Genomic DNA, 144,179 nt, shown 5'->3' on the forward strand with positions numbered 1-144,179 from the left:
GAAGGTCGCAGCTGGAGGTTCTCACGGTGACCTCTGTGTGAATCTCCAGCTGTGAACTGTGGTGAACTCTGTAAATGTTATATGAACAACAAGAGAAAGCTATGCAACAAAAAGAGGGATCTCACAGCAAAATACAATACTACTAATAATATTTTATTGACACATGATTAAGACAAAAAGCACAACCATTTAAAAACAATTAAAAACAACCCCACAAAGTGCATTGGAAAATGTCCAAAGTATAGGCAAGTATAAGATTCACTGTTTTCACCTTCAAGACCAGGACAAATTTTTAACTTTCTGACCAGTGCCACTTTATGAGGTAATAACTCTGGAATGCTTCAACGGATCCCACTGATTCCGAAAATGTTTTCTCATAACATACTGTACTTCATGATAGTAGTAAAATTTGTTCGATATGACTTGTGTTTATTTGTGAGAATATCAGAAATTTGGTGAAAATTTTGAACATTTTGTAATTTTCAAACTTTTAATCCTTATGCCCTTAAACCACACAGTTGTTACACCAATTAGTTAATAAATAACATTTCCCATATGTCTACATCTACATCATTTTTTTTTTTTTTTTTTTTTAGGAAGTTAGAAGCGTCAAAAGTTTATCAGCAGTTTATCACATTTTTTCAACAAAATTTACAAAACCAATTTTTTAGGGATCACATCACATTTGAAGAGACTTTAAGGGGCCTATAAGACAGAAAATACCCAAACATGACACCATTCTAAAAAAGGCACCCCTAAATTCCACAAAACCCTATTCAAGAAGTTTATTAACCCTTCAGGTGCTTCACAGGAATGAATGGAATGTGGAAGGAAAAAAATACTAAAATATTTTACTTTTTTCACTAAAATAAGTAATAAATTTAATTTATACCTAAACTTTTTATTTTCACAAGGGTAACAGGAGAAAATGCACCGAACGATTTATTTTCAATTTCTCCTGAGTACACCAATATCGTACTTGTGGAGGAGAACTTCTGTTTGGGCACACAGCAGGACTTGGAAGGGAAGGAGCGCCATTTGACTTTTTTAATGCAAAATTAGCTGGAATCAATAGCGGATGCCATGTTGCATTTGCAGAGCCCCTGATGTGCTTAAACAGTGGAAACTCCCCACAACTGACTCCATTTTGGAAAATAGACCCCTCAAGGAATGTAACTAGATGTGTGGTGAGCACCTGGAACCACCAGGCACTTCACAGAAGTTTATAACGTAAAGCCGTGAAAATAAAAAATCACATTTTTCCCACAAAAAAATATTCTTTTTGCCACAAATTTTGCATTTTCACAAGGGTAACAGGAGAAAATGCATTTTTCAATTTGTTGTGCAATTTCTCCTGAACGTCGATATCCCATATATAGAGGAAAACTACTGTTTTGGCGCTCTGCAGGGCTCATAAAGGAAGAAGTGACATTTTGAAACTCATGCTTTGATGGAATGGTCTTCAGGTGTTTTGTCATGTTTGAGGAGCCCTTGATGTGCCTAAATAGGGGAAACCCCCACAAGCGACACCATTTTGGAAACTAGAACCCTCAAGGAATTTATCTAGAAATGTGGTGAACATCTTAAATCCACAGTTGCTTCACAGAATTTTACAATGCTGATCTGTGAAAATGAAAAAAAAATATTTTTTCTCCACTAAAATATTCTTTTAGCCCCAATTTTTTTATTTTCACAAGGATAGCCAGACAAAATAGTTGTACAATTTCCCCGATAACCCATATGTGATCAAAAACTACTTTTGAGGTATAGTGCAAATCTCAGAATGGAAGCAGCGCTATATTGGAATTCAGATTTTTCTGGAATGGTTTGAGGATGCCATGTCAAATTGGCAGAGGCCCTGAGGTGACAGAACAGTATAAACTCTCCATAAGTGACCTCATTTTACAAACTACATTCCCCATATAATTCAACTAGGAGTGCACTAATCATACTGACACCACAGGTGTGTCACAGAATTTTATACCATTGGGCAGTGAAGAAAAAATAATTTTCACCACAAAAAAGTAGTTTTAGTCCAAGATTTTACATTTTCACTCTGGGAAATGGGTCAAAATGGCACTAATACTTATCACATAATTTCTGCTGAATGCAGAAATACCTCATATGTGGCTGTACAGTACTGCTTAGGCATACGGCAAGACTTGGGAGGGACAGAGCGCTATTTGCCTCCTGGAGCCCTTATTTTACTAAAATAGTTTGCGGATTCCATATACAGAGCCCATAGGTTCTAGAAGACCAGAATCCCCCCTCAAGTGACCCCATTTGGAAAATTATACCCTTTTGGGAATTTATCTACTGGTATAGTGACAATTTTAACTCCATGGGTGTTTTCCAGAAACAAGCAGCAGTGGATGTTGCTGAGTGAAAAATGCAAACTACCATTGTAGTGCTCAGTTCCTTGTAGTGCCCAGTACGTTGTAGTGCCCAGCTTATGCTTCTGGATAAACTCAGCCATACATTAGGTGGGCTCTCATAGCTACAGGAATGCCAAACATGTGGATGCTAAATGTGGTTTAGGCACACTGTGTGGCTCAGAAGGGAGGGGGATCATTTGGATTTCAGAGTGCAGAATTTGCTGAGTTTCTTTTGGGGGCAAGGAGCCATTTTGCTTTTCCAGAGCCTTTGTACTACCAGTAACGTGGAAGCCTCCTATATTTCCATTAACAGATGATGGACCAGAGTGGAGACTTGCTTTTTTATGGATTGATTTGAAGCTTTTGTTGGGAACATTTTACATAACATTTTGGATCACATTTATCCTGCACTCTACGCTGAGCATTTACTTTGGGATCCATCTAAGTCTCTGAGTGACATGATTCAGATGAAACCCCTGAGGGATACATTGATACAGTGAAGCCGCAAAGTTACTCGGGACTCCGTCTGGCCTCTGTTCAGCATTTTAATTTTTTTCAGACGTGCACAAAACTGTGACAGATCACACTCTTTTGCATGAATTAAAAAAACATACACCATCGGATCATAGACCAGACTGCATCCACAGTGTCTCCATATGCCTCATTACAGGGAATCTTCTGCCAGGGGGTTGAATCACGTATTTCAGAGATTTACACGGAAACGCCAGTGTAAGCGCTCAGTGCAGAGCACAGAATAAATGTGAGCCGAGCCTTACTGCAATCTTTGGGAGGCAGAACGAACAAATCCACAGCAGGTGAAGAATTGGTTTTATTTATTTTTTACACCATTCCTCATATGGTATAACTGATTAGATTACTTTATTCTTCAGGTCGGTGCGATTACAGCGATATCACATTTATAGTGGGTTTTTATGTTAGGCTGCTGTCACACACCGAAAAATGCTTTTATATTGCAAACTTAGTTTTTACATCGCCATATTTTTAGTACTTTAATTTCTCCATATTTCAGTCGACAGAGTTATGTGAGAGATTGCTTTTTTTTAGACAAATTGATGTTTTTATTGGTACTATTTTCAGGCACATAAAGTTTTTTGATCACTTTCAGTTCTAATTTTTGGGAGAGAGAATGAAGAAAATCCAGCAATTCATGAATTTTTTTTTTTGGGGGGGGGGGGTTATGCCGTTCTGCATATGGTAAAATAGATAAGGCAGCTTTATTTTTCGGGTAAGTATGATTACAGCGATACCACATTTATATATTTTCTTATATTTTGGCGCAATAAAAACAATTTTAGAGAAAAAATAAATATTTTTACATTGCTTTATTCTGAGAGTGGTAACTTTTTTATTTTTCCTCTGATGGAGCTATATAGTGGCTTGTTTTTTATGGGACAAGATGATGTTTTCAGCAATATAATCTTTAATTACATTTGCCTTTTGAATTCCACTTTTTATGCTGCAGAATGATGGAAAAGCATTGCTTTTTGCCCTGTTTTTTACTTATTTTTTTACAGTGTTCACTGAAAGGGTTAACTAGTGTGACACCTTTATGGGGCGGAATGTTCTGGACGCGGCGGTACCAAACATCTGTATTTTTTTTTTACATAAAAATACAAATTTATGGGTGCAATAAATTTTTAGGTTTTTTTTTTTTTGTAATTTTTTTTACTTAGTTCCTCTATCTGACTTTCACTTTCAGCAGTATGATTGCTGTTATAAACATCTCTAAAATGTGGGCATTTCAGAGATGGAGGCTGAAGAGGAGGAGTAAGAGGAGGTGGAGGAGTTTTGGAATGTGGGGGCAACCCTGATTGACCCAGGGCCCACAATCCTCGGCGTCGGGAGGACTTGTTCCGTCCCAATGTCTAACTGGGTTCCGGCTTCCACCATATTAACCCAGTGTGCCATCAGCGAGATGTACTGTCCCTGCCCACAAGCACTTGTCCACGTGTCTGTGGTTAGGTGGACATTCCCAGTAACTGCGTTGTTGAGGGCACAGCTAATGTTTAGGGAGACGTGCTTGTGTAATGCGGGGATGGCACACCGGGAGAAATAGTGGCGGCTGGGAACCGAGTACCACGGGATGGCTGCCGCCATCAGGATGTGGAAAGCTTCCATCTCCACAAGCCAAGAAGGCAACATTTTGAGCGCAAGCATTCGCAAAATGTGTGAATTTAGTAGTGTGACCTGTGGGGCATTGGCTACGTATTTGCGCTTGCATTCCAAGGACTGGGGTATGGACAACTGAACGCTGCACTGGGACAAGGACATGGTTGCTGATAGTGCTAGTTGAGAGTGTGCAACGACAGGTGCAGGGCAGGAGGCATCTTCACATGCACCATGGACAGGGGATTGGTGTGCATGCACAACAGCGGAACAAGCAATGGTGTCACCCGCAGACAGTTTCTGGACCCTGGCGTTCGGCCCATTTAGTCGAGTGCTTTACTGTAATGTGCCTGATCATGCTGGTTGTGGTCAGACTGCTAATTTTACTACCACTGCTGATGCTGGCCAGGCAGATGGTGCAAATGACCTTTTTACGGTTATCTGGAGAGTCTTTAAAAAAGATCCAGACTCGGAAAGACCTAACATTTTTGCCAACTTCCATCATGTTGGTGTTCTGGGGAAAGGTTGTCTGCCTTGTGTCTGTGGCTACCACAGTGCTTATTCCTGCCAGTTGTGGTGCTACGCCTCCCTCCCCCTGTGTGCTGCTGTACTCGCTCTGCATGTTGATGTCACCTTGAGAGTTTGGGTCAGTGACCTCATAGTCCACCACCTCGTCTTTCTCTTCCACACCCTCGTACTCCTCCGGAATTTTTGGCAATTGTGTCTCATCATCATCATTCACCTCTTGCGACAGTAATTGCACTTTCCCACCATCGACTTCATGTGACCGTGTCTGCTTAAATATTTGGGCATCGCTACATGCATTCTCCTGTTGCCCTGCTTGAAGCAGGCTGGGCGAGAGGCCCGAATCTATAAATGGAAAAGTGAACAGTTCTTTGGAGTGTCCAAGTGTGGGATCAGTTGTCTACAGGCACTCGGCATGGTGGAAGGAAGGAGTATCGGGGTGAAGAATATGCTGTCCAGTCTCATGGCTATTGACCCTTTTGACACTGCTCTGGGTTCAATAGTGGTGTGCTGTGGTCCCGTAGCAATTGGGACAGGAAGGTCGGGTGACCAGATTTCAGCTTTCCCCCGGCCTCGGCCTCTTTATGCACCATTAGCATCTCGTCCACGTCCCAGTCCCTTGCCATGCGCCTTGCCCATTTCAAATAGAAGACAATATTTTCCAGGCTCTCTACAAATGGCTGAATTTGAACCGCAGTTATATGTGATAAATTTGATGGACGCCCACTGATTTAAATAGCAGGTTTGTAGTTTACTACTATTCAAAGCGACCACATGTGGATAGCTTCACTGACACACTCCTACCAACCGTATATGGAAGACAATATTTTCCACCCTCGTTACAATTGCTGGATTTGTACCGCAGTTATATGTGATACGTCTGACTGACGCCAACGGTTTTAAACAGCGGGCTTGTACTTTCCTATTATTGACAACAACCACGTGTGAATAGCTTCACTGACACACTGCTACAAACTGTAAATGGAAGACAATATTTTCCACGCTCGCTACCAATTGCTGGATTTGTACCTCAGTTATATGTGATACATGTGGTGGATGCCAATGGTTTTAAATAGTGGGTTTGTTGTTTCCTATTATTAACAGTGAACACATGTGAATAGCTTCACTGACACACTGCTACAAACTGTAAATGAAGGGTAATATTTTCCATGTTCACTATAGGGAAAATATATATTCTTGTACCGTGTTAGCCAGTAGATAGAAAAATATGTAGATTTGAGAGTCCTCAGTGGTTGATACCTTTTAATGGCTAACTGAAAAGATGGTAACAAATTGCAAGCTTTCGAGACTACTCAGGTCTCTTCATTAGGCATAGTATAACACAAAATCTGAAGAGTCACATATTTATACACAATAAGACACAAAAGAAAGAAAAATAATAAAAAAAAATAAATGCAATAGGTAAGACAGGTGATGAAAAGCAGAGTTATTATGGAAAAGATAAACAGTTCTGACTATAAATACTTTAGCAGTTAATAGATAAGGAGTGTGAAGGTTTTATTGTCCTGTGTCCAGTGTTGTGATGACCTCACAGGTCTGAGAGTCTGAGGAGCAGATTCCTTAGTTGATGTAGAATGACATAAATCCATGCGACACATTCATTCCTGCTCTGAAAGTGTTAAAGGTCATCATCAGTTTATATTCTGAGACTCTCCTTTCTCTCTGAGATTTGAAGTTACCTTTTAATACCAGTAATTTCATATCTTTCATGCTGTGATCAGGGGAACAAAAATGCTTGGCTACAGGTAGATCTATTATTTTTTCTTTTATTGTGTGGCGATGATGATTCATCCTTTTTCTAAGTTTTTGCCCTGTCTCCCCTACATAAAGACCCCCAGCTGGACATTTGGTACATATAATTAAGTACACTACATTAGATGTGATACAGCTGAACATACCTGGGATCTTATAGTCCTGATGTGAATTGGGAATCTTTATCTTGTCTGTGGTCGTTATAAACGGACAGGTTTTACATTTTTTCTGGTTGCAAGGAAAGGTACCTGTACCTGGTGGAGATGACAGGGAGCTTTTGACAATGATGCTTCTTAGATTTGGGGGCTGCCTGAAACACAGAAGTGGGGGGTCTGGAAATATGGATTGTAATGGGCATCTTTTTGTAGTAAGGGTTGCAGTTTCCGTGCAGCTCTTCTTAGCGCCTCCAGATTTGGATTGTAGGTGACTACTAGAGGCACCCGTTTGTTTTCTTGTTTGGTTTTGTAATGTAGGAGATGATTCCTTGATATTCTGTTGGCTCTTGTAATCTGGTTCTCAATTGTTCTCGAATGGTAGCCCTGTTTCAAAAAGGTCTTTCTGAGGCCATCAAGGTGTTTGTCTCTATCCATCTGGTTGGAACATATCCGATTGTATCTGATGGCTTAGCTGTAAACAATAGAGTTTTTTATGTGTTTTGGATGGAAACTGTCCCATTTAAGGTATGTAGGACGGTCGATTGGTTTCCGGTACAAGGATGTCTCTATTTCATTGTTCTGTAGCTTGATGATGGTGTCCAAAAAGTTAATTTCAGTACAGGAGTAGTTGAGTGTTAGGTTGATGGTGGGATGAAATCGATTAAAGTGTTCATGGAACGTCTTCAGCTGTTGCTCAGATCCCGTCCAGATGATTAAAATATCGTCAATGAAACGATAGTAGGCCAGAGGCCTGATGGGACATGAGGACAAAAAGTCACTTTCAAGCTTGGCCATGAAAAGATTTGCGTACTGTGGAGCCATTTTACTTCCCATCGCTGTACCAGTTTCCTGTAGATATATGTTGTTATCAAATTCAAAGTAGTTGTGGGTGAGGATGAATTCTGTAAGTTTGACCTCAGAATCAACAACAATTCCCATATTTTCTATGAAGATTTTGCAGGCATTTAATCCATCCTTGTGTGGGATATTAGAATACAAAGATTCCACATCCATGGTGGCCAGGATGGTTCCTTCTGGTAGAGGACCTACTGCTGCTAGATTATTCAGTAGGTCTGTCGTGTCCTGAATGTAGCTGGGTGTACTCTTTACCAGGGGTTTAAGAACACACTCTACCCATCCAGAAACTTGCACAGTAAGGGTGCCCACACATGAAATAATTGGTCTTCCTGGATTTCCAGATTTGTGGATTTTGGGGAGCATATAGAATGTCCCCATTCTTGGACTCTCTGGTATCAGGTCATCGGCTCTTATGGATTCATCAGGCAGACACGATACCAACTTGTTTAGTTCCTTGTAATAGTCCTGTGTAGGATCAGACTCCAGTTTTTTGTAGTAGCGCGTGTCCACCAGTAGTCTATTTGCTTCCTTCATGTAGTCTGATGTGTTCATCATGACTATTGCACCACCCATGTCAGCAGGTTTAATGAGGATTTATTTGTTGGTTTTCAAAGATTGTATGGCCTTTCTCTCCTGGGCACTGATGTTGGATGCTTGACTCCTGTTTGTGTCTAAGATGGTAGATTTTATCACATGTCTGAAGGAGTCTATATATGTATCCAAATGAGGGTTTCGTCCAGGTGGAGGTGTCCAATCTGACCTCTTCTTGGTTGTCAAAATCCATTTTCCTTTAGTTAGGGTGAGTTCTGAATCTTCAGTAGCATTGAAGTATTCCCTCAGGCGCAGTCTCCTGAAATAATTTTCCATATCACTACAGAGTTCAGTTTTATCCTTGAAGGCCTCAGAAAGACCTTTTTGAAACATGGCTACCATCCGAGAACAATTGAGAACCAGATTACAAGAGCCACCAGAATATAGAGGAATCATCTCCTACATTACAAAACTAAACAAGAAAGCAACCGGGTGCCTCTAGTAGTCACCTACAATCAAAATCTGGAGGCGCTAAGTAGAGCTGCACGGAAACTACAACCCTTACTACAAAAAGATGCCCGATTACAATCCATATTTCCAGACCCCCCACTTCCGTCTTTCAGGCAGCCCCCAAATCTAAGAAGCATCATTGTCAGAATATCCCTGTCATCTCCACCAGCTACAGGTACCTTTCCTTGCAACCATAAAAATGTAAAACCTGTCCATGTATAATGACCACAGACAAGATAAAGATCCCCAATTCACATCAGAACTATAAGATCCCAGGTACATTCAGCTGTATCACATCTAATGTAGTGTACTTAATTATATGTACCAAATGTCCAGCTGGGGGTCTTTATGTAGGGGAGACAGGGCAAAAACTTAGGACAAGGATGAATCATCATCGCCACACAATAAAAAAAAAAAGAATAGATCTACCTGTAGCCAAGCATTTTTGTTCCCCTGATTACAGCATAAAACATATGAAATTACTGGTATTAAAAGGTAACTTCAAATCTCAGAGAGAAAGGAGAGTCTCAGAATATAAACTCATGATGACCTTTAGCACTTTCAGAGCAGGAATGAATGTGTCACATGGATTTATGTCATTCTACATCAACTAAGGAATGTGCCCCTCAGACTCTCAGACCTGTGAGGTCATCACAACACTGGACACAGGACAATAAAACCTTCACATTCCTTATCTATTAACTGCTAAAATATTTATAGTCAGAACTGTTTATCTCTTCCATAATAACTCTGCTTTTCATCACCTGTCTTACCTATTGCATTTTTTTTTCTTGTTTGTCTTATTGTGTATAAATATGTGACTCTTCAGATTTTGTGTTATACTATGCCTGATGAAGAGACCTGAGTAGTCTCGAAAGCTTGCAATTTGTTACCATCTTTTCAGTTAGCCATTAAAAGGTATCAACCACTGAGGACTCTCAAATCTAAATATTTTTCCATGTTCACTAAAAATTTTTGAATTTTTATCACTGTAATATGGGATCCCTTCTGATAATGGAAAAGATCTGGCTGCATTTTGCAGTGCTAACAAGTAAATGGTGCAATAAAATGGTGTATTCTCTATTGCTTTTTAAGGAAATAATCAGGATTAGGATAAAAAAAAATATTAGCCCTGGCCCCTGGGGCTATGTCTATGGATATCTGTAATAGCAGGAGAAGACAGAACGTGCATTGCACCCTCTTGTGCTAAATACACTGCCACAAGCCCTGCCTGCGTGCCTAACTCCTGCTATCAGGATTAATATATGCAGCTGGATTAGTCCTCAGAAGGACTGTTAGTTCAGATGAATATATGTACACTGCTCAAAAAAATAAAGGGAACACTAAAAATAACACATCCTAGATCTGAATGAATGAAATATTCTCATTGAATACTTTGTTCTGTACAAAGTTGAATGTGCTGACAACAAAAATCATGAACGGAAATAAAATTTATTAACCAATGGATGCCTGCATTTGGAGTCACCCCCAAAATTAAAGTGGAAAAACACACTACAGGCTGATCCAACTTGTAAAGTCCTGAAAACAAGTCAAAATGAGGCTCAGTATTGTGTGTGGCCTCCACGTGCCAGTATGACCTCCCTACAATGCCTGGGCTTACTTCTGATGAGGTTGCAGATGGTCTACTGTGGGATCTCTTCCCAGACCTGGACTAAAGTTTCCCCCAACTCCTGGACAGTCTGTGGTGCAACATGATGTTGGTGGATGAAGCAAGACATGATGTCCCAGATGTGCTCAATGGGATTCAGGTCTGAGGAATGGGCAGGCCAGTCCATAGCTTCAATGCCTTCATCTTGCAGGAACTGTTGGTCTCACAAGGGGTCTGAGGATCTCATCTTGGTACCTAATGGCAGTCAGGCTACCTCTCCCCAGCACACAGAGGGCAGTGCGGCCCTCCAAAGAAATTCCACCCCACACCATTATTGACCCACTGCCAAACCTGTCATGCTGAAGGATGTTGCAGGCAGCAGATCGGTCTCCACGGCGTCTCAAGACTAGAGATGAGCGGTGTTCGACTAGAACTGTTCGCCAATCTCAAATTCGAGCTGTTTTGGGCGGTGTTCGAGTTGTTCGACGAACCCGAACGATTTGCAAAAAATTCGGCTGTTCGAGGTTATGTTCGATAACTGTTCGTGCACCAAAAGCCTGTCCTGCATGTCTGGTGCTATTTAGAGCACCAATCATGCAGGGATTGTCTGCCACTCACTGTAATGCCACAGCCATGGTGGTTGTGGCATTACAGTGATTGCCCAAATCGATGGGAACAGTGCCAACAGTGAAACATGAAAAGCCGGCAATTCATCAGCGGCATACACCGGTACCCGACAATTTAGAACCGAAAGAATAGAGCTTCACACATAGATTAGATAGATATAAACATGTCAGCCACATATATACGAAGTACAGTGAAAGTGCTGCTTACTGTACTTGTCATTTAGCGTAAAGGATTTATCAAAAAAAATAATAGTGTTTTCATGCACTGTCTCTTTAAAAAAGCCGGCCGGCAATTCAGCAGCGGTACCCGACAATTTATAACAGACAGAATAGAGCTTCACACATAGATTAGATAGATAGAAACATGTCAGCCACATATATACGAAGTACAGTGACAGTGTTGCTTACTGTACTTGTCATTTAGCGTAAAGGATTTATCAAAAAAAATAATAGTGTTTTCATGCACTGTCTCTTTAAAAAAGCCGGCCGGCAATTCAGCAGCGGTACCCGACAATTTATAACAGACAGAATAGAGCTTCACACATAGATTAGATAGATAGAAACATGTCAGTCACATATATATGAAGTACAGTGATAGTGTTGGTTACTGTACTTGTCATTTAGTATTAAAATAAAGGATTTATTATTAAAAAAATTGGCGTGGGGTTCCCCTTAATTTTAGGCTCTAGCGGAGGTTAAGCAGACGGCTGGGGCAGATGTTTGAAGCCTGGGAAGGGGGTAATACCCACGGAGCTTCCCAGGCTACTAATATCAGCCCCCAGCTGAATACATAGCCTTTACTAGCTATTAAAATGGGGGACACCCCAAAAAAAATGACGTGGGGTCCCCCCTAATTTAATAGCTAGCAAAGGCTAGGCAGACAGCTGGGGGCTGATATTAATAGCCCAGGAAGGGAGCCATGAATATTGGCCCCCTCCCAGGCTAGAAACACCAGCCGTCAGCCGCCCCAGAAATGGCGCATTCATAGGATGCGCCAATTCTGGCACTTAGCCTCGCTCTTCCACGCTGCCCTGGTGCGGTGGCAGGGGGTAATAGGGTTGGGGTTGATGTCAGCTTATAATGCCAGCTGACATCAAGCCCAGGTTAGTAATGGAGAGGCGTCTATAAGACACCCCCATTACTAACCCCATAGTCAAAGTTAAAAAAAACACAAACACCCAGAATAAAGTCCTTTAATTGAAATAAAGACACAATCCTTTATTGTTCTAAATTAAACCATACTTACTGTCACGCCCATTCCAGCTGAAGCCAACGATCTCCTGCAATAAAAGAAAAATAATAAAGCAACCTCATCCTTACCTTTCCATGGTTCCCACGACAGCTTCAGCTCTGCTACATCGAGATGACAGGCTGGACCGCAGCAGAACGCTGCCATCCAGCCTGTCATCCCGCAGACACTGAGAAGCGCAGGCATGCTTGCGCTGCTCAGCGTCTCTCTGTGACGACATCCAGATGAGCCGAGTTCATGTCCAATGAACTCGGCTCACCTCATGCACGTCACTGACAGCGTGGGAAAATTCTCACGCTGAAGCGGTGAGTGCAGGAGAATTCTCCCACGCTGTCAGTGACGTGCATAAGGTGAGCTCATGTCCAATGAACTCAGCTCACCTCCTGCACTTCACTGACAGCGTGGGAGAATTCTCCTGCACTCAGCGCTTCAGCGTGAGAATTCTCCCACGCTGAAGCGCTGAGTGCAGGAGAATTTTCCCACGCTGTCAGTGACGTGCATGAGGTGAGCCGAGTTCATTGGACATTAACTCGGCTCATCTGGATGCCCTCACAGAGAGACACTGTGGAGCGCAAGCAAGCCTGCGCTTCTCAGTGTCTGCGGGATGAGAGGCTGGATGGCAGCGTTCTGCTGCGGTCCAGCCTGTCATCTCGATGTAGCAGAGCTGAAGCTGTCATGGGAACCATGGAAAGGTAAGGATGAGGTTGCTTTATTATTTTTCTTTTATTTCAGGAGATCGTTGGCTTCAGCTGGAATGGGCGTGATGGTAAGTATGGTTTAATTTAGAACAATAAAGAATTGTGTGTTTATTTCAATTAAAGGACTTTTTTCTGGGTGTTGTGTTTTTTTTAAATACTTTACTAGAAATTCATGGTGGTCATGTCTAATATTGGCGTGACCCCATGAATTTCGGGCTTAGGGCCAGCTGATAATGCCAAGCTGGCCCTAACCCCTTTATTACCCAGTGAGCCACCGCATCAGGGCCCTGGATGAGTTGGGTACAGCGCCAGAAGATGGCGCTTCTATGAACGCGCCATTTTCCGGGGTGGCTGCGGACTGCAATTTGCAGCGGGGGTGGCCCAGAAAGCTTGGGCCTCCCTGCGCTGCGGATTCCAGCCCCCAGCTGCCTAGTTGTACCTGGCTGGACACAAAAACAGGGCGAAGCCCCACGTCAATTTTCTTTAAATTATTTCATGAAATAATTAAGAAAAAAAGGGCTTCCCTATATTGTTGTGTCCGGCCAGGTACAAATAGGCAGCTGGTGGTTGGGGGCAGCCCGTTCCTGCCTGCTGTACCTGGCTGGACACAAATATAGTGCGAAGCCCCACGTCAATTTTTTTTTAATTATTTCATGAAATAATTTTTTTAAAAAAGGGCTTCCCTATATTGTTGTGTCTGGCCAGGTACAAATAGGCAGCTGGTGGATGGGGGCAGCCCGTTCCTGCCTGCTGTACCTGGCTGGACACAAATATAGTGCGAAGCCCCACTTCAATTTTTTGAAATTATTTCAGGAAATTCATGAAATAATTTAAAAAAAATTGAAGTGGGGCTTTGCACTATATTTGTGTCCAGCCAGGTACAGCAGGCAGGAACGGGCTGCCCCCATCCACCAGCTGCCTATTTGTACCTGGCCGGACACAACAATATAGGGAAGCCCTTTTTTTCTTAATTATTTCATGAATTTCATGAAATAATTAAAAAAAATTGAAGTGGGGCTTCGCACTATATTTGTGTCCAGCCAGGTACAGCAGGCAGGAACGGGCTGCCCCCAACCACCAGCTGCCTATTTGTACCTGGCCGGACACAACAATATAGGGAAGGCCTTTTTTTCTTAATTATTTCATGAATTTCATGAAATAATTAAAAAAAAAGTACGTGGGGCTTCGCCCTATTTTTGTGTCCAGCCAGGTACAACTAGGCAGCTGGGGGCTGGAATCTGCAGCGCAGGGAGGCCCAAGCTTTCTGGGCCCCCCCCCGCTACAATTTGCAGTCCGCAGCCACCCCGGAAAATGGCGCGTTCATAGAAGCGCCATCTTCTGGCGCTGTACCCAACTCATCCAGGGCCCTGGTGCGGTGGCTCACTGGGTAATAAAGGGGTTAGGGCCAGCTTGGTATTATCAGCTGGCCCCAAGCCCAAAATTCATGGGGTCACGCCAGTATTAGACATGACCGCCATGAATTTCTAGTAAAGTATTTAAAAAAAACACAACACCCAGAATAAAGTCCTTTAATTGAAAAAAAGACACAATTCTTTATTGTTCTAAATTAAACCATACTTACCATCACACCCATTCCAGCTGAAGCCAACGATCTCCTGCAATAAAAGAAAAATAATAAACCAACCTCATCCTTACCTTTCCATGGTTCCCACGACAGCTTCAGCTCTGCTACATCGAGATGACAGGCTGGACCGCAGCAGAACGCTGCCATCCAGTCTGTCATCCCGCAGACACTGAGAAGCGCAGGCATGCTTGCGCTCCTCACTGTCTCGCTGTGACGGCATCCAGATGAGCCGAGGTCATGTCCAATGAACTCGGCTCACCTCATGCACGTCACTGACAGCGTGGGAAAATTCTCACGCTGAAGTGCTGAGTGCAGGAGAATTCTCCCACGCTGTCAGTGATGTGCATGAGGTGAGCTCATGTCCAATGAACTCAGCTCACCTCCTGCACGTCACTGACAGCGTGGGAAAATTCTCCTGCAATCAGCGCTTCAGCGTGAGAATTTTCCCACGCTGTCAGTGACGTGCATGAGGTGAGCCGAGTTCATTGGACATGAACTCGACTCATCTGGATGTCGTCACAGAGAGACGCTGAGCAGCGCAAGCAAGCCTGCGCTTCTCAGTGTCTGCGGGATGACAGGCTGGATGGCAGCGTTCTGCTGCGGTCCAGCCTGTCATCTCGATGTAGCAGAGCTGAAGCTGTCGTGGGAACCATGGAAAGGTAAGGATGAGGTTGCTTTATTATTTTTCTTTTATTGCAGGAGATCGTTGGCTTCAGCTGGAATGGGCGTGATGGTAAGTATGGTTTAATTTAGAACAATAAAGGATTGTGTCTTTATTTCAATTAAAGGACTTTATTCTGGGTGTTTGTGTTTTTTTTAACTTTTACTATGGGGTTAGTAATGGGGGTGTCTTATAGACGCCTCTCCATTACTAACCTGGGCTTGATGTCAGCTGGCATTATAAGCTGACATCAACCCCAACCCTATTACCCCCTGCCACCGCACCAGGGCAGCGTGGAAGAGCGAGGCTAAGTGCCAGAATTGGCGCATCCTATGAATGCGCCATTTCTGGGGCGGCTGACGGCTGGTGTTTCTAGCCTGGGAGGGGGCCAATATTCATGGCTCCCTTCCTGGGCTATTAATTTCAGCCCCCAGCTGTCTGCCTAGCCTTTGCTAGCTATTAAATTAGAGGGGACCCCACGTCATTTTTTTTGGGGGGTCCCCCATTTTAATAGCTAGTAAAGGCTATGTATTCAGCTGGGGGCTGATATTAGTAGCCTGGGAAGCTCCGTGGGTATTACCCCCTTCCCAGGCTTCAAACATCTGCCCCAGCCGTCTGCTTAACCTCCGCTAGAGCCTAAAATTAAGGGGAACCCCACGCCAATTTTTTTAATAATAAATCCTTTATTTTAATACTAAATGACAAGTACAGTAACCAACACTATCACTGTACTTCATATATATGTGACTGACATGTTTCTATCTATCTAATCTACGTGTGATGCTCTATCTTTCTGTTCTAAATTGTCGGGTACCGCTGCTGAATTGCCGGCCGGCTTTTTTAAAGAGACAGTGCATGAAAACACTATTATTTTTTTAAATAAATCCTTTACACTAAATGACAAGTACAGTAAGCAACACTATCACTGTACTTATTATATATGTGACTGACATGTTTCTATCCATCTAATCTATGTGTGAAGCTCTATTCTTTCTGTTCTAAATTGTCGGGTACAGATGCTGAATTGCCGGCCGGCTTTTTTAAAGAGACGGTGCATGAAAACACTAATATTTTTTTTAATAAATCCTTTACACTAAATGACAAGTGCAGTAACCAACACTGTCACTGTGCTTCTTATATGTGTGACTGACATGTTTCTATGTATCTAATCTATGTGTGATCCTCTATTCCTTCTTGTCTAAATTGTCGGGTACCGGTGTATGCCGCTGCTGAATTTGCCGGCCGGCTTTTTTAAAGAGAGTGTCTTCTGAGCAGTTTGTCAGCTTTTGGACACCTTTGCAGGTGTTTTCTATGTGTTTCTATGTGTTTTTGTTTGCCTGCCATTGGTTTTAACGGTGTTCGACGGTGTTCTAAGGTGTTCGACGAACAGTTTGACGAACAGTTCCTCGAACATCCCGGTGTTCGACGAACCGAACCGAACCCGAACACTACGGGGGTGGCTCAACACTACTCAAGACTCTGTCACGTCTGTCACATGTGCTCTGTGTGAACCTGCTTTCATTTGTGAAGAGCACAGGGCGCCAGTGGCGACTTTGCCAATCTTGGTGTTCTGTGACAAATGCCAAGCATCCTGCGCGGTGTTGGACTATAAGCACAACCCCCATCTGTGGACGTTGGGCCCTCATACCACCCTCTAACCGTATGTGCAGACTCATGCACCTTTGTGGCCTGCTGGAGGTCATTTTGCAGTGCTCTGGCAGTGCTCCTCCTGTTCCTCCTTGCACAAAGGTGGAGGTAGCGGTCCTGCTGCTGGGTTGTTGCCCTCCTACGGCCCCCCTCCACGTCTCCTGGTGTACTGGCCTGTCTCCTTGTAGCACCTCCAGCCTCTGGACACTATGCTGACAGACACAGCAAACCTTCTTGCCACAGCTCGCATTGATGTGCCATCCTGAATGAGCTGCATTACCTGAGCAAATTCTGTGGGATGTAGAGTCCGTCTCATGCTACAACGAGTGTGAAAGCACAACCAACATTCAAAAGTGACCAAAACATCAGCCAGAAAGCATTGGTACTGAGATGTGGTTTGTGATCCCCACCTGCAGAAACACTCCTTTATTGAGTGTGTCTTGATAATTGCCAATAATTTCCATCTATTGTCTATTCTATTTGCACACAGCATGTGAAATTGATTGTCAATTAGTGTTGCTTCCTAAGTGGACAGTTTGATTTCACAGAAGTTTGATTTACTTGGAGTTATATTCTGTTGTTTAAGTGTTCCCTTTATTTTTTGAGCAGTGTATATACTACTGGAGTACCACTACCTATATGTAACTATTACACTGCCAATTCTGTACGTCAAACAGCAGCACCTCTCCCTACTCTGCCTGTTTCTGGGATAGATTTTGATGAGCCTAGCATCACCAGGTCTTATATAGACCCAATGATGCTATGCTGCCAGCCAATCACTGCTACAGCATTACAGTGCATAGCAGACAATCCCTGACAATCTAAAGAGCACCAAGCACACAGGGCAGGGACTCGAACTCAAACTCAAACTCCTGCCCGAGCAACCCAGAAATACTCGCCGAGCATGTCGATGAGGGTGATGAGGGTGATGCTCAAGTGAGTACTGAGCAGTGGCGAGCACGCTCGCTCATCACTATTTACTATCAATCTGTTTTGAAGTTATCTGACTTCTTTATCAGGATAATAACATTTTTTAATAATTATCTTTTTATTTATATGGTACCAACATATTCCGCAGCGCTTTACAATTCAGACAATTTATAGACATTATGGGCACTGTCCCCATTGGGGCTCACAATCTACATTCCCTATCAGTATGTTTTTGGAGTGTAGGAGGAAACCAGAGAACCCAGAGGAAACCCACGCAAACACAGGGAGAACATACAAACTCCTTGCAGATGTTGTCCTTGGTGGGATTTGAACCCAGGACCCCAGCGCTGCAAGACTGCAGTGCTAACTATTAAGCCACTGTGCTGGCTGCCTTTGGATAAACCACAAGTACAATATATAGCTGCAAGTACAGGATTAAATAGAATGTTCTTTCAGAAAAGGGCAAACATCAGCAGGAAATAAATTCCTTCACATTGGGCACTGTCTCCTCTCTTCTGTTTACCCTCCGTTTTGTCCCGGACACTTACTTCATTCATTCTGTCACTGTGCTTTCAATTGGCTCACCTAGTTTGTGAGTGCTTCTCTGACCTAGATCTCTAGACTTCAAGCTTCTATTCTCTTGCTGCCAAGAGGGCAATTCCATTCACACTTTGACTTAATTCCCGAGCTTTCACGTTGTCTGGAGTGGAATTCTGTTCACAAGACTCTGACCTAGTTCCGCTATCGCTCTGACGTAGCCTGTAGTAGATATCTGCCCTCATGACTTCTTTCTCCTTTCACTCTGAAGATTTCCTCCATGTGGAATCCTCGTACTCAGTATTTCTTGTATTGTCCAACATCGGTGCACAGTGGTTTATTATATATATTTCTCACTTTCCCCTTACTATTATTTTGTCTCATTTCACTTCTGGCTCATTACCCTCATGCACACATTCATCAAAAACCCTTGCTCATAGTGACCACTTTTTCAATACCAGGTTTGTTCTCAACCATCAATTTTAATTTACATGATCAAATCAGCAAATCTTTCACAATTTTTTTAATCAAATATAATTATATTAATTTATTCTCCCCCCTCTGGATACACAAACAAGTAAGTTTTTATTATTCAATTCAATCTGTTTTTTTTCTTTATGTTCCCTTTTTATCTGTCAATTTCTTCTTTCTTTGACAAGCTTTATTGAAACTGACAGCTGATGATACATTTGACACTCCATGTGGTTTTGCTTTTTTGGTGCCCTTATTTGAATGATGATCCTATTTAAGTCTGTACTTACATCCTATCCTTACATACATCCTATTTAAGTCTGTACAATGTACTTGTGATATGTCATGATGAAGAAGTCGGATGACTTCAAAATGCATTCAAAATAAACCGTGCAGCAATTTTTCTTGTCTCCTGGAATCTTCATTTGGCTTTTCATCAGCAGCACGGTTAACTCTTTTTTTAATGATTTTCAATTGTTTATAAAGTTTTTTATAGTGCATGAGTCTGCAGCAGCTGACACTCTGCACTACACCAACGTCGTGTGTCACACAACCTCATCAGGTGATCACCTCCTCTCACCCCATTTTCCTCCATCCCCAAAAAGGATTTTATTGTGCTTTTATTATTTCTCCAGTCTTCTCTACATAAAATATAGTTGGCAGCCAGAAGTTGCGTGACTGGCATGGCAATGCAGAAACAGCACAATCAAGAGTTAAGAAGGTGCAGACAAGGATATGCTTGGCAGTTTAGGGGAGCAACAGCAGCCCCGGAAGAAGCAGTTCAGTCTAGCACTATGAAACACAATGCTCAGCCAGAAAGTGTGTGGCTGTAAAGTGGTTGCAGAGAAAACCATACATTAGAGACATATGATGGTGCAGACGGGAATATTTGTGGCAGTACACTGTCGGCAACAGCAGCCCCAGCGGCGGCACTATTACTGCTTAGATGACTTGATATACAGGGAGTAGGTGCCTATCTAAGCCTGGGCCAAATACTCTAGCAGCACCAGAAGGATATAAACAACAGACAATAGACAATCAGGTAGTCAGATGCTATGGCTAATGTAATAATTGACATTAGCCACAGATGAATGAGAGTCGGCACTGATTTATGCCTTATTGGTTTTTATTTTTTCCACTGGTCTAATGCGGTGAACCAGTAGTCTATGGAATGAGAGCTAAGAATATTTGATAGAGAGAGGACACATTGCAGGTATGACTAAACTTGACTGTTCAAATGGTGCAACTCTGCTTGTCATCTGGTCCATCATTGCATATGTATTATAAGTGGTGGTGCTACTCTTTTGGTTGTTTGGACTTTTTTTTATGAAAGAAAATTGCACTTATGGACTTAAAAGAAATTTTGCGTGAAAACGTTAAACAATTTGGCCCTTTCTGACAATTTCTCCCTTTCTGACATGACCTGCATAGGGGCAACACAAGGTAGAAAGTGTTGACCCTTCAGGAGCAGATGTTAGCTACTTGCTCATATATGTGAAAGTCAACTGTCTGCTTTGCTATATATTCGTGAACTAGGGGACACAGATTTCCCTGGTAATACGACAATTCCACTTCCTCAAAAACTCATGATTTTGGTAAAGAAAATTGCAAACATGGAAGTTGAGAATTTTTGTGTGATAATTTTAAAAAATATAGCCCTTTCTAAACTGTACTGAAAGGGGCTGAACACTTGAGACAGTGTTGACTCTGTTGAATGTGGATATTGGTCAGCTGGTCATACACGTGGTCAACAACCAACCACTTTGCAAAATCTCCAACGACTAGTGAACACAGATTCTCTTGGTAATATGCCAATTTCCAAACCCAAAAAATTATTAAAAATTTTGGAAAAAAAAGAAGCTGATTTTGATAAAGAAGAATGCAGTTATGGAAGTAAAAGAATTTTGGTTTGATAATTGTAAACAATTTTAACTTTTCTGACTTACCCTTGGCAGGAGCTGCACATGCAAGGAAGAGTTGATTTTGCAGGGAGTAAAAAGAGTTCTGTTGGTCAAACATTTGGTCAGCAATCGTTCACTCATTAGGGAACACAGATTTTCATACTAAAATGCCAATTCCACAGAACCAAAAATTTGTTAACCATTTCATTTTAAAAAATGTACATTTTTCTGAAGGTTAATTCACATGAAGCTCAAAGAAGTTTGGATGGATAATTTTCAACAATTTTGCCCTTTCTCACAATCCTGATTAGAGTGCTATCAGGAAAATTAAACTCAGATGCAGTCACAATAATATTTAATTTCATACAAACTTAGAAAAAAGGTGAGTTTCTTGTATCAAATAATTGTTGCTTATAATATGATAAATCTTGTTGTTTAAAATACGTTACATTTTGCTCCCAAACCTGGCAGAGACGGCTTTTTGATACAATAAATAACTATGGCTATATATATATTTCATTGCCCTTGAGCATGCACAATTGTTTTGCAAAAGACAATATAATCTATGTGGTCTGCCATTAATTGTGGTTAACTTGGACATATGGGAGTATAATTTCCAAGTAATTGGACAATTTAATTTTTTTCTTGGGCACATAAAAGGGGAACTGACAATGCAATGGAAGTAGAGGAAGGGGTGTATGGAAAAAAGTAGGAAAGGATGATGATGACACGACTGATGACAATGATAATGCACTACATGTGGGCGCAGATGGGTTACCAGAAAAAAATCATGATGAAGGAGGAAAGCTTGAACCTTGTTCACTTTGCTGGTCAGTTTACTTTTTTGCACAGTAGCAGAAGATACTGTTTCATGTGCTGAAGTAAGGATGTACTTCTTATTCGATCTGTGGCAGGATGTACAAACATTGTATTCCAACAGCACAGCCTGCATAATTCAACAGATTGGTCCTCCAGCAATGTGGAGAAGAATTTCCACACACAAGAAACCCTCATGAACGACTAGCCATCAGAACTGTCAGGCACAGTATAGTCTCCTCCATCAAAAACACGTGCAGCACTACCTGCACCAGAGATGACCACTGTAGAAACTGATTTAGCCACAGGGGTTGTTTTTGATGTGTGTTGCCTACACAGAGTATCATCAATGCCAGCAACCTCCTCCTTTGTTGACTTCAACTCCTCATCACCCCTGTCTGGTTCCCAGGTTTTGACCATCACAGAATCAACATCATCTTTATCATCATCCATAGTTCAGCCTCTGTGAGTGAAATGTCCAGAAATCCTTGCCCTTATCATCCTCCTCATCTTTATCAATGTCCCTTCCACCTCAGCTCGAAGAGCCTGAAACATAAATTAACATTAGAATCATGTTTTCCATCTCCTCTTGCACCAAGACTTCAAAAAAGAAAGGCTAATCATTCATGTCTTCCAAAATATCAACTAGAATTAGGAAACTTTGAACCAAATATAAAAAGATGTCAAAGAGAGAAAAAAACTGTATGAAGCTCACCACGCCTGCTTTGGAATGAACGCACTGAACAAATACTCCAAAGGGTGCCGAATCCAGCCAACATGGCACACCCAAAATGTAGAGAGGAAATGTAGGGACATCCAATCGAGTAAAAACATTGATTTTTATTAAAATTTCCATAAAATAGGAGGATCTATATTGTGAATTAAAAATCTGATGCGTTTCTGGCTCAACAAGTACCCTTAATCATAGAATGAAAAAAGGGTTTATGGGAAACCTATTTGAATAAGAAGGAACCAATCACCAGAAAATATTTAAGAACCAATATGGGAACATAACATATAATACCATACATAATCCGAATCAATGTAAAACATAGAGAAAAAAAGTACTAATAAATATATGGAAAGAAAACATTATAATAATTCCAAAAATTAATTAAGAACAAATCATTTTTAGAATTCATGCCATTTGGAAATTTGGTGTTGAGGGTTAAAATCCAATATGCCTCCCATTGTTTCTGCCATGAACCTTTCCTTTTAGGTAGTAACACCTTTTCAATAGCAAACAATCCAAATTGGGAAGTGTCACATCTATGTATATTAACAAAATACTTAGCTGCTCCTGAATATGATCTATTCAGGTTATTGGTAATGGACAGGTGTTCGGCTATGCGTTTTTTTAAGCTTTGTAGTGGCTTAGCCTACATATCACATACTGCAGATATCGCACTCAATGCAATAAACTACGCGATGTGAATCACAGTTGATACATTCACAAATAGCAGGATCTGTACCACATGGCTTGGAAAAACAGATTTTGAACTGCAAAGGTCCACACCTTGCAGTGACTCCATGCACATTTGCAAAACCCCTTGGTAGAAAGCCAGGTAGATTGAGGGAAGGATCTTTGGAACAAATAGTAAACATACATTCAATAAGGTCAAAAACAAAACTAGAAACATGGCCATTTATGGAAATATGGACATTAACAGTTCAAAAAAATCAGTAAAATACAAAATCCGACATCTCTGGATATTTTTATCACACCATTTAGTTCACAATTTAATCAAATCAAAAATATTATCCAAGATAACCAAGATGACATTCTCAGGCAGAACATTAAGGGGGATGCAAATGCGTGGCAAAAAAAGGGGGAAATCATTAAGTGACGTTCTTTCTCCCAGTCTGTTCCGGACATCCTCCCCTCAATCTACCTGGCTTTCCCACCATTTCCTCACTAGTAAAAGTTGTTCTTGACAGCTTGCAATTTCTGCTATGCACAACATTAATTATTAGGCTATGTGCCCAAGATGCAGAAATGCTCCGGATTTTTACTGAGCGTTTCTGCATCTCCCTGGCAAAAAATGCATGCTGATTTTACATGCGTTTTTTCAGCCAGGGACAAGCGTTTGTCAAGCGTTTTGCACATGCGATTTCACATGCGGGTTGTCAAGCGCTTTTCCAAGTGATTTCAGCATCACTTGGAAAAGTGCTTGACAATTTGGTCACACTATATAAATCCATGCAACCGGCATGAATTTATATAGTGTGACCAAGTTAAGTTAAAAAAAGAGTAAAAATGGTAAAAATAAAACAAAACATTATACTCACCTTCCGATGCCCCCCGGTCTCCTTCTCCGGTGTCTTCAGCGGCTCGCGGTGGTGTAAAAGGACCTTCCATGATGTCATTTAGTCATGTGACAGGTCACGAGACTGCCGACGTCAGCGGTCGCGTGACCTATCACATGATTAAATGACGTCATGGAAGGTCCTTTTACACCATTGCAAGCCACCGGGAAGCCAGGACACACCGTACCGGAGACCGGGGGCCATCAGAAGGTGAGTATAATGTTTTTTTTTTGTTTAAAATTCTTTTTTTTACAGGTACTATGGTACCCGGGTCTGGATGAGAGTCTCCTCTTCTCCAGACCCGGGTACCATCCGCACAGTGAATTGCTTAATATCCGCATGTGCACATGCAGTCATGTGGATATTAAGCGATTCAATGCAAGTGAATGGCGGCTAAAACACAGTGATTATGCAAAATTATTGGTAGTACTGCGGATTTTTCCGCAATGATAATCCGCAGTGGAAATTTCCGCAGCATGTGCACAGCACATGCGGATTATTATCATTGGGGGACATGGCAGACCTTCTACCAAGCATTTTTTAAGCGGTTTTTCGGCGGAATTGCTACTGGGGAAACGCTTAAAAAATTCATATTGGGCACACAGTCTTATAGTGACAGAGGAGGTGAACTGATCAGAACGATGACTCCAGTTGATAGTGTCATTGTCAGAGGTTACATAACCCTGCTATGATTGAGATGAGCAATGGGATATATACTCCATTATGCCATGTCAGCCATGCCATGTTTAGGTTTACCATACATTTTGGACAAAAGTATAACGTTTAATTTGTTTATAAAGATTGTTAACAAACTTAACATAAGAGAACCTAGAGTTCACCACAACTGTAATGGTTTTATTCAGTGTGTTCTGCAGGTTGAGCAGAGCTTGTCAATATAATCCAGTTTGAGAAAAGCCAGCACTCTGACCTTCTTGAGAAAACTAATTTACAAATATGGAAATATAAAAACACACTAATAATAATAACAACAATGTACTAATAATGGTAGGTTAAATCCTGCCGTGCATTAACACCAAAATGTTGTCTTAACTAAAATACAAAAATTCAATGGGTTTCCTTGCGTAGCAGTAATCTCCTTTGATCCCCACCATTCACACCTGCATGAACCTTTTCAATTCCAGTAGCTCTAAGATTGTCAGTGTTGCCTGTGAAAACTTTGCAAAATATGTCTGGATATCACAAAAATATCCTTCCCTTCTTTTAAACACAGTCCAACTGCAAGTATTTTAACATCCAGAAGGTTCCTCCGACTGTACTCCATATCTGCCCACCTCTGCTGTGACTGCCAAAAAATACATCTCTATACTCTTTTTGTTTTGCTTTGTCACTTCAATGAGGAATACAGACTTCTCTGTTTGTTATAGTGTAGCTCATTTTTTCAGCTTCACAATACATCTCTCTAGACATTTATTAAGTTCATTTGATCCTTTGAGTCCTGATTATGTGTATTAGCGTTTCTGGGCCGCTATCAGAGCATTACTAACCTTACTGGCATATGGGACCCGGTGTGCTGTTCTTGTGCTCACCGGACCCCAGCGGCAGGATTCTCCCTTTTCAGTTACTGAACGTGCATCCTCGGATGCATGTTCACTTGAAATCTATTGCCGTACGGCAATAGTTAACAGCCGCCAGCCAATCACAGGCCAGCAGCTGACATCAGCGTGCTCGTCGCTGGCGTATGACATCACTGTCATGCACCTGCGACTGTGCTTTAGGTAATAGGAGAAAGCGGATGGTAAGGAGAAACTTTTTTATTTTCTAACTTTTGTTTTTAAAGCCGCACTATGGGGGCAGAATGGAGAGATATTTGGTGCAGAATGGAAACATGGGGCAGAATGAAGACATAGGGGCAGGATGGAGAGACATTGGGGGCAGAATGGAAACATGTGGGCAGAATGGAGAGACATGGGGGTAGGATGAAACCATGGGTCAGAATGGAAACATGGGGGCAGATTGGAGATATTGAGGGCAGGATGGAGACATTGGGGGCAAAATGGAGACAAATGGAGGCATGGGGGCAGGATGAAGACAAATTGAGACATCTGAGCAGGATGGAGACATTTGGAGACATGGGGGCAGGATGGAGGCATGTGGCAGAATGAAGACATGGGGCAGAATGGAGACAAATAGAGGCATGAGGGCAGGATGAAGGCAAATGGAGACATGGGAGAAGAATGGACACAAATAGAGACATGGGGGCAGGATGGAGACATGGCAGAATGAAGACATGGGGCAGAATGGAGTCATTGGGAGCAAAATGGAGACATTGGGGGTAGAATGGAGACAAATTGAGACATGGGGACAGGCTAGAGACAATGGGGGCAGGATGGAGATAAATTGAGACATGGGGCAGAATTGAGATAATGGGGGCAGGATGGAGACATCTGGTGGCAGGATGGAGACATATGGTGGCTGGATGGAGACATAGGGGCAGAATCGAGACATTGTGGGCAGAATGGAGACAAATGGGGGCAGGATGGAGACAATGGCAGCAGGATGTGGGACATTACTACTGTAGGGGCTAATTAAAGGATATTATTACTGTTGTGATGTATTTTATTTTTGAGGATACTATTTTCAGTGAGGGGAAGGTCCTTTTACTGTGCAGGGCGGCTTTTTTTCTTCATCTGGTGTAGTGTAGAAGTTGAAGAAAAATTGGAGCATCTGCTCTGGAAGCGGAGCTCTAGATAACTGTGTTATTTTATGCAGAGACGAGTCCTGGCTGGAAGAAGTGATGGCGGTCTATGCTGGATGAAGAAGAAAAGCAAAGATGAAGGACTATGTACAGAGCTCCTGTGTATAATTTCACTTATGGTAATATTAGTATTGTGTTTTTTATTAATGATCAGTATTGCAGTATTTGGTCACAATGTGGTGGTAATATGTGGTCCAGTCATGGTGTGATGGTATTTGTCCCTTGTATGTGGTATTATTCGGTCACTATGTGGTGGTAATAAGTGATCTGGTCACGGTGTGATGGTATTTGTCCCTGTATGTGGTATTATTCGGTCACTATGTAGTGGTAATATGTGATCTGGCCATGATGTGATGGTATTTGTCCCTTGTATGTGATATTATTGGTCATTTTAAAAAATGTATGTGACACATTCCCTTTAATAAAAATATATCTAAAAAGAGTATTCGGTATTATAAGAAATTTTTAATAGGTTAGAGTAGAGTAGGGCCCGGCCAGAAGAGTCTACCTTGTCCTGGTGGCGGTTTAAAAAATATTTTGTCCAAAATTAAAGCTGATGGCTATGTATGTGATTTGGTGTTTGATGGGAACTGTTAGTGTGTGATTGGTGAGGACTAGTGTTGAGCGAGCACTAAAATGCTCGGGTGCTCGAAGCTCGGGCCGAGCTCGCCGTGATACTCGGGTGCTCGACTCGAGCAACGAGCCCAATGGTAGTCTATGGGAGACTCGAGCATTTTTGCAGTGGCACCCCCGGCAGTCTTTTAAAAGCCTAACAAGTGCCCAAAGCGATAGTGACAGTGCTCAAATGACATGGAGACAGCATGGGGATCGCCCCAGGAAGCATTTCTGACCCCCAGGTCACTGCTGTCAACAACGTGGTCAGAGGTATTAAGCCACTTTTACGGGCTCACAATAAAACATTCAAAAACGAAAGTGAAACTTTTTTCCTGTGAAATATGTTAAGGAACATCCTTTCCAGGGAAAAGACTTGTGTATAAGTTAAAATAAATGACCAAAAACAAAAATACTCCTCCACACCTTCGGCTATGTTCACAAGTAGCATTTTTTATGCGTTTTTGCACTTTTGTATTGCTTTCAACTATGACAAATGCATTCACCGGGAAATGTCATTTTAACATTTTACAACCTTATCTGGCCATGTGCTGTGTGACACATGCATAAAGTGCTGAAAAGACATGGGAACACCATGGGGAAGACCCCTGTAAACATCTCTGACTCCCAGGTCACTGTCTAAAAGTGTGCCCATCATAAGTGATCCTTGCAGCATCAGAAGATGCAGACTTCCAACTATCCCCATGCAAGTTCTAGTCCCAGGGCAGTGTTCAATTGTACCTCCCCCATTCCTTGCAATGCAAGCGCAAGTGTGCAGCCTGCCACCCACCCACCCCCAGGCTGCAATACCATACTGCTTGCTTGCTTGAACTTGAAATTGGGCCTTTTAGGCATGTGGAGTCGGAATCTGGCCACCACGTCATGGCTGTGTTGGCGGCCTGGAATCCATACTCAGTCCCCAGCTGCCCGGCGGCCGGGTGTCCATACTCGGTCCCCAGCCGCCCCACGGCCGGGTGTCCACATACGGTCCCCAGCCGCCTGGGGGCAGCCGGGTGTCCATAAACGGTCCCCAGCCGCCCCCATTTCTCCTTGGAACATCCCCCCACACACTTTTCTAAGCCCGGCCTGCTTTAGGCAGCATTGGACGAGCCCACAGAGAACCAGACTCCTCCGATGGGCCCTGACTTCTCCATCGGTGGAGTTGAGAGTGCCAAGGTGAGGAGCATGATGATGATGACAGAAGTTAGCATCTGCTATGTTTTCTTTTAATGCAAGTGTAAGTGTGAAGCCTGCCACCTACCCACCCCCAGACTGCAATTCCATACTGCTAGCTTGCACTTGAAATGGGGCCTTTTAGTTTGGAGGAGGCCAAAGCTGGCCACTACCTCATGGCTGCTTCGGCAGCGAGGTATCCATACTCAGTCCCCAGTGCCCCTATTTGTCCTGGTGTGCCTTATATATAAGATTAAGCGCGTATACCAAAACATTACCTGTGCCCTCCCAAGTGCATTTAGTGGGAAGGAGAGCCTATTCCGCTGTTGTGTGTGCATGCCAAACCCCTGTTCATGGTACATGTGAAGATGCCTCCCACCTTGCACCTGTCATTGCAGACTTGCAACTATCCCCATTCAAGTCCTTGTCCCAGGGCAGTGTTCAATTGTACCTCTCCCATTCCTTGCAATGCAAGCGCAAGTATGCAGCCTGCCACCCACCCACCCACCCCCAGGCTGCAATACCATACTGCTTGCTTGCTTGCACTTTAAATTGGGCCTTTTAGGCATGTGGAGGTGGAATCTGGCCACCACGCCATGGCTGTGTCGGCGGCCTGGTATCAATACTCAGTCCCCAGCCGCCTGGTGGCCGGGTGTCCCCGCTTGCTCCCCAGCCTCCAGGGGGTGGCCGGGTGTCCATACTCAGTCCCCAGCCACCCCTATTTGTTCCGGTAACCTTTCCCACACTTTTCTTAGCCTGGCCTGCTTTAGGGCAGCATTGGCCGAGGCCACCGGACTATCAGACTCCTCCGGAGGGCCCTGGCTTCTCCATCAGGGGAGTTGAGAGTGCCAAGGTGAGGAGCATGATGAGGATGATAGAAGTTAGCATCTGCTAGGCCTGAGGTGGTCAGCATTTTGGCGCATATCCTACCTCCTCCAAGGATTGCTGGATGTTTTCCTGCTACTATCTAAGTTCTATGACTCCCGTTAAAACAAAGCTTCAGGTGATAAATGATGGATGAGGTAGTGGCAAAGGAGAAAGAGCAGGAGGAATAGGGACCATTCACATCAATATCAGGCCAGTCAACCAGATATGTCTTGTAGGATAGGTTTCTGTAATAAAAGGAGAGGTTTGGCTACACAGCTATAGGGCATACAGTGAGTGCAATGCCTACCAAAAATTTTGAGGCACTCCAATGCCCCTTGGAAATGACATGGAGGTCAGAGGGCGTTAACTAAACCTTTTTTTCCATTTATAGCAACTGGGTCTCCTGTGCACTGTTGGCCTAAGCAGTGAATGGAAGGCTTTCCAAAAATTATGAGGAACTGCAATGCCCCTTACAAGAGCCATGTGTGTCACCCCAGGGGTCTGGTCACCACAGTAATAGAGATATTACGTCGGAGAGCAAGTGGGAGGTTTCCTGGTCAGGATTCCTTAAACATGCAACATCCTCCTGCCCCAATCCTGGGAGGGAGAATTCTGCCCTTATAAACTGGATCTGGGGCAGGGTTGAGTGAGTCAGAGAACAGAGAACAGTCAGAGTCAGAGTGAGAGCAAGGGAAAGTAACAGCAAGGAGCTCTGTAGGAGCTAGGAGCTAAAGACCAGGGGCTGGAAGCTGAGCAGAGCTCGCCCTGGCAGAAGACAATAGGAACCGGACACAGGAGTCCGAGGCTGTAAGGACTTATATATCCAGCAGCAGAAACCAGCCGGCAGGGGATTTCAGGTCCTCTGGCCATAGAAGCCCGGATGCTCAGTCACAAGCAAGGGACCAGCACCGCCGTCGTGGAGCGGAAGCTAACAGAAGGCCCCAAAGTCACCAGCCATACGGGTGAGCACTACACGGTACACTCAGGGACGTGGGCTACTTCTACCCGCTTACAGCAAGGTAGCCAGGAAGAGTGCAGACAGATGGGGAGGCGTACAACTCCACCTGGCCAGGGGAACTCCTGCTTTCTCACAGACTGACCTGGCCTCTTATGCTAGCCAGTACTCCCGGGAGGGTCTACCTTATAATCATCAGTAAAGACCCTGAACTGCACTGCAAAGACTCTGAGTCGTTCCTGCTACGCTCGTGCACCATCACCCCCATCATCCACACTCACTGCCCTGAGGCTATACTCCTCCCGTGGGGAGTTATTCCTTTCTCTGATGTGCACACAACACCAGCCTCAGCGGTCTGTCTCGCAGCGGTGGTACTCCCTGACCGCAATCCACGGGTGGCGCAGTCAGGCAATTAACCTCAAAACCTAAGAAAGACTGCCACTGGTTTGAACAGCCTGAGCCATGGGACCGGAACACCGCCACGGAGACTACAGACCCCAGAGACCCGGCACCAGGTATCCCACACACGTGTACACATGGCCCAGGGGGCGCGTCACATGCAGTACAGCATATTACAAACATAAGTCCCATTATTGGGGAGTGGGTCTCCCATAGTATTTGCATATGCTTTCCAAGCAAAAGCTGCCAAAAATTAGGACGGAGCAACTTGCAATGCCCCTTACAAGAGCCATGCAGTACAGCATATTACAAACATAAGTCCCATTATTGGGGAGTGGGTGTCCCATAGTATTTGCTTATGCTTTCCATGCAAAAGCTACCAAATATTAGGACGGAACAACTTGCAATGCCCCTTACAAGAGCCATGCAGTAGAGCATATTACAAACATAAGTCCCATTATTGGGGAGTGGGTGTCCCATAGTATTTGCTTATGCTTTCCAAGCAAAAGCTACCAAATATTAGGACGGAGCAGCTTGCAATGCCCCTTACAAGAGCCATGCAGTACAACATATTACAAACATAAGTCCCATTATTGGGGAGTGGGTGTCCTCTGGTATTTGCTTATGCTTTCCCAGCAAAAGCTGCCAAAATTAGGACGGAGCAACTTGCAATGCCCCTTACAAGAGCCATGCAGTACAGCATATTACAAATATAAGTCCCATTATTGGGGAGTGGGTCTCCCATAGTATTTGCTTATGCTTTCCAAGCAAAAGCTGCCAAAAATTAGGACGGAGCAACTTGCAATGCCCCTTACAAGAGCCATGCAGTACAGCATATTACAAATATAAGTCCCATTATTGGGGAGTGGGTCTCCCATAGTATTTGCTTATGCTTTCCAAGCAAAAGCTGCCAAAAATTAGGATGGAGCAACTTGCAATGCCCCTTACAAGAGCCATGCAGTACAGCATATTACAAACATAAGTCCCATTATTGGGGAGTGGGTCTCCCATAGTATTTGCTTATGCTTTCCAAGCAAAAGCTGCCAAAAATTAGGACGGAGCAACTTGCAATGCCCCTTACAAGAGCCATGCAGTACAGCATATTACAAATATAAGTCCCATTATTGGGGAGTGGGTCTCCCATAGTATTTGCTTATGCTTTCCAAGCAAAAGCTGCCAAAAATTAGGACGGAGCAACTTGCAATGCCCCTTACAAGAGCCATGCAGTACAGCATATTACAAACATAAGTCCCATCATTGGGGAGTGGGTCTCCCATAGTATTTGCTTATGCTTTCCAAGCAAAAGCTGCCAAAAATTAGGATGGAGCAACTTGCAATGCCCCTTACAAGAGCCATGCAGTACAGCATATTACAAACATAAGTCCCATTATTGTTGAGTGGGTGTCCCATGGAATTTGCTTATGCTTTCCAAGCAAAAGCTGCCAAAAATTAGGACGGAGCAACTTGCAATGCCCCTTACAAGAGCCATGCAGTACAGCATATTACAAACATAAGTCCCATTATTGGGGAGTGGGTGTCCCATAGTATTTGCTTATGCTTTCCAAGCAAAAGCTGCCAAAAATTAGGACAGAGCAACTTGCAATGCCCCTTACAAGAGCCATGCAGTACAGCATATTACAAACATAAGTCCCATTATTGGGGAGTGGGTCTCCCATAGTATTTGCTTATGCTTTCCAAGCAAAAGCTGCCAAAAATTAGGACGGAGCAACTTGCAATGCCCCTTACAAGAGCCATGCAGTACAGCATATTACAAACATAAGTCCCATTATTGGGGAGTGGGTGTCCCATTATATTTGCTTATGCTTTCCAAGCAAAAGCTGCCAAAAACTAGGACGGAGCAACTTGCAATGCCCCTTACAAGAGCCATGCAGTACAGCATATTACAAACATAAGTCCCATTATTGGGGAGTGGGTGTCCCATAGTATTTGCTTATGCCTTGCAAGCAAAAGCTGCCAAAAATAAGGACGGAGGAACTTGCAATGCTGGCACCCTGGTGGTATAGTGGTGGTGGAGGCTGAGGATAAGGAGAAGAAGATAAAACAGCCAAAACGAGGAAGTGTATACCCATTTGTGGGTGTGAAGCGGTGCATGTGAATACACCTCCCGAAATAACACAGTGGATTTGACTTTATGTTATTCTGCTGTCATTTGGTGGTGGTGAGAAGTCTGGCCCAATCCAGCCCTTGTTAATTTTGATAAGGGTCAGCTTGTCAGCATTGTCAGTTGACAGGCGAGTGCGCTTATCAATTATAATTCCCCCAGCGGCACTAAAAATACGCTCCGATAACACGCTAGTGGCAGGGCAGGCCAGGACCTCCAAGGCGTACAGAGCGAGTTCATTCCAAGTGTCCAGCTTGGATATCCAATAATTAAAAGGCACAGAGGAATCACGGAGGACGCTGGTACGGTCAGCAATGTACTCCCTCACCATCTTTTGAAAGTTTCCACTCCTTGTGAGAGTACCACGCGCCTCAGAGCCTGAAAGCTGGGCGGGTGTCAGAAAACTGTCCCAGAACGTTGACAGTGTTCCCCTGCCTCTGCTGGATTGGAGTTGCATCTCTCTCGCCTGTACGCCTTGGTTGGGCAACGAACTGTGACCTCTGCCGCTAGCGTGTTCAAATGGGAATTTTTTTAACAGTTCTGCAGCAAGGGCCTTCTGGTACTGCCCCATTTTTGTAGACCTCTCCACCTCAGGAATAAGAGAGTGGGGTCTACAAGTGTCACCAACCAGTAATGACTGTCACCCAACATTTTGACAACGCGAGGGTCACGGTTAAGGCAGTGAAACATAAAGTCAGCCATGCGTGCCAGACTGGTAACGGGCAAGATTTCCGTGTCCTCACCAAGATGACGACTGACCATGGTCTCCTCCTCCTCCTCATCCTCCTCTTCCTCCTCCCCCATGTCCTCAGGCCACCCACGCTGAACCGACGGTATGACACTTGTACAGGTACTACCGTCTAAAACGCATGATAGCAGCTCCTGTTCTTCCTCCTCCTCCTCCTCCTCCTCTCCCTCATTGTCCCCCAATGCCTCCTCTTTAATTCTCTGCAGAGAGCGTTGCAAAAGACAGACAAGTGGGATGCTGACACTAATGATGGAGTCATCGCCACTCATTATCTTGGTGGCCTCCTCAAAGTTTGTCAGGATGGTACATATGTCAGACATCCAGGTCTAATCCTGAGGTCTTATGTGTGGAGTCTGACCTGAATATCAACGGCCTTGTTGCAGCTGGTACTCCACAACTGCTCTCTTCTGCTCACAAATCCTTTGCAACATGTGGAGGGTTGAGTTCCAACGTGTGGGGACATCACACACCAGTCGGATGTGCCGGAAGCTGAAAACGCTGCTGCAACACAGCAAGGGCGGCGGAAGCTGTAGCCAACTTGCGAAAATGAGCTGACAGGCAGCGTACTTTCACGAGCAGATCTGGCAACTCGGGGTATGATTTAAGAAACCGCTGAACCACGAGGTTAAGCACATGAGCCAGGCATGGTACGTGTGTGATCTCACCTCGCCTCAGAGCCGCCACCAGGTTACGGCCATTGTCACACACGACCATGCCGGGATGTAGGTTCAGCGGTCTCAGCCACAGATCTGCCTGCTCTTTCACAGCTGTCCACAACTCACAAGCAGTGTGAGGTTTATCACCTAAGCTTATGAGTTTCAGCATAGCCTGTTGCCGCTTGGCGGAGGCAGTACTGCAATGCTTCCAGCTTGTAACTGATGTGGTGATATCTGAGATGGAGGCTGAACATGAGGAGGAGGAGGAGGATGCGCAGGAGCTGTACACTGTGGGGGCAACTCTGACTGACATAGGGCCCGCAATCCTCGGTGTGGGGAGGATGTGCTCCGTCCCAAGGTCCGACTGGGTCCCGGCTTCCACTATGTTTACCCAGTGTGACGTCAGAGAGATGTACCATCCCTGGCCCAAGCACTTGTCCACGTGTCCGTTGTCAGGTGGACTCTCCCAGTAACTGCGCTGTTGAGGGCACGGCAGATGCTTTGGGACACGTGCTTGTGTAGTGCGGGGATGGCACACCGGGCAAAATAGAGTCGGCTGGGGACCGAGTACCGAGGGATGGCCACCGCCATAAGATTGCGGAAGGATTCCGTCTCCACCAGCCTAAAAGGCAGCATTTCCAATGCAAGCAGTCGTGAAATGTGCGAATTTAGGACTGTGGCCTGTGGGGCGTTAGCTGCGAATTTCCGCTTTCGTTCAAAGGTCTGGGATATGGACAATTGAACGCTGCGGTGGGACGTGGATGTGGATGTTGATGCTGTTCCTTGAGAAACTGCCATAACATGTGAAGACTGAGAGGAGGGGGCATCTTTACATGCAGTATGGACAGGGGATTGCCTTGCACACACAACAGGGGGTTCTATTGCACGCACAACAGTGGAAGAAGCAGTGGTGACACCCGCTGACACTGGTCGTGGACCCTGGGTTTCGCCCCACAAAGTCGGGTGCTTTGCTGCCATGTGCCTGATCATGCTGGTGGTGGTCAGGCTGGTAGTTTTGTCACCCCTGCTGATGCTGGCATGGCAGGTGGAACATATGGCCTTTTTGGGGTTATCAGCAGAGTCTTTAAAAAAATTCCAGACTTTGGAAGACCTACCGCTTGTACTGGCAAAGTCCCTCGTGTTGGTGTTACGGGGAACAGTTGCCTGCCTTCTGTCTGCGGCCACCACACTGCTTCTTCCTGCCTGTTGGGGTACTTTGCCTCCCTCCCCCTGTGTGCTGCTTGCCTCACTCTGCATGTCCTCCTTCCACATTGGGTCAGTTACTAGATCATCCACCACCTCCTCCTCTTCCACTTGCGCACCACGATCCTCCTCCTCACTTCCTGGCAATTGTGTCTCGTCATCGTCCACCTCTTGTGACAGATTGCCAACGTCGACTTCCTGTGGCCGTAGCTGTTCAAATATTTGGGCATCGCAACATGGGATCTCCTCTTCCACCACTTCAAGCGTATCAGGCGAGGGGCCCAAATATGGAAATGGACCAGTGAACAGCTCTTCAGAGTGTCCAAGTGTGGGATCACTTGCTGTCTGACGACACTCGGCATGGTGGGAGGAAGGAGCATCAGGGTGAGGAGGAGTATGCGGTCGAGACTCACGGCTACTAAGAGTTGACCGTGTGGAAGACAGACCGGAGGTGGTGGTGCCCAGGTAACTGGAAGCATTATCAGCTATCCAATTAATAACCTGTTCACACTGATCAGTTCTCAATACTGGTGTTGTTCGGTGCTTCCCTAGTAATTCGATCAAGAAGTGGGAGCGAGAAGATGTGGCTGTTGGTTGTGGCACATTTTCACCTTGGCAATGGCCCCGTCCTCTGCACGTACCATCACCAGAACGTGCACTTCCACATCCCTTGCCACGCGCCTTGCCCATTGTAAATTAAGTAAAATAGCTTACACTTGCACTATCAATGGAAAAAGGGTAATAAAGAGTAGATTAGAACCGTGGAAGAGGAAAACCACAGTTATTGTTTACTGGGGTATACCACACTTTTTTAAATAGAGATATTTGCGGCTGAACAGTGAGCGACACACTCAAACTGCTTTTTTTTAGATACCAAAGGCCCAAAACTGGATAGTACAACGATTTGACCCGTGGAACTGCGAAACCACGCTGGGATGTCGGGCCTACACAAGACTATCTTCAACAGATATATTTTTGTGTCACAACAGTCAGGAGACACTACTGTTTTTCTTTACGGAAAAAACTACCAAAAGCTGAAAAAAAAAGATTGTTTACCATGGGATGGCAAAACCACAGTTATTGTTTACTGGGGTATACCACACTTTTTTAAATAGAGATATTTGCGGCTGAACAGTGAGAGACACACTCAAACTGCTTTTTTTTTAGATACCAAAGGCCCAAAACTGGATAGTACAGCGATTTGACCTGTGGAACTGCGAAACCACACTGGGATGTCGGGCCTACACAAGACTATTTTCAACAGATATATTTTTGTGTCACAACAGTCAGGAGACTCTACTGTTTTTCTTTACGGAAAAAACTACCAAAAGCTGAATAATAGAGATTTTTTACCGTGGGATGGCAAAACCACAGTTATTGTTTACTGGGGTATACCACACTTTTTTAAATAGAGATATTTGCGGGTGGACAGTGAGCGACACACTCAAATTGCTTTTTTTTTAGATACCAAAGGCCCAAAACTGGATAGTACAGCGATTTGACCAGTGGAACTGCGAAACCATGCTGGGATGTCGGGCCTACACAAGACTATATTCAACAGATATATTTTTGTGTCACAACAGTCAGGAGACACTATTATTTTTCTTTACGGAAAAAAATACCAAAAGCTGAAAAATAGAGATTTTTTACCATGGGATGGCAAAACCACAGTTATTGTTTACTGGGGTATACCACACTTTTTTAAATAGAGATATTTGCGGCTGAACAGAGAGAGACACACTCAAACTGCTTTTTTTTTAGATACCAAAGGCCCAAAACTGGATAGTACAGCGATTTGACCCGTGGAACTGCGAAACCACACTGGGATGTCTGGCCTACACAAGACTATTTTCAACAGATATATTTTTGTGTCACAACAGTCAGGAGACTCTACTGTTTTTCTTTACGGAAAAAACTACCAAAAGCTGAATAATAGAGATTTTTTACCGTGGGATGGCAAAAACACAGTTATTGTTTACTGGGGTATACCACACTTTTTTAAATAGAGATATTTGCGGCTGGACAGTGAGCGACACACTCAAATTGCTTTTTTTTAGATACCAAAGGCCCAAAACTGGATAGTACAGCGATTTGACCCGTGGAACTGCGAAACCACGCTGGGATGTCGGGCCTACACAAGACTATTTTCAACAGATATATTTTTGAGTCACAACAGTCTGGAGACACTGCTGTTTTTCTTTACGGAAAAAACTACCAAAAGCTGAATAATAGAGATTTTTTACCATGGTATGGCAAAACCACAGTTATTGTTTACTGGGGTATACCACACTTTTTTAAATAGTGATATTTGCGGCTGAAAAGTGAGCGACACACTCTATCTGCTTTTTTTTTAGATACCAAAGGCCCAAAACTGGATAGTACAGCGATTTGACCTGTGGAACTGCGAAACCACACTGGGATGTCGGGCCTACACAAGACTATTTTCAACAGATATATTTTTGTGTCACAACAGTCAGGAGACACTACTGTTTTTCCTTACGGAAAAAACTACCAAAAGCTGAATAATAGAGATTTTTTACCATGGGATGGCAAAACCACAGTTATTGTTTACTGGGGTATGCCACACTTTTTTAAATAGAGATATTTGCGGCTGAACAGTGAGCGACACACTCAAACTGCTTTTTTTTTAGATACTAAAGGCCCAAAACTGGATAGTAGAGCGATTTAACCCGTGGAACTGCGAAACCACACTGGGATGTCGGGCCTACACAAGACTATTTTCAACAGATATATTTTTGGGTCACAACAGTCAGGAGACACTACTGTTTTTCTTTACGGAAAAAACTACTAAAAGCTGAATAATAGAGATTTTTTACCGTGGGATGGCAAAACCACAGTTATTGTTTACTGGGGTATACCACACTTTTTTAAATAGAGATATTTGCGGCTGAACAGTGAGCGACACACTCAAACTGCTTTTTTTTTAGATACCAAAGGCCCAAAACTGGATAGTACTGTGATTTGACCCGTGGAACTGCGAAACCACACTGGGATGTCGGGACTACACAAGACTATTTTCAACAGATATATTTTTGTGTCACAACAGTCAGGAGACACTACTGTTTTTATTTACGGAAAAAACTACCAAAAGCTGAATAATAGATATTTTTTACCGTGGGATGGCAAAACCACAGTTATTGTTTACTGGGGTATACCACACTTTTTTAAATAGAGATATTTGCAGCTGAACAGTGAGCGACACACTCAAACTGCTTTTTTTTTAGATCCCAAAGGCCCGAAAGTGGATAGTACAGCGACTTGACCCGTGGAACTGCGAAACCACACTGGGAAGTCGGGCCTACACAAGAGTATTTTCAACAGATATATTTTTGTGTCACAACAGTCAGGAGACACTACTGTTTTTCTTTACGGAAAAAACTTCCAAAAGCTGAATAATAGAGATTTTTTACCGTGGGATGGCAAAACCACAGTTATTGTTTACTGGGGCATACCACACTTTTTTAAATAGAGATATTTGCGGCTGAACAGTGAGCGACACACTCAAACTGCTTTTTTTTAGATACCAAAGGCCCAAAACTGGATAGTACAACGATTTGACCCGAGGAACTGCGAAACCACGCTGGGATGTCGGGCCTACACAAGACTATCTTCAACAGATATATTTTTGTGTCACAACAGTCAGGAGACACTACTGTTTTTCTTTACGGAAAAAACTACCAAAAGCTGAAAAATAGAGATTTTTTACCATGGGATGGCAAAACCACAGTTATTGTTTACTGGGGTATACCACACTTTTTTAAATAGAGATATTTGCGGCTGAACAGTGAGCGACACACTCAAACTGCTTTTTTTTTAGATACCAAAGGCCCAAAACTGGATAGTACAGCGATTTGACCCGTGGAACTGCGAAACCACACTGGGATGTCGGGCCTACACAAGACTATTTTCAACAGATATATTTTTGTGTCACAACAGTCAGGAGACTCTACTGTTTTTCTTTACGGAAAAAACTACCAAAAGCTGAATAATAGAGATTTTTTACCGTGGGATGGCAAAAACACAGTTATTGTTTACTGGGGTATACCACACTTTTTTAAATAGAGATATTTGCGGGTGGACAGTGAGCGACACACTCAAATTGCTTTTTTTTAGATACCAAAGGCCCAAAACTGGATAGTACAGCGATTTGACCAGTGGAACTGCGAAACCATGCTGGGATGTCGGGCCTACACAAGACTATATTCAACAGATATATTTTTGTGTCACAACAGTCAGGAGACACTATTATTTTTCTTTACGGAAAAAAATACCAAAAGCTGAAAAATAGAGATTTTTTACCATGGGATGGCAAAACCACAGTTATTGTTTACTGGGGTATACCACACTTTTTTAAATAGAGATATTTGCGGCTGAACAGTGAGAGACACACTCAAACTGCTTTTTTTTTAGATACCAAAGGCCCAAAACTGGATAGTACAGCGATTTGACCCGTGGAACTGCGAAACCACACTGGGATGTCTGGCCTACACAAGACTATTTTCAACAGATATATTTTTGTGTCACAACAGTCAGGAGACTCTACTGTTTTTCTTTACGGAAAAAACTACCAAAAGCTGAATAATAGAGATTTTTTACCGTGGGATGGCAAAAACACAGTTATTGTTTACTGGGGTATACCACACTTTTTTAAATAGAGATATTTGCGGCTGGACAGTGAGCGACACACTCAAATTGCTTTTTTTTAGATACCAAAGGCCCAAAACTGGATAGTACAGCGATTTGACCCGTGGAACTGCGAAACCACGCTGGGATGTCGGGCCTACACAAGACTATTTTCAACAGATATATTTTTGAGTCACAACAGTCTGGAGACACTGCTGTTTTTCTTTACGGAAAAAACTACCAAAAGCTGAATAATAGAGATTTTTTACCATGGTATGGCAAAACCACAGTTATTGTTTACTGGGGTATACCACACTTTTTTAAATAGTGATATTTGCGGCTGAAAAGTGAGCGACACACTCTATCTGCTTTTTTTTTAGATACCAAAGGCCCAAAACTGGATAGTACAGCGATTTGACCTGTGGAACTGCGAAACCACACTGGGATGTCGGGCCTACACAAGACTATTTTCAACAGATATATTTTTGTGTCACAACAGTCAGGAGACACTACTGTTTTTCCTTACGGAAAAAACTACCAAAAGCTGAATAATAGAGATTTTTTACCATGGGATGGCAAAACCACAGTTATTGTTTACTGGGGTATGCCACACTTTTTTAAATAGAGATATTTGCGGCTGAACAGTGAGCGACACACTCAAACTGCTTTTTTTTTAGATACTAAAGGCCCAAAACTGGATAGTAGAGCGATTTAACCCGTGGAACTGCGAAACCACACTGGGATGTCGGGCCTACACAAGACTATTTTCAACAGATATATTTTTGGGTCACAACAGTCAGGAGACACTACTGTTTTTCTTTACGGAAAAAACTACTAAAAGCTGAATAATAGAGATTTTTTACCGTGGGATGGCAAAACCACAGTTATTGTTTACTGGGGTATACCACACTTTTTTAAATAGAGATATTTGCGGCTGAACAGTGAGCGACACACTCAAACTGCTTTTTTTTTAGATACCAAAGGCCCAAAACTGGATAGTACTGTGATTTGACCCGTGGAACTGCGAAACCACACTGGGATGTCGGGACTACACAAGACTATTTTCAACAGATATATTTTTGTGTCACAACAGTCAGGAGACACTACTGTTTTTATTTACGGAAAAAACTACCAAAAGCTGAATAATAGATATTTTTTACCGTGGGATGGCAAAACCACAGTTATTGTTTACTGGGGTATACCACACTTTTTTAAATAGAGATATTTGCAGCTGAACAGTGAGCGACACACTCAAACTGCTTTTTTTTTAGATCCCAAAGGCCCGAAAGTGGATAGTACAGCGACTTGACCCGTGGAACTGCGAAACCACACTGGGAAGTCGGGCCTACACAAGAGTATTTTCAACAGATATATTTTTGTGTCACAACAGTCAGGAGACACTACTGTTTTTCTTTACGGAAAAAACTTCCAAAAGCTGAATAATAGAGATTTTTTACCGTGGGATGGCAAAACCACAGTTATTGTTTACTGGGGCATACCACACTTTTTTAAATAGAGATATTTGCGGCTGAACAGTGAGCGACACACTCAAACTGCTTTTTTTTAGATACCAAAGGCCCAAAACTGGATAGTACAACGATTTGACCCGAGGAACTGCGAAACCACGCTGGGATGTCGGGCCTACACAAGACTATCTTCAACAGATATATTTTTGTGTCACAACAGTCAGGAGACACTACTGTTTTTCTTTACGGAAAAAACTACCAAAAGCTGAAAAATAGAGATTTTTTACCATGGGATGGCAAAACCACAGTTATTGTTTACTGGGGTATACCACACTTTTTTAAATAGAGATATTTGCGGCTGAACAGTGAGCGACACACTCAAACTGCTTTTTTTTTAGATACCAAAGGCCCAAAACTGGATAGTACAGCGATTTGACCCGTGGAACTGCGAAACCACACTGGGATGTCGGGCCTACACAAGACTATTTTCAACAGATATATTTTTGTGTCACAACAGTCAGGAGACTCTACTGTTTTTCTTTACGGAAAAAACTACCAAAAGCTGAATAATAGAGATTTTTTACCGTGGGATGGCAAAAACACAGTTATTGTTTACTGGGGTATACCACACTTTTTTAAATAGAGATATTTGCGGCTGGACAGTGAGCGACACACTCAAATTGCTTTTTTTTAGATACCAAAGGCCCAAAAACTGGATAGTACAGCGATTTGACCCGTGGAACTGCGAAAGCACGCTGGGATGTCGGGCCTACACAAGACTATTTTCAACAGATATATTTTTGAGTCACAACAGTCTGGAGACACTACTGTTTTTCTTTACGGAAAAAACTACCAAAAGCTGAATAATAGAGATTTTTTACCATGGTATGGCAAAACCACAGTTATTGTTTACTGGGGTATACCACACTTTTTTAAATAGTGATATTTGCGGCTGAAAAGTGAGCGACACACTCAAACTGCTTTTTTTTTAGATACCAAAGGCCCAAAACTGGATAGTACAGCGATTTGACCTGTGGAACTGCGATACCACACTGGGATGTCGGGACTACACAAGACTATTTTCAACAAATATATTTTTGTGTCACAACAGTCAGGAGACACTACTGTTTTTCTTTACGGAAAAAACTACCAAAAGCTGAATAATAGAGATTTTTTACCGTGGGATGGCAAAACCACAGCTATTGTTTACTGGGGTATACCACACTTTTTTAAATAGAGATATTTGCGGCCGAACAGTGAGCAACACACTCAAACTGCTTTTTTTTTAGATACCAAAAGCCCAAAACTGGATAGTACAGCGATTTGACCCGTGGAACTGCGAAACCACACTGGGATGTCGGGCCTACACAAGACTATTTTCAACAGATATATTTTTGTGTCACAACAGTCAGGAGACACTACTGTTTTTCCTTACGGAAAAAACTACCAAAAGCTGAATAATAGAGATTTTTTACCATGGGATGGCAAAACCACAGTTATTGTTTACTGGGGTATGCCACACTTTTTTAAATAGAGATATTTGCGGCTGAACAGTGAGCGACACACTCAAACTGCTTTTTTTTTAGATACCAAAGGCCCAAAACTTTATAGTACAGTGAATTGACCCGTGGAACTGCGAAACCACACTGGGATGTCGGGACTACACAAGACTATTTTCAACAGATATATTTTTGTGTCACAACAGTCAGGAGACACTACTGTTTTTCTTTACGGAAAAAACTACCAAAAGCTGAATAATAGAGATTTTTTACCGTGGGATGGCAAAACCACAGTTATTGTTTACTGGGGTATACCACACTTTTTTAAATAGAGATATTTGCAGCTGAACAGTGAGCGACACACTCAAACTGCTTTTTTTTTAGATCCCAAAGGCCCGAAAGTGGATAGTACAGCGACTTGACCCGTGGAACTGCGAAACCACACTGGGATGTCGGGCCTACACAAGAGTATTTTCAACAGATATATTTTTGTGTGACAACAGTCAGGAGACACTACTGTTTTTCTTTACGGAAAAAACTACCAAAAGCTGAATAATAGAGATTTTTTACCGTGGGATGGCAAAACCACAGTTATTGTTTACTGGGGTATACCACACTTTTTTAAATAGAGATATTTGCGGCTGAACAGTGAGCGACACACTCAAACTGCTTTTTTTTTAGATACCAAAGGTCCAAAACTGGATAGCACAGCGATTTGACCTGTGGAACTGCGAAACCACACTGGGATGTCGGGCCTACACAAGACTATTTTCAACAGATATATTTTTGTGTCACAACAGTCAGGAGACACTACTGTTTTTCTTTACGGAAAAAACTACCAAAAGCTGAATAATAGAGATTTTTTACCGTGGGATGGCAAAACCACAGTTATTGTTTACTGGGGTATACCACACTTTTTTAAATAGAGATATTTGCGGCTGGACAGTGAGCGACACACTAAAATTGCTTTTTTTTAGATACCAAAGGCCCAAAACTGGATAGTACAGCGATTTGACCCGTGGAACTGCGAAACCACGCTGGGATGTCGGGCCTACACAAGACTATTTTCAACAGATATATTTTTGAGTCACAACAGTCTGGAGACACTACTGTTTTTCTTTACGGAAAAAACTACCAAAAGCTGAATAATAGAGATTTTTTACCATGGTATGGCAAAACCACAGTTATTGTTTACTGGGGTATACCACACTTTTTTAAATAGTGATATTTGCGGCTGAAAAGTGAGCGACACACTCAAACTGCTTTTTTTTTAGATACCAAAGGCCCAAAACTGGATAGTACAGCGATTTGACCTGTGGAACTGCGAAACCACACTGGGATGTCGGGCCTACACAAGACTATTTTCAACAGATATATTTTTGTGTCACAACAGTCAGGAGACACTACTGTTTTTCTTCATGGAAAAAACTACCAAAGATGAATAATAGAGATTTTTTACCGTGGGATGGCAAAACCACAGTTATTGTTTACTGCGGTATACCACACTTTTTTAAATAGAGATATTTGCGGCTGAACATTGAGCGACACACTCAAACTGATTTTTTTTTAGATACCAAAGGCCCAAAACTGGATAGTACAGCGATTTGACCCGTGGAACTGCGAAACCACACTGGGATGTCGGGCCTACACAAGACTATTTTCAACAGATATATTTTTGTGTCACAACAGTCAGGAGACACTACTGTTTTTCCTTACGGAAAAAACTACCAAAAGCTGAATAATAGAGATTTTTTACCGTGGTATGGCAAAACCAAAGTTATTGTTTACTGGGGTATACCACACTTTTTTAAATAGAGATATTTGCGGCTGAACAGTGAGCGACACACTCAAACTGCTTTTTTTTTAGATACCAAAGGTCCAAAACTGGATAGTACAGCGATTTGACCTGTGGAACTGCGAAACCACACTGGGATGTCGGGCCTACACAAGACTATTTTCAACAGATATATTTTTGTGTCACAACAGTCAGGAGACACTACTGTTTTTCTTTACGGAAAAAACTACCAAAAGCTGAATAATAGAGATTTTTTACCGTGGGATGGCAAAACCACAGTTATTGTTTACTGGGGTATACCACACTTTTTTAAATAGAGATATTTGCGGCTGAACAGTGAGCGACACACTCAAACTGCTTTTTTTTTAGATACCAAAGGTCCAAAACTGGATAGTACAGCGATTTGACCTGTGGAACTGCGAAACCACACTGGGATGTCGGGCCTACACAAGACTATTTTCAACAGATATATTTTTGAGTCACAACAGTCAGGAGACACTACTGTTTTTCTTTACGGAAAAAACTACCAAAAGCTGAATAATAGAGATTTTTTACCGTGGGATGGCAAAACCACAGTTATTGTTACTGGGGTGTACCACACTTTTTTAAATAGAGATATTTGCGGCTGAACAGTGAGCGACACACTCAAACTGCTTTTTTTTTAGATACCAAAGGCCCAAAACTGGATAGTACAGCGATTTGACCCGTGGAACTGCGAAACCACACTGGGATGTCGGGCCTACACAAGATTATATTCAACAGATATATTTTTGTGTCACAACAGTCAGGAGACACTACTGTTTTTGCTTTATGGAAAAAGCTACCAAAAGCTGAATAATAGAGATTTTTTACCGCGGATGGCAAAACCACAGTTATTGTTTACTGGGGTATACCACACTTTTTAAAATAGAGCTATTTGCGGCTGAACAGTGAGCGACACACTCAAACTGCTTTTTTTTTAGATACCAAAGGCCCAAAACTGGATAGTACAGCGATTTGACCCGTGGAACTGCGAAACCACACTGGGATGTCGGGCCTACACAAGACTATTTTCAACAGATATATTTTTGTGTCACAACAGTCAGGAGACACTACTGTTTTTCTTTACGGAAAAAACTACCAAAAGCTGAATAATAGAGATTTTTTACCGTGGGATGGCAAAACCACAGTTATTGTTTACTGGGGTATACCACACTTTTTTAAATAGAGATATTTGCGGCTGAACAGTGAGCGACACACTCAAACTGCTTTTTTTTTAGATACCAAAGGTCCAAAACTGGATAGTACAGCGATTTGACCTGTGGAACTGCGAAACCACACTGGGATGTCGGGCCTACACAAGACTGTTTTCAACAGATATATTTTTGTGTCACAACAGTCAGGAGACACTACTCTTTTTCTTTACGGAAAAAACTACCAAAGATGAATAATAGAGATTTTTTACCGTGGGATGGCAAAACCACAGTTATTGTTTACTGCGGTATACCACACTTTTTTAAATAGAGATATTTGCGGCTGAACATTGAGCGACACACTCAAACTGATTTTTTTTTAGATACCAAAGGCCCAAAACTGGATAGTACAGCGATTTGACCCGTGGAACTGCGAAACCACACTGGGATGTCGGGCCTACACAAGACTATTTTCAACAGATATATTTTTGTGTCACAACAGTCAGGAGACACTACTGTTTTTCCTTACGGAAAAAACTACCAAAAGCTGAATAATAGAGATTTTTTACCGTGGTATGGCAAAACCAAAGTTATTGTTTACTGGGGTATACCACACTTTTTTAAATAGAGATATTTGCGGCTGAACAGTGAGCGACACACTCAAACTGCTTTTTTTTTAGATACCAAAGGTCCAAAACTGGATAGTACAGCGATTTGACCTGTGGAACTGCGAAACCACACTGGGATGTCGGGCCTACACAAGACTATTTTCAACAGATATATTTTTGTGTCACAACAGTCAGGAGACACTACTGTTTTTCTTTACGGAAAAAACTACCAAAAGCTGAATAATAGAGATTTTTTACCGTGGGATGGCAAAACCACAGTTATTGTTTACTGGGGTATACCACACTTTTTTAAATAGAGATATTTGCGGCTGAACAGTGAGCGACACACTCAAACTGCTTTTTTTTTAGATACCAAAGGTCCAAAACTGGATAGTACAGCGATTTGACCTGTGGAACTGCGAAACCACACTGGGATGTCGGGCCTACACAAGACTATTTTCAACAGATATATTTTTGAGTCACAACAGTCAGGAGACACTACTGTTTTTCTTTACGGAAAAAACTACCAAAAGCTGAATAATAGAGATTTTTTACCGTGGGATGGCAAAACCACAGTTATTGTTACTGGGGTGTACCACACTTTTTTAAATAGAGATATTTGCGGCTGAACAGTGAGCGACACACTCAAACTGCTTTTTTTTTAGATACCAAAGGCCCAAAACTGGATAGTACAGCGATTTGACCCGTGGAACTGCGAAACCACACTGGGATGTCGGGCCTACACAAGATTATATTCAACAGATATATTTTTGTGTCACAACAGTCAGGAGACACTACTGTTTTTGCTTTATGGAAAAAGCTACCAAAAGCTGAATAATAGAGATTTTTTACCGCGGATGGCAAAACCACAGTTATTGTTTACTGGGGTATACCACACTTTTTAAAATAGAGCTATTTGCGGCTGAACAGTGAGCGACACACTCAAACTGCTTTTTTTTTAGATACCAAAGGCCCAAAACTGGATAGTACAGCGATTTGACCCGTGGAACTGCGAAACCACACTGGGATGTCGGGCCTACACAAGACTATTTTCAACAGATATATTTTTGTGTCACAACAGTCAGGAGACACTACTGTTTTTCTTTACGGAAAAAACTACCAAAAGCTGAATAATAGAGATTTTTTACCGTGGGATGGCAAAACCACAGTTATTGTTTACTGGGGTATACCACACTTTTTTAAATAGAGATATTTGCGGCTGAACAGTGAGCGACACACTCAAACTGCTTTTTTTTTAGATACCAAAGGTCCAAAACTGGATAGTACAGCGATTTGACCTGTGGAACTGCGAAACCACACTGGGATGTCGGGCCTACACAAGACTGTTTTCAACAGATATATTTTTGTGTCACAACAGTCAGGAGACACTACTCTTTTTCTTTACGGAAAAAACTACCAAAGATGAATAATAGAGATTTTTTACCGTGGGATGGCAAAACCACAGTTATTGTTTACTGCGGTATACCACACTTTTTTAAATAGAGATATTTGCGGCTGAACATTGAGCGACACACTCAAACTGATTTTTTTTTAGATACCAAAGGCCCAAAACTGGATAGTACAGCGATTTGACCCGTGGAACTGCGAAACCACACTGGGATGTCGGGCATACACAAGACTATTTTCAACAGATATATTTTTGTGTCACAACAGTCAGGAGACACTACTGTTTTTCCTTACGGAAAAAACTACCAAAAGCTGAATAATAGAGATTTTTTACCGTGGTATGGCAAAACCAAAGTTATTGTTTACTGGGGTATACCACACTTTTTTAAATAGAGATATTTGCGGCTGAACAGTGAGCGACACACTCAAACTGCTTTTTTTTTAGATACCAAAGGTCCAAAACTGGATAGTACAGCGATTTGACCTGTGGAACTGCGAAACCACACTGGGATGTCGGGCCTACACAAGACTATTTTCAACAGATATATTTTTGTGTCACAACAGTCAGGAGACACTACTGTTTTTCTTTACGGAAAAAACTACCAAAAGCTGAATAATAGAGATTTTTTACCGTGGGATGGCAAAACCACAGTTATTGTTTACTGGGGTATACCACACTTTTTTAAATAGAGATATTTGCGGCTGAACAGTGAGCGACACACTCAAACTGCTTTTTTTTTAGATACCAAAGGTCCAAAACTGGATAGTACAGCGATTTGACCTGTGGAACTGCGAAACCACACTGGGATGTCGGGCCTACACAAGACTATTTTCAACAGATATATTTTTGAGTCACAACAGTCAGGAGACACTACTGTTTTTCTTTACGGAAAAAACTACCAAAAGCTGAATAATAGAGATTTTTTACCGTGGGATGGCAAAACCACAGTTATTGTTACTGGGGTGTACCACACTTTTTTAAATAGAGATATTTGCGGCTGAACAGTGAGCGACACACTCAAACTGCTTTTTTTTTAGATACCAAAGGCCCAAAACTGGATAGTACAGCGATTTGACCCGTGGAACTGCGAAACCACACTGGGATGTCGGGCCTACACAAGATTATATTCAACAGATATATTTTTGTGTCACAACAGTCAGGAGACACTACTGTTTTTTCTTTATGGAAAAAGCTACCAAAAGCTGAATAATAGAGATTTTTTACCGCGGATGGCAAAACCACAGTTATTGTTTACTGGGGTATACCACACTTTTTAAAATAGAGCTATTTGCGGCTGAACAGTGAGCGACACACTCAAACTGCTTTTTTTTTAGATACCAAAGGCCCAAAACTGGATAGTACAGCGATTTGACCCGTGGAACTGCGAAACCACACTGGGATGTCGGGCCTACACAAGACTATTTTCAACAGATATATTTTTGTGTCACAACAGTCAGGAGACACTACTGTTTTTCTTTACGGAAAAAACTACCAAAAGCTGAATAATAGAGATTTTTTACCGTGGGATGGCAAAACCACAGTTATTGTTTACTGGGGTATACCACACTTTTTTAAATAGAGATATTTGCGGCTGAACAGTGAGCGACACACTCAAACTGCTTTTTTTTTAGATACCAAAGGTCCAAAACTGGATAGTACAGCGATTTGACCTGTGGAACTGCGAAACCACACTGGGATGTCGGGCCTACACAAGACTGTTTTCAACAGATATATTTTTGTGTCACAACAGTCAGGAGACACTACTCTTTTTCTTTACGGAAAAAACTACCAAAAGCTGAATAATAGGGATTTTTTACCGTGGGATGGCAAAACCACAGTTATTGTTTACTGGGGTATACCACACTTTTTTAAATAGAGATATTTGCGGCTGTACAGTGAGCGACACACTCAAACTGCTTTTTTTTTAGATACCAAAGGCCCAAAACTGGATAGTACAGCGATTTGACCCGTGGAACTGCGAAACCACACTGGGATGTCGGGCCTACACAAGATTATTTTCAACAGATATATTTTTGTGTCACAACAGTCAGGAGACACTACTGTTTTTTCTTTATGGAAAAAGCTACCAAAAGCTGAATAATAGAGATTTTTTACCGTGGATGTCAAAACCACAGTTATTGTTTACTGGGGTATACCACACTTTTTAAAATAGAGCCATTTGCGGCTGAACAGTGAGCGACACACTCAAACCGCTTTTTTTTTAGATACCAAAGGCCCAAAACTGGATAGTACAGCGATTTGACCCGTGGAACTGCGAAACCACACTGGGATGTCGGGCCTACACAAGACTATTTTCAAGAGATATATTTTTGTATCACAACAGTCAGGAGACACTACTGTTTTTCTTTACAGAAAAAACTACCAAAAGCTGAATAATAGAGATTTTTTACCATGGGATGGCAAAACCACAGTTATTGTTTACTGGGGTATACCACACTTTTTTAAATGGAGATATTTGCGGCTGAACAGTGAGCGACACACTCAAACTGCTTTTTTTTTAGATACCAAAGGCCCAATACTGGATAGTACAGCGATTTGACCCGTGGAACTGCGAAACCACACTGGGATGTCGGGCCTACACAAGACTATTTTCAACAGATATATTTTTGTGTCACAACAGTCAGGAGACTCTACTGTTATTCTTTACGGAAAAAACTACCAAAAGCTGAATAATAGAGATTTTTTACCGTGGGATGGCAAAACCACAGTTATTGTTTACTGGGGTATACCACACTTTTTTAAATAGAGATATTTGCGGCTGAACAGTGAGCGAAACACTCAAACTGCTTTTTTTTTAGATACCAAAGGCCCAAAACTGGATAGTACAGCGATTTGACCCGTGGAACTACGAAACCACACTGGGATGTCGGGCCTACACAATTCTATTTTCAACAGATATATTTTTGTGTCACAACAGTCAGGAGACACTACTGTTTCTCTTTACAGAAAAAACTACCAAAAGCTGAATAATAGAGATTTTTTACCGTGGGATGGGAAAACCACAGTTATTGTTTACTTTGGTATACCACACTTTTTTAAATAGGGATATTTGCGGCTGAACAGTGAGCGAAACACTCAAACTGCTTTTTTTTTAGATACCAAAGGCCCAAAACTGGATAGTACAGCGATTTGACCCGTGGAACTGCGAAACCACACTGGGATGTCGGGCCTACACAAGACTATTTTCAAGAGATATATTTTTGTATCACAACAGTCAGGAGACACTACTGTTTTTCTTTACGGAAAAAACTATCAAAAGCTGAATAATAGAGATTTTTTACCGCGGGATGGCAAAACCACAGTTATTGTTTACTGGGGTATACCACACTTTTTTAAATAGAGATATTTGGGGCTGAACAGTGAGCGACACACTCAAACTGCTTTTTTTTAGATACCAAAGGCCCAAAACTGGATAGTACAGCGATTTGACCCGTGGAACTGCGAAACCACACTGGGATGTCGGGCCTGCACAATACTATTTTCAACAGATATATTTTTGTGTCACAACAGTCAGGAGACACTACTGTTTTTCTTTACAGAAAAAACTACCAAAAGCTGAATAATAGAGATTTTTTACCGTGGGATGGGAAAACCACAGTTATTGTTTACTGCGGTATACCACACTTTTTTAAATAGGGATATTTGCGGCTGAACAGTGAGCGAAACACTCAAACTGCTTTTTTTTTAGATACCAAAGGCCCAAAACTGGATAGTACAGCGATTTGACCAGTGGAACTGCGAAACCACACTGGGATGTCGGGCCTACACAAGACTATTTTCAAGAGATATATTTTTGTATCACAACAGTCAGGAGACACTACTGTTTTTCTTTACGGAAAAGACTACCAAAAGCTGAATAATAGAGATTTTTTACCGTGGGATGGCAAAACCACAGTTATTGTTTACTGGGGTATACCACACTTTTTTAAATAGAGATATTTGCAGCTGAACAGTGAGCGACACACTCAAACTGCTTTTTTTTTAGATCCCAAAGGCCCGAAAGTGGATAGTACAGCTACTTGACCCGTGGAACTGCGAAACCACACTGGGATGTTGGGCCTACACAAGAGTATTTTCAACAGATATATTTTTGTGTCACAACAGTCAGGAGACACTACTGTTTTTCTTTACGGAAAAAACTACCAAAAGCTGAATAATAGAGATTTTTTACCGTGGGATGGCAAAACCACAGTTATTGTTTACTGGGGTATACCACACTTTTATAAATAGAGATATTTGCGGCTGAACAGTGAACGACACACTCAAACTGCTTTTTTTTTAGATACCAAAGGTCCAAAACTGGATAGTACAGCGATTTGACCTGTGGAACTGCGAAACCACACTGGGATGTCGGGCCTACACAAGACTATTTTCAACAGATATATTTTTGTGTCACAACAGTCAGGAGACACTACTGTTTTTCTTTACGGAAAAAACTACCAAAAGCTGAATAATAGAGATTTTTTACCGTGGGATGGCAAAACCACAGTTATTGTTTACTGGGGTATACCACACTTTTTTAAATAGAGATATTTGCGGCTGAACAGTGAGCGACACACTCAAACTGCTTTTTTTTTAGATACCAAAGGCCCAAAACTGGATAGTACAGTGATGTGACCCGTGGAACTGCGAAACCACACTGAGATGTCGGGCCTACACAAGACTATTTTCAACATATATATTTTTGTGTCACAACAGTCAGGAGACACTACTGTTTTTCTTTACGGAAAAAACTATCAAAAGCTGAATAATAGAGATTTTTTACCGCGGGATGGCAAAACCACAGTTATTGTTTACTGGGGTATACCACACTTTTTTAAATAGAGATATTTGGGGCTGAACAGTGAGCGACACACTCAAACTGCTTTTTTTTAGATACCAAAGGCCCAAAACTGGATAGTACAGCGATTTGACCCGTGGAACTGCGAAACCACACTGGGATGTCGGGCCTGCACAATACTATTTTCAACAGATATATTTTTGTGTCACAACAGTCAGGAGACACTACTGTTTTTCTTTACAGAAAAAACTACCAAAAGCTGAATAATAGAGATTTTTTACCGTGGGATGGGAAAACCACAGTTATTGTTTACTGCGGTATACCACACTTTTTTAAATAGAGATATTTGCGGCTGAACAGTGAGCGAAACACTCAAACTGCTTTTTTTTTTAGATACCAAAGGCCCAAAACTGGATAGTACAGCGATTTGACCAGTGGAACTGCGAAACCACACTGGGATGTCGGGCCTACACAAGACTATTTTCAAGAGATATATTTTTGTATCACAACAGTCAGGAGACACTACTGTTTTTCTTTACGGAAAAAACTACCAAAAGCTGAATAATAGAGATTTTTTACCGTGGGATGGCAAAACCACAGTTATTGTTTACTGGGGTATACCACACTTTTTTAAATAGAGATATTTGCAGCTGAACAGTGAGCGACACACTCAAACTGCTTTTTTTTTAGATCCCAAAGGCCCGAAAGTGGATAGTACAGCTACTTGACCCGTGGAACTGCGAAACCACACTGGGATGTTGGGCCTACACAAGAGTATTTTCAACAGATATATTTTTGTGTCACAACAGTCAGGAGACACTACTGTTTTTCTTTACGGAAAAAACTACCAAAAGCTGAATAATAGAGATTTTTTACCGTGGGATGGCAAAACCACAGTTATTGTTTACTGGGGTATACCACACTTTTATAAATAGAGATATTTGCGGCTGAACAGTGAACGACACACTCAAACTGCTTTTTTTTTAGATACCAAAGGTCCAAAACTGGATAGTACAGCGATTTGACCTGTGGAACTGCGAAACCACACTGGGATGTCGGGCCTACACAAGACTATTTTCAACAGATATATTTTTGTGTCACAACAGTCAGGAGACACTACTGTTTTTCTTTACGGAAAAAACTACCAAAAGCTGAATAATAGAGATTTTTTACCGTGGGATGGCAAAACCACAGTTATTGTTTACTGGGGTATACCACACTTTTTTAAATAGAGATATTTGTGGCTGAACAGTGAGCGACACACTCAAACTGCTTTTTTTTTAGATACCAAAGGTCCAAAACTGGATAGTACAGCGATTTGACCTGTGGAACTGCGAAACCACACTGGGATGTCGGGCCTACACAAGACTATTTTCAACAGACATATTTTTGTGTCACAACAGTCAGGAGACACTACTATTTTTCTTTACGGAAAAACTACCAAAACTGAATAATAGAGATTTTTTACCGTGGGATGGCAAAACCACAGTTATTGTTTACTGGGGTATACCACACTTTTTTAAATAGAGATATTTGCGGCTGAACAGTGAGCGACACACTCAAACTGCTTTTTTTTTAGATACCAAAGGCCCAAAAACTGGATAGTACAGCGATTTGACCAGTGGAACTGCGAAACCACACTGGGATGTCGGGCCTACACAAGACTATTTTCAAGAGATATATTTTTGTATCACAACAGTCAGGAGACACTACTGTTTTTCTTTACGGAAAAAACTACCAAAAGCTGAATAATAGAGATTTTTTACCGTGGGATGGCAAAACCACAGTTATTGTTTACTGGGGTATACCACACTTTTTTAAATAGAGATATTTGCAGCTGAACAGTGAGCGACACACTCAAACTGCTTTTTTTTTAGATCCCAAAGGCCCGAAAGTGGATAGTACAGCTACTTGACCCGTGGAACTGCGAAACCACACTGGGATGTTGGGCCTACACAAGAGTATTTTCAACAGATATATTTTTGTGTCACAACAGTCAGGAGACACTACTGTTTTTCTTTACGGAAAAAACTACCAAAAGCTGAATAATAGAGATTTTTTACCGTGGGATGGCAAAACCACAGTTATTGTTTACTGGGGTATACCACACTTTTATAAATAGAGATATTTGCGGCTGAACAGTGAACGACACACTCAAACTGCTTTTTTTTTAGATACCAAAGGTCCAAAACTGGATAGTACAGCGATTTGACCTGTGGAACTGCGAAACCACACTGGGATGTCGGGCCTACACAAGACTATTTTCAACAGATATATTTTTGTGTCACAACAGTCAGGAGACACTACTGTTTTTCTTTACGGAAAAAACTACCAAAAGCTGAATAATAGAGATTTTTTACCGTGGGATGGCAAAACCACAGTTATTGTTTACTGGGGTATACCACACTTTTTTAAATAGAGATATTTGTGGCTGAACAGTGAGCGACACACTCAAACTGCTTTTTTTTTAGATACCAAAGGTCCAAAACTGGATAGTACAGCGATTTGACCTGTGGAACTGCGAAACCACACTGGGATGTCGGGCCTACACAAGACTATTTTCAACAGACATATTTTTGTGTCACAACAGTCAGGAGACACTACTATTTTTCTTTACGGAAAAACTACCAAAAGCTGAATAATAGAGATTTTTTACCGTGGGATGGCAAAACCACAGTTATTGTTTACTGGGGTATACCACACTTTTTTAAATAGAGATATTTGCGGCTGAACAGTGAGCGACACACTCAAACTGCTTTTTTTTTAGATACCAAAGGCCCAAAAACTGGATAGTACAGCGATTTGACCCGTGGAACTGCGAAACCACACTGGGATGTCGGGCCTACACAAGATTATTTTCAACAGATATATTTTTGTGTCACAACAGTCAGGAGACACTACTGTTTTTTCTTTATGGAAAAAGCTACCAAAAGCTGAATAATAGAGATTTTTTACCGTGGATGGCAAAACCTCAATTATTGTTTACTGGGGTATACCACACTTTTTAAAATAGAGCTATTTGCGGCTGAACAGTGAGCGACACACTCAAACTGCTTTTTTTTTAGATACCAAAGGCCCAAAACTGGATAGTACAGCGATTTGACCCGTGGAACTGCGAAACCACACTGGGATGTCGGGCCTACACAAGACTATTTTCAACAGATATATTTTTGTGTCACAACAGTCAGGAGACACTTCTGTTTTTCTTTACGGAAAAAACTACCAAAAGCTGAATAATAGAGATTTTTTACCGTGGGATGGCAAAACCACAGTTATTGTTTACTGGGGTATACCACACTTTTTTAAATAGAGATATTTGCGGCTGAACAGTGAGCGACACACTCAAACTGCTTTTTTTTTAGATACCAAAGGTCCAAAACTGGATAGTACAGCGATTTGACCTGTGGAACTGCGAAACCACACGGGGATGTCGGGCCTACACAAGACTATTTTCAACAGATATATTTTTGTGTCACAACAGTCAGGAGACACTACTATTTTTCTTTATGGAAAAAACTACCAAAAGCTGAATAATAGGGATTTTTTAATGTGGGATGGCAAAACCACAGTTATTGTTTACTGGGGTATACCACACTTTTTTAAATAGAGATATTTGCGGCTGAACAGTGAGCGACACACTCAAACTGCTTTTTTTTTAGATACCAAAGGCCCAAAACTGGATAGTACAGCGATTTGACCAGTGGAACTGCGAAACCACACTGGGATGTCGGGCCTACACAAGACTATTTTCAAGAGATATATTTTTGTATCACAACAGTCAGGAGACACTACTGTTTTTCTTTACGGAAAAAACTACCAAAAGCTGAATAATAGAGATTTTTTACCGTGGGATGGCAAAACCACAGTTATTGTTTACTGCGGTATACCACACTTTTATAAATAGAGATATTTGCGGCTGAACAGTGAACGACACACTCAAACTGCTTTTTTTTTAGATACCAAAGGTCCAAAACTGGATAGTACAGCGATTTGACCTGTGGAACTGCGACACCACACTGGGATGTCGGGCCTACACAAGACTATTTTCAACAGATATATTTTTGTGTCACAACAGTCAGGAGACACTACTGTTTTTCTTTACGGAAAAAACTACCAAAAGCTGAATAATAGAGATTTTTTACCGTGGATGGCAAAACCACAGTTATTGTTTACTGGGGTATACCACACTTTTTTAAATAGAGATATTTGCGGCTGAACAGTGAGCGACACACTCAAACTGCTTTTTTTTTAGATACCAAAGGTCCAAAACTGGATAGTACAGCGATTTGACCTGTGGAACTGCGAAACCACACTGGGATGTCGGGCCTACACAAGACTATTTTCAACAGACATATTTTTGTGTCACAACAGTCAGGAGACACTACTATTTTTCTTTACGGAAAAACTACCAAAAGCTGAATAATAGAGATTTTTTACCGTGGGATGGCAAAACCACAGTTATTGTTTACTGGGGTATACCACACTTTTTTAAATAGAGATATTTGCGGCTGAACAGTGAGCGACACACTCAAACTGCTTTTTTTTTAGATACCAAAGGCCCAAAACTGGATAGTACAGCGATTTGACCAGTGGAACTGCGAAACCACACTGGGATGTCGGGCCTACACAAGACTATTTTCAAGAGATATATTTTTGTATCACAACAGTCAGGAGACACTACTGTTTTTCTTTACGGAAAAAACTACCAAAAGCTGAATAATAGAGATTTTTTACCGTGGGATGGCAAAACCACAGTTATTGTTTACTGGGGTATACCACACTTTTTTAAATAGAGATATTTGCAGCTGAACAGTTTGCGACACACTCAAACTGCTTTTTTTTTAGATCCCAAAGGCCCGAAAGTGGATAGTACAGCGACTTGACCCGTGGAACTGCGAAACCACACTGGGATGTTGGGCCTACACAAGAGTATTTTCAACAGATATATTTTTGTGTCACAACAGTCAGGAGACACTACTGTTTTTCTTTACGGAAAAAACTACCAAAAGCTGAATAATAGAGATTTTTTACCGTGGGATGGCAAAACCACAGTTATTGTTTACTGGGGTATACCACACTTTTTTAAATAGAGATATTTGTGGCTGAACAGTGAGCGACACACTCAAACTGCTTTTTTTTTAGATACCAAAGGTCCAAAACTGGATAGTACAGCGATTTGACCTGTGGAACTGCGAAACCACACTGGGATGTCGGGCCTACACAAGACTATTTTCAACAGACATATTTTTGTGTCACAACAGTCAGGAGACACTACTATTTTTCTTTACGGAAAAACTACCAAAAGCTGAATAATAGAGATTTTTTACCGTGGGATGGCAAAACCACAGTTATTGTTTACTGGGGTATACCACACTTTTTTAAATAGAGATATTTGCGGCTGAACAGTGAGCGACACACTCAAACTGCTTTTTTTTTTTAGATACCAAAGGCCCAAAAACTGGATAGTACAGCGATTTGACCAGTGGAACTGCGAAACCACACTGGGATGTCGGGCCTACACAAGACTATTTTCAAGAGATATATTTTTGTATCACAACAGTCAGGAGACACTACTGTTTTTCTTTACGGAAAAAACTACCAAAAGCTGAATAATAGAGATTTTTTACCGTGGGATGGCAAAACCACAGTTATTGTTTACTGGGGTATACCACACTTTTTTAAATAGAGATATTTGCAGCTGAACAGTGAGCGACACACTCAAACTGCTTTTTTTTTAGATCCCAAAGGCCCGAAAGTGGATAGTACAGCTACTTGACCCGTGGAACTGCGAAACCACACTGGGATGTTGGGCCTACACAAGAGTATTTTCAACAGATATATTTTTGTGTCACAACAGTCAGGAGACACTACTGTTTTTCTTTACGGAAAAAACTACCAAAAGCTGAATAATAGAGATTTTTTACCGTGGGATGGCAAAACCACAGTTATTGTTTACTGGGGTATACCACACTTTTATAAATAGAGATATTTGCGCCTGAACAGTGAACGACACACTCAAACTGCTTTTTTTTTAGATACCAAAGGTCCAAAACTGGATAGTACAGCGATTTGACCTGTGGAACTGCGAAACCACACTGGGATGTCGGGCCTACACAAGACTATTTTCAACAGATATATTTTTGTGTCACAACAGTCAGGAGACACTACTGTTTTTCTTTACGGAAAAAACTACCAAAAGCTGAATAATAGAGATTTTTTACCGTGGGATGGCAAAACCACAGTTATTGTTTACTGGGGTATACCACACTTTTTTAAATAGAGATATTTGTGGCTGAACAGTGAGCGACACACTAAAACTGCTTTTTTTTTAGATACCAAAGGTCCAAAACTGGATAGTACAGCGATTTGACCTGTGGAACTGCGAAACCACACTGGGATGTCGGGCCTACACCAGACTATTTTCAACAGACATATTTTTGTGTCACAACAGTCAGGAGACACTACTATTTTTCTTTACGGAAAAACTACCAAAAGCTGAATAATAGAGATTTTTTACCGTGGGATGGCAAAACCACAGTTATTGTTTACTGGGGTATACCACACTTTTTTAAATAGAGATATTTGCGGCTGAACAGTGAGCGACACACTCAAACTGCTTTTTTTTTAGATACCAAAGGCCCAAAAACTGGATAGTACAGCGATTTGACCCGTGGAACTGCGAAACCACACTGGGATGTCGGGCCTACACAAGATTATTTTCAACAGATATATTTTTGTGTCACAACAGTCAGGAGACACTACTGTTTTTTCTTTATGGAAAAAGCTACCAAAAGCTGAATAATAGAGATTTTTTACCGTGGATGGCAAAACCTCAATTATTGTTTACTGGGGTATACCACACTTTTTAAAATAGAGCTATTTGCGGCTGAACAGTGAGCGACACACTCAAACTGCTTTTTTTTTAGATACCAAAGGCCCAAAACTGGATAGTACAGCGATTTGACCCGTGGAACTGCGAAACCACACTGGGATGTCGGGCCTACACAAGACTATTTTCAACAGATATATTTTTGTGTCACAACAGTCAGGAGACACTTCTGTTTTTCTTTACGGAAAAAACTACCAAAAGCTGAATAATAGAGATTTTTTACCGTGGGATGGCAAAACCACAGTTATTGTTTACTGGGGTATACCACACTTTTTTAAATAGAGATATTTGCGGCTGAACAGTGAGCGACACACTCAAACTGCTTTTTTTTTAGATACCAAAGGTCCAAAACTGGATAGTACAGCGATTTGACCTGTGGAACTGCGAAACCACACGGGGATGTCGGGCCTACACAAGACTATTTTCAACAGATATATTTTTGTGTCACAACAGTCAGGAGACACTACTATTTTTCTTTATGGAAAAAACTACCAAAAGCTGAATAATAGGGATTTTTTAATGTGGGATGGCAAAACCACAGTTATTGTTTACTGGGGTATACCACACTTTTTTAAATAGAGATATTTGCAGCTGAACAGTGAGCGACACACTCAAACTGCTTTTTTTTTAGATACCAAAGGCCCAAAACTGGATAGTACAGCGATTTGACCAGTGGAACTGCGAAACCACACTGGGATGTCGGGCCTACACAAGACTATTTTCAAGAGATATATTTTTGTATCACAACAGTCAGGAGACACTACTGTTTTTCTTTACGGAAAAAACTACCAAAAGCTGAATAATAGAGATTTTTTACCGTGGGATGGCAAAACCACAGTTATTGTTTACTGCGGTATACCACACTTTTATAAATAGAGATATTTGCGGCTGAACAGTGAACGACACACTCAAACTGCTTTTTTTTTAGATACCAAAGGTCCAAAACTGGATAGTACAGCGATTTGACCTGTGGAACTGCGACACCACACTGGGATGTCGGGCCTACACAAGACTATTTTCAACAGATATATTTTTGTGTCACAACAGTCAGGAGACACTACTGTTTTTCTTTACGGAAAAAACTACCAAAAGCTGAATAATAGAGATTTTTTACCGTGGGATGGCAAAACCACAGTTATTGTTTACTGGGGTATACCACACTTTTTTAAATAGAGATATTTGCGGCTGAACAGTGAGCGACACACTCAAACTGCTTTTTTTTTAGATACCAAAGGTCCAAAACTGGATAGTACAGCGATTTGACCTGTGGAACTGCGAAACCACACTGGGATGTCGGGCCTACACAAGACTATTTTCAACAGACATATTTTTGTGTCACAACAGTCAGGAGACACTACTATTTTTCTTTACGGAAAAACTACCAAAAGCTGAATAATAGAGATTTTTTACCGTGGGATGGCAAAACCACAGTTATTGTTTACTGGGGTATACCACACTTTTTTAAATAGAGATATTTGCGGCTGAACAGTGAGCGACACACTCAAACTGCTTTTTTTTTAGATACCAAAGGCCCAAAAACTGGATAGTACAGCGATTTGACCCGTGGAACTGCGAAACCACACTGGGATGTCGGGCCTACACAAGATTATTTTCAACAGGTATATTTTTGTGTCACAACAGTCAGGAGACACTACTGTTTTTTCTTTATGGAAAAAGCTACCAAAAGCTGAATAATAGAGATTTTTTACCGTGGATGGCAAAACCTCAATTATTGTTTACTGGGGTATACCACACTTTTTAAAATAGAGCTATTTGCGGCTGAACAGTGAGCGACACACTCAAACTGCTTTTTTTTTAGATACCAAAGGCCCAAAACTGGATAGTACAGCGATTTGACCCGTGGAACTGCGAAACCACACTGGGATGTCGGGCCTACACAAGACTATTTTCAACAGATATATTTTTGTGTCACAACAGTCAGGAGACACTTCTGTTTTTCTTTACGGAAAAAACTACCAAAAGCTGAATAATAGAGATTTTTTACCGTGGGATGGCAAAACCACAGTTATTGTTTACTGGGGTATACCACACTTTTTTAAATAGAGATATTTGCGGCTGAACAGTGAGCGACACACTCAAACTGCTTTTTTTTTAGATACCAAAGGTCCAAAACTGGATAGTACAGCGATTTGACCTGTGGAACTGCGAAACCACACGGGGATGTCGGGCCTACACAAGACTATTTTCAACAGATATATTTTTGTGTCACAACAGTCAGGAGACACTACTATTTTTCTTTATGGAAAAAACTACCAAAAGCTGAATAATAGGGATTTTTTACCGTGGGATGGCAAAACCACAGTTATTGTTTACTGGGGTATACCACACTTTTTTAAATAGAGATATTTGCGGCTGAACAGTGAGCGACACACTCAAACTGCTTTTTTTTTAGATACCAAAGGCCCAAAACTGGATAGTACAGCGATTTGACCAGTGGAACTGCGAAACCACACTGGGATGTCGGGCCTACACAAGACTATTTTCAAGAGATATATTTTTGTATCACAACAGTCAGGAGACACTACTGTTTTTCTTTACGGAAAAAACTACCAAAAGCTGAATAATAGAGATTTTTTACCGTGGGATGGCAAAACCACAGTTATTGTTTACTGGGGTATACCACACTTTTTTAAATAGAGATATTTGCAGCTGAACAGTTTGCGACACACTCAAACTGCTTTTTTTTTAGATCCCAAAGGCCCGAAAGTGGATAGTACAGCGACTTGACCCGTGGAACTGCGAAACCACACTGGGATGTTGGGCCTACACAAGAGTATTTTCAACAGATATATTTTTGTGTCACAACAGTCAGGAGACACTACTGTTTCTCTTTACAGAAAAAACTACCAAAAGCTGAATAATAGAGATTTTTTACCGTGGGATGGGAAAACCACAGTTATTGTTTACTTTGGTATACCACACTTTTTTAAATAGGGATATTTGCGGCTGAACAGTGAGCGAAACACTCAAACTGCTTTTTTTTTAGATACCAAAGGCCCAAAACTGGATAGTACAGCGATTTGACCCGTGGAACTGCGAAACCACACTGGGATGTCGGGCCTACACAAGACTATTTTCAAGAGATATATTTTTGTATCACAACAGTCAGGAGACACTACTGTTTTTCTTTACGGAAAAAACTACCAAAAGCTGAATAATAGAGATTTTTTACCATGGGATGGCAAAACCACAGTTATTGTTTACTGGGGTATACCACACTTTTTTAAATAGAGATATTTGCGGCTGAACAGTGAGCGACACACTCAAACTGCTTTTTTTTTAGATACCAAAGGCCCAAAACTGGATAGTACAGTGATGTGACCCGTGGAACTGCGAAACCACACTGAGATGTCGGGCCTACACAAGACTATTTTCAACATATATATTTTTGTGTCACAACAGTCAGGAGACACTACTGTTTTTCTTTACGGAAAAAACTATCAAAAGCTGAATAATAGAGATTTTTTACCGCGGGATGGCAAATCCACAGTTATTGTTTACTGGGGTATACCACACTTTTTTAAATAGAGATATTTGGGGCTGAACAGTGAGCGACACACTCAAACTGCTTTTTTTTAGATACCAAAGGCCCAAAACTGGATAGTACAGCGATTTGACCCGTGGAACTGCGAAACCACACTGGGATGTCGGGCCTGCACAATACTATTTTCAACAGATATATTTTTGTGTCACAACAGTCAGGAGACACTACTGTTTTTCTTTACAGAAAAAACTACCAAAAGCTGAATAATAGAGATTTTTTACCGTGGGATGGGAAAACCACAGTTATTGTTTACTGCGGTATACCACACTTTTTTAAATAGGGATATTTGCGGCTGAACAGTGAGCGAAACACTCAAACTGCTTTTTTTTTAGATACCAAAGGCCCAAAACTGGATAGTACAGCGATTTGACCAGTGGAACTGCGAAACCACACTGGGATGTCGGGCCTACACAAGACTATTTTCAAGAGATATATTTTTGTATCACAACAGTCAGGAGACACTACTGTTTTTCTTTACGGAAAAAAATACCAAAAGCTGAATAATAGAGATTTTTTACCGTGGGATGGCAAAACCACAGTTATTGTTTACTGGGGTATACCACACTTTTTTAAATAGAGATATTTGCAGCTGAACAGTGAGCGACACACTCAAACTGCTTTTTTTTTAGATCCCAAAGGCCCGAAAGTGGATAGTACAGCTACTTGACCCGTGGAACTGCGAAACCACACTGGGATGTTGGGCCTACACAAGAGTATTTTCAACAGATATATTTTTGTGTCACAACAGTCAGGAGACTCTACTGTTTTTCTTTACGGAAAAAACTACCAAAAGCTGAATAATAGAGATTTTTTACCGTGGGATGGCAAAACCACAGTTATTGTTTACTGGGGTATACCACACTTTTTTAAATAGAGATATTTGCGGCTGAACAGTGAACGACACACTCAAACTGCTTTTTTTTTAGATACCAAAGGTCCAAAACTGGATAGTACAGCGATTTGACCTGTGGAACTGCGAAACCACACTGGGATGTCGGGCCTACACAAGACTATTTTCAACAGATATATTTTTGTGTCACAACAGTCAGGAGACACTACTGTTTTTCTTTACGGAAAAAACTACCAAAAGCTGAATAATAGAGATTTTTTACCGTGGGATGGCAAAACCACAGTTATTGTTTACTGGGGTATACCACACTTTTTTAAATAGAGATATTTGCGGCTGAACAGTGAGCGACACACTCAAACTGCTTTTTTTTTAGATACCAAAGGTCCAAAACTGGATAGTACAGCGATTTGACCTGTGGAACTGCGAAACCACACGGGGATGTCGGGCCTACACAAGACTATTTTCAACAGATATATTTTTGTGTCACAACAGTCAGGAGACACTACTATTTTTCTTTATGGAAAAAACTACCAAAAGCTGAATAATAGGGATGTTTTACCGTGGGATGGCAAAACCACAGTTATTGTTTACTGGGGTATACCACACTTTTTTAAATAGAGATATTTGCGGCTGAACAGTGAGCGACACACTCAAACTGCTTTTTTTTTAGATACCAAAGGCCCAAAACTGGATAGTACAGCGATTTGACCAGTGGAACTGCGAAACCACACTGGGATGTCGGGCCTACACAAGACTATTTTCAAGAGATATATTTTTGTATCACAACAGTCAGGAGACACTACTGTTTTTCTTTACGGAAAAAACTACCAAAAGCTGAATAATAGAGATTTTTTACCGTGGGATGGCAAAACCACAGTTATTGTTTACTGGGGTATACCACACTTTTTTAAATAGAGATATTTGCAGCTGAACAGTTTGCGACACACTCAAACTGCTTTTTTTTTAGATCCCAAAGGCCCGAAAGTGGAAAGTACAGCGACTTGACCCGTGGAACTGCGAAACCACACTGGGATGTTGGGCCTACACAAGAGTATTTTCAACAGATATATTTTTGTGTCACAACAGTCAGGAGACACTACTGTTTCTCTTTACAGAAAAAACTACCAAAAGCTGAATAATAGAGATTTTTTACCGTGGGATGGGAAAACCACAGTTATTGTTTACTTTGGTATACCACACTTTTTTAAATAGGGATATTTGCGGCTGAACAGTGAGCGAAACACTCAAACTGCTTTTTTTTTAGATACCAAAGGCCCAAAACTGGATAGTACAGCGATTTGACCCGTGGAACTGCGAAACCACACTGGGATGTCGGGCCTACACAAGACTATTTTCAAGAGATATATTTTTGTATCACAACAGTCAGGAGACACTACTGTTTTTCTTTACGGAAAAAACTACCAAAAGCTGAATAATAGAGATTTTTTACCATGGGATGGCAAAACCACAGTTATTGTTTACTGGGGTATACCACACTTTTTTAAATAGAGATATTTGCGGCTGAACAGTGAGCGACACACTCAAACTGCTTTTTTTTTAGATACCAAAGGCCCAAAACTGGATAGTACAGTGATGTGACCCGTGGAACTGCGAAACCACACTGAGATGTCGGGCCTACACAAGACTATTTTCAACATATATATTTTTGTGTCACAACAGTCAGGAGACACTACTGTTTTTCTTTACGGAAAAAACTATCAAAAGCTGAATAATAGAGATTTTTTACCGCGGGATGGCAAAACCACAGTTATTGTTTACTGGGGTATACCACACTTTTTTAAATAGAGATATTTGGGGCTGAACAGTGAGCGACACACTCAAACTGCTTTTTTTTAGATACCAAAGGCCCAAAACTGGATAGTACAGCGATTTGACCCGTGGAACTGCGAAACCACACTGGGATGTCGGGCCTGCACAGTACTATTTTCAACAGATATATTTTTGTGTCACAACAGTCAGAAGACACTACTGTTTTTCTTTACAGAAAAAACTACCAAAAGCTGAATAATAGAGATTTTTTACCGTGGGATGGGAAAACCACAGTTATTGTTTACTGCGGTATACCACACTTTTTTAAATAGGGATATTTGCGGCTGAACAGTGAGCGAAACACTCAAACTGCTTTTTTTTTAGATACCAAAGGCCCAAAACTGGATAGTACAGCGATTTGACCAGTGGAACTGCGAAACCACACTGGGATGTCGGGCCTACACAAGACTATTTTCAAGAGATATATTTTTGTATCACAACAGTCAGGAGACACTACTGTTTTTCTTTACGGAAAAAACTACCAAAAGCTGAATAATAGAGATTTTTTACCGTGGGATGGCAAAACCACAGTTATTGTTTACTGGGGTATACCACACTTTTTTAAATAGAGATATTTGCAGCTGAACAGTGAGCGACACACTCAAACTGCTTTTTTTTTAGATCCCAAAGGCCCGAAAGTGGATAGTACAGCTACTTGACCCGTGGAACTGCGAAACCACACTGGGATGTTGGGCCTACACAAGAGTATTTTCAACAGATATATTTTTGTGTCACAACAGTCAGGAGACACTACTGTTTTTCTTTACGGAAAAAACTACCAAAAGCTGAATAATAGAGATTTTTTACCGTGGGATGGCAAAACCACAGTTATTGTTTACTGGGGTATACCACACTTTTTTAAATAGAGATATTTGCGGCTGAACAGTGAACGACACACTCAAACTGCTTTTTTTTTAGATACCAAAGGTCCAAAACTGGATAGTACAGCGATTTGACCTGTGGAACTGCGAAACCACACTGGGATGTCGGGCCTACACAAGACTATTTTCAACAGATATATTTTTGTGTCACAACAGTCAGGAGACACTACTGTTTTTCTTTACGGAAAAAACTACCAAAAGCTGAATAATAGAGATTTTTTACCGTGGGATGGCAAAACCACAGTTATTGTTTACTGGGGTATACCACACTTTTTTAAATAGAGATATTTGCGGCTGAACAGTGAGCGACACACTCAAACTGCTTTTTTTTTAGATACCAAAGGTCCAAAACTGGATAGTACAGCGATTTGACCTGTGGAACTGCGAAACCACACTGGGATGTCGGGCCTACAAAAGACTATTTTCAACAGACATATTTTTGTGTCACAACAGTCAGGAGACACTACTATTTTTCTTTACGGAAAAGCTACCAAAAGCTGAATAATAGAGATTTTTTACCGTGGGATGGCAAAACCACAGTTATTGTTTACTGGGGTATACCACACTTTTTTAAATAGAGATATTTGCGGCTGAACAGTGAGCGACACACTCAAGCTGCTTTTTTTTTAGATACCAAAGGCCCAAAAACTGGATAGTACAGCGATTTGACCCGTGGAACTGCGAAACCACACTGGGATGTCGGGCCTACACAAGATTATTTTCAACAGATATATTTTTGTGTCACAACAGTCAGGAGACACTACTGTTTTTTCTTTATGGAAAAAGCTACCAAAAGCTGAATAATAGAGATTTTTTACCGTGGATGGCAAAACCTCAATTATTGTTTACTGGGGTATACCACACTTTTTAAAATAGAGCTATTTGCGGCTGAACAGTGAGCGACACACTCAAACTGCTTTTTTTTTAGATACCAAAGGCCCAAAACTGGATAGTACAGCGATTTGACCCGTGGAACTGCGAAACCACACTGGGATGTCGGGCCTACACAAGACTATTTTCAACAGATATATTTTTGTGTCACAACAGTCAGGAGACACTTCTGTTTTTCTTTACGGAAAAAACTACCAAAAGCTGAATAATAGAGATTTTTTACCGTGGGATGGCAAAACCACAGTTATTGTTTACTGGGGTATACCACACTTTTTTAAATAGAGATATTTGCGGCTGAACAGTGAGCGACACACTCAAACTGCTTTTTTTTTAGATACCAAAGGTCCAAAACTGGATAGTACAGCGATTTGACCTGTGGAACTGCGAAACCACACGGGGATGTCGGGCCTACACAAGACTATTTTCAACAGATATATTTTTGTGTCACAACAGTCAGGAGACACTACTATTTTTCTTTATGGAAAAAACTACCAAAAGCTGAATAATAGGGATTTTTTACCGTGGGATGGCAAAACCACAGTTATTGTTTACTGGGGTATACCACACTTTTTTAAATAGAGATATTTGCGGCTGAACAGTGAGCGACACACTCAAACTGCTTTTTTTTTAGATACCAAAGGCCCAAAACTGGATAGTACAGCGATTTGACCAGTGGAACTGCGAAACCACACTGGGATGTCGGGCCTACACAAGACTATTTTCAAGAGATATATTTTTGTATCACAACAGTCAGGAGACACTACTGTTTTTCTTTACGGAAAAAACTACCAAAAGCTGAATAATAGAGATTTTTTACCGTGGGATGGCAAAACCACAGTTATTGTTTACTGGGGTATACCACACTTTTTTAAATAGAGATATTTGCAGCTGAACAGTTTGCGACACACTCAAACTGCTTTTTTTTTAGATCCCAAAGGCCCGAAAGTGGATAGTACAGCGACTTGACCCGTGGAACTGCGAAACCACACTGGGATGTTGGGCCTACACAAGAGTATTTTCAACAGATATATTTTTGTGTCACAACAGTCAGGAGACACTACTGTTTTTCTTTACGGAAAAAACTACCAAAAGCTGAATAATAGAGATTTTTTACCATGGGATGACAAAACCACAGTTATTGTTTACAGGGGTATACCACACTTTTCTAAATAGAGATATTTGCGGCTGAACAGTGAGCGACACACTCAAACTGCTTTTTTTTTAGATACCAAAGGTCCAAAACTGGATAGTACAGCGATTTGACCCGTGGAACTGCGAAACCACACTGGGATGTCGGGCCTACACAAGACTATTTTCAACAGATATATTTTTGTGTCACAACAGTCAGGAGACACTACTGTTTTTCTTTACGGAAAAAACTACCAAAAGCTGAATAATAGAGATTTTTTACCGTGGTATGGCAAAACCACAGTTATTGTTTACTGGGGTATACCACACTTTTTTAAATAGAGATATTTGCGGCTGAACAGTGAACGACACACTCAAACTGCTTTTTTTTTAGATACCAAAGGTCCAAAACTGGATAGTACAGCGATTTGACCTGTCGAACTGCGAAACCACACTGGGATGTCGGGCCTACACAAGACTATTTTCAACAGATATATTTTTGTGTCACAACAGTCAGGAGACACTACTGTTTTTCTTTACGGAAAAAACTACCAAAAGCTGAATAATAGAGATTTTTTACCGTGGGATGGCAAAACCACAGTTATCGTTTACTGGGGTATACCACACTTTTTTAAATAGAGATATTTGCGGCTGAACAGTGAGCGACACACTCAAACTGCTTTTTTTTTAGATACCAAAGGCCCAAAAACTGGATAGTACAGCGATTTGACCCGTGGAACTGCGAAACCACACTGGGATGTCGGGCCTACACAAGATTATTTTCAACAGATATATTTTTGTGTCACAACAGTCAGGAGACACTACTTTTTTTTCTTTATTGAAAAAGCTACCAAAAGCTGAATAATAGAGATTTTTTACCGTGGATGGCAAAACCACAGTTATTGTTTACTGGGGTATACCACACTTTTTTAAATAGAGATATTTGCGGCTGAACAGTGAACGACACACTCAAACTGCTTTTTTTTTAGATACCAAAGGTCCAAAACTGGATAGTACAGCGATTTGACCTGTGGAACTGCGAAACCACACTGGGATGTCGGGCCTACACAAGACTATTTTCAACAGATATATTTTTGTGTCACAACAGTCAGGAGACACTACTGTTTTTCTTTACGGAAAAAACTACCAAAAGCTGAATAATAGAGATTTTTTACCGTGGGATGGCAAAACCACAGTTATTGTTTACTGGGGTATACCACACTTTTTTAAATAGAGATATTTGCGGCTGAACAGTGAGCGACACACTCAAACTGCTTTTTTTTTAGATACCAAAGGTCCATAACTGGATAGTACAGCGATTTGACCTGTGGAACTGCGAAACCACACTGGGATGTCGGGCCTACACAAGACTATTTTCAACAGACATATTTTTGTGTCACAACAGTCAGGAGACACTACTATTTTTCTTTACGGAAAAACTACCAAAAGCTGAATAATAGAGATTTTTTACCGTGGGATGGCAAAACCACAGTTATTGTTTACTGGGGTATACCACACTTTTTTAAATAGAGATATTTGCGGCTGAACAGTGAGCGACACACTCAAACTGCTTTTTTTTTAGATACCAAAGGCCCAAAAACTGGATAGTACAGCGATTTGACCCGTGGAACTGCGAAACCACACTGGGATGTCGGGCCTACACAAGATTATTTTCAACAGATATATTTTTGTGTCACAACAGTCAGGAGACACTACTGTTTTTTCTTTATGGAAAAAGCTACCAAAAGCTGAATAATAGAGATTTTTTACCGTGGATGGCAAAACCTCAATTATTGTTTACTGGGGTATACCACACTTTTTAAAATAGAGCTATTTGCGGCTGAACAGTGAGCGACACACTCAAACTGCTTTTTTTTTAGATACCAAATGCCCAAAACTGGATAGTACAGCGATTTGACCCGTGGAACTGCGAAACCACACTGGGATGTCGGGCCTACACAAGACTATTTTCAACAGATATATTTTTGTGTCACAACAGTCAGGAGACACTTCTGTTTTTCTTTACGGAAAAAACTACCAAAAGCTGAATAATAGAGATTTTTTACCGTGGGATGGCAAAACCACAGTTATTGTTTACTGGGGTATACCACACTTTTTTAAGTAGAGATATTTGCGGCTGAACAGTGAGCGACACACTCAAACTGCTTTTTTTTTAGATACCAAAGGTCCAAAACTGGATAGTACAGCGATTTGACCTGTGGAACTGCGAAACCACACGGGGATGTCGGGCCTACACAAGACTATTTTCAACAGATATATTTTTGTGTCACAACAGTCAGGAGACACTACTATTTTTCTTTATGGAAAAAACTACCAAAAGCTGAATAATAGGGATTTTTTACCGTGGGATGGCAAAACCACAGTTATTGTTTACTGGGGTATACCACACTTTTTTAAATAGAGATATTTGCGGCTGAACAGTGAGCGACACACTCAAACTGCTTTTTTTTTAGATACCAAAGGCCCAAAACTGGATAGTACAGCGATTTGACCAGTGGAACTGCGAAACCACACTGGGATGTCGGGCCTACACAGGACTATTTTCAAGAGATATATTTTTGTATCACAACAGTCAGGAGACACTACTGTTTTTCTTTACGGAAAAAACTACCAAAAGCTGAATAATAGAGATTTTTTACCGTGGGATGGCAAAACCACAGTTATTGTTTACTGGGGTATACCACACTTTTTTAAATAGAGATATTTGCAGCTGAACAGTTTGCGACACACTCAAACTGCTTTTTTTTTAGATCCCAAAGGCCCGAAAGTGGATAGTACAGCGACTTGACCCGTGGAACTGCGCAACCACACTGGGATGTTGGGCCTACACAAGAGTATTTTCAACAGATATATTTTTGTGTCACAACAGTCAGGAGACACTACTGTTTTTCTTTACGGAAAAAACTACCAAAAGCTGAATAATAGAGATTTTTTACCGTGGTATGGCAAAACCACAGTTATTGTTTACTGGGGTATACCACACTTTTTTAAATAGAGATATTTGCGGCTGAACAGTGAACGACACACTCAAACTGCTTTTTTTTTAGATACCAAAGGTCCAAAACTGGATAGTACAGCGATTTGACCTGTCGAACTGCGAAACCACACTGGGATGTCGGGCCTACACAAGACTATTTTCAACAGATATATTTTTGTGTCACAACAGTCAGGAGACACTACTGTTTTTCTTTACGGAAAAAACTACCAAAAGCTGAATAATAGAGATTTTTTACCGTGGGATGGCAAAAACACAGTTATCGTTTACTGGGGTATACCACACTTTTTTAAATAGAGATATTTGCGGCTGAACAGTGAGCGACACACTCAAACTGCTTTTTTTTTAGATACCAAAGGCCCAAAAACTGGATAGTACAGCGATTTGACCCGTGGAACTGCGAAACCACACTGGGATGTCGGGCCTACACAAGATTATTTTCAACAGATATATTTTTGTGTCACAACAGTCAGGAGACACTACTTTTTTTTCTTTATTGAAAAAGCTACCAAAAGCTGAATAATAGAGATTTTTTACCGTGGATGGCAAAACCACAGTTATTGTTTACTGGGGTATACCACACTTTTTTAAATAGAGATATTTGCGGCTGAACAGTGAGCGACACACTCAAACTGCTTTTTTTTAGATACCAAAGGTCCAAAACTGGATAGTACAGCGATTTGACCTGTGGAACTGCGAAACCACACTGGGATGTCGGGCCTACACAAGACTATTTTCAACAGATATATTTTTGTGTCACAACAGTCAGGAGACACTACTATTTTTCTTTATGGAAAAAACTACCAAAAGCTGAATAATAGGGATTTTTTACCGTGGGATGGCAAAACCACAGTTATTGTTTACAGGGGTATACCACACTTTTCTAAATAGAGATATTTGCGGCTGAACAGTGAGCGACACACTCAAACTGCTTTTTTTTTAGATACCAAAGGTCCAAAACTGGATAGTACAGCGATTTGACCCGTGGAACTGCGAAACCACACTGGGATGTCGGGCCTACACAAGACTATTTTCAACAGATATATTTTTGTGTCACAACAGTCAGGAGACACTACTGTTTTTCTTTACGGAAAAAACTACCAAAAGCTGAATAATAGAGATTTTTTACCGTGGTATGGCAAAACCACAGTTATTGTTTACTGGGGTATACCACACTTTTTTAAATAGAGATATTTGCGGCTGAACAGTGAACGACACACTCAAACTGCTTTTTTTTTAGATACCAAAGGTCCAAAACTGGATAATACAGCGATTTGACCTGTCGAACTGCGAAACCACACTGGGATGTCGGGCCTACACAACACTATTTTCAACAGATATATTTTTGTGTCACAACAGTCAGGAGACACTACTGTTTTTCTTTACGGAAAAAACTACCAAAAGCTGAATAATAGAGATTTTTTACCGTGGGATGGCAAAACCACAGTTATCGTTTACTGGGGTATACCACACTTTTTTAAATAGAGATATTTGCGGCTGAACAGTGAGCGACACACTCAAACTGCTTTTTTTTTAGATACCAAAGGCCCAAAAACTGGATAGTACAGCGATTTGACCCGTGGAACTGCGAAACCACACTGGGATGTCGGGCCTACACAAGATTATTTTCAACAGATATATTTTTGTGTCACAACAGTCAGGAGACACTACTTTTTTTTCTTTATTGAAAAAGCTACCAAAAGCTGAATAATAGAGATTTTTTACCGTGGATGGCAAAACCACAGTTATTGTTTACTGGGGTATACCACACTTTTTAAAATAGAGCTATTTGCGGCTGAACAGTGAGCGACACACTCAAACTGCTTTTTTTTTAGATACCAAAGGCCCAAAACTGGATAGTACAGCGATTTGACCCGTGGAACTGCGAAACCACACTGGGATGTCGGGCCTACACAAGACTATTTTCAACAGATATATTTTTGTGTCACAACAGTCAGGAGACACTACTGTTTTTCTTTACGGAAAAAACTACCAAAAGCTGAATAATAGAGATTTTTTACCGTGGGATGGCAAAACCACAGTTATTGTTTACTGGGGTATACCACACTTTTTTAAATAGAGATATTTGCGGCTGAACAGTGAGCGACACACTCAAACTGCTTTTTTTTTAGATACCAAAGGTCCAAAACTGGATAGTACAGCGATTTGACCTGTGGAACTGCGAAACCACACTGGGATGTCGGGCCTACACAAGACTATTTTCAACAGATATATTTTTGTGTCACAACAGTCAGGAGACACTACTATTTTTCTTTATGGAAAAAACTACCAAAAGCTGAATAATAGGGATTTTTTACCGTGGGATGGCAAAACCACAGTTATTGTTTACTGGGGTATACCACACTTTTTTAAATAGAGATATTTGCGGCTGAACAGTGAGCGACACACTCAAACTGCTTTTTTTTTAGATACCAAAGGTCCAAAACTGGATAGTACAGCGATTTGACCTGTGGAACTGCGAAACCACACTGGGATGTCGGGCCTACACAAGATTATTTTCAACAGATATATTTTTGTGTCACAACAGTCAGGAGACACTACTGTTTTTTCTTTATGGAAAAAGCTACCAAAAGCTGAATAATAGAGATTTTTTACCGTGGATGGCAAAACCACAGTTATTGTTTACTGGGGTATACCACTCTTTTTAAAATAGAGCTATTTGCGGCTGAACAGTGAGCGACACACTCAAACTGCTTTTTTTTTAGATACCAAAGGCCCAAAACTGGATAGTACAGCGATTTGACCCGTGGAACTGCGAAACCACACTGGGATGTCGGGCCTACACAAGACTATTTTCAACAGATATATTTTTGTGTCACAACAGTCAGGAGACACTACTGTTTTTCTTTACGGAAAAAACTACCAAAAGCTGAATAATAGAGATTTTTTACCGTGGGATGGCAAAACCACAGTTATTGTTTACTGGGGTATACCACACTTTTTTAAATAGAGATATTTGCGGCTGAACAGTGAGCGACACACTCAAACTGCTTTTTTTTTAGATACCAAAGGCCCAAAAACTGGATAGTACAGCGATTTGACCCGTGGAACTGCGAAACCACACTGGGATGTCGGGCCTACACAAGATTATTTTCAACAGATATATTTTTGTGTCACAACAGTCAGGAGACACTACTGTTTTTTCTTTATGGAAAAAGCTACCAAAAGCTGAATAATAGAGATTTTTTACCGTGGATGGAAAAACCACAGTTATTGTTTACTGGGGTATACCACACTTTTTTAAATAGAGCTATTTGCGGCTGAACAGTGAGCGACACACTCAAACTGCTTTTTTTTTAGATACCAAAGGCCCAAAACTGGATAGTACAGCGATTTGACCCGTGGAACTGCGAAACCACACTGGGATGTCGGGCCTACACAAGACTATTTTCAAGAGATATATTTTTGTATCACAACAGTCAGGAGACACTACTGTTTTTCTTTACGGAAAAAACTACCAAAAGCTGAATAATAGAGATTTTTTACCGTGGGATGGCAAAACCACAGTTATTGTTTACTGGGGTATACCACACTTTTTAAAATAGAGATATTTGCGGCTGAACAGTGAGCGACACACTCAAACTGCTTTTTTTTTAGATACCAAAGGTCCAAAACTGGATAGTACAGCGATTTGACCTGTGGAACTGCGAAACCACACTGGGATGTCGGGCCTACACAAGACTATTTTCAACAGATATATTTTTGTGTCACAACAGTCAGGAGACACTACTATTTTTCTTTATGGAAAAAACTACCAAAAGCTGAATAATAGGGATTTTTTACCGTGGGATGGCAAAACCACAGTTATTGTTTACTGGGGTATACCACACTTTTTTAAATAGAGATATTTGCGGTTGAACAGTGAGCGACACACTCAAACTGCTTTTTTTTTAGATACCAAAGGCCCAAAACTGGATAGTACAGCGATTTGACACGTGGAACTGCGAAACCACACTGGGATGTCGGGCCTACACAAGATTATTTTCAACAGATATATTTTTGTGTCACAACAGTCAGGAGACACTACTGTTTTTTCTTTATGGAAAAAGCTACCAAAAGCTGAATAATAGAGATTTTTTACCGTGGATGGCAAAACCACAGTTATTGTTTACTGGGGTATACCACTCTTTTTAAAATAGAGCTATTTGCGGCTGAACAGTGAGCGACACACTCAAACTGCTTTTTTTTTAGATACCAAAGGCCCAAAACTGGATAGTACAGCGATTTGACCCGTGGAACTGCGAAACCACACTGGGATGTCGGGCCTACACAAGACTATTTTCAACAGATATATTTTTGTGTCACAACAGTCAGGAGACACTACTGTTTTTCTTTACGGAAAAAACTACCAAAAGCTGAATAATAGAGATTTTTTACCGTGGGATGGCAAAACCACAGTTATTGTTTACTGGGGTATACCACACTTTTTTAAATAGAGATATTTGCGGCTGAACAGTGAGCGACACACTCAAACTGCTTTTTTTTTAGATACCAAAGGCCCAAAAACTGGATAGTACAGCGATTTGACCCGTGGAACTGCGAAACCACACTGGGATGTCGGGCCTACACAAGATTATTTTCAACAGATATATTTTTGTGTCACAACAGTCAGGAGACACTACTGTTTTTTCTTTATGGAAAAAGCTACCAAAAGCTGAATAATAGAGATTTTTTACCGTGGATGGAAAAACCACAGTTATTGTTTACTGGGGTATACCACACTTTTTTAAATAGAGCTATTTGCGGCTGAACAGTGAGCGACACACTCAAACTGCTTTTTTTTTAGATACCAAAGGCCCAAAACTGGATAGTACAGCGATTTGACCCGTGGAACTGCGAAACCACACTGGGATGTCGGGCCTACACAAGACTATTTTCAAGAGATATATTTTTGTATCACAACAGTCAGGAGACACTACTGTTTTTCTTTACGGAAAAAACTACCAAAAGCTGAATAATAGAGATTTTTTACCGTGGGATGGCAAAACCACAGTTATTGTTTACTGGGGTATACCACACTTTTTAAAATAGAGATATTTGCGGCTGAACAGTGAGCGACACACTCAAACTGCTTTTTTTTTAGATACCAAAGGTCCAAAACTGGATAGTACAGCGATTTGACCTGTGGAACCTCGAAACCACACTGGGATGTCGGGCCTACACAAGACTATTTTCAACAGATATATTTTTGTGTCACAACAGTCAGGAGACACTACTATTTTTCTTTATGGAAAAAACTACCAAAAGCTGAATAATAGGGATTTTTTACCGTGGGATGGCAAAACCACAGTTATTGTTTACTGGGGTATACCACACTTTTTTAAATAGAGATATTTGCGGTTGAACAGTGAGCGACACACTCAAACTGCTTTTTTTTTAGATACCAAAGGCCCAAAACTGGATAGTACAGCGATTTGACACGTGGAACTGCGAAACCACACTGGGATGTCGGGCCTACACAAGATTATTTTCAACAGATATATTTTTGTGTCACAACAGTCAGGAGACACTACTGTTTTTTCTTTATGGAAAAAGCTACCAAGAGCTGAATAATAGAGATTTTTTACCGTGGATGGCAAAACCACAGTTATTGTTTACTGGGGTATACCACACTTTTTAAAATAGAGCTATTTGCGACTGAACAGTTAGCGACACACTCAAACTGCTTTTTTTTTAGATACCAAAGGCCCAAAACTGGATAGTACAGCGATTTGACCCGTGGAACTGCGGAACCACACTGGGATGTCGGGCCTACACAAGACTATTTTCAACAGATATATTTTTGTGTCACAACAGTCAGGAGACTCTACTGTTATTCTTTACGGAAAAAACTACCAAAAGCTGAATAATAGAGATTTTTTACCGTGGGATGGCAAAACCACAGTTATTGTTTACTGGGGTATACCACACTTTTTTAAATAGAGATATTTGCGGCTGAACAGTGAGCGACACACTCAAACTGCTTTTTTTTTAGATACCAAAGGCCCAAAACTGGATAGTACAGCGATTTGACCCGTGGAACTACGAAACCACACTGGGATGTCGGGCCTACACAATACTATTTTCAACAGATATATTTTTGTGTCACAACAGTCAGGAGACACTACTGTTTCTCTTTACAGAAAAAACTACCAAAAGCTGAATAATAGAGATTTTTTACCTTGGGATGGGAAAACCACAGTTATTGTTTACTTTGGTATACCACACTTTTTTAAATAGGGATATTTGCGGCTGAACAGTGAGCGACACACTCAAACTGCTTTTTTTTTAGATACCAAAGGTCCAAAACTGGATAGTACAGCGATTTGACCTGTGGAACTGCGAAACCACACTGGGATGTCGGGCCTACACAAGACTATTTTCAACAGATATATTTTTGTGTCACAACAGTCAGGAGACACTACTGTTTTTCTTTACGGAAAAAACTACCAAAAGCTGAATAATAGAGATTTTTTACCGTGGTATGGCAAAACCACAGTTATTGTTTACTGGGGTATACCACACTTTTTTAAATAGAGATATTTGCGGCTGAACAGTGAGCGACACACTCAAACTGCTTTTTTTTTAGATACCAAAGGTCCAAAACTGGATAGTACAGCGATTTGACCTGTGGAACTGCGAAACCACACTGGGATGTCGGGCCTACACAAGACTATTTTCAACAGATATATTTTTGTGTCACAACAGTCAGGAGACAATACTATTTTTATTTACGGAAAAAACTACCAAAAGCTGAATAATAGAGATTTTTTACCGTGGGATGGCAAAACCACAGTTATTGTTTACTGGGGTATACCACACTTTTTTAAATAGAGATATTTGCGGCTGAACAGTGAGCGACACACTCAAACTGCTTTTTTTTTAGATACCAAAGGCCCAAAACTGGATAGTACAGCGATTTGACCCGTGGAACTGCGAAACCACACTGGGATGTCGGGCCTACACAAGATTATTTTCAACAGATATATTTTTGTGTCACAACAGTCAGGAGACACTACTGTTTTTTCTTTACGGAAAAAACTACCAAAAGCTGAATAATAGAGTTTTTTTACCGTGGTATGGCAAAACCACAGTTATTGTTTACTGGGGTATACCACACTTTTTTAAATAGAGATATTTGCGGCTGAACAGTGAACGACACACTCAAACTGCTTTTTTTTTAGATACCAAAGGTCCAAAACTGGATAGTACAGCGATTTGACCTGTCTAACTGCGAAACCACACTGGGATGTCGGGCCTACACAAGACTATTTTCAACAGATATATTTTTGTGTCACAACAGTCAGGAGACACTACTGTTTTTCTTTACGGAAAAAACTACCAAAAGCTGAATAATAGAGATTTTTTACTGTGGGATGGCAAAACCACAGTTATTGTTTACTGGGGTATACCACACTTTTTTAAATAGAGATAATTGCGGCTGAACAGTGAGCGACACACTCAAACTGCTTTTTTTTTAGATACCAAAGGCCCAAAAACTGGATAGTACAGCGATTTGACCCGTGGAACTGCGAAACCACACTGGGCTGTCGGGCCTACACAAGATTATTTTCAACAGATATATTTTTGTGTCACAACAGTCAGGAGACACTACTGTTTTTTCTTTATGGAAAAAGCTACCAAAAGCTGAATAATAGAGATTTTTTACCGTGGATGGCAAAACCACAGTTATTGTTTACTGGGGTATACCACACTTTTTAAAATAGAGCTATTTGCGGCTGAACAGTGAGCGACACACTCAAACTGCTTTTTTTTTAGATACCAAAGTCCCAAAACTGGATAGTACAGCGATTTGACCCGTGGAACTGCGAAACCACACTGGGATGTCGGGCCTACACAAGACTATTTTCAACAGATATATTTTTGTGTCACAACAGTCAGGAGACACTACTGTTTTTCTTTACGGAAAAAAATACCAAAAGCTGAATAATAGAGATTTTTTACCGTGGGATGGCAAAACCACAGTTATTGTTTTCTGGGGTATACCACACTTTTTTAAATAGAGATATTTGCGGCTGAACAGTGAGCGACACACTCAAACTGCTTTTTTTTTAGATACCAAAGGCCCAAAAACTGGATAGTACAGCGATTTGACCCGTGGAACTGCGAAACCACACTGGGATGTCGGGCCTACACAAGATTATTTTCAACAGATATATTTTTGTGTCACAACAGTCAGGAGACACTACTGTTTTTTCTTTATGGAAAAAGCTACCAAAAGCTGAATAATAGAGATTTTTTACCGTGGATGGAAAAACCACAGTTATTGTTTACTGGGGTATACCACACTTTTTTAAATAGAGCTATTTGCGGCTGAACAGTGAGCGACACACTCAAACTGCTTTTTTTTTTAGATACCAAAGGCCCAAAACTGGATAGTACAGCGATTTGACCCGTGGAACTGCGAAACCACACTGGGATGTCGGGCCTACACAAGACTATTTTCAACAGATATATTTTTGTGTCACAACAGTCAGGAGACACTACTGTTTTTCTTTACGGAAAAAACTACCAAAAGCTGAATAATAGAGATTTTTTACCGTGGGATGGCAAAACCACAGTTATTGTTTACTGGGGTATACCACACTTTTTTAAATAGAGATATTTGCGGCTGAACAGTGAGCGACACACTCAAACTGCTTTTTTTTTAGATACCAAAGGTCCAAAACTGGATAGTACAGCGATTTGACCTGTGGAACTGCGAAACCACACTGGGATGTCGGGCCTACACAAGACTATTTTCAACAGATATATTTTTGTGTCACAACAGTCAGGAGACACTACTATTTTTCTTTATGGAAAAAACTACCAAAAGCTGAATAATAGGGATTTTTTACCGTGGGATGGCAAAACCACAGTTATTGTTTACTGGGGTATACCACACTTTTTTAAATAGAGATATTTGCGGCTGAACAGTGAGTGACACACTCAAACTGCTTTTTTTTTAGATACCAAAGGCCCAAAACTGGATAGTACAGCGATTTGACACGTGGAACTGCGAAACCACACTGGGATGTCGGGCCTACACAAGATTATTTTCAACAGATATATTTTTGTGTCACAACAGTCAGGAGACACTACTGTTTTTTCTTTATGGAAAAAGCTACCAAAAGCTGAATAATAGAGATTTTTTACCGTGGATGGCAAAACCACAGTTATTGCTTACTGGGGTATACCACACTTTTTAAAATAGAGCTATTTGCGACTGAACAGTTAGCGACACACTCAAACTGCTATTTTTTAGATACCAAAGGCCCAAAACTGGATAGTACAGCAATTTGACCCGTGGAACTGCGAAACCACACTGGGATGTCGGGCCTACACAAGACTATTTTCAAGAGATATATTTTTGTATCACAACAGTCAGGAGACACTACTGTTTTTCTTTACAGAAAAAACTACCAAAAGCTGAATAATAGAGATTTTTACCATGGGATGGCAAAACCACAGTTATTGTTTACTGGGGTATACCACACTTTTTTAAATAGAGATATTTGCGGCTGAACAGTGAGCGACACACTCAAACTGCTTTTTCTTTAGATACCAAAGGCCCAAAACTGGATAGTACAGCGATTTGACACGTGGAACTGCGGAACCACACTGGGATGTCGGGCCTACACAAGACTATTTTCAACAGATATATTTTTGTGTCACAACAGTCAGGAGACTCTACTGTTATTCTTTACGGAAAAAACTACCAAAAGCTGAATAATAGAGATTTTTTACCGTGGGATGGCAAAACCACAGTTATTGTTTACTGGGGTATACCACACTTTTTTAAATAGAGATATTTGCGGCTGAACAGTGAGCGACACACTCAAACTGCTTTTTTTTTAGATACCAAAGGCCCAAAACTGGATAGTACAGCGATTTGACCCGTGGAACTACGAAACCACACTGGGATGTCGGGCCTACACAATACTATTTTCAACAGATATATTTTTGTGTCACAACAGTCAGGAGACACTACTGTTTCTCTTTACAGAAAAAACTACCAAAAGCTGAATAATAGAGATTTTTTACCTTGGGATGGGAAAACCACAGTTATTGTTTACTTTGGTATACCACACTTTTTTAAATAGGGATATTTGCGGCTGAACAGTGAGCGACACACTCAAACTGCTTTTTTTTTAGATACCAAAGGTCCAAAACTGGATAGTACAGCGATTTGACCTGTGGAACTGCGAAACCACACTGGGATGTCGGGCCTACACAAGACTATTTTCAACAGATATATTTTTGTCACAACAGTCAGGAGAAACTACTGTTTTTCTTTACGGAAAAAACTACCAAAAGCTGAATAATAGAGATTTTTTACCATGGGATGGCAAAACCACAGTTATTGTTTACATGGGTATACCACACTTTTTTAAATAGAGATATTTGCGGCTGAACAGTGAGCGACACACTCAAACTGCTTTTTTTTTAGATACCAAAGGTCCAAAACTGGATAGTACAGCGATTTGACCCGTGGAACTGCGAAACCACACTGGGATGTCGGGCCTACACAAGACTATTTTCAACAGATATATTTTTGTGTCACAACAGTCAGGAGAAACTACTGTTTTTCTTTACGGAAAAAACTACCAAAAGCTGAATAATAGAGATTTTTTACCATGGGATGGCAAAACCACAGTTATTGTTTACATGGGTATACCACACTTTTTTAAATAGAGATATTTGCGGCTGAACAGTGAACGACACACTCAAACTGCTTTTTTTTAGATACCAAAGGTCCAAAACTGGATAGTACAGCGATTTGACCCGTGGAACTGCGAAACCACACTGGGATGTCGGGCCTACACAAGACTATTTTCAACAGATATATTTTTGTGTCACAACAGTCAGTAGACACTACTGTTTTTCTTTACGGAAAAAACTACCAAAAGCTGAATAATAGAGATTTTTTACCGTGGTATGGCAAAACCACAGTTATTGTTTACTGGGGTATACCACACTTTTTTAAATAGAGATATTTGCGGCTGAACAGTGAGCGACACACTCAAACTGCTTTTTTTTTAGATACCAAAGGTCCAAAACTGGATAGTACAGCGATTTGACCTGTGGAACTGCGAAACCACACTGGGATGTCGGGCCTACACAAGACTATTTTCAACAGATATATTTTTGTGTCACAACAGTCAGGAGACAATACTATTTTTATTTACGGAAAAAACTACCAAAAGCTGAATAATAGAGATTTTTTACCGTGGGATGGCAAAACCACAGTTATTGTTTACTGGGGTATACCACACTTTTTTAAATAGAGATATTTGCGGCTGAACAGTGAGCGACACACTCAAACTGCTTTTTTTTTAGATACCAAAGGCCCAAAACTGGATAGTACAGCGATTTGACCCGTGGAACTGCGAAACCACACTGGGATGTCGGGCCTACACAAGACTATTTTCAACAGATATATTTTTGTGTCACAACAGTCAGGAGAAACTACTGTTTTTCTTTACGGAAAAAACTACCAAAAGCTGAATAATAGAGATTTTTTACCATGGGATGGCAAAACCACAGTTATTGTTTACATGGGTATACCACACTTTTTTAAATAGAGATATTTGCGGCTGAACAGTGAACGACACACTCAAACTGCTTTTTTTTAGATACCAAAGGTCCAAAACTGGATAGTACAGCGATTTGACCCGTGGAACTGCGAAACCACACTGGGATGTCGGGCCTACACAAGACTATTTTCAACAGATATATTTTTGTGTCACAACAGTCAGTAGACACTACTGTTTTTCTTTACGGAAAAAACTACCAAAAGCTGAATAATAGAGATTTTTTACCGTGGTATGGCAAAACCACAGTTATTGTTTACTGGGGTATACCACACTTTTTTAAATAGAGATATTTGCGGCTGAACAGTGAGCGACACACTCAAACTGCTTTTTTTTTAGATACCAAAGGTCCAAAACTGGATAGTACAGCGATTTGACCTGTGGAACTGCGAAACCACACTGGGATGTCGGGCCTACACAAGACTATTTTCAACAGATATATTTTTGTGTCACAACAGTCAGGAGACAATACTATTTTTATTTACGGAAAAAACTACCAAAAGCTGAATAATAGAGATTTTTTACCGTGGGATGGCAAAACCACAGTTATTGTTTACTGGGGTATACCACACTTTTTTAAATAGAGATATTTGCGGCTGAACAGTGAGCGACACACTCAAACTGCTTTTTTTTTAGATACCAAAGGCCCAAAACTGGATAGTACAGCGATTTGACCCGTGGAACTGCGAAACCACACTGGGATGTCGGGCCTACACAAGATTATTTTCAACAGATATATTTTTGTGTCACAACAGTCAGGAGACACTACTGTTTTTTCTTTATGGAAAAAGCTACTAAAAGCTGAATAATAGAGATTTTTTACCGTGGATGATAAAACCACAGTTATTGTTTACTGGGGTATACCACACTTTTTAAAATAGAGCTATTTGCGGCTGAACAGTGAGCGACACACTCAAACTGCTTTTTTTTTAGATACCAAAGGCCCAAAACTGGATAGTACAGCGATTTGACCCGTGGAACTGCGAAACCACACTGGGATGTCGGGCATACACAAGACTATTTTCAACATATATATTTTTGTGTCACAACAGTCAGGAGACACTACTGTTTTTCTTTACGGAAAAAACTACCAAAAGCTGAATAATAGAGATTTTTTACCGTGGGATGGCAAAACCACAGTTATTGTTTACTGGGGTATACCACACTTTTTTAAATAGAGATATTTGCGGCTGAACAGTGAGCGACACACTCAAACTGCTTTTTTTTTAGATACCAAAGGTCCAAAACTGGATAGTACAGCGATTTGACCTGTGGAACTGCGAAACCACACTGGGATGTCGGGCCTACACAAGACTATTTTCAACAGATATATTTTTGTGTCACAACAGTCAGGAGAAACTACTGTTTTTCTTTACGGAAAAAACTGCCAAAAGCTGAATAATAGAGATTTTTTACCATGGGATGGCAAAACCACAGTTATTGTTTACAGGGGTATACCACACTTTTTTAAATAGAGATATTTGCGGCTGAACAGTGAGCGACACACTCAAACTGCTTTTTTTTTAGATACCAAAGGCCCAAAACTGGATAGTACAGCGATTTGACCCGTGGAACTGCGAAACCACACTGGGATGTCGGGCCTACACAAGACTATTTTCAACAGATATATTTTTGTGTCACAACAGTCAGGAGACACTACTGTTTTTCTTTACGGAAAAAACTACCAAAAGCTGAATAATAGAGATTTTTTACCGTGGGATGCCAAAACCACAGTTATTGTTTACTGGGGTATACCACACTTTTTTAAATAGAGATATTTGCGGCTGAACAGTGAGCGACACACTCAAACTGCTTTTTTTTTAGATACCAAAGGTCCAAAACTGGATAGTACAGCGATTTGACCTGTGGAACTGCGAAACCACACTGGGATGTCGGGCCTACACAAGACTATTTTCAACAGATATATTTTTGTGTCACAACAGTCAGGAGACACTACTATTTTTCTTTATGGAAAAAACTACCAAAAGCTGAATAATAGGGATTTTTTACCGTGGGATGGCAAAACCACAGTTATTGTTTACTGGGGTATACCACACTTTTTTAAATAGAGATATTTGCGGCTGAACAGTGAGCGACACACTCAAACTGCTTTTTTTTTAGATACCAAAGGCCCAAAACTGGATAGTACAGCGATTTGACACGTGGAACTGCGAAACCACACTGGGATGTCGGGCCTACACAAGATTATTTTCAACAGATATATTTTTGTGTCACAAAAGTCAGGAGACACTACTGTTTTTTCTTTATGGAAAAAGCTACCAAAAGCTGAATAATAGAGATTTTTTACCGTGGATGGCAAAACCACAGTTATTGTTTACTGGGGTATACCACACTTTTTAAAATAGAGCTATTTGCGACTGAACAGTTAGCGACACACTCAAACTGCTTTTTTTTTAGATACCAAAGGCCCAAAACTGGATAGTACAGCGATTTGACCCGTGGAACTGCGAAACCACACTGGGATGTCGGGCCTACACAAGACTATTTTCAACAGATATATTTTTGTATCACAACAGTCAGGAGACACTACTGTTTTTCTTTACAGAAAAAACTACCAAAAGCTGAATAATAGAGATTTTTACCATGGGATGGCAAAACCACAGTTATTGTTTACTGGGGTATACCACACTTTTTTAAATAGAGATATTTGCGGCTGAACAGTGAGCGACACACTCAAACTGCTTTTTCTTTAGATACCAAAGGCCCAAAACTGGATAGTACAGCGATTTGACCCGTGGAACTGCGGAACCACACTGGGATGTCGGGCCTACACAAGACTATTTTCAACAGATATATTTTTGTGTCACAACAGTCAGGAGACTCTACTGTTATTCTTTACGGAAAAAACTACCAAAAGCTGAATAATAGAGATTTTTTACCGTGGGATGGCAAAACCACAGTTATTGTTTACTGGGGTATACCACACTTTTTTAAATAGAGATATTTGCGGCTGAACAGTGAGCGACACACTCAAACTGCTTTTTTTTTAGATACCAAAGGCCCAAAACTGGATAGTACAGCGATTTGACCCGTGGAACTACGAAACCACACTGGGATGTCGGGCCTACACAATACTATTTTCAACAGATATATTTTTGTATCACAACAGTCAGGAGACACTACTGTTTTTCTTTACGGAAAAAACTACCAAAGGCTGAATAATAGAGATTTTTTACCATGGGATGGCAAAACCACAGTTATTGTTTACTGGGGTATACCACACTTTTTTAAATAGAGATATTTGCGGCTGAACAGTGAGCGACACACTCAAACTGCTTTTTTTTTAGATACCAAAGGCCCAAAACTGGATAGTACAGTGATGTGACCCGTGGAATGCGAAACCACACTGAGATGTCGGGCCTACACAAGACTATTTTCAACAGATATATTTTTGTGTCACAACAGTCAGGAGACACTACTGTTTTTCTTTACGGAAAAAACTATCAAAAGCTGAATAATAGAGATTTTTTACCGTGGGATGGCAAAACCACAGTTATTGTTTACTGGGGTATACCACACTTTTTTAAATAGAGATATTTGGGGCTGAACAGTGAGCGACACACTCAAACTGCTTTTTTTTAGATACCAAAGGCCCAAATCTGGATAGTACAGCGATTTGACCCGTGGAGCTGCGAAACCACACTGGGATGGCGGGCCTACACAAGACTATTTTCAACAGGTATATTTTTGTGTCACAACAGTCAGGAGACACTATTGTTTTTCTTTACCGAAAAAACTACCAAAAGCTGAATAATAGAGATTTTTTACCATGGGATGGCAAAACCACAGTTATTGTTTACTGGGGTATACCACACTTTTTTAAATAGAGATATTTGCGGCTGAACAGTGAGCGACACACTCAAACTGCTTTTTTTTTAGATACCAAAGGCCCAAAACTGGATAGTACAGCGATTTGACCCGTGGAACTGCGAAACCACACTGGGATGTCGGGCCTACACAATACTATTTTCAACAGATATATTTTTGTGCCACAACAGTCAGGAGACACTACTGTTTTTCTTTACAGAAAAAACTACCAAAAGCTGAATAATAGAGATTTTTTACCGTGGGATGGGAAAACCACAGTTATTGTTTACTGCGGTATACCACACTTTTTTAAATAGAGATATTTGCGGCTGAACAGTGAGCGACACACTCAAACTGCTTTTTTTTTAGATACCAAAGGTCCAAAACTGGATAGTACAGCGATTTGACCTGTGGAACTGCGAAACCACACTGGGATGTCGGGCCTACACAAGACTATTTTCAACAGATATATTTTTGTGTCACAACAGTCAGGAGACACTACTGTTTTTCTTTACGGAAAAAACTACCAAAAGCTGAATAATAGAGATTTTTTACCGTGAGATGGCAAAACCACAGTTATTGTTTACTGGGGTATACCACACTTTTTTAAATAGAGATATTTGCGGCTGAACAGTGAGCGATACACTCAAACTGCTTTTTTTTTAGATACCAAAGGTCCAAAACTGGATAGTACAGCGATTTGACCTGTGGAACTGCGAAACCACACTGGGATGTCGGGCCTACAAAAGACTATTTTCAACAGATATATTTTTGTGTCACAACAGTCAGGAGACACTACTATTTTTATTTACGGAAAAAACTACCAAAAGCTGAATAATAGAGATTTTTTACCGTGGGATGGCAAAACCACAGTTATTGTTTCCTGGGGTATACCACACTTTTTTAAATAGAGATATTTGCGGCTGAACAGTGAGCGACACACTCAAACTGCTTTTTTTTTAGATACCAAAGGCCCAAAACTGGATAGTACAGCGATTTGACCTGTGGAACTGCGAAACCACACTGGGATGTCGGGCCTACACAAGATTATTTTCAACAGATATATTTTTGTGTCACAACAGTCAGGAGACACTACTGTTTTGTCTTTATGGAAAAAGCTACTAAAAGCTGAATAATAGAGATTTTTTACCGTGGATGGCAAAACCACAGTTATTGTTTACTGGGGTATACCACACTTTTTAAAATAGAGCTATTTGCGGCTGAACAGTGAGCGACACACTCAAACTGCTTTTTTTTTAGATACCAAAGGCCCAAAACTGGATAGTACAGCGATTTGACCCGTGGAACTGCGAAACCACACTGGGATGTCGGGCCTACACAAGACTATTTTCAACAGATATATTTTTGTGTCACAACAGTCAGGAGACACTACTGTTTTTCTTTACGGAAAAAACTACCAAAAGCTGAATAATAGAGATTTTTTACCGTGGGATGGCAAAACCACAGTTATTGTTTACTGGGGTATACCACACTTTTTTAAATAGAGAAATTTGCGGCTGAACAGTGAGCGACACACTCAAACTGCTTTTTTTTTAGATACCAAAGGCCCAAAACTGAATAGTACAGCGATTTGACCTGTGGAACTGCGAAACCACACTGGGATGTCGGGCCTACACAAGATTATTTTCAACAGATATATTTTTGTGTCACAACAGTCAGGAGACACTACTGTTTTTTCTTTATGGAAAAAGCTACCAAAAGCTGAATAATAGAGATTTTTTACCGTGGATGGCAAAACCACAGTTATTGTTTACTGGGGTATACCACACTTTTTAAAATAGAGCTGTTTGCGGCTGAACAGTGAGCGACACACTCAAACTGCTTTTTTTTTAGATACCAAAGGTCCAAAACTGGATAGTACAGCGATTTGACCTGTGGAACTGCGAAACCACACTGGGATGTCGGGCCTACACAAGACTATTTTCAACAGATATATTTTTGTGTCACAACAGTCAGGAGAAACTACTGTTTTTCTTTTCGGAAAAAACTACCAAAAGCTGAATAATAGAGATTTTTTACCATGGGATGGCAAAACCACAGTTATTGTTTACATGGGTATACCACACTTTTTTAAATAGAGATATTTGCGGCTGAACAGTGAGCGACACACTCAAACTGCTTTTTTTTTAGATACCAAAGGTCCAAAACTGGATAGTACAGCGATTTGACCCGTGGAACTGCGAAACCACACTGGGATGTCGGGCCTACACAAGACTATTTTCAACAGATATATTTTTGTGTCACAACAGTCAGGAGACACTACTGTTTTTCTTTACGGAAAAAACTACCAAAAGCTGAATAATAGAGATTTTTTACCGTGGGATGGCAAAACCACAGTTATTGTTTACTGGGGTATACCACACTTTTTTAAATAGAGATATTTGCGGCTGAACAGTGAGCGACACACTCAAACTGCTTTATTTTTTAGATACCAAAGGTCCAAAACTGGATAGTACAGCGATTTGACCTGTGGAACTGCGAAACCACACTGGGATGTCGGGCCTACACAAGACTATTTTCAACAGATATATTTTTGTGTCACAACAGTCAGGAGAAACTACTGTTTTTCTTTACGGAAAAAACTACCAAAAGCTGAATAATAGAGATTTTTTACCATGGGATGGCAAAACCACAGTTATTGTTTACAGGGGTATACCACACTTTTTTAAATAGAGATATTTGCGGCTGAACAGTGAGCGACACACTCAAACTGCTTTTTTTTTAGATACCAAAGGTCCAAAACTGGATAGTACAGCGATTTGACCCGTGGAACTGCGAAACCACACTGGGATGTCGGGCCTACACAAGACTATTTTCAACAGATATATTTTTGTGTCACAACAGTCAGGAGACACTACTGTTTTTCTTTACGGAAAAAACTACCAAAAGCTGAATAATAGAGATTTTTTACCGTGGTATGGCAAAACCACTGTTATTGTTTACTGGGGTATACCACACTTTTTTAAATAGAGATATTTGCGGCTGAACAGTGAGCGACACACTCAAACTGCTTTTTTTTTAGATACCAAAGGTCCAAAACTGGATAGTACAGCGATTTGACCTGTGGAACTGCGAAACCACACTGGGATGTCGGGCCTACACAAGACTATTTTCAACAGATATATTTTTGTGTCACAACAGTCAGGAGACACTACTGTTTTTCTTTACGGAAAAAACAACCAAAAGCTGAATAATAGAGATTTTTTACCGTGGTATGGCAAAACCACAGTTATTGTTTACTGGGGTATACCACACTTTTTTAAATAGAGATATTTGCGGCTGAACAGTGAGCGACACACTCAAACTGCTTTTTTTTAGATACCAAAGGTCCAAAACTGGATAGTACAGCGATTTGACCTGTGGAACTGCGAAACCACACTGGGATGTCGGGCCTACACAAGACTATTTTCAACAGATATATTTTTGTGTCACAACAGTCAGGAGACACTACTATTTTTCTTTACGGAAAAAACTACCAAAAGCTGAATAATAGAGATTTTTTACCGTGGGGTGGCAAAACCACAGTTATTGTTTACTGGGGTATACCACACTTTTTTAAATAGAGATATTTGCGGCTGAACAGTGAGCGACACACTCAAACTGCTTTTTTTTTAGATACCAAAGGCCCAAAACTGGATAGTACAGCGATTTGACCCGTGGAACTGCGAAACCACACTGGGATGTCGGGCCTACACAAGATTATTTTCAAGAGATATATTTTTGTGTCACAACAGTCAGGAGACACTACTGTTTTTTCTTTATGGAAAAAGCTACCAAAAGCTGAATAATAGAGATTTTTTACCGTGGATGGCAAAACCACAGTTATTGTTTACTGGGCTATACCACACTTTTTAAAATAGAGCTATTTGCGGCTGAACAGTGAGCGACACACTCAAACTGCTTTTGTTTTAGATACCAAAGGCCCAAAACTGGATAGTACAGCGATTTGACCCGTGGAACTGCGAAACCACACTGGGATGTCGGGCCTACACAAGACTATTTTCAACAGATATATTTTTGTGTCACAACAGTCAGGAGACACTACTGTTTTTCTTTACGGAAAAAACTACCAAAAGCTGAATAATAGAGATTTTTTACCGTGGGATGGCAAAACCACAGTTATTGTTTACTGGGGTATACCACACTTTTTTAAATAGAGATATTTGCGGCTGAACAGTGAGCGACACACTCAAACTGCTTTTTTTTTAGATACCAAAGGTCCAAAACTGGATAGTACAGCGATTTGACCTGTGGAACTGCGAAACCACACTGGGATGTCGGGCCTACACAAGACTATTTTCAACAGATATATTTTTGTGTCACAACAGTCAGGAGACACTACTATTTTTCTTTACGGAAAAAACTACCAAAAGCTGAATAATAGGGATTTTTTACCGTGGGATGGCAAAACCACAGTTATTGTTTACTGGGGTATACCACACTTTTTTAAATAGAGATATTTGCGGCTGAACAGTGAGCGACACACTCAAACTGCTTTTTTTTTAGATACCAAAGGCCCAAAACTGGATAGTACAGCGATTTGACCTGTGGAACTGCGAAACCACACTGTGATGTCGGGCCTACACAAGATTATTTTCAACAGATATATTTTTGTGTCACAACAGTCAGGAGACACTACTGTTTTTTCTTTATGGAAAAAGCTACCAAAAGCTGAATAATAGAGATTTTTTACCGTGGATGGCAAAACCACAGTTATTGTTTACTGGGGTATACCACACTTTTTAAAATAGAGCTATTTGCGGCTGAACAGTGAGCGACACACTCAAACTGCTTTTTTTTTAGATACCAAAGGCCCAAAACTGGATAGTACAGCGATTTGACCCGTGGAACTGCGAAACCACACTGGGATGTCGGGCCTACACAAGACTATTTTCAAGAGATATATTTTTGTATCACAACAGTCAGGAGACACTACTGTTTTTCTTTACAGAAAAAACTACCAAAAGCTGAATAATAGAGAATTTTTACCATGGGATGGCAAAACCACAGGTATTGTTTACTGGGGTATACCACACTTTTTTAAATAGAGATATTTGCGGCTGAACAGTGAGCGACACACTCAAACTGCTTTTTTTTTAGATACCAAAGGCCCAAAACTGGATAGTACAGCGATTTGACCCGTGGAACTGCGAAACCACCCTGGGATGTCGGGCCTACACAAGACTATTTTCAACAGATATATTTTTGTGTCACAACAGTCAGGAGAAACTACTGTTTTTCTTTACGGAAAAAACTACCAAAAGCTGAATAATAGAGATTTTTTACCATGGGATGGCAAAACCACAGTTATTGTTTACAGGGGTATACCACACTTTTTTAAATAGAGATATTTGCGGCTGAACAGTGAGCGAAACACTCAAACTGCTTTTTTTTTAGATACCAAAGGCCCAAAACTGGATAGTACAGCGATTTGACCCGTGGAACTGCGAAACCACACTGGGATGTCGGGCCTACACAAGACTATTTTCAACAGATATATTTTTGTGTCACAACAGTCAGGAGACACTACTGTTTTTCTTTACGGAAAAAACTACCAAAAGCTGAATAATAGAGATTTTTTACCGTGGTATGGCAAAACCACAGTTATTGTTTACAGGGGTATACCACACTTTTTTAAATAGAGATATTTGCGGCTGAACAGTGAGCAACACACTCAAACTGCTTTTTTTTTAGATACCAAAGGTCCAAAACTGGATAGTACAGCGATTTGACCTGTGGAACTGCGAAACCACACTGGGATGTCGGGCCTACACAAGACTATTTTCAACAGATATATTTTTGTGTCACAACAGTCAGGAGACACTACTGTTTTTCTTTACGGAAAAACTACCAAAAGCTGAATAATAGAGATTTTTTACCATGGGATGGCAAAACCACAGTTATTGTTTACAGGGGTATACCACACTTTTTTAAATAGAGATATTTGCGGCTGAACAGTGAGCGACACACTCAAACTGCTTTTTTTTTAGATACCAAAGGCCCAAAACTGGATAGTACAGCGATTTGACCCGTGGAACTGCGAAACCACACTGGGATGTCGGGCCTACACAAGACTATTTTCAACAGATATATTTTTGTGTCACAACAGTCAGGAGACACTACTGTTTTTCTTTACGGAAAAAACTACCAAAAGCTGAATAATAGAGATTTTTTACCGTGGTATGTCAAAACCACAGTTATTGTTTACTGGGGTATACCACACTTTTTTAAATAGAGATATTTGCGGCTGAACAGTAAGCGACACACTCAAACTGCTTTTTTTTTAGATACCAAAGGTCCAAAACTGGATAGTACAGCGATTTGACCTGTGGAACTGCGAAACCACACTGGGATGTCGGGCCTACACAAGACGATTTTCAACAGATATATTTTTGTGTCACAACAGTCAGGAGACACTACTGTTTTTCTTTACGGAAAAAACTACCAAAAGCTGAATAATAGAGATTTTTTACCGTGGTATGGCAAAACCACAGTTATTGTTTACTGGGGTATACCACACTTTTTTAAATAGAGATATTTGCGGCTGAACAGTGAGCGACACACTCAAACTGCTTTTTTTTTAGATACCAAAGGTCCAAAACTGGATAGTACAGCGATTTGACCTGTGGAACTGCGAAACCACACTGGGATGTCGGGCCTACACAAGACTATTTTCAACAGATATATTTTTGTGTCACAACACTCAGGAGATACTACTATTTTTCTTTACGGAAAAAAATACCAAAAGCTGAATAATAGAGATTTTTTACCGTGGGATGGCAAAACCACAGTTATTGTTTACTGGGGTATACCACACTTTTTTAAATAGAGATATTTGCGGCTGAACAGTGAGCGACACACTCAAACTGCTTTTTTTTTAGATTCCAAAGGCCCAAAACTGGATAGTACAGCGATTTGACCCGTGGAACTGCGAAACCACACTGGGATGTCGGGCCTACACAAGATTATTTTCAACAGATATATTTTTGTGTCACAACAGTCAGGAGACACTACTGTTTTTTCTTTATGGAAAAAGCTACCAAAAGCTGAATAATAGAGATTTTTTACCGTGGATGGCAAAACCACAGTTATTGTTTACTGGGGTATACCACACTTTTTTAAATAGAGCTATTTGCGGCTGAACAGTGAGCGACACACTCAAACTGCTTTTTTTTTAGATACCAAAGGCCCAAAACTGGAAAGTACAGCGATTTGACCCGTGGAACTGCGAAACCACACTGGGATGTCGGGCCTACACAAGACTATTTTCAACAGATATATTTTTGTGTCACAACAGTCAGGAGACACTACTGTTTTTCTTTACGGAAAAAACTACCAAAAGCTGAATAATAGAGATTTTTTACCGTGGGATGGCAAAACCACAGTTATTGTATACTGGGGTATACCACACTTTTTTAAATAGAGATATTTGCGGCTGAACAGTGAGCGACACACTCAAACTGCTTTTTTTTTAGATACCAAAGGTCCAAAACTGGATAGTACAGCGATTTGACCTGTGGAACTGCGAAACCACACTGGGATGTCGGGCCTACACAAGACTATTTTCAACAGATATATTTTTGTGTCACAACAGTCAGGAGACACTACTATTTTTCTTTACGGAAAAAACTACCAAAAGCTGAATAATAGGGATTTTTTACCGTGGGATGACAAAACCACAGTTATTGTTTACTGGGGTATACCACACTTTTTTAAATAGAGATATTTGCGGCTGAACAGTGAGCGACACACTCAAACTGCTTTTTTTTTAGATAACAAAGGCCCAAAACTGGATAGTACAGCGATTTGACCCGTGGAACTGCGAAACCACACTGGGATGTCGTGCCTACACAAGATTATTTTCAACAGATATATTTTTGTGTCACAACAGTCAGGAGACACTACTGTTTTTTCTTTATGGAAAAAGCTACCAAAAGCTGAATAATAGAGATTTTTTACCGTGGATGGCAAAACCATAGTTATTGTTTACTGGGGTATACCACACTTTTTAAAATAGAGCTATTTGCGGCTGAACAGTGAGCGACACACTCAAACTGCTTTTTTTTTAGATACCAAAGGCCCAAAACTGGATAGTACAGCGATTTGACCCGTGGAACTGCGAAACCACACTGGGATGTCGGGCCTACACAAGACTATTTTCAAGAGATATATTTTTGTGTCACAACAGTCAGGAGACTCTACTGTTATTCTTTACGGAAAAAACTACCAAAAGCTGAATAATAGAGTTTTTTTAACCGTGGGATGGCAAAACCACAGTTATTGTTTACTGGGGTTTACCACACTTTTTTAAATAGACATATTTGCGGCTGAACAGTGAGCGACACACTCAAACTGCTTTTTTTTTAGATACCAAAGGCCCAAAACTGGATAGTACAGCGATTTGACCCGTGGAACTACGAAACCACACTGGGATGTCGGGCCTACACAATACTATTTTCAACAGATATATTTTTGTGTCACAACAGTCAGGAGACACTACTGTTTCTCTTTACAGAAAAAACTACCAAAAGCTGAGTAATAGAGATTTTTTACCATGGGATGGCAAAACCACAGTTATTGTTTACTGGGGTATACCACACTTTTTTAAATAGAGATATTTGCGGCTGAACAGTGAGCGACACACTCAAACTGCTTTTTTTTTAGATACCAAAGGCCCAAAACTGGATAGTACAGTGATGTGACCCGTGGAACTGCGAAACCACACTGAGATGTCAGGCCTACACAAGACTATTTTCAACAGATATATTTTTGTGTCACAACAGTCAGGAGACACTACTGTTTTTCTTTACGGAAAAAACTATCAAAAGCTGAATAATAGAGATTTTTTACCATGGGAAGGCAAAACCACAGTTATGGTTTACTGGGGTATACCACACTTTTTTAAATAGAGATATTTGGGGCTGAACAGTGAGCGACACACTCAAACTGCTTTTTTTTTAGATACCAAAGGTCCAAAACTGGATAGTACAGCGATTTGACCTGTGGAACTGCGAAACCACACTGGGATGTCGGGCCTACACAAGACTACTTTCAACAGATATATTTTTGTGTCACAACAGTCAGGAGAAACTACTGTTTTTCTTTACGGAAAAAACTACCAAAAGCTGAATAATAGAGATTTTTTACCATGGTATGGCAAAACCACAGTTATTGTTTAGAGGGGTATACCACACTTTTTTAAATAGAGATATTTGCGGCTGAACAGTGAGCGACACACTCAAACTGCTTTTTTTTTAGATACCAAAGGCCCAAAACTGGATAGTACAGCGATTTGACCTGTGGAACTGCGAAACCACACTGGGATGTCGGGCCTACACAAGACTATTTTCAACAGATATATTTTTGTGTCACAACAGTCAGGAGACACTACTATTTTTCTTTACGGAAAAAACTACCAAAAGCTGAATAATAGAGATTTTTTACCGTGGGATGGCAAAACCACAGTTATTGTTTACTGGGGTATACCACACTTTTTTAAATAGAGATATTTGCGGCTGAACAGTGAGCGACACACTCAAACTGCTTTTTTTTTAGATACCAAAGGCCCAAAACTGGATAGTACAGCGATTTGACCCGTGGAACTGCGAAACCACACTGGGATGTCGGGCCTACACAAGATTATTTTCAACAGATATATTTTTGTGTCACAACAGTCAGGAGACACTACTGTTTTTTCTTTATGGAAAAAGCTACCAAAAGCTGAATAATAGAGATTTTTTACCGTGGATGGCAAAACCACAGTTATTGTTTACTGGGGTATACCACACTTTTTAAAATAGAGCTATTTGCGGCTGAACAGTGAGCGACACACTCAAACTGCTTTTTTTTTAGATACCAAAGGCCAAAAACTGGATAGTACAGCGATTTGACCCGTGGAACTGCGAAACCACACTGGGATGTCGGGCCTACACAAGACTATTTTCAACAGATATATTTTTGTGTCACAACAGTCAGGAGACACTACTGTTTTTCTTTACGGAAAAAACTACCAAAAGCTGAATAATAGAGATTTTTTACCGTGGGATGGCAAAACCACAGTTATTGTTTACTGGGGTATACCACACTTTTTTAAATAGAGATATTTGCGGCTGAACAGTGAGCGACACACTCAAACTGCTTTTTTTTTAGATACCAAAGGTCCAAAACTGGATAGTACAGCGATTTGACCTGTGGAACTGCGAAACCACACTGGGATGTCGGGCCTACACAAGACTATTTTCAACAGATATATTTTTGTGTCACAACAGTCAGGAGAAACTACTGTTTTTCTTTACGGAAAAAACTACCAAAAGCTGAATAATAGAGATTTTTTACCATGGGATGGCAAAACCACAGTTATTGTTTACATGGGTATACCACACTTTTTTAAATAGAGATATTTGCGGCTGAACAGTGAGCGACACACTCAAACTGCTTTTTTTTTAGATACCAAAGGTCCAAAACTGGATAGTACAGCGATTTGACCCGTGGAACTGCGAAACCACACTGGGATGTCGGGCCTACACAAGACTATTTTCAACAGATATATTTTTGTGTCACAACAGTCAGGAGACACTACTGTTTTTCTTTACGGAAAAAACTACCAAAAGCTGAATAATAGAGATTTTTTACCGTGGGATGGCAAAACCACAGTTATTGTTTACTGGGGTATACCACACTTTTTTAAATAGAGATATTTGCGGCTGAACAGTGAGCGACACACTCAAACTGCTTTTTTTTTAGATACCAAAGGCCCAAAACTGGATAGTACAGCGATTTGACCCGTGGAACTGCGAAACCACACTGGGATGTCGGGCCTACACAAGATTATTTTCAACAGATATATTTTTGTGTCACAACAGTCAGGAGACACTACTGTTTTTTCTTTATGGAAAAAGCTACCAAAAGCTGAATAATAGAGATTTTTTACCGTGGATGGCAAAACCACAGTTATTGTTTACTGGGGTATACCACACTTTTTAAAATAGAGCTATTTGCGGCTGAACAGTGAGCGACACACTCAAACTGCTTTTTTTTTAGATACCAAAGGCCCAAAACTGGATAGTACAGCGATTTGACCGGTGGAACTGCGAAACCACACTGGGATGTCGGGCCTACACAAGACTATTTTCAACAGATATATTTTTGTGTCACAACAGTCAGGAGACACTACTGTTTTTCTTTACGGAAAAAACTACCAAAAGCTGAATAATAGAGATTTTTTACCGTGGGATGGCAAAACCACAGTTATTGTTTACTGGGGTATACCACACTTTTTTAAATAGAGATATTTGCGGCTGAACAGTGAGCGACACACTCAAACTGCTTTTTTTTTAGATACCAAAGGTCCAAAACTGGATAGTACAGCGATTTGACCTGTGGAACTGCGAAACCACACTGGGATGTCGGGCCTACACAAGACTATTTTCAACAGATATATTTTTGTGTCACAACAGTCAGGAGAAACTACTGTTTTTCTTTACGGAAAAAACTACCAAAAGCTGAATAATAGAGATTTTTTACCATGGGATGGCAAAACCACAGTTATTGTTTACATGGGTATACCACACTTTTTTAAATAGAGATATTTGCGGCTGAACAGTGAGCGACACACTCAAACTGCTTTTTTTTTAGATACCAAAGGTCCAAAACTGGATAGTACAGCGATTTGACCCGTGGAACTGCGAAACCACACTGGGATGTCGGGCCTACACAAGACTATTTTCAACAGATATATTTTTGTGTCACAACAGTCAGGAGACACTACTGTTTTTCTTTACGGAAAAAACTACCAAAAGCTGAATAATAGAGATTTTTTACCGTGGTATGGCAAAACCACAGTTATTGTTTACTGGGGTATACCACACTTTTTTAAATAGAGATATTTGCGGCTGAACAGTGAGCGACACACTCAAACTGCTTTTTTTTTAGATACCAAAGGTCCAAAACTGGATAGTACAGCGATTTGACCTGTGGAACTGCGAAACCACACTGGGATGTCGGGCCTACACAAGACTATTTTCAACAGATATATTTTTGTGTCACAACAGTCAGGAGACACTACTGTTTTTCTTTACGGAAAAAACAACCAAAAGCTGAATAATAGAGATTTTTTACCGTGGGATGGCAAAACCACAGTTATTGTTTACTGGGGTATACCACACTTTTTTAAATAGAGATATTTGCGGCTGAACAGTGAGCGACACACTCAAACTGCTTTTTTTTTAGATACCAAAGGTCCAAAACTGGATAGTACAGCGATTTGACCTGTGGAACTGCGAAACCACACTGGGATGTCGGGCCTACACAAGACTATTTTCAACAGATATATTTTTGTGTCACAACAGTCAGGAGACACTACTATTTTTCTTTACGGAAAAAACTACCAAAACCTGAATAATAGAGATTTTTTACCGTGGGATGGCAAAACCACAGTTATTGTTTACTGGGGTATACCACACTTTTTTAAATAGAGATATTTGCGGCTGAACAGTGAGCGACACACTCAAACTGCTTTTTTTTTAGATACCAAAGGCCCAAAACTGGATAGTACAGCGATTTGACCCGTGGAACTGCGAAACCACACTGGGATGTCGGGCCTACACAAGATTATTTTCAACAGATATATTTTTGTGTCACAACAGTCAGGAGACACTACTGTTTTTTCTTTATGGAAAAAGCTACCAAAAGCTGAATAATAGAGATTTTTTACCGTGGATGGCAAAACCACAGTTATTGTTTACTGGGCTATACCACACTTTTTAAAATAGAGCTATTTGCGGCTGAACAGTGAGCGACACACTCAAACTGCTTTTTTTTTAGATACCAAAGGCCCAAAACTGGATAGTACAGCGATTTGACCCGTGGAACTGCGAAACCACACTGGGATGTCGGGCCTACACACGACTATTTTCAACAGATATATTTTTGTGTCACAACAGTCAGGAGACACTACTGTTTTTTCTTTATGGAAAAAGCTACCAAAAGCTGAATAATAGAGATTTTTTACCGTGGATGGCAAAACCATAGTTATTGTTTACTGGGGTATACCACACTTTTTAAAATAGAGCTATTTGCGGCTAAACAGTGAGCGACACACTCAAACTGCTTTTTTTTTAGATACCAAAGGCCCAAAACTGGATAGTACAGCGATTTGACCCGTGGAACTGCGAAACCACACTGGGATGTCGGGCCTACACAAGACTATTTTCAAGAGATATATTTTTGTGTCACAACAGTCAGGAGACTCTACTGTTATTCTTTACGGAAAAAACTACCAAAAGCTGAATAATAGAGATTTTTTAACCGTGGGATGGCAAAACCACAGTTATTGTTTACTGGGGTATACCACACTTTTTTAAATAGAGATATTTGCGGCTGAACAGTGAGCGACACACTCAAACTGCTTTTTTTTTTAGATACCAAAGGCCCAAAACTGGATAGTACAGCGATTTGACCCGTGGAACTGCGAAACCACACTGGGATGTCGGGCCTACACAAGATTATTTTCAACAGATATATTTTTGTGTCACAACAGTCAGGAGACACTACTGTTTTTTCTTTATGGAAAAAGCTACCAAAAGCTGAATAATAGAGATTTTTTACCGTGGATGGCAAAACCACAGTTATTGTTTACTGGGGTATACCACACTTTTTAAAATAGAGCTATTTGCGGCTGAACAGTGAGCGACACACTCAAACTGCTTTTTTTTAGATACCAAAGGTCCAAAACTGGATAGTACAGCGATTTGACCTGTGGAACTGCGAAACCACACTGGGATGTCGGGCCTACACAAGACTATTTTCAACAGATATATTTTTGTGTCACAACAGTCAGGAGAAACTACTGTTTTTCTTTACGGAAAAAACTACCAAAAGCTGAATAATAGAGATTTTTTACCATGGGATGGCAAAACCACAGTTATTGTTTACATGGGTATACCACACTTTTTTAAATAGAGATATTTGCGGCTGAACAGTGAGCGACACACTCAAACTGCTTTTTTTTTAGATACCAAAGGTCCAAAACTGGATAGTACAGCGATTTGACCCGTGGAACTGCGAAACCACACTGGGATGTCGGGCCTACACAAGACTATTTTCAACAGATATATTTTTGTGTCACAACAGTCAGGAGACACTACTGTTTTTCTTTACGGAAAAAACTACCAAAAGCTGAATAATAGAGATTTTTTACCGTGGTATGGCAAAACCACAGTTATTGTTTACTGGGGTATACCACACTTTTTTAAATAGAGATATTTGCGGCTGAACAGTGAGCGACACACTCAAACTGCTTTTTTTTTAGATACCAAAGGTCCAAAACTGGATAGTACAGCGATTTGACCTGTGGAACTGCGAAACCACACTGGGATGTCGGGGGTACACAAGACTATTTTCAACAGATATATTTTTGTGTCACAACAGTCAGGAGAAACTACTGTTTTTCTTTACGGAAAAAACTACCAAAAGCTGAATAATAGAGATTTTTTACCATGGGATGGCAAAACCACAGTTATTGTTTACATGGGTATACCACACTTTTTTAAATAGAGATATTTGCGGCTGAACAGTGAGCGACACACTCAAACTGCTTTTTTTTTAGATACCAAAGGTCCAAAACTGGATAGTACAGCGATTTGACCCGTGGAACTGCGAAACCACACTGGGATGTCGGGCCTACACAAGACTATTTTCAACAGATATATTTTTGTGTCACAACAGTCAGGAGACACTACTGTTTTTCTTTACGGAAAAAACTACCAAAAGCTGAATAATAGAGATTTTTTACCGTGGTATGGCAAAACCACAGTTATTGTTTACTGGGGTATACCACACTTTTTTAAATAGAGATATTTGCGGCTGAACAGTGAGCGACACACTCAAACTGCTTTTTTTTTAGATACCAAAGGTCCAAAACTGGATAGTACAGCGATTTGACCTGTGGAACTGCGAAACCACACTGGGATGTCGGGCCTACACAAGACTATTTTCAACAGATATATTTTTGTGTCACAACAGTCAGGAGACACTACTGTTTTTCTTTACGGAAAAAACAACCAAAAGCTGAATAATAGAGATTTTTTACCGTGGGATGGCAAAACCACAGTTATTGTTTACTGGGGTATACCACACTTTTTTAAATAGAGATATTTGCGGCTGAACAGTGAGCGACACACTCAAACTGCTTTTTTTTTAGATACCAAAGGTCCAAAACTGGATAGTACAGCGATTTGACCTGTGGAACTGCGAAACCACACTGGGATGTCGGGCCTACACAAGACTATTTTCAACAGATATATTTTTGTGTCACAACAGTCAGGAGACACTACTATTTTTCTTTACGGAAAAAACTACCAAAAGCTGAATAATAGAGATTTTTTACCGTGGGATGGCAAAACCACAGTTATTGTTTACTGGGGTATACCACACTTTTTTAAATAGAGATATTTGCGGCTGAACAGTGAGCGACACACTCAAACTGCTTTTTTTTTAGATACCAAAGGCCCAAAACTGGATAGTACAGCGATTTGACCCGTGGAACTGCGAAACCACACTGGGATGTCGGGCCTACACAAGATTATTTTCAACAGATATATTTTTGTGTCACAACAGTCAGGAGACACTACTGTTTTTTCTTTATGGAAAAAGCTACCAAAAGCTGAATAATAGAGATTTTTTACCGTGGATGGCAAAACCCCAGTTATTGTTTACTGGGCTATACCACACTTTTTAAAATAGAGCTATTTGCGGCTGAACAGTAAGCGACACACTCAAACTGCTTTTTTTTTAGATACCAAAGGCCCAAAACTGGATAGTACAGCGATTTGACCCGTGGAACTGCGAAACCACACTGGGATGTCGGGCCTACACAAGACTATTTTCAACAGATATATTTTTGTGTCACAACAGTCAGGAGACACTACTATTTTTCTTTACGGAAAAAACTACCAAAAGCTGAATAATAGGGATTTTTTACCGTGGGATGGCAAAACCACAGTTATTGTTTACTGGGGTATACCACAATTTTTTAAATAGAGATATTTGCGGCTGAACAGTGAGCGACACACTCAAACTGCTTTTTTTTTAGATACCAAAGGCCCAAAACTGGATAGTACAGCGATTTGACCTGTGGAACTGCGAAACCACACTGTGATGTCGGGCCTACACAAGATTATTTTCAACAGATATATTTTTGTGTCACAACAGTCAGGAGACACTACTGTTTTTTCTTTATGGAAAAAGCTACCAAAAGCTGAATAATAGAGATTTTTTACCGTGGATGGCAAAACCACAGTTATTGTTTACTGGGGTATACCACACTTTTTAAAATAGAGCTATTTGCGGCTGAACAGTGAGCGACACACTCAAACTGCTTTTTTTTTAGATACCAAAGGCCCAAAACTGGATAGTACAGCGATTTGACCCGTGGAACTGCGAAACCACCCTGGGATGTCGGGCCTACACAAGACTATTTTCAAGAGATATATTTTTGTATCACAACAGTCAGGAGACACTACTGTTTTTCTTTACAGAAAAAACTACCAAAAGCTGAATAATAGAGATTTTTTACCATGGGATGGCAAAACCACAGTTATTGTTTACTGGGGTATACCACACTTTTTTAAATAGAGATATTTGCGGCTGAACAGTGAGCGACACACTCAAACTGCTTTTTTTTTAGATACCAAAGGCCCAAAACTGGATAGTACAGCGATTTGACCCGTGGAACTGCGAAACCACCCTGGGATGTCGGGCCTACACAAGACTATTTTCAACAGATATATTTTTGTGTCACAACAGTCAGGAGAAACTACTGTTTTTCTTTACGGAAAAACTACCAAAAGCTGAATAATAAAGATTTTTTACCGTGGTATGGCAAAACCACAGTTATTGTTTACTGGGGTATACCACACTTTTTTAAATAGAGATATTTGCGGCTGAACAGTGAGCGACACACTCAAACTGCTTTTTTTTTAGATACCAAAGGTCCAAAACTGGATAGTACAGCGATTTGACCTGTCGAACTGCGAAACCACACTGGGATGTCGGGCCTACACAAGACTATTTTCAACAGATATATTTTTGTGTCACAACAGTCAGGAGACACTACTATTTTTCTTTACGGAAAAAACTACCAAAAGCTGAACAATAGAGATTTTTTACCGTGGGATGGCAAAACCACAGTTATTGTTTACTGGGGTATACCACACTTTTTTAAATAGAGATATTTGCGGCTGAACAGTGAGCGACACACTCAAACTGCTTTTTTTTTAGATACCAAAGGCCCAAAACTGGATAGTACAGCGATTTGACCCGTGGAACTACGAAACCACACTGGGATGTCGGGCCTACACAAGATTATTTTCAACAGATATATTTTTGTGTCACAACAGTCAGGAGACACTGCTGTTTTTTCTTTATGGAAAAAGCTACCAAAAGCTGAATAATAGAGATTTTTTACCGTGGATGGCAAAACCACAGTTATTGTTTACTGGGGTATACCACACTTTTTAAAATAGAGCTATTTGCGGCTGAACAGTGAGCGACACACTCAAACTGCTTTTTTTTTAGAAACCAAAGGCCCAAAACTGGATAGTACAGCGATTTGACCCGTGGAACTGCGAAACCACACTGGGATGTCGGGCCTACACAAGACTATTTTCAACAGATATATTTTTGTGTCACAACAGTCAGGAGACACTACTATTTTTCTTTACGGAAAAAACTACCAAAAGCTGAATAATAGGGATTTTTTACCGTGGTATGGCAAAACCACAGTTATTGTTTACTGGGGTATACCACACTTTTTTAAATAGAGATATTTGCGGCTGAACAGTGAGCGACACACTCAAACTGCTTTTTTTTAGATACCAAAGGTCCAAAACTGGATAGTACAGCGATTTGACCCGTGGAACTGCGAAACCACACTGGGATGTCGGGCCTACACAAGACTATTTTCAACAGATATATTTTTGTGTCACAACAGTCAGGAGACACTACTGTTTTTCTTTACGGAAAAAACTACCAAAAGCTGAATAATAGAGATTTTTTACCGTGGTATGGCAAAACCACAGTTATTGTTTACTGGGGTATACCACACTTTTTTAAATAGAGATATTTGCGGCTGAACAGTGAGCGACACACTCAAACTGCTTTTTTTTTAGATACCAAAGGTCCAAAACTGGATAGTACAGCGATTTGACCTGTGGAACTGCGAAACCACACTGGGATGTCGGGCCTACACAAGACTATTTTCAACAGATATATTTTTGTGTCACAACAGTCAGGAGACACTACTGTTTTTCTTTACGGAAAAAACAACCAAAAGCTGAATAATAGAGATTTTTTACCGTGGGATGGCAAAACCACAGTTATTGTTTACTGGGGTATACCACACTTTTTTAAATAGAGATATTTGCGGCTGAACAGTGAGCGACACACTCAAACTGCTTTTTTTTTAGATACCAAAGGTCCAAAACTGGATAGTACAGCGATTTGACCTGTGGAACTGCGAAACCACACTGGGATGTCGGGCCTACACAAGACTATTTTCAACAGATATATTTTTGTGTCACAACAGTCAGGAGACACTACTATTTTTCTTTACGGAAAAAACTACCAAAAGCTGAATAATAGAGATTTTTTACCGTGGGATGGCAAAACCACAGTTATTGTTTACTGGGGTATACCACACTTTTTTAAATAGAGATATTTGCGGCTGAACAGTGAGCGACACACTCAAACTGCTTTTTTTTTAGATACCAAAGGCCCAAAACTGGATAGTACAGCGATTTGACCCGTGGAACTGCGAAACCACACTGGGATGTCGGGCCTACACAAGATTATTTTCAACAGATATATTTTTGTGTCACAACAGTCAGGAGACACTACTGTTTTTTCTTTATGGAAAAAGCTACCAAAAGCTGAATAATAGAGATTTTTTACCGTGGATGGCAAAACCCCAGTTATTGTTTACTGGGCTATACCACACTTTTTAAAATAGAGCTATTTGCGGCTGAACAGTAAGCGACACACTCAAACTGCTTTTTTTTTAGATACCAAAGGCCCAAAACTGGATAGTACAGCGATTTGACCCGTGGAACTGCGAAACCACACTGGGATGTCGGGCCTACACAAGACTATTTTCAACAGATATATTTTTGTGTCACAACAGTCAGGAGACACTACTGTTTTTCTTTACGGAAAAAACTACCAAAAGCTGAATAATAGAGATTTTTTACCGTGGGATGGCAAAACCACAGTTATTGTTTACTGGGGTATACCACACTTTTTTAAATAGAGATATTTGCGGCTGAACAGTGAGCGACACACTCAAACTGCTTTTTTTTTAGATGCCAAAGGTCCAAAACTGGATAGTACAGCGATTTGACCTGTGGAACTGCGAAACCACACTGGGATGTCGGGCCTACACAAGACTATTTTCAACAGATATATTTTTGTGTCACAACAGTCAGGAGACACTACTATTTTTCTTTACGGAAAAAACTACCAAAAGCTGAATAATAGGGATTTTTTACCGTGGGATGGCAAAACCACAGTTATTGTTTACTGGGGTATACCACAATTTTTTAAATAGAGATATTTGCGGCTGAACAGTGAGCGACACACTCAAACTGCTTTTTTTTTAGATACCAAAGGCCCAAAACTGGATAGTACAGCGATTTGACCTGTGGAACTGCGAAACCACACTGTGATGTCGGGCCTACACAAGATTATTTTCAACAGATATATTTTTGTGTCACAACAGTCAGGAGACACTACTGTTTTTTCTTTATGGAAAAAGCTACCAAAAGCTGAATAATAGAGATTTTTTACCGTGGATGGCAAAACCACAGTTATTGTTTACTGGGGTATACCACACTTTTTAAAATAGAGCTATTTGCGGCTGAACAGTGAGCGGCACACTCAAACTGCTTTTTTTTTAGATACCAAAGGCCCAAAACTGGATAGTACAGCGATTTGACCCGTGGAACTGCGAAACCACCCTGGGATGTCGGGCCTACACAAGACTATTTTCAAGAGATATATTTTTGTATCACAACAGTCAGGAGACACTACTGTTTTTCTTTACAGAAAAAACTACCAAAAGCTGAATAATAGAGATTTTTTACCATGGGATGGCAAAACCACAGTTATTGTTTACTGGGGTATACCACACTTTTTTAAATAGAGATATTTGCGGCTGAACAGTGAGCGACACACTCAAACTGCTTTTTTTTTAGATACCAAAGGCCCAAAACTGGATAGTACAGCGATTTGACCCGTGGAACTGCGAAACCACCCTGGGATGTCGGGCCTACACAAGACTATTTTCAACAGATATATTTTTGTGTCACAACAGTCAGGAGAAACTACTGTTTTTCTTTACGGAAAAACTACCAAAAGCTGAATAATAGAGATTTTTTACCGTGGTATGGCAAAACCACAGTTATTGTTTACTGGGGTATACCACACTTTTTTAAATAGAGATATTTGCGGCTGAACAGTGAGCGACACACTCAAACTGCTTTTTTTTTAGATACCAAAGGTCCAAAACTGGATAGTACAGCGATTTGACCTGTCGAACTGCGAAACCACACTGGGATGTCGGGCCTACACAAGACTATTTTCAACAGATATATTTTTGTGTCACAGCAGTCAGGAGACACTACTATTTTTCTTTACGGAAAAAACTACCAAAAGCTGAACAATAGAGATTTTTTACCGTGGGATGGCAAAACCACAGTTATTGTTTACTGGGGTATACCACACTTTTTTAAATAGAGATATTTGCGGCTGAACAGTGAGCGACACACTCAAACTGCTTTTTTTTTAGATACCAAAGGCCCAAAACTGGATAGTACAGCGATTTGACCCGTGGAACTACGAAACCACACTGGGATGTCGGGCCTACACAAGATTATTTTCAACAGATATATTTTTGTGTCACAACAGTCAGGAGACACTACTGTTTTTTCTTTATGGAAAAAGCTACCAAAAGCTGAATAATAGAGATTTTTTACCGTGGATGGCAAAACCACAGTTATTGTTTACTGGGGTATACCACACTTTTTAAAATAGAGCTATTTGCGGCTGAACAGTGAGCGACACACTCAAACTGCTTTTTTTTTAGATACCAAAGGCCCAAAACTGGATAGTACAGCGATTTGACCCGTGGAACTACGAAACCACACTGGGATGTCGGGCCTACACAAGACTATTTTCAACAGATATATTTTTGTGTCACAACAGTCAGGAGACACTACTGTTTCTCTTTAGAGAAAAAACTACCAAAAGCTGAGTAATAGAGATTTTTTACCATGGGATGGCAAAACCACAGTTATTGTTTACTGGGGTATACCACACTTTTTTAAATAGAGATATTTGCGGCTGAACAGTGAGCGACACACTCAAACTGCTTTTTTTTTAGATACCAAAGGCCCAAAACTGGATAGTACAGTGGTGTGACCCGTGGAACTGCAAAACCACACTGAGATGTCAGGCCTACACAAGACTATTTTCAACAGATATATTTTTGTGTCACAACAGTCAGGAGACACTACTGTTTTTCTTTACGGAAAAAACTATCAAAAGCTGAATAATAGAGATTTTTTTCCGTGGGAAGGCAAAACCACAGTTATTGTTTACTGGGGTATACCACACTTTTTTAAATAGAGATATTTGGGGCTGAACAGTGAGCGACACACTCAAACTGCTTTTTTTAGATACCAAAGGCCCAAATCTGGATAGTACAGCGATTTGACCGGTGGAACTGCGAAACCACACTCGGATGTCGGGCCTACACAAGACTATTTTCAACAGGTATATTTTTGTGTCACAACAGTCAGGAGACACTACTGTTTTTCTTTACCGAAAAAACTACCAAAAGCTGAATAATAGAGATTTTTTACCATGGGATGGCAAAACCACAGTTATTGTTTACTGGGGTATACCACACTTTTTTAAATAGAGATATTTGCGGCTGAACAGTGAGCGACACACTCAAACTGCTTTTTTTTTAGATACCAAAGGCGCATAACTGGATAGTACAGCGATTTGACCCATGGAACTGCGAAACCACACTGGGATGTCGGGCCTACACAATACTATTTTCAACAGATATATTTTTGTGTCACAACAGTCAGGAGACACTACTGTTTTTCTTTACGGAAAAAACTACCAAAAGCTGAATAATAGAGATTTTTTACCGTGGTATGGCAAAACCACAGTTATTGTTTACTGGGGTATGCCACACTTTTTTAAATAGAGATATTTGCGGCTGAACAGTGAGCGACACACTCAAACTGCTTTTTTTTTAGATACCAAAGGTCCAAAACTGGATAGTACAGCGATTTGACCTGTGGAACTGCGAAACCACACTGGGATGTCGGGCCTACACAAGACTATTTTCAACAGATATATTTTTGTGTCACAACAGTCAGGAGACACTACTATTTTTCTTTACGGAAAAAACTACCAAAAGCTGAATAATAGAGATTTTTTACCGTGGGATGGCAAAACCACTGTTATTGTTTACTGGGGTATACCACACTTTTTTAAATAGAGATATTTGCGGCTGAACAGTGAGCGACACACTCAAACTGCTTTTTTTTAAGATACCAAAGGCCCAAAACTGGATAGTACAGCGATTTGACCCGTGGAACTGCGAAACCACACTGGGATGTCGGGCCTACACAAGATTATTTTCAACAGATATATTTTTGTGTCACAACAGTCAGGAGACACTACTGTTTTTTCTTTATGGAAAAAGCTACCAAAAGCTGAAAAATAGAGATTTTTTACTGTGGATGGCAAAACCACAGTTATTGTTTACTGGGGTATACCACACTTTTTAAAATAGAGCTATTTGCGGCTGAACAGTGAGCGACACACTCAAACTGCTTTTTTTTTAGATACCAAAGGCCCAAAACTGGATAGTACAGCGATTTGACCCGTGGAACTGCGAAACCACACTGGGATGTCGGGCCTACACAAGACTATTTTCAACAGATATATTTTTGTGTCACAACAGTCAGGAGACACTACTATTTTTCTTTACGGAAAAAACTACCAAAAGCTGAATAATAGGGATTTTTTACCGTGGGATGGCAAAACCACAGTTATTGTTTACTGGGGTATACCACAATTTTTTAAATAGAGATATTTGCGGCTGAACAGTGAGCGACACACTCAAACTGCTTTTTTTTTAGATACCAAAGGCCCAAAACTGGATAGTACAGCGATTTGACCTGTGGAACTGCGAAACCACACTGTGATGTCGGGCCTACACAAGATTATTTTCAACAGATATATTTTTGTGTCACAACAGTCAGGAGACACTACTGTTTTTTCTTTATGGAAAAAGCTACCAAAAGCTGAATAATAGAGATTTTTTTCCGTGGATGGCAAAACCACAGTTATTGTTTACTGGGGTATACCACACTTTTTAAAATAGAGCTATTTGCGGCTGAACAGTGAGCGACACACTCAAACTGCTTTTTTTTTAGATACCAAAGGCCCAAAACTGGATAGTACAGCGATTTGACCCGTGGAACTGCGAAACCACCCTGGGATGTCGGGCCTACACAAGACTATTTTCAAGAGATATATTTTTGTATCACAACAGTCAGGAGACACTACTGTTTTTCTTTACAGAAAAAACTACCAAAAGCTGAATAATAGAGATTTTTTACCATGGGATGGCAAAACCACAGTTATTGTTTACTGGGGTATACCACACTTTTTTAAATAGAGATATTTGCGGCTGAACAGTGAGCGACACACTCAAACTGCTTTTTTTTTAGATACCAAAGGCCCAAAACTGGATAGTACAGCGATTTGACCCGTGGAACTGCGAAACCACCCTGGGATGTCGGGCCTACACAAGACTATTTTCAACAGATATATTTTTGTGTCACAACAGTCAGGAGAAACTACTGTTTTTCTTTACGGAAAAACTACCAAAAGCTGAATAATAGAGATTTTTTACCGTGGTATGGCAAAACCACAGTTATTGTTTACTGGGGTATACCACACTTTTTTAAATAGAGATATTTGCGGCTGAACAGTGAGCGACACACTCAAACTGCTTTTTTTTTAGATACCAAAGGCCCAAAACTGGATAGTACAGTGGTGTGACCCGTGGAACTGCAAAACCACACTGAGATGTCAGGCCTACACAAGACTATTTTCAACAGATATATTTTTGTGTCACAACAGTCAGGAGACACTACTGTTTTTCTTTACGGAAAAAACTATCAAAAGCTGAATAATAGAGATTTTTTACCGTGGGAAGGCAAAACCACAGTTATTGTTTACTGGGGTATACCACACTTTTTTAAATAGAGATATTTGGGGCTGAACAGTGAGCGACACACTCAAACTGCTTTTTTTAGATACCAAAGCCCAAATCTGGATTGTACAGCGATTTGACCGGTGGAACTGCGAAACCACACTCGGATGTCGGGCCTACACAAGACTATTTTCAACAGGTATATTTTTGTGTCACAACAGTCAGGAGACACTACTGTTTTTCTTTACCGAAAAAACTACCAAAAGCTGAATAATAGAGATTTTTTACCATGGGATGGCAAAACCACAGTTATTGTTCACTGGGGTATACCACACTTTTTTAAATAGAGATATTTGCGGCTGAACAGTGAGCGACACACTCAAACTGCTTTTTTTTTAGATACCAAAGGCGCATAACTGGATAGTACAGCGATTTGACCCATGGAACTGCGAAACCACACTGGGATGTCGGGCCTACACAATACTATTTTCAACAGATATATTTTTGTGTCACAACAGTCAGGAGACACTACTGTTTTTCTTTACGGAAAAAACTACCAAAAGCTGAATAATAGAGATTTTTTACCGTGGTATGGCAAAACCACAGTTATTGTTTACTGGTGTATGCCACACTTTTTTAAATAGAGATATTTGCGGCTGAACAGTGAGCGACACACTCAAACTGCTTTTTTTTTAGATACCAAAGGTCCAAAACTGGATAGTACAGCGATTTGACCTGTGGAACTGCGAAACCACACTGGGATGTCGGGCCTACACAAGACTATTTTCAACAGATATATTTTTGTGTCACAACAGTCAGGAGACACTACTATTTTTCTTTACGGAAAAAACTACCAAAAGCTGAATAATAGAGATTTTTTACCGTGGGATGGCAAAATCACTGTTATTGTTTACTGGGGTATACCACACTTTTTTAAATAGAGATATTTGCGGCTGAACAGTGAGCGACACACTCAAACTGCTTTTTTTTAAGATACCAAAGGCCCAAAACTGGATAGTACAGCGATTTGACCCGTGGAACTGCGAAACCACACTGGGATGTCGGGCCTACACAAGATTATTTTCAACAGATATATTTTTGTGTCACAACAGTCAGGAGACACTACTGTTTTTTCTTTATGGAAAAAGCTACCAAAAGCTGAAAAATAGAGATTTTTTACTGTGGATGGCAAAACCACAGTTATTGTTTACTGGGGTATACCACACTTTTTAAAATAGAGCTATTTGCGGCTGAACAGTGAGCGACACACTCAAACTGCTTTTTTTTTAGATACCAAAGGCCCAAAACTGGATAGTACAGCGATTTGACCCGTGGAACTGCGAAACCACACTGGGATGTCGGGCCTACACAAGACTATTTTCAACAGATATATTTTTGTGTCACAACAGTCAGGAGACACTACTGTTTCTCTTTACGGAAAAAACTACCAAAAGCTGAATAATAGTGATTTTTTACCGTGGGATGGCAAAACCACAGTTATTGTTTACTGGGGTATACCACACTTTTTTAAATAGAGATATTTGCGGCTGAACAGTGAGCGACACACTCAAACTGCTTTTTTTTTAGATACCAAAGGTCCAAAACTGGATAGTACAGCGATTTGACCTGTGGAACTGCGAAACCACACTGGGATGTCAGGCCTACACAAGACTATTTTCAACAGATATATTTTTGTGTCACAACAGTCAGGAGAAACTACTGTTTTTCTTTACGGAAAAAACTACCAAAAGCTGAATAATAGAGATTTTTTACCATGGGATGGCAAAACCACAGTTATTGTTTACTGGGGTATACCACACTTTTTTAAATAGAGATATTTGCGGCTGAACAGTGAGCGACACACTCAAACTGCTTTTTTTTTAGATACCAAAGGTCCAAAACTCTATAGTACAGCGATTTGACCTGTGGAACTGCGAAACCACACTGGGATGTCGGGCCTACACAAGACTATTTTCAACAGATATATTTTTGTGTCACAACAGTCAGGAGACACTACTGTTTTTCTTTACGGAAAAAACTACCAAAAGCTGAATAATAGAGATTTTTTACCATGGGATGGCATAACCACAGTTATTGTTTACAGGGGTATACCACACTTTTTTAAATAGAGATATTTGCGGCTGAACAGTGAGCGACACACTGAAACTGCTTTTTTTTTAGATAACAAAGGCCCAAAACTGGATAGTACAGCGATTTGACCCGTGGAACTTCGAAACCACACTGGGATGTCGGGCCTACACAAGATTATTTTCAACAGATATATTTTTGTGTCACAACAGTCAGGAGACACTACTGTTTTTTCTTTATGGAAAAAGCTACCAAAAGCTGAATAATAGAGATTTTTTACCGTGGATGGCAAAACCACAGTTATTGTTTACTGGGGTATACCACACTTTTTAAAATAGAGCTATTTGCGGCTGAACAGTGAGCGACACACTCAAACTGCTTTTTTTTTAGATACCAAAGGCCCAAAACTGGATAGTACAGCGATTTGACCCGTGGAACTACGAAACCACACTGGGATGTCGGGCCTACACAAGACTATTTTCAACAGATATATTTTTGTGTCACAACAGTCAGGAGACACTACTGTTTCTCTTTACAGAAAAAACTACCAAAAGCTGAGTAATAGAGATTTTTTACCATGGGATGGCAAAACCACAGTTATTGTTTACTGGGGTATACCACACTTTTTTAAATAGAGATATTTGCGGCTGAACAGTGAGCGACACACTCAAACTGCTTTTTTTTTAGATACCAAAGGCCCAAAACTGGATAGTACAGTGGTGTGACCCGTGGAACTGCAAAACCACACTGAGATGTCAGGCCTACACAAGACTATTTTCAACAGATATATTTTTGTGTCACAACAGTCAGGAGACACTACTGTTTTTCTTTACGGAAAAAACTATCAAAAGCTGAATAATAGAGATTTTTTACCGTGGGAAGGCAAAACCACAGTTATTGTTTACTGGGGTATACCACACTTTTTTAAATAGAGATATTTGGGGCTGAACAGTGAGCGACACACTCAAACTGCTTTTTTTAGATACCAAAGCCCAAATCTGGATAGTACAGCGATTTGACCGGTGGAACTGCGAAACCACACTCGGATGTCGGGCCTACACAAGACTATTTTCAACAGGTATATTTTTGTGTCACAACAGTCAGGAGACACTACTGTTTTTCTTTACCGAAAAAACTACCAAAAGCTGAATAATAGAGATTTTTTACCATGGGATGGCAAAACCACAGTTATTGTTCACTGGGGTATACCACACTTTTTTAAATAGAGATATTTGCGGCTGAACAGTGAGCGACACACTCAAACTGCTTTTTTTTTAGATACCAAAGGCGCATAACTGGATAGTACAGCGATTTGACCCATGGAACTGCGAAACCACACTGGGATGTCGGGCCTACACAATACTATTTTCAACAGATATATTTTTGTGTCACAACAGTCAGGAGACACTACTGTTTTTCTTTACGGAAAAAACTACCAAAAGCTGAATAATAGAGATTTTTTACCGTGGTATGGCAAAACCACAGTTATTGTTTACTGGTGTATGCCACACTTTTTTAAATAGAGATATTTGCGGCTGAACAGTGAGCGACACACTCAAACTGCTTTTTTTTTAGATACCAAAGGTCCAAAACTGGATAGTACAGCGATTTGACCTGTGGAACTGCGAAACCACACTGGGATGTCGGGCCTACACAAGACTATTTTCAACAGATATATTTTTGTGTCACAACAGTCAGGAGACACTACTATTTTTCTTTACGGAAAAAACTACCAAAAGCTGAATAATAGAGATTTTTTACCGTGGGATGGCAAAACCACTGTTATTGTTTACTGGGGTATACCACACTTTTTTAAATAGAGATATTTGCGGCTGAACAGTGAGCGACACACTCAAACTGCTTTTTTTTAAGATACCAAAGGCCCAAAACTGGATAGTACAGCGATTTGACCCGTGGAACTGCGAAACCACACTGGGATGTCGGGCCTACACAAGATTATTTTCAACAGATATATTTTTGTGTCACAACAGTCAGGAGACACTACTGTTTTTTCTTTATGGAAAAAGCTACCAAAAGCTGAAAAATAGAGATTTTTTACTGTGGATGGCAAAACCACAGTTATTGTTTACTGGGGTATACCACACTTTTTAAAATAGAGCTATTTGCGGCTGAACAGTGAGCGACACACTCAAACTGCTTTTTTTTTAGATACCAAAGGCCCAAAACTGGATAGTACAGCGATTTGACCCGTGGAACTGCGAAACCACACTGGGATGTCGGGCCTACACAAGACTATTTTCAACAGATATATTTTTGTGTCACAACAGTCAGGAGACACTACTGTTTCTCTTTACGGAAAAAACTACCAAAAGCTGAATAATAGTGATTTTTTACCGTGGGATGGCAAAACCACAGTTATTGTTTACTGGGGTATACCACACTTTTTTAAATAGAGATATTTGCGGCTGAACAGTGAGCGACACACTCAAACTGCTTTTTTTTTAGATACCAAAGGTCCAAAACTGGATAGTACAGCGATTTGACCTGTGGAACTGCGAAACCACACTGGGATGTCAGGCCTACACAAGACTATTTTCAACAGATATATTTTTGTGTCACAACAGTCAGGAGAAACTACTGTTTTTCTTTACGGAAAAAACTACCAAAAGCTGAATAATAGAGATTTTTTACCATGGGATGGCAAAACCACAGTTATTGTTTACTGGGGTATACCACACTTTTTTAAATAGAGATATTTGCGGCTGAACAGTGAGCGACACACTCAAACTGCTTTTTTTTTAGATACCAAAGGTCCAAAACTCTATAGTACAGCGATTTGACCTGTGGAACTGCGAAACCACACTGGGATGTCGGGCCTACACAAGACTATTTTCAACAGATATATTTTTGTGTCACAACAGTCAGGAGACACTACTGTTTTTCTTTACGGAAAAAACTACCAAAAGCTGAATAATAGAGATTTTTTACCATGGGATGGCATAACCACAGTTATTGTTTACAGGGGTATACCACACTTTTTTAAATAGAGATATTTGCGGCTGAACAGTGAGCGACACACTCAAACTGCTTTTTTTTTAGATACCAAAGGCCCAAAACTGGATAGTACAGCGATTTGACCCGTGGAACTGCGAAACCACACTGGGATGTCGGGCCTACACAAGACTATTTTCAACAGATATATTTTTGTGTCACAACAGTCAGGAGACACTACTGTTTTTCTTTACGGAAAAAACTACCAAAAGCTGAATAATAGAGATTTTTTACCGTGGTATGGCAAAACCACAGTTATTGTTTACTGGGGTATACCACACTTTTTTAAATAGAGATTTTTGCGGCTGAACAGTGAGCGACCCACTCAAACTGCTTTTTTTTTAGATACCAATGGTCTAAAACTGGATAGTACAGCGATTTGACATGTGGAACTGCGAAACCACACTGGGATGTTGGGCCTACACAAGACTATTTTCAACAGATATATTTTTGTGTCACAACAGTCAGGAGACACTACTGTTTTTCTTTACGGAAAAAACTACCAAAAGCTGAATAATAGAGATTTTTTACCGTGGTATGGCAAAACAACAGTTATTGTTTACTGGGGTATACCACACTTTTTTAAATAGAGATATTTGCGGCTGAACAGTGAGCGACACACTCAAACTGCTTTATTTTTAGATACCAAAGGTCCAAAACTGGATAGTACAGCGATTTGACCTGTGGAACTGCGAAACCAAACTGGGATGTCGGGCCTACACAAGACTATTTTCAACAGATATATTTTTGTGTCACAACAGTCAGGAGACACTACTATTTTTCTTTACGGAAAAAACTACCAAAAGCTGAATAATAGAGATTTTTTACCGTGGGATGGCAAAACCACAGTTATTGTTTACTGGGGTATACCACACTTTTTTAAATAGAGATATTTGCGGCTGAACAGTGAGCGACACACTCAAACTGCTTTTTTTTAAGATACCAAAGGCCCAAAACTGGATAGTACAGCGATTTGACCCGTGGAACTGCGAAACCACACTGGGATGTCGGGCCTACACAAGATTATTTTCAACAGATATATTTTTGTGTCACAACAGTCAGGAGACACTACTGTTTTTTCTTTATGGAAAAAGCTACCAAAAGCTGAATAATAGAGATTTTTTACCGTGGATGGCATAACCACAGTTATTGTTTACAGGGGTATACCACACTTTTTTAAATAGAGATATTTGCGGCTGAACAGTGAGCGACACACTCAAACTGCTTTTTTTTTAGATACCAAAGGCCCAAAACTGGATAGTACAGCGATTTGACCCGTGGAACTGCGAAACCACACTGGGATGCCGGGCCTACACAAGACTATTTTCAACAGATATATTTTTGTGTCACAACAGTCAGGAGACACTACTGTTTTTCTTTACGGAAAAAACTACCAAAAGCTGAATAATAGAGATTTTTTACCGTGGTATGGCAAAACCACAGTTATTGTTTACTGGGGTATACCACACTTTTTTAAATAGAGATATTTGCGGCTGAACAGTGAGCGACCCACTCAAACTGCTTTTTTTTTAGATACCAATGGTCTAAAACTGGATAGTACAGCGATTTGACATGTGGAACTTCGAAACCACACTGGGATGTCGGGCCTACACAAGACTATTTTCAACAGATATATTTTTGTGTCACAACAGTCAGGAGACACTACTGTTTTTCTTTACGGAAAAAACTACCAAAAGCTGAATAATAGAGATTTTTTACCGTGGTATGGCAAAACAACAGTTATTGTTTACTGGGGTATACCACACTTTTTTAAATAGAGATATTTGCGGCTGAACAGTGAGCGACACACTCAAACTGCTTTTTTTTTAGATACCAAAGGTCCAAAACTGGATAGTACAGCGATTTGACCTGTGGAACTGCGAAACCACACTGGGATGTCGGGCCTACACAAGACTATTTTCAACAGATATATTTTTGTGTCACAACAGTCAGGAGACACTACTATTTTTCTTTACGGAAAAAACTACCAAAAGCTGAATAATAGAGATTTTTTACCGTGGGATGGCAAAACCACAGTTATTGTTTACTGGGGTATACCACACTTTTTTAAATAGAGATATTTGCGGCTGAACAGTGAGCGACACACTCAAACTGCTTTTTTTTAAGATACCAAAGGCCCAAAACTGGATAGTACAGCGATTTGACCCGTGGAACTGCGAAACCACACTGGGATGTCGGGCCTACACAAGATTATTTTCAACAGATATATTTTTGTGTCACAACAGTCAGGAGACACTATTGTTTTTTCTTTATGGAAAAAGCTACCAAAAGCTGAATAATAGAGATTTTTTACCGTGGATGGCAAAACCACAGTTATTGTTTACTGGGGTATACCACACTTTTTAAAATAGAGCTATTTGCGGCTGAACAGTGAGCGACACACTCAAACTGCTTTTTTTTTAGATACCAAAGGCCCAAAACTGGATAGTACAGCGATTTGACCCGTGGAACTGCGAAACCACACTGGGATGTCGGGCCTACACAAGACTATTTTCAACAGATATATTTTTGTGTCACAACAGTCAGGAGACACTACTGTTTTTCTTTACGGAAAAAACTACCAAAAGCTGAATAATAGAGATTTTTTACCGTGGGATGGCAAAACCACAGTTATTGTTTACTGGGGTATACCACACTTTTTTAAATAGAGATATTTGCGGCTGAACAGTGAGCGACACACTCAAACTGCTTTTTTTTTAGATACCAAAGGTCCAAAACTGGATAGTACAGCGATTTGACCTGTGGAACTGCGAAACCACACTGGGATGTCGGGCCTACACAAGACTATTTTCAACAGATATATTTTTGTGTCACAACAGTCAGGAGACACTACTATTTTTCTTTACGGAAAAAACTACCAAAAGCTGAATAATAGGGATTTTTTACCGTGGGATGGCAAAACCACAGTTATTGTTTACTGGGGTATACCACACTTTTTTAAATAGAGATATTTGGGGCTGAACAGTGAGCGACACACTCAAACTGCTTTTTTTTTAGATACCAAAGGCCCAAAACTGGATAGTACAGCGATTTGACCTGTGGAACTGCGAAACCACACTGGGATGTCGGGCCTACACAAGATTATTTTCAACAGATATATTTTTGTGTCACAACAGTCAGAAGACACTACTGTTTTTTCTTTATGGAAAAAGCTACCAAAAGCTGAATAATAGAGATTTTTTACCGTGGATGGCAAAACCACAGTTATTGTTTACTGGGGTATACCACACTTTTTAAAATAGAGCTATTTGCGGGTGAACAGTGAGCGACACACTCAAACTGCTTTTTTTTTAGATACCAAAGGCCCAAAACTGGATAGTACAGCGATTTGACCCGTGGAACTGCGAAACCACACTGGGATGCCGGGCCTACACAAGACTATTTTCAACAGATATATTTTTGTGTCACAACAGTCAGGAGACACTACTGTTTTTCTTTACGGAAAAAACTACCAAAAGCTGAATAATAGAGATTTTTTACCGTGGTATGGCAAAACCACAGTTATTGTTTACTGGGGTATACCACACTTTTTTAAATAGAGATATTTGCGGCTGAACAGTGAGCGACCCACTCAAACTGCTTTTTTTTTAGATACCAATGGTCTAAAACTGGATAGTACAGCGATTTGACATGTGGAACTGCGAAACCACACTGGGATGTCGGGCCTACACAAGACTATTTTCAACAGATATATTTTTGTGTCACAACAGTCAGGAGACACTACTGTTTTTCTTTACGGAAAAAACTACCAAAAGCTGAATAATAGAGATTTTTTACCGTGGTATGGCAAAACAACAGTTATTGTTTACTGGGGTATACCACACTTTTTTAAATAGAGATATTTGCGGCTGAACAGTGAGCGACACACTCAAACTGCTTTTTTTTTAGATACCAAAGGTCCAAAACTGGATAGTACAGCGATTTGACCTGTGGAACTGCGAAACCACACTGGGATGTCGGGCCTACACAAGACTATTTTCAACAGATATATTTTTGTGTCACAACAGTCAGGAGACACTACTATTTTTCTTTACAGAAAAAACTACCAAAAGCTGAATAATAGAGATTTTTTACCGTGGGATGGCAAAACCACAGTTATTGTTTACTGGGGTATACCACACTTTTTTAAATAGAGATATTTGCGGCTGAACAGTGAGCGACACACTCAAACTGCTTTTTTTTAAGATACCAAAGGCCCAAAACTGGATAGTACAGCGATTTGACCCGTGGAACTGCGAAACCACACTGGGATGTCGGGCCTACACAAGATTATTTTCAACAGATATATTTTTGTGTCACAACAGTCAGGAGACACTATTGTTTTTTCTTTATGGAAAAAGCTACCAAAAGCTGAATAATAGAGATTTTTTACCGTGGATGGCAAAACCACAGTTATTGTTTACTGGGGTATACCACACTTTTTAAAATAGAGCTATTTGCGGCTGAACAGTGAGCGACACACTCAAACTGCTTTTTTTTTAGATACCAAAGGCCCAAAACTGGATAGTACAGCGATTTGACCCGTGGAACTGCGAAACCACACTGGGATGTCGGGCCTACACAAGACTATTTTCAACAGATATATTTTTGTGTCACAACAGTCAGGAGACACTACTGTTTTTCTTTACGGAAAAAACTACCAAAAGCTGAATAATAGAGATTTTTTACCGTGGGATGGCAAAACCACAGTTATTGTTTACTGGGGTATACCACACTTTTTTAAATAGAGATATTTGCGGCTGAACAGTGAGCGACACACTCAAACTGCTTTTTTTTTAGATACCAAAGGTCCAAAACTGGATAGTACAGCGATTTGACCTGTGGAACTGCGAAACCACACTGGGATGTCGGGCCTACACAAGACTATTTTCAACAGATATATTTTTGTGTCACAACAGTCAGGAGACACTACTATTTTTCTTTACGGAAAAAACTACCAAAAGCTGAATAATAGGGATTTTTTACCGTGGGATGGCAAAACCACAGTTATTGTTTACTGGGGTATACCACACTTTTTTAAATAGAGATATTTGGGGCTGAACAGTGAGCGACACACTCAAACTGCTTTTTTTTTAGATACCAAAGGCCCAAAACTGGATAGTACAGCGATTTGACCTGTGGAACTGCGAAACCACACTGGGATGTCGGGCCTACACAAGATTATTTTCAACAGATATATTTTTGTGTCACAACAGTCAGAAGACACTACTGTTTTTTCTTTATGGAAAAAGCTACCAAAAGCTGAATAATAGAGATTTTTTACCGTGGATGGCAAAACCACAGTTATTGTTTACTGGGGTATACCACACTTTTTAAAATAGAGCTATTTGCGGGTGAACAGTGAGCGACACACTCAAACTGCTTTTTTTTTAGATACCAAAGGCCCAAAACTGGATAGTACAGCGATTTGACCCGTGGAACTGCGAAACCACACTGGGATGTCGGGCCTACACAAGACTATTTTCAAGAGATATATTTTTGTATCACAACAGTCAGGAGACACTACTGTTTTTCTTTACAGAAAAAACTACCAAAAGCTGAATAATAGAGATTTTTTACCATGGGATGGCAAAACCACAGTTATTGTTTACTGGGGTATACCACACTTTTTTAAATAGAGATATTTGCGGCTGAACAGTGAGCGACACACTCAAACTGCTTTTTTTTTAGATACCAAAGGCCCAAAACTGGATAGTACAGCGATTTGACCCGTGGAACTGCGAAACCACCCTGGGATGTCGGGCCTACACAAGACTATTTTCAACAGATATATTTTTGTGTCACAACAGTCAGGAGAAACTACTGTTTTTCTTTACGGAAAAAACTACCAAAAGCTGAATAATAGAGATTTTTTACCATGGGATGGCAAAACCACAGTTATTGTTTACAGGGGTATACCACACTTTTTTAAATAGAGATATTTGCGGCTGAACAGTGAGCGACACACTCAAACTGCTTTTTTTTTAGATACCAAAGGCCCAAAACTGGATAGTACAGCGATTTGACCCGTGGAACTGCGAAACCACACTGGGATGTCGGGCCTACACAAGATTATTTTCAACAGATATATTTTTGTGTCACAACAGTCAGGAGACACTACTGTTTTTTCTTTATGGAAAAAGCTACCAAAAGCTGAATAATAGAGATTTTTTACCGTGGATGGCAAAACCACAGTTATTGTTTACTGGGGTATACCACACTTTTTAAAATAGAGCTATTTGCGGCTGAACAGTGAGCGACACACTCAAACTGCTTTTTTTTAGATACCAAAGGCCCAAAACTGGATAGTACAGCGATTTGACCCGTGGAACTGCGAAACCACACTGGGATGTCGGGCCTACACAAGACTATTTTCAACAGATATATTTTTGTGTCACAACAGTCAGGAGACACTACTATTTTTCTTTACGGAAAAAACTACCAAAAGCTGAATAATAGGGATTTTTTACCGTGGGATGGCAAAACCACAGTTATTGTTTACTGGGGTATACCACACTTTTTTAAATAGAGATATTTGCGGCTGAACAGTGAGCGACACACTCAAACTGCTTTTTTTTTAGATACCAAAGGCCCAAAACTGGATAGTACAGCGATTTGACCTGTGGAACTGCGAAACCACACTGGGATGTCGGGCCTACACAACATTATTTTCAACAGATATATTTTTGTGTCACAACAGTCAGGAGACACTACTGTTTTTTCTTTATGGAAAAAGCTACCAAAAGCTGAATAATAGAGATTTTTTACCGTGGATGGCAAAACCACAGTTATTGTTTACTGGGGTATACCACACTTTTTAAAATAGAGCTATTTGCGGCTGAACAGTGAGCGACACACTCAAACTGCTTTTTTTTTAGATACCAAAGGCCCAAAACTGGATAGTACAGCGATTTGACCCGTGGAACTGCGAAACCACACTGGGATGTCGGGCCTACACAAGACTATTTTCAAGAGATATATTTTTGTATCACAACAGTCAGGAGACACTACTGTTTTTCTTTACAGAAAAAACTACCAAAAGCTGAATAATAGAGATTTTTTACCATGGGATGGCAAAACCACAGTTATTGTTTACTGGGGTATACCACACTTTTTTAAATAGAGATATTTGCGGCTGAACAGTGAGCGACACACTCAAACTGCTTTTTTTTTAGATACCAAAGGCCCAAAACTGGATAGTACAGCGATTTGACCCGTGGAACTGCGAAACCACCCTGGGATGTCGGGCCTACACAAGACTATTTTCAACAGATATATTTTTGTGTCACAACAGTCAGGAGAAACTACTGTTTTTCTTTACGGAAAAAACTACCAAAAGCTGAATAATAGAGATTTTTTACCGTGGTATGGCAAAACCACAGTTATTGTTTACTGGGGTATACCACACTTTTTTAAATAGAGATATTTGCGGCTGAACAGTGAGCGACACACTCAAACTGCTTTTTTTTTAGATACCAAAGGTCCAAAACTGGATAGTACAGCGATTTGACCTGTGGAACTGCGAAACCACACTGGGATGTCGGGCCTACACAAGACTATTTTCAACAGATATATTTTTGTGTCACAACAGTCAGGAGCCACTACTGTTTTTCTTTACGGAAAAAACTACCAAAAGCTGAATAATAGAGATTTTTTACCATGGGATGGCAAAACCACAGTTATTGTTTACAGGGGTATACCACACTTTTTTAAATAGAGATATTTGCGGCTGAACAGTGAGCGACACACTCAAACTGCTTTTTTTTTAGATACCAAAGGCCCAAAACTGGATAGTACAGCGATTTGACCCGTGGAACTGCGAAACCACACTGGGATGTCGGGCCTACACAAGACTATTTTCAACAGATATATTTTTGTGTCACAACAGTCAGGAGACACTACTGTTTTTCTTTACGGAAAAAACTACCAAAAGCTGAATAATAGAGATTTTTTACCGTGGTATGGCAAAACCACAGTTATTGTTTACTGGGGTATACCACACTTTTTTAAATAGAGATATTTGCGGCTGAACAGTGAGCGACACACTCAAACTGCTTTTTTTTTAGATACCAAAGGTCCAAAACTGGATAGTACAGCGATTTGACCTGTGGAACTGCGAAACCACACTGGGATGTCGGGCCTACACAAGACTATTTTCAACAGATATATTTTTGTGTCACAACAGTCAGGAGACACTTCTGTTTTTCTTTACGGAAAAAACTACCAAAAGCTGAATAATAGAGATTTTTTACCGTGGTATGGCAAAACCACAGTTATTGTTTACTGGGGTATACCACACTTTTTTAAATAGAGATATTTGCGGCTGAACAGTGAGCGACACACTCAAACTGCTTTTTTTTTAGATACCAAAGGTCCAAAACTGGATAGTACAGCGATTTGACCTGTGGAACTGCGAAACCACACTGGGATGTCGGGCCTACACAAGACTATTTTCAACAGATATATTTTTGTGTCACAACAGTCAGGAGACACTACTATTTTTCTTTACGGAAAAAACTACCAAAAGCTGAATAATAGGGATTTTTTACCGTGGGATGGCAAAACCACAGTTATTGTTTACTGGGGTATACCACACTTTTTTAAATAGAGATATTTGGGGCTGAACAGTGAGCGACACACTCAAACTGCTTTTTTTTTAGATACCAAAGGCCCAAAACTGGATAGTACAGCGATTTGACCTGTGGAACTGCGAAACCACACTGGGATGTCGGGCCTACACAAGATTATTTTCAACAGATATATTTTTGTGTCACAACAGTCAGGAGACACTACTGTTTTTTCTTTATGGAAAAAGCTACCAAAAGCTGAATAATAGAGATTTTTTACCGTGGATGGCAAAACCACAGTTATTGTTTACTGGGGTATACCACACTTTTTAAAATAGAGCTATTTGCGGGTGAACAGTGAGCGACACACTCAAACTGCTTTTTTTTTAGATACCAAAGGCCCAAAACTGGATAGTACAGCGATTTGACCCGTGGAACTGCGAAACCACACTGGGATGTCGGGCCTACACAAGACTATTTTCAAGAGATATATTTTTGTATCACAACAGTCAGGAGACACTACTGTTTTTCTTTACAGAAAAAACTACCAAAAGCTGAATAATAGAGATTTTTTACCATGGGATGGCAAAACCACAGTTATTGTTTACTGGGGTATACCACACTTTTTTAAATAGAGATATTTGCGGCTGAACAGTGAGCGACACACTCAAACTGCTTTTTTTTTAGATACCAAAGGCCCAAAACTGGATAGTACAGCGATTTGACCCGTGGAACTGCGAAACCACCCTGGGATGTCGGGCCTACACAAGACTATTTTCAACAGATATATTTTTGTGTCACAACAGTCAGGAGAAACTACTGATTTTCTTTACGGAAAAAACTACCAAAAGCTGAATAATAGAGATTTTTTACCATGGGATGGCAAAACCACAGTTATTGTTTACAGGGGTATACCTCACTTTTTTAAATAGAGATATTTGCGGCTGAACAGTGAGCGACACACTCAAACTGCTTTTTTTTTAGATACCAAAGGCCCAAAACTGGATAGTACAGCGATTTGACCCGTGGAACTGCGAAACCACACTGGGATGTCGGGCCTACACAAGATTATTTTCAACAGATATATTTTTGTGTCACAACAGTCAGGAGACACTACTGTTTTTTCTTTATGGAAAAAGCTACCAAAAGCTGAATAATAGAGATTTTTTACCGTGGATGGCAAAACCACAGTTATTGTTTACTGGGGTATACCACACTTTTTTCAATAGAGATATTTGCGGCTGAACAGTGAGCGACACACTCAAACTGCTTTTTTTTTAGATACCAAAGGTCCAAAACTGGATAGTACAGCGATTTGACCTGTGGAACTGCGAAACCACACTGGGATGTCGGGCCTACACAAGACTATTTTCAACAGATATATTTTTGTGTCACAACAGTCAGGAGACACTACTATTTTTCTTTACGGAAAAAACTACCAAAAGCTGAATAATAGGGATTTTTTACCGTGGGATGGCAAAACCACAGTTATTGTTTACTGGGGTATACCACACTTTTTTAAATAGAGATATTTGCGGCTGAACAGTGAGCGACACACTCAAACTGCTTTTTTTTTAGATACCAAAGGCCCAAAACTGGATAGTACAGCGATTTGACCTGTGGAACTGCGAAACCACACTGGGATGTCGGGCCTACACAACATTATTTTCAACAGATATATTTTTGTGTCACAACAGTCAGGAGACACTACTGTTTTTTCTTTATGGAAAAAGCTACCAAAAGCTGAATAATAGAGATTTTTTACCGTGGATGGCAAAACCACAGTTATTGTTTACTGGGGTATACCACACTTTTTAAAATAGAGCTATTTGCGGCTGAACAGTGAGCGACACACTCAAACTGCTTTTTTTTTAGATACCAAAGGCCCAAAACTGGATAGTACAGCGATTTGACCCGTGGAACTGCGAAACCACACTGGGATGTCGGGCCTACACAAGACTATTTTCAAGAGATATATTTTTGTATCACAACAGTCAGGAGACACTACTGTTTTTCTTTACAGAAAAAACTACCAAAAGCTGAATAATAGAGATTTTTTACCATGGGATGGCAAAACCACAGTTATTGTTTACTGGGGTTTACCACACTTTTTTAAATAGAGATATTTGCGGCTGAACAGTGAGCGACACACTCAAACTGCTTTTTTTTTAGATACCAAAGGCCCAAAACTGGATAGTACAGCGATTTGACCCGTGGAACTGCGAAACCACCCTGGGATGTCGGGCCTACACAAGACTATTTTCAACAGATATATTTTTGTGTCACAACAGTCAGGAGAAACTACTGTTTTTCTTTACGGAAAAAACTACCAAAAGCTGAATAATAGAGATTTTTACCATGGGATGGCAAAACCACAGTTATTTTTTACAGGGGTATACCACACTTTTTTAAATAGAGATATTTGCGGCTGAACAGTGAGCGACACACTCAAACTGCTTTTTTTTTAGATACCAAAGGCCCAAAACTGGATAGTACAGCGATTTGACCCGTGGAACTGCGAAACCACACTGGGATGTCGGGCCTACACAAGACTATTTTCAACAGATATATTTTTGTGTCACAACAGTCAGGAGACACTACTGTTTTTCTTTACGGAAAAAACTACCAAAACCTGAATAATAGAGATTTTTTACCGTGGTATGGCAAAACCACAGTTATTGTTTACTGGGGTATACCACACTTTTTTAAATAGAGATATTTGCGGCTGAACAGTGAGCGACACACTCAGACTGCTTTTTTTTTTAGATACCAAAGGTCCAAAACTGGATAGTACAGCGATTTGACCTGTGGAACTGCGAAACCACACTGGGATGTCGGGCCTACACAAGACTATTTTCAACAGATATATTTTTGTGTCACAACAGTCAGGAGCCACTACTGTTTTTCTTTACGGAAAAAACTACCAAAAGCTGAATAATAGAGATTTTTTACCATGGGATGGCAAAACCACAGTTATTGTTTACAGGGGTATACCACACTTTTTTAAATAGAGATATTTGCGGCTGAACAGTGAGCGACACACTCAAACTGCTTTTTTTTTAGATACCAAAGGCCCAAAACTGGATAGTACAGCGATTTGACCCGTGGAACTGCGAAACCACACTGGGATGTCGGGCCTACACAAGACTATTTTCAACAGATATATTTTTGTGTCACAACAGTCAGGAGACACTACTGTTTTTTCTTTATGGAAAAAGCTACCAAAAGCTGAATAATAGAGATTTTTTACCGTGGATGGCAAAACCACAGTTATTGTTTACTGGGGTATACCACACTTTTTTAAATAGAGATATTTGCGGCTGAACAGTGAGCGACACACTCAAACTGCTTTTTTTTTAGATACCAAAGGTCCAAAACTGGATAGTACAGCGATTTGACCTGTGGAACTGCGAAACCACACTGGGATGTCGGGCCTACACAAGACTATTTTCAACAGATATATTTTTGTGTCACAACAGTCAGGAGACACTACTATTTTTCTTTACGGAAAAAACTACCAAAAGCTGAATAATAGGGATTTTTTACCGTGGGATGGCAAAACCACAGTTATTGTTTACTGGGGTATACCACACTTTTTTAAATAGAGATATTTGCGGCTGAACAGTGAGCGACACACTCAAACTGCTTTTTTTTTAGATACCAAAGGCCCAAAACTGGATAGTACAGCGATTTGACCTGTGGAACTGCGAAACCACACTGGGATGTCGGGCCTACACAACATTATTTTCAACAGATATATTTTTGTGTCACAACAGTCAGGAGACACTACTGTTTTTTCTTTATGGAAAAAGCTACCAAAAGCTGAATAATAGAGATTTTTTACCGTGGATGGCAAAACCACAGTTATTGTTTACTGGGGTATACCACACTTTTTAAAATAGAGCTATTTGCGGCTGAACAGTGAGCGACACACTCAAACTGCTTTTTTTTTAGATACCAAAGGCCCAAAACTGGATAGTACAGCGATTTGACCCGTGGAACTGCGAAACCACACTGGGATGTCGGGCCTACACAAGACTATTTTCAAGAGATATATTTTTGTATCACAACAGTCAGGAGACACTACTGTTTTTCTTTACAGAAAAAACTACCAAAAGCTGAATAATAGAGATTTTTTACCATGGGATGGCAAAACCACAGTTATTGTTTACTGGGGTTTACCACACTTTTTTAAATAGAGATATTTGCGGCTGAACAGTGAGCGACACACTCAAACTGCTTTTTTTTTAGATACCAAAGGCCCAAAACTGGATAGTACAGCGATTTGACCCGTGGAACTGCGAAACCACCCTGGGATGTCGGGCCTACACAAGACTATTTTCAACAGATATATTTTTGTGTCACAACAGTCAGGAGAAACTACTGTTTTTCTTTACGGAAAAAACTACCAAAAGCTGAATAATAGAGATTTTTACCATGGGATGGCAAAACCACAGTTATTGTTTACAGGGGTATACCACACTTTTTTAAATAGAGATATTTGCGGCTGAACAGTGAGCGACACACTCAAACTGCTTTTTTTTTAGATACCAAAGGCCCAAAACTGGATAGTACAGCGATTTGACCCGTGGAACTGCGAAACCACACTGGGATGTCGGGCCTACACAAGACTATTTTCAACAGGTATATTTTTGTGTCACAACAGTCAGGAGACACTACTGTTTTTCTTTACCGAAAAAACTACCAAAAGCTGAATAATAGAGATTTTTTACCATGGGATGGCAAAACCACAGTTATTGTTCACTGGGGTATACCACACTTTTTTAAATAGAGATATTTGCGGCTGAACAGTGAGCGACACACTCAAACTGCTTTTTTTTTAGATACCAAAGGCGCATAACTGGATAGTACAGCGATTTGACCTGTGGAACTGCGAAACCACACTGGGATGTCGGGCCTACACAAGACTATTTTCAACAGATATATTTTTGTGTCACAACAGTCAGGAGACACTACTGTTTTTCTTTACGGAAAAAACTACCAAAAGCTGAATAATAGAGATTTTTTACCGTGGTATGGCAAAACCACAGTTATTGTTTACTGGTGTATGCCACACTTTTTTAAATAGAGATATTTGCGGCTGAACAGTGAGCGACACACTCAAACTGCTTTTTTTTTAGATACCAAAGGTCCAAAACTGGATAGTACAGCGATTTGACCTGTGGAACTGCGAAACCACACTGGGATGTCGGGCCTACACAAGACTATTTTCAACAGATATATTTTTGTGTCACAACAGTCAGGAGACACTACTATTTTTCTTTACGGAAAAAACTACCAAAAGCTGAATAATAGAGATTTTTTACCGTGGGATGGCAAAACCACTGTTATTGTTTACTGGGGTATACCACACTTTTTTAAATAGAGATATTTGCGGCTGAACAGTGAGCGACACACTCAAACTGCTTTTTTTTAAGATACCAAAGGCCCAAAACTGGATAGTACAGCGATTTGACCCGTGGAACTGCGAAACCACACTGGGATGTCGGGCCTACACAAGATTATTTTCAACAGATATATTTTTGTGTCACAACAGTCAGGAGACACTACTGTTTTTTCTTTATGGAAAAAGCTACCAAAAGCTGAAAAATAGAGATTTTTTACTGTGGATGGCAAAACCACAGTTATTGTTTACTGGGGTATACCACACTTTTTAAAATAGAGCTATTTGCGGCTGAACAGTGAGCGACACACTCAAACTGCTTTTTTTTTAGATACCAAAGGCCCAAAACTGGATAGTACAGCGATTTGACCCGTGGAACTGCGAAACCACACTGGGATGTCGGGCCTACACAAGACTATTTTCAACAGATATATTTTTGTGTCACAACAGTCAGGAGACACTACTGTTTCTCTTTACGGAAAAAACTACCAAAAGCTGAATAATAGTGATTTTTTACCGTGGGATGGCAAAACCACAGTTATTGTTTACTGGGGTATACCACACTTTTTTAAATAGAGATATTTGCGGCTGAACAGTGAGCGACACACTCAAACTGCTTTTTTTTTAGATACCAAAGGTCCAAAACTGGATAGTACAGCGATTTGACCTGTGGAACTGCGAAACCACACTGGGATGTCAGGCCTACACAAGACTATTTTCAACAGATATATTTTTGTGTCACAACAGTCAGGAGAAACTACTGTTTTTCTTTACGGAAAAAACTACCAAAAGCTGAATAATAGAGATTTTTTACCATGGGATGGCAAAACCACAGTTATTGTTTACTGGGGTATACCACACTTTTTTAAATAGAGATATTTGCGGCTGAACAGTGAGCGACACACTCAAACTGCTTTTTTTTTAGATACCAAAGGTCCAAAACTCTATAGTACAGCGATTTGACCTGTGGAACTGCGAAACCACACTGGGATGTCGGGCCTACACAAGACTATTTTCAACAGATATATTTTTGTGTCACAACAGTCAGGAGACACTACTGTTTTTCTTTACGGAAAAAACTACCAAAAGCTGAATAATAGAGATTTTTTACCATGGGATGGCATAACCACAGTTATTGTTTACAGGGGTATACCACACTTTTTTAAATAGAGATATTTGCGGCTGAACAGTGAGCGACACACTCAAACTGCTTTTTTTTTAGATACCAAAGGCCCAAAACTGGATAGTACAGCGATTTGACCCGTGGAACTGCGAAACCACACTGGGATGTCGGGCCTACACAAGACTATTTTCAACAGATATATTTTTGTGTCACAACAGTCAGGAGACACTACTGTTTTTCTTTACGGAAAAAACTACCAAAAGCTGAATAATAGAGATTTTTTACCGTGGTATGGCAAAACCACAGTTATTGTTTACTGGGGTATACCACACTTTTTTAAATAGAGATTTTTGCGGCTGAACAGTGAGCGACCCACTCAAACTGCTTTTTTTTTAGATACCAATGGTCTAAAACTGGATAGTACAGCGATTTGACATGTGGAACTGCGAAACCACACTGGGATGTTGGGCCTACACAAGACTATTTTCAACAGATATATTTTTGTGTCACAACAGTCAGGAGACACTACTGTTTTTCTTTACGGAAAAAACTACCAAAAGCTGAATAATAGAGATTTTTTACCGTGGTATGGCAAAACAACAGTTATTGTTTACTGGGGTATACCACACTTTTTTAAATAGAGATATTTGCGGCTGAACAGTGAGCGACACACTCAAACTGCTTTATTTTTAGATACCAAAGGTCCAAAACTGGATAGTACAGCGATTTGACCTGTGGAACTGCGAAACCACACTGGGATGTCGGGCCTACACAAGACTATTTTCAACAGATATATTTTTGTGTCACAACAGTCAGGAGACACTACTATTTTTCTTTACGGAAAAAACTACCAAAAGCTGAATAATAGAGATTTTTTACCGTGGGATGGCAAAACCACAGTTATTGTTTACTGGGGTATACCACACTTTTTTAAATAGAGATATTTGCGGCTGAACAGTGAGCGACACACTCAAACTGCTTTTTTTTAAGATACCAAAGGCCCAAAACTGGATAGTACAGCGATTTGACCCGTGGAACTGCGAAACCACACTGGGATGTCGGGCGTACACAAGATTATTTTCAACAGATATATTTTTGTGTCACAACAGTCAGGAGACACTACTGTTTTTTCTTTATGGAAAAAGCTACCAAAAGCTGAATAATAGAGATTTTTTACCGTGGATGGCATAACCACAGTTATTGTTTACAGGGGTATACCACACTTTTTTAAATAGAGATATTTGCGGCTGAACAGTGAGCGACACACTCAAACTGCTTTTTTTTTAGATACCAAAGGCCCAAAACTGGATAGTACAGCGATTTGACCCGTGGAACTGCGAAACCACACTGGGATGCCGGGCCTACACAAGACTATTTTCAACAGATATATTTTTGTGTCACAACAGTCAGGAGACACTACTGTTTTTCTTTACGGAAAAAACTACCAAAAGCTGAATAATAGAGATTTTTTACCGTGGTATGGCAAAACCACAGTTATTGTTTACTGGGGTATACCACACTTTTTTAAATAGAGATATTTGCGGCTGAACAGTGAGCGACCCACTCAAACTGCTTTTTTTTTAGATACCAATGGTCTAAAACTGGATAGTACAGCGATTTGACATGTGGAACTTCGAAACCACACTGGGATGTCGGGCCTACACAAGACTATTTTCAACAGATATATTTTTGTGTCACAACAGTCAGGAGACACTACTGTTTTTCTTTACGGAAAAAACTACCAAAAGCTGAATAATAGAGATTTTTTGCCGTGGTATGGCAAAACAACAGTTATTGTTTACTGGGGTATACCACACTTTTTTAAATAGAGATATTTGCGGCTGAACAGTGAGCGACACACTCAAACTGCTTTTTTTTTAGATACCAAAGGTCCAAAACTGGATAGTACAGCGATTTGACCTGTGGAACTGCGAAACCACACTGGGATGTCGGGCCTACACAAGACTATTTTCAACAGATATATTTTTGTGTCACAACAGTCAGGAGACACTACTATTTTTCTTTACGGAAAAAACTACCAAAAGCTGAATAATAGAGATTTTTTACCGTGGGATGGCAAAACCACAGTTATTGTTTACTGGGGTATACCACACTTTTTTAAATAGAGATATTTGCGGCTGAACAGTGAGCGACACACTCAAACTGCTTTTTTTTAAGATACCAAAGGCCCAAAACTGGATAGTACAGCGATTTGACCCGTGGAACTGCGAAACCACACTGGGATGTCGGGCCTACACAAGATTATTTTCAACAGATATATTTTTGTGTCACAACAGTCAGGAGACACTATTGTTTTTTCTTTATGGAAAAAGCTACCAAAAGCTGAATAATAGAGATTTTTTACCGTGGATGGCAAAACCACAGTTATTGTTTACTGGGGTATACCACACTTTTTAAAATAGAGCTATTTGCGGCTGAACAGTGAGCGACACACTCAAACTGCTTTTTTTTTAGATACCAAAGGCCCAAAACTGGATAGTACAGCGATTTGACCCGTGGAACTGCGAAACCACACTGGGATGTCGGGCCTACACAAGACTATTTTCAACAGATATATTTTTGTGTCACAACAGTCAGGAGACACTACTGTTTTTCTTTACGGAAAAAACTACCAAAAGCTGAATAATAGAGATTTTTTACCGTGGGATGGCAAAACCACAGTTATTGTTTACTGGGGTATACCACACTTTTTTAAATAGAGATATTTGCGGCTGAACAGTGAGCGACACACTCAAACTGCTTTTTTTTTAGATACCAAAAGGTCCAAAACTGGATAGTACAGCGATTTGACCTGTGGAACTGCGAAACCACACTGGGATGTCGGGCCTACACAAGACTATTTTCAACAGATATATTTTTGTGTCACAACAGTCAGGAGACACTACTATTTTTCTTTACGGAAAAAACTACCAAAAGCTGAATAATAGGGATTTTTTACCGTGGGATGGCAAAACCACAGTTATTGTTTACTGGGGTATACCACACTTTTTTAAATAGAGATATTTGGGGCTGAACAGTGAGCGACACACTCAAACTGCTTTTTTTTTAGATACCAAAGGCCCAAAACTGGATAGTACAGCGATTTGACCTGTGGAACTGCGAAACCACACTGGGATGTCGGGCCTACACAAGATTATTTTCAACAGATATATTTTTGTGTCACAACAGTCAGAAGACACTACTGTTTTTTCTTTATGGAAAAAGCTACCAAAAGCTGAATAATAGAGATTTTTTACCGTGGATGGCAAAACCACAGTTATTGTTTACTGGGGTATACCACACTTTTTAAAATAGAGCTATTTGCGGGTGAACAGTGAGCGACACACTCAAACTGCTTTTTTTTTAGATACCAAAGGCCCAAAACTGGATAGTACAGCGATTTGACCCGTGGAACTGCGAAACCACACTGGGATGCCGGGCCTACACAAGACTATTTTCAACAGATATATTTTTGTGTCACAACAGTCAGGAGACACTACTGTTTTTCTTTACGGAAAAAACTACCAAAAGCTGAATAATAGAGATTTTTTACCGTGGTATGGCAAAACCACAGTTATTGTTTACTGGGGTATACCACACTTTTTTAAATAGAGATATTTGCGGCTGAACAGTGAGCGACCCACTCAAACTGCTTTTTTTTTAGATACCAATGGTCTAAAACTGGATAGTACAGCGATTTGACATGTGGAACTGCGAAACCACACTGGGATGTCGGGCCTACACAAGACTATTTTCAACAGATATATTTTTGTGTCACAACAGTCAGGAGACACTACTGTTTTTCTTTACGGAAAAAACTACCAAAAGCTGAATAATAGAGATTTTTTACCGTGGTATGGCAAAACAACAGTTATTGTTTACTGGGGTATACCACACTTTTTTAAATAGAGATATTTGCGGCTGAACAGTGAGCGACACACTCAAACTGCTTTTTTTTTAGATACCAAAGGTCCAAAACTGGATAGTACAGCGATTTGACCTGTGGAACTGCGAAACCACACTGGGATGTCGGGCCTACACAAGACTATTTTCAACAGATATATTTTTGTGTCACAACAGTCAGGAGACACTACTATTTTTCTTTACGGAAAAAACTACCAAAAGCTGAATAATAGAGATTTTTTACCGTGGGATGGCAAAACCACAGTTATTGTTTACTGGGGTATACCACACTTTTTTAAATAGAGATATTTGCGGCTGAACAGTGAGCGACACACTCAAACTGCTTTTTTTTAAGATACCAAAGGCCCAAAACTGGATAGTACAGCGATTTGACCCGTGGAACTGCGAAACCACACTGGGATGTCGGGCCTACACAAGATTATTTTCAACAGATATATTTTTGTGTCACAACAGTCAGGAGACACTATTGTTTTTTCTTTATGGAAAAAGCTACCAAAAGCTGAATAATAGAGATTTTTTACCGTGGATGGCAAAACCACAGTTATTGTTTACTGGGGTATACCACACTTTTTAAAATAGAGCTATTTGCGGCTGAACAGTGAGCGACACACTCAAACTGCTTTTTTTTTAGATACCAAAGGCCCAAAACTGGATAGTACAGCGATTTGACCCGTGGAACTGCGAAACCACACTGGGATGTCGGGCCTACACAAGACTATTTTCAACAGATATATTTTTGTGTCACAACAGTCAGGAGACACTACTGTTTTTCTTTACGGAAAAAACTACCAAAAGCTGAATAATAGAGATTTTTTACCGTGGGATGGCAAAACCACAGTTATTGTTTACTGGGGTATACCACACTTTTTTAAATAGAGATATTTGCGGCTGAACAGTGAGCGACACACTCAAACTGCTTTTTTTTTAGATACCAAAGGTCCAAAACTGGATAGTACAGCGATTTGACCTGTGGAACTGCGAAACCACACTGGGATGTCGGGCCTACACAAGACTATTTTCAACAGATATATTTTTGTGTCACAACAGTCAGGAGACACTACTATTTTTCTTTACGGAAAAAACTACCAAAAGCTGAATAATAGGGATTTTTTACCGTGGGATGGCAAAACCACAGTTATTGTTTACTGGGGTATACCACACTTTTTTAAATAGAGATATTTGGGGCTGAACAGTGAGCGACACACTCAAACTGCTTTTTTTTTAGATACCAAAGGCCCAAAACTGGATAGTACAGCGATTTGACCTGTGGAACTGCGAAACCACACTGGGATGTCGGGCCTACACAAGATTATTTTCAACAGATATATTTTTGTGTCACAACAGTCAGAAGACACTACTGTTTTTTCTTTATGGAAAAAGCTACCAAAAGCTGAATAATAGAGATTTTTTACCGTGGATGGCAAAACCACAGTTATTGTTTACTGGGGTATACCACACTTTTTAAAATAGAGCTATTTGCGGGTGAACAGTGAGCGACACACTCACACTGCTTTTTTTTTAGATACCAAAGGCCCAAAACTGGATAGTACAGCGATTTGACCCGTGGAACTGCGAAACCACACTGGGATGTCGGGCCTACACAAGACTATTTTCAAGAGATATATTTTTGTATCACAACAGTCAGGAGACACTACTGTTTTTCTTTACAGAAAAAACTACCAAAAGCTGAATAATAGAGATTTTTTACCATGGGATGGCAAAACCACAGTTATTGTTTACTGGGGTATACCACACTTTTTTAAATAGAGATATTTGCGGCTGAACAGTGAGCGACACACTCAAACTGCTTTTTTTTTAGATACCAAAGGCCCAAAACTGGATAGTACAGCGATTTGACCCGTGGAACTGCGAAACCACCCTGGGATGTCGGGCCTACACAAGACTATTTTCAACAGATATATTTTTGTGTCACAACAGTCAGGAGAAACTACTGTTTTTCTTTACGGAAAAAACTACCAAAAGCTGAATAATAGAGATTTTTTACCATGGGATGGCAAAACCACAGTTATTGTTTACAGGGGTATACCACACTTTTTTAAATAGAGATATTTGCGGCTGAACAGTGAGCGACACACTCAAACTGCTTTTTTTTTAGATACCAAAGGCCCAAAACTGGATAGTACAGCGATTTGACCCGTGGAACTGCGAAACCACACTGGGATGTCGGGCCTACACAAGATTATTTTCAACAGATATATTTTTGTGTCACAACAGTCAGGAGACACTACTGTTTTTTCTTTATGGAAAAAGCTACCAAAAGCTGAATAATAGAGATTTTTTACCGTGGATGGCAAAACCACAGTTATTGTTTACTGGGGTATACCACACTTTTTAAAATAGAGCTATTTGCGGCTGAACAGTGAGCGACACACTCAAACTGCTTTTTTTTAGATACCAAAGGCCCAAAACTGGATAGTACAGCGATTTGACCCGTGGAACTGCGAAACCACACTGGGATGTCGGGCCTACACAAGACTATTTTCAACAGATATATTTTTGTGTCACAACAGTCAGGAGACACTACTGTTTTTCTTTACGGAAAAAACTACCAAAAGCTGAATAATAGAGATTTTTTACCGTGGGATGGCAAAACCACAGTTATTGTTTACTGGGGTATACCACACTTTTTTAAATAGAGATATTTGCGGCTGAACAGTGAGCGACACACTCAAACTGCTTTTTTTTTAGATACCAAAGGTCCAAAACTGGATAGTACAGCGATTTGACCTGTGGAACTGCGAAACCACACTGGGATGTCGGGCCTACACAAGACTATTTTCAACAGATATATTTTTGTGTCACAACAGTCAGGAGACACTACTATTTTTCTTTACGGAAAAAACTACCAAAAGCTGAATAATAGGGATTTTTTACCGTGGGATGGCAAAACCACAGTTATTGTTTACTGGGGTATACCACACTTTTTTAAATAGAGATATTTGCGGCTGAACAGTGAGCGACACACTCAAACTGCTTTTTTTTTAGATACCAAAGGCCCAAAACTGGATAGTACAGCGATTTGACCTGTGGAACTGCGAAACCACACTGGGATGTCGGGCCTACACAACATTATTTTCAACAGATATATTTTTGTGTCACAACAGTCAGGAGACACTACTGTTTTTTCTTTATGGAAAAAGCTACCAAAAGCTGAATAATAGAGATTTTTTACCGTGGATGGCAAAACCACAGTTATTGTTTACTGGGGTATACCACACTTTTTAAAATAGAGCTATTTGCGGCTGAACAGTGAGCGACACACTCAAACTGCTTTTTTTTTAGATACCAAAGGCCCAAAACTGGATAGTACAGCGATTTGACCCGTGGAACTGCGAAACCACACTGGGATGTCGGGCCTACACAAGACTATTTTCAAGAGATATATTTTTGTATCACAACAGTCAGGAGACACTACTGTTTTTCTTTACAGAAAAAACTACCAAAAGCTGAATAATAGAGATTTTTTACCATGGGATGGCAAAACCACAGTTATTGTTTACTGGGGTATACCACACTTTTTTAAATAGAGATATTTGCGGCTGAACAGTGAGCGACACACTCAAACTGCTTTTTTTTTAGATACCAAAGGCCCAAAACTGGATAGTACAGCGATTTGACCCGTGGAACTGCGAAACCACCCTGGGATGTCGGGCCTACACAAGACTATTTTCAACAGATATATTTTTGTGTCACAACAGTCAGGAGAAACTACTGTTTTTCTTTACGGAAAAAACTACCAAAAGCTGAATAATAGAGATTTTTTACCGTGGTATGGCAAAACCACAGTTATTGTTTACTTGGGTATACCACACTTTTTTAAATAGAGATATTTGCGGCTGAACAGTGAGCGACACACTCAAACTGCTTTTTTTTTAGATACCAAAGGTCCAAAACTGGATAGTACAGCGATTTGACCTGTGGAACTGCGAAACCACACTGGGATGTCGGGCCTACACAAGACTATTTTCAACAGATATATTTTTGTGTCACAACAGTCAGGAGCCACTACTGTTTTTCTTTACGGAAAAAACTACCAAAAGCTGAATAATAGAGATTTTTTACCATGGGATGGCAAAACCACAGTTATTGTTTACAGGGGTATACCACACTTTTTTAAATAGAGATATTTGCGGCTGAACAGTGAGCGACACACTCAAACTGCTTTTTTTTTAGATACCAAAGGCCCAAAACTGGATAGTACAGCGATTTGACCCGTGGAACTGCGAAACCACACTGGGATGTCGGGCCTACACAAGACTATTTTCAACAGATATATTTTTGTGTCACAACAGTCAGGAGACACTACTGTTTTTCTTTACGGAAAAAACTACCAAAAGCTGAATAATAGAGATTTTTTACCGTGGTATGGCAAAACCACAGTTATTGTTTACTGGGGTATACCACACTTTTTTAAATAGAGATATTTGCGGCTGAACAGTGAGCGACACACTCAAACTGCTTTTTTTTTAGATACCAAAGGTCCAAAACTGGATAGTACAGCGATTTGACCTGTGGAACTGCGAAACCACACTGGGATGTCGGGCCTACACAAGACTATTTTCAACAGATATATTTTTGTGTCACAACAGTCAGGAGACACTTCTGTTTTTCTTTACGGAAAAAACTACCAAAAGCTGAATAATAGAGATTTTTTACCGTGGTATGGCAAAACCACAGTTATTGTTTACTGGGGTATACCACACTTTTTTAAATAGAGATATTTGCGGCTGAACAGTGAGCGACACACTCAAACTGCTTTTTTTTTAGATACCAAAGGTCCAAAACTGGATAGTACAGCGATTTGACCTGTGGAACTGCGAAACCACACTGGGATGTCGGGCCTACACAAGACTATTTTCAACAGATATATTTTTGTGTCACAACAGTCAGGAGACACTACTATTTTTCTTTACGGAAAAAACTACCAAAAGCTGAATAATAGGGATTTTTTACCGTGGGATGGCAAAACCACAGTTATTGTTTACTGGGGTATACCACACTTTTTTAAATAGAGATATTTGGGGCTGAACAGTGAGCGACACACTCAAACTGCTTTTTTTTTAGATACCAAAGGCCCAAAACTGGATAGTACAGCGATTTGACCTGTGGAACTGCGAAACCACACTGGGATGTCGGGCCTACACAAGATTATTTTCAACAGATATATTTTTGTGTCACAACAGTCAGGAGACACTACTGTTTTTTCTTTATGGAAAAAGCTACCAAAAGCTGAATAATAGAGATTTTTTACCGTGGATGGCAAAACCACAGTTATTGTTTACTGGGGTATACCACACTTTTTAAAATAGAGCTATTTGCGGGTGAACAGTGAGCGACACACTCAAACTGCTTTTTTTTTAGATACCAAAGGCCCAAAACTGGATAGTACAGCGATTTGACCCGTGGAACTGCGAAACCACACTGGGATGTCGGGCCTACACAAGACTATTTTCAAGAGATATATTTTTGTATCACAACAGTCAGGAGACACTACTGTTTTTCTTTACAGAAAAAACTACCAAAAGCTGAATAATAGAGATTTTTTACCATGGGATGGCAAAACCACAGTTATTGTTTACTGGGGTATACCACACTTTTTTAAATAGAGATATTTGCGGCTGAACAGTGAGCGACACACTCAAACTGCTTTTTTTTTAGATACCAAAGGCCCAAAACTGGATAGTACAGCGATTTGACCCGTGGAACTGCGAAACCACCCTGGGATGTCGGGCCTACACAAGACTATTTTCAACAGATATATTTTTGTGTCACAACAGTCAGGAGAAACTACTGATTTTCTTTACGGAAAAAACTACCAAAAGCTGAATAATAGAGATTTTTTACCATGGGATGGCAAAACCACAGTTATTGTTTACAGGGGTATACCTCACTTTTTTAAATAGAGATATTTGCGGCTGAACAGTGAGCGACACACTCAAACTGCTTTTTTTTTAGATACCAAAGGCCCAAAACTGGATAGTACAGCGATTTGACCCGTGGAACTGCGAAACCACACTGGGATGTCGGGCCTACACAAGATTATTTTCAACAGATATATTTTTGTGTCACAACAGTCAGGAGACACTACTGTTTTTTCTTTATGGAAAAAGCTACCAAAAGCTGAATAATAGAGATTTTTTACCGTGGATGGCAAAACCACAGTTATTGTTTACTGGGGTATACCACACTTTTTTAAATAGAGATATTTGCGGCTGAACAGTGAGCGACACACTCAAACTGCTTTTTTTTTAGATACCAAAGGTCCAAAACTGGATAGTACAGCGATTTGACCTGTGGAACTGCGAAACCACACTGGGATGTCGGGCCTACACAAGACTATTTTCAACAGATATATTTTTGTGTCACAACAGTCAGGAGACACTACTATTTTTCTTTACGGAAAAAACTACCAAAAGCTGAATAATAGGGATTTTTTACCGTGGGATGGCAAAACCACAGTTATTGTTTACTGGGGTATACCACACTTTTTTAAATAGAGATATTTGCGGCTGAACAGTGAGCGACACACTCAAACTGCTTTTTTTTTAGATACCAAAGGCCCAAAACTGGATAGTACAGCGATTTGACCTGTGGAACTGCGAAACCACACTGGGATGTCGGGCCTACACAACATTATTTTCAACAGATATATTTTTGTGTCACAACAGTCAGGAGACACTACTGTTTTTTCTTTATGGAAAAAGCTACCAAAAGCTGAATAATAGAGATTTTTTACCGTGGATGGCAAAACCACAGTTATTGTTTACTGGGGTATACCACACTTTTTAAAATAGAGCTATTTGCGGCTGAACAGTGAGCGACACACTCAAACTGCTTTTTTTTTAGATACCAAAGGCCCAAAACTGGATAGTACAGCGATTTGACCCGTGGAACTGCGAAACCACACTGGGATGTCGGGCCTACACAAGACTATTTTCAAGAGATATATTTTTGTATCACAACAGTCAGGAGACACTACTGTTTTTCTTTACAGAAAAAACTACCAAAAGCTGAATAATAGAGATTTTTTACCATGGGATGGCAAAACCACAGTTATTGTTTACTGGGGTTTACCACACTTTTTTAAATAGAGATATTTGCGGCTGAACAGTGAGCGACACACTCAAACTGCTTTTTTTTTAGATACCAAAGGCCCAAAACTGGATAGTACAGCGATTTGACCCGTGGAACTGCGAAACCACCCTGGGATGTCGGGCCTACACAAGACTATTTTCAACAGATATATTTTTGTGTCACAACAGTCAGGAGAAACTACTGTTTTTCTTTACGGAAAAAACTACCAAAAGCTGAATAATAGAGATTTTTACCATGGGATGGCAAAACCACAGTTATTGTTTACAGGGGTATACCACACTTTTTTAAATAGAGATATTTGCGGCTGAACAGTGAGCGACACACTCAAACTGCTTTTTTTTTAGATACCAAAGGCCCAAAACTGGATAGTACAGCGATTTGACCCGTGGAACTGCGAAACCACACTGGGATGTCGGGCCTACACAAGACTATTTTCAACAGATATATTTTTGTGTCACAACAGTCAGGAGACACTACTGTTTTTCTTTACGGAAAAAACTACCAAAACCTGAATAATAGAGATTTTTTACCGTGGTATGGCAAAACCACAGTTATTGTTTACTGGGGTATACCACACTTTTTTAAATAGAGATATTTGCGGCTGAACAGTGAGCGACACACTCAGACTGCTTTTTTTTTTAGATACCAAAGGTCCAAAACTGGATAGTACAGCGATTTGACCTGTGGAACTGCGAAACCACACTGGGATGTCGGGCCTACACAAGACTATTTTCAACAGATATATTTTTGTGTCACAACAGTCAGGAGCCACTACTGTTTTTCTTTACGGAAAAAACTACCAAAAGCTGAATAATAGAGATTTTTTACCATGGGATGGCAAAACCACAGTTATTGTTTACAGGGGTATACCACACTTTTTTAAATAGAGATATTTGCGGCTGAACAGTGAGCGACACACTCAAACTGCTTTTTTTTTAGATACCAAAGGCCCAAAACTGGATAGTACAGCGATTTGACCCGTGGAACTGCGAAACCACACTGGGATGTCGGGCCTACACAAGACTATTTTCAACAGATATATTTTTGTGTCACAACAGTCAGGAGACACTACTGTTTTTTCTTTATGGAAAAAGCTACCAAAAGCTGAATAATAGAGATTTTTTACCGTGGATGGCAAAACCACAGTTATTGTTTACTGGGGTATACCACACTTTTTTAAATAGAGATATTTGCGGCTGAACAGTGAGCGACACACTCAAACTGCTTTTTTTTTAGATACCAAAGGTCCAAAACTGGATAGTACAGCGATTTGACCTGTGGAACTGCGAAACCACACTGGGATGTCGGGCCTACACAAGACTATTTTCAACAGATATATTTTTGTGTCACAACAGTCAGGAGACACTACTATTTTTCTTTACGGAAAAAACTACCAAAAGCTGAATAATAGGGATTTTTTAC

This window comes from Phyllobates terribilis, unplaced genomic scaffold (genome assembly GCF_046119375.1).
Source record: "Phyllobates terribilis strain yellow unplaced genomic scaffold, ASM4611937v1 Scaffold_8__6_contigs__length_399053987, whole genome shotgun sequence".
Classification (NCBI taxonomy): Eukaryota; Metazoa; Chordata; class Amphibia; order Anura; family Dendrobatidae; genus Phyllobates; species Phyllobates terribilis.